We start from the raw sequence: 144,179 nt of genomic DNA on the forward strand, positions 1-144,179 counted from the left end.
ATTACACTGCCTGTTTGATGTAGAGGGGCATAACTAGATTACAATTAGCACTTATGAGATTTGTTGATGTTTTAATGAAGACACATATCCAGTAGCTGTGTTTCATAGTGTTTATTGTGCATATAATGAAATTCTGACTAAAAGATTATGGTGCATGTATGGTCCAGCAGGTGATGATTGAGGTCATGGTAGATGGAATCATCAGAATAGGTGGTACAGCTGTTGGTTGCACAGGTCCAGTGTCCATGTGCCAAAGGAAAGATGAAGTATTGTCATTGAACATTCAACAGTGTGTCTCAGTGGCACACAAGGGAGACAATTCAAGTGGGGTTCACTTCCTGACAGTGGGTTGGGTATTGGCATCTGCTTCAGTTGGATGTCTGGATGGAAGTCCATGCTTTCAGGGGGTTCTTCAGCTACAGAGGGAGGGGTGTCTGAGGGCTGTAATTTCCCTGGCTGCTGCTGATATGGATGGTTCAGATGTTAGGTTGCTAGTGGAAGGGGCCTGCTGGTAGGTGGAGGAAGCATGCAGGGTGGCGTTGATGTCCCTCAGCACCCCTTCAATGGAGGCAATGCTGGCATTGTGTGCCTGCCACTGCTGCATGACCTCCTGGTGGTGTTCCCTCTGCAGCCTTTGGTTTTACCCCAACATGGTGATGATCTGGCCCATCCTGTCCTGGGATTGTTGGTGTGTTTCCAGGACTTGGAAGATGGTTTCCGAGTCAGAAGAGTCCCTTGGGGGCCCCATCTTCTGGCCCACAGCTCCCCCCACCCCCTGCCCCTATGTGCCTGTGCCCCTGGCACTGTGTGCTGACTCCCAGTGTTTGCAGGACCTTCAGTGTCTGGGGTATGAGAGGTTGACTCAGGTCCCTGTACTGTGGGGCACACAATAGTTCGAACAGTCATTGGGACACAGGTTTGGGGACAAAAGGTTGGCTGTGATGTAGTAACTGCAGGGTTGGGGGGATTGATGTGGGCAGGGTGAGGCAGGGAGTCGTAGACTGACCAGGTATCCCAGATGCGCCAGGCAGGTTGTCAGTATCCAGACGTCCAGGTGTGTTTCCCTCACTGGGGCCTTCATCCCGAGGAGGACTGGCAGTCTCTGGTATCCTCTCCATGGTGACACTGGCAGGGGTACCTGTGTTTGGAGTGAGAGACAGAGTTAAATGTTGAACGCATGTTTGGTTATCTCTTTATCATATGCATACAGTGGCCTGACATAATTCCCAGCAATAACAATGACAAATGCTGTACAGCATACCATTGGGGGCAGATAGAGGTCTGTGAAATGTATACCATACTCCATTTAGGTTGGTGTCATTCAGGTTTAGTAACGTTGGCTCTGTGAGTGGGTTCTAGTACTGTCTGATACTTCACATGGCTGTTCTGCACTGTTAGTTAGTGACTGTTCAGGCTTGCTAGTTGTGAGAGGAAATTAGTGGGCATTGTGGCATGGTGTCCCAGTGGGAGGAGGGTATGTGAGTATGCACGGTCAATTGTCCTGTCTGTGCATGTTGTGCAATACCATGGTGGGTCAACTTCTGGGCTGTGGATCCTGATTAGTGGCCAATTGGATTAGTGACAGTGCTGTAGCTGTGTTTAGCCTTATTTGGCATTGTGTTGTGCCATTGCAATGCTGTAATTGCCATGTAGTGGTCCTCAGTCATACCATCTAGTTGGTATAGCTAGTACAACGGTCATACATGCAAGAGGTGTGATGCGATGTGCACATTCCAGGTTTTCACGTAGATGGGCTAGTGCAATATGGGAGTGGTGGTGCTAGTGGGTTGTGTGGGGGTGTTATATAGTGCAGTGAGTAGGTGTGTCTGCTGTGTGTATGTGTGTCAGGTGTGTGATATTCAAACTCTCCAATGTAATGTCAGTAGTGGGTTCTGAGCACGGCCGTTCACACCACCAATGGTTTTCCACCATGAAAGAATGGCTGTGATGATTTGTGGCACGTAATATGGTGGGTGGAATTGTGTTGGGCTGGTGGTGGAACCACCTTTTTCCCGTCCTCCTGTCTCCGGCAGTGCCGGATTTGTGGCTGTTTTTGTCTGTCTTCATGGTGTGAGTCATAATACAGAGGTCAGATTACTGCCTTAATGATAATCTTTTGGGGGCGACCACCGCAGCGGTCTTCTCAAACGACCGCCAAAGTTGCAATGAGACTCTATATGTGAGGCTAAGATATGATAGTTTTCTGGATTATCACTTACAATAATCACATCCCAAAATCATCAAACCCTTAGGTTTCAATGAGGAGAGGGTAACAATAAGCCATAATTACATTATAATTTCAATTCTCTATTCTCTCCAGTTGGATGTTTCTTTTGCTAGTATAAACCCCAAAATTATAGAAGTTTATCATTTGACTCATACTGTTCATCATCATAAACTTCAACTCGATATTATCATCACTCTTCCCAATGACGTAATCTGATCAATAATATGGTGTCTTAATAATTCAATTGTGCTGACATTTCAGTGTGTAAAAATGATAGCTGATTACTTAAATAACAAATGTGTTTCTGGAACTGAGGAAAGACCCTGTAGAAAACTTACTGCCATTGTTTCAAGTGATCTGTTTGCATCTTTTCATTGATGATTCAGATATACTATTAAGAGTAGCTTCTGTTTTAGTCTAGTAATACTATCTATGAAAATACAGATTTAACTAGGTTCATCATTTCTGTATTTCCATTGATCAGAGAAACTTAATAAATCTGAGCTAGAGACCTCAGAATGAGGAACAACAACTGCACACACAATTACTGCTTGTTCTCCAACTATCCATGCAAATATTGCCACTTTTTTCCATGGCAATATAACAAGTTATAAATGAGCTAAGTGTCCATGACTTGTAATTATGATTCACATGCAAAGATTTTTTACACACAGATTGATATTTAGCATGCCGTTTACTGTCATAAAACTGTATTGTATAGAAAGAAATATCTCCCTGGAGCCCCTGTTAAAAAGGAAAAACAGCACCTGATGCACTCCGAGTTTTGAAAGTATGGGGTGCAACAATGCAAATGAGTTGCAAGATATGGCTGTGGGCTGGATATGATTGATGCAAGGTATGGCATCAAGTGACAAACTTAAGACATGCTGATTCCGGCATTACACCTCTAATTTAACATTAGGCACATGAAAAGCAGAGACACATTTGCCATACTAAAGAAAAGGGTAAAAACTTTTTTTCAGGAGCTCCATTGTCTTCCTTCTATACCGGGTGCTTTTAGAACTTCCTAGAACTTGTCACCATGCTTTTGCTTTCTGTAGCATCAAAGTGTTGGAAAGAGGTTGATTACTAGGTGCAGGTTACAACTAGTAACAACACCACAATCACAAATAAGGCTCAGTCAAAGTCTTAGGGGGTCATTACAACATTGGCGGTAAAAGCCGCTTACCGCCATGCAGAAGACCGCCAATACACCGCCGCGGCCGTGGACTTCCGCCAAAGCTATTATGACCCACATCTCGGAATCCGCCGAAATTGTGACACCCACGCAAGTACGCCACACCAAAGGTCAGTGATAAACTGGTGAAAACAAATCCTCCACCGTCACACTAACAGAAACACGCCCATGCTATTACAACCCACAAATCCACGCAGCGGTCTTTCAACCGCAGTATTCCATTGGCGCTCAAAATACACACACATCTCCAAAACACCGCCACATTGGACAGTTCGAAATACACACACCTGATACCCATACAAACACCACTCCCACACACCCAATTCAATATAAAACACACACCCACATCACCCACAAACCCCTACGACCCAAAATTAGAGATGAAGGTGACAGAGAGAAAGCACAGCAAGAGACAACCCCACCACACAGAGGCACACAACACCATCATCCACACAACATCCACGCACAAAACACCCAAACACCACTACACATCACTACACTCATCACCACATACACCACCCCACACATCACCTACACAACCCCATGGCACGACAAAGACACCCCAGGTTTTCGGAGGAAGAGCTCAGGGTTATGGTGGAGGAAATCGTACAGGTAGAGCCACAGCTATTTGGATCACAGGTGCAGCACACCTCTATAGCTAGGAAGATGGAGCTATGGCGAACAATCGTGGACAGGGTCAACGCAGTGGGACAGCACCCAAGAAATCGGGAGGACATCATGAAGAGATGGAACGACCTACGAGGGAAGGTGCGTTCTGTGGTCTCCAGGCACAACATCGTGATTCAACGGACTGGTGGCGGACCCCCACCTCCTCCCCCACAACTAACAACATGGGAGAAGCAGGTCTTGACCATTATGCATCCAGAGGGCCTCGAAGGAGTCGGTGGAGGAATGGACACTGGTAAGTCAAATCTTAACTATCATATCCCCACCCTACCTGCATGCCATCACATACCCCCACCCTCGCCCTCACCCCTATCACTCCAACTCCTCACAAATGTCCCAATATCACAAACCACCCATACCAACACCAATCCCTGCATGACACAACAAAACAAGGCCACCCATCACTAAAGCATGCCCACTGCACATACCCATAACACCCCCGAACCATCATCACACAAGCCCCCACACAGGAATGCTTGCACTGGGGTACACGCTCACCCACCCATTGCACACCATGACACACACAGATGCAATAATCATGCTTTTATACCCCTGCAGGACCACTACGCAACGTCACCAGACAGGAGGGTCCAGACATCTCTACCCTACCCACAGAAAAGGCCCACAGTGATGACAGCAGCTCTGGCCAACTGGATCCAGGTGTCCAGCCTGGACCATCGTGGGCAGCAGGACAGTCGGTTCCCCTCGAACAGGCACAGCCCAACACTGACCTTCTACCCTCAGGTAACACCAGCACAGCACCCACCCAGAGGGCCCATACCTCCGTACCCAGGACACCGTCAATCAGCTGTGTGTCCACCACTACAGGGAACCCAGGATAACCCACTACCCCAACAACAACAGGGACCTGGGGGCAGTGGTAGTGGGCACACGGTCCAGGGGACGGAGGCACAGGAACACAGGGGAACTGGGAGGCCTGCTGTGCGACAGGGGGTGGACAGGCCAAGGGAACCCACTCTCCACGAGGCCCTCTCCTCCATCATGGGAGCATACCACCACTCCCAGGAGACGATGGCTATGGTCCTGGCCAAGTTTCAGGAGACCCAGCGCATGCAGGAGGAACAGTATTTGGGGTTCAGGGAGGAGCTCAGAACCATCAGCTCTGCCCTGGGCACCATCGTAGGGGTGCTGAAGGAGATAAAGAAAACCATGAGGGACACCCTGGCACTCCAAGGGGCCCCTGACACTAGCCTGGACGATGAACTGCCCACCACCTCCACCGGCGCTAGTAGACAGGACGCCCCGCAAAAGGACCACCACACCAGCACCCCACCCCCTGCAGACGGAGAACCACCCCGCAAGCTGGCCCTGAGATCCAGGAACAGGACAGAGCAAGATGGCAAGACCCTACCATGAAATGAGACCACCCTGATTGTCATCCCACTGTTCCACTTTGTAACCCTGTCCAGATTGGAACTGCCCCAGATCCACTTCCTATGCCCATAGGGGCAGTGCACCTGTGAGAATAAGAGACTGGACTCTGCCATGGACATTCCTCCACCATAACCCATCACCATTTTGCTACCCCCTCCAATAATGAGCACTTCAATAAACACCCTTGAACCACAAAACAATCTGGAGTCAGTCTGTGATTTTTAAAATGTGTATTATCTATGACAATGACAAAATCCATTCGAAAATGTAATGTCAATATACCTATGTTACACATCACAAGCCCATGAAGGATGCAAGCAGATGACACACGTTGGTAACCACACCTGTGAAACCGTAATGGAAATGTACCACTCAGTTAGCAAATACTACTTCAAATTGACAGACAGGATAGAGATAGAAGTGTGAAAGAAAATGTAATAGTAAACAAATTGTTCTCACCTGTGTGTCACTGGAAATATTGCTGTATGACAGAGTCCCTGTTGTCAATGTCTTCTTCCTCTGCTTCCTCATCATCACTATCCCCAGGCTCCACAGCTGCCACAACACTGTCATCTGGACGATCCTCCTGCAGAAAAGGCACCTGGCGTTGCAAAGCAAGATTGTGAAGCATAGAGCAGGTGATGATGATCTGGCACACCTTCCTTGGTGAGTAGAATAGGAAACCACCTGTCATATGGAGGCACCTGAACCTGGCCTTCAGGAGGCCGAAGGTGCGTTCGATCACCCTCCTAGTCCACCCATGGGCCTCATTGTAGCGTTCCTCTGCCCTTGTCCTGGGATTCCTCACTGGGGTCAATAGCCATGACAGACTGGGGTAACCAGAGTCCCCTAGTAGCCACACCCGGTGCCTCTGGAGTTGACCCATCACATAAGGGATGCTGCTATTCCGCAGGATGTAGGCGTCATGCACTGAGCCAGGGAACATAGCATTTACCTGGGAGATGTACTGGTCTGCCAAACATACCATCTGTACATTCATCGAATGATAACTCTTATGGTTCCTGTACACCTGTTCACTCCTGTGGGGGGGGGGCAAAGCCACATGGGTCCCATCAATGGCACCTATGATGTTAGGGATATGTCCCAGGGCATAGAAGTCACCTTTAACTGTAGCCAAATCCTCCACCTGAGGGAAAACGTTGTAGCTCCTCATGTGTTTCAGCAGGGCAGACAACACTCTGGACAACACGTTGGAAAACATAGGCTGGGACATCCCTGATGACATGGCCACTGTTGTTTGAAATGACCCACTTGCTAGGAAATGGAACACTGATAGCACCTGCACTTGAGGGGTGATTGCTGTGGGATGGCGGATTGGTGACATGAGGTCTGGCTCCAACTGGGTACACAGTTCCTGGATTGTGGCACGGTCAAACCTGTAGGTGATGATTAAATGTCGCTCCTCCATTGTCAACAGGTCCACCAGCGCTCGGTACACTGGAGGATTCCGCCATCTCCTCACATGTGCCAGCTGACGGTGCCTAGGAAGGACAACAGCGACCACAGAGTCAACTAATTCTGAGGTATGTACCCACAGTCTCCAAAGAACACAACACAAAATTCTTCCTGTATGTGTGTTGAGTCCAGGCCTAGGTATGTGTGACGCAGTTGTAAATGAAGCCATGTGGGCCCCTGAAATGGCGGATGCATGACCTTTAAAGTGGGACAATGGGATGTGAGGTCACTGTGCTGGCGTTGTACACCGTCGCGGTAGGCGGTCGTAGACCGCGGCGCAATGCTGCATTGGTTAACATTGGACCCTATGGGTCCCAGGAGCCAATGACGAAGTGCGCCGGCGGTGATGATACGCACCGCCGCGGACGTGACCGCCATTTTCTATCTGTTCAATCATTGAATACCTGATCTTCGACAGGAGAGAACCTACACTGCAAGTGTGGCTGTAACCTCGGTCTGGAAGAGACAATGGCACGTGCGTCTGGGGAAAGGGCCCCTGCCTTCACTGCACAGGAGTTGGAGAAGCTCGTGGATGGGGTCCTCCCCCAGTACACGCTACTCTACGGTCCTCCAGACCAACAGGTGAGTACATAGGGTGCAAGTTGTATGTGCTATGCCTGGGTGGAGAGGGCTGGATGTAAGTAGGAAGGGGGCAGAGTTCTGCGAGCATGAAGGAGTGTGATTGCATGTGCCGCATGGCAAGGGCAGGGATGTGGGCCACTCACTTCGACGGTGCAGTTGCTAATGACTTCTCTTCTTCCCCTGTACATCTCATGTAGGTCAGCGCCCACCAGAAGAAGGATATTTGGCGTCCCATCGCCAAGGACGTCCGGACCCTGGAGGTCCACCAGAGACGGATGGCCTCCCAACGTGGGAGGGGTGCCCGTCGCACCATGACCCCCATGATGATCAGGATCCTGGCGGTGGCGTATCCGGAGTTGGATGGGCGCATGAAGGCATCACAGCAGCCACAAGGGGGTGAGTACACTCTCATTCTGCTGACTTTGCGCGCAGTGGAGGGGTCTGGGTATGGGAGGTGGGCTGTGGGTTTCCCTAGGCCTGGGCGAGTTCCGTAGGCTAGGCCCCTCCGGAATGCAGGCTATGTGCCAGTCCACCCCACCTCTGTAGAGTGCCAAGCACAGGTATAGATGCCCCTGTGTCATCTATGTGGGCAGATGACACTCATAGCCATGTAGGCCATATCCCAGGAACTGCATCATATCAACAAAACACTAAATAAGTATCACACAGCACACAATACAAATCCAACACCAATTAATAAAAATAGGGAATCATTTTTGTATTTAAAATTACACCAAAATGACAAACATTCAATGTAGGGATCCCGAGATATGAATTTTTAAAGATGAAATGTAAAAATTTGCATTCTAGTGCCTAAAAACAAAAAAGCCAAACAGGAACATCTGGTCACGGTTGACTGGTCCAAAATCAAAAGTTGAGGCCAACTGCAATGGAGACCTATTGGTGTACACTGAGAGGTAGGCCTCAGTCAAAATTTTACTTTCTAACTATGGGCCTTGTTACTGGTTTGGCATTCCCAACATGGGACTGCCAAGGCGGTGGTCTCCCCCAATCCTATTACAAGTTTTCCGCTGGTCTGGCCTGGAAGACCGGTGGAACCCTTGAAATAAAGTGTTCCCGCCATTCTGACTGGCTATCTCAAAGGAGCCAAGCACTATCTCATAGCACAGAAGGGGCTGACCAGCATCCTCGGAATGCACACTATCTGCAAAGCACATTCTGACAGTGCTGAGAAAGGGGGCCCTGCACTGCCATGTCATGGCAGTGCAGGCCCCCCCTGTGGCCCTGATACTTGTTCTTACCAGCCTTTTCATGGCAGGTAAACCACCATGAGAAGGCTGGTGTAGAATAAGGTTGTAATCACCAAGCAGCGCTGAGGTCAGCACCGCCCTGGCTGATTACAACCAAGATCCTGGTGGAGACAGCGGTCAATTGGTGGTCTGTCCACCAAACTTCTAATGTGGTGGTTTGAATGCCACAGCTGCAGTGGTATAATCACCACAGTGAGTCTGACTGTGTTGTGACAGACAGAATCACAATAAGGCCCTAAGTCTATTTTTAACAATTTTTCTCTCCTCGTTGGGCAAGGCTCTTTTTCAGGCCAGCTTGCGTTGCAGCATCATTGGCTTGGCTCAGTGTGATGTTCCCGTCAACTCCTGGAAGTCTTGTGGATGTGGAAAAGCCGTGGAGCTTCAGTGGGATAAACCTGAACTTCAGGCTGGGTCGCAGTGTGATGTCTAATGCTTGACTCTTGTTGACGAGTAGGTCACCTTGTTGAGCTTTTTCACAAACATGCTCCAAACATATGAAAACTTCTGGATCTGCTTCCAGAATTCCTTTTTGGGTCCTGGAGTATCTACAATCTGGATCCAAGGTTCCAGAAGCTTTGAGCTGCTCTTTGGAAGTAGGGACTACAGTTCTCATAATTCACCTGGTGAGAATCCCCAAGTGGTCACTGGATGCTGGCCAGCCTGGTTCTTCTTACAGGACTTGATGCAGGAGACTCTGGTCAGCTCCTTTGTAGTCTACTCCTGGAGTTGAAGAAGCAAGACAAAGGTCCTCATTATGACATTGGTGGTAAGTACCGCTTACCGCCATGCTGACTGCCAAAATACGGCCCGCAGCGGATTAGCACCACCATATTATGACCCACACATAGCAATCCGTCACTATACACAAGTCAGCCAGAACAAAGGTCAGTGATACGCCAACAGAACTATGCCCACAGCATTATGACCCACGAATCACCATGGTGGACATTCAGTGGCGCTAAACCATTGGTGGTAGAAACCACTGTGCTCAAAATACACACAACCTAACAAAACTAAACCGCATTGGACAATTCAAACTACACACACCTGGCACACATACACACACACAGGCCACACCACTATAAAACACACACCCACATTAACCACAACCCTTTACCAATACAATCAAGTGCCACAAGAGAAATAGTAAGACCACAGACACACACCACTATCACCTATAAACCATCCACGCACCCTACATCACACACCCCAACACAGCACCCCACACACCCTCACCCACACCCTCACCCACACTACTCACAATATACCCATGGCACCACAACAACACCCCAGGATCTCTGAGGAGGAGCTAAGGCTCATGGTTGAGGAAATCTTTTGTGTAGAGCCACATCTATTCGGATCACAGGTGCAGCAGATGTCCGTTGCTAGGAAGATGGAGCTATGGCGGAGAATCGTGGACAGGGTGAACGCCATGGGACAGCACCCCAGAACAAGGGATGACATCAGGAAGAGGTGGAACTACCTGCGGGAGAAGGCACATTCCACAGCAACAAGACAGCAAATAGCTTACAGAGGACTGGCGCTGGACCCCCACCTCCTCCCCCACAACAAACATGGGAGGATGAAGTCTTGGCAATCATGCATCCTGAGGGCCTGGCAGGAGTAGAAGGAGGACTGGACTCTGGTAAGTCAAATCTCCATTACTATCACCCCCCCACCTGCATGCCATCACAAACCCCTACCCTTACACTCACTCCAATCACTTCACCACCTCCCACATACCCCACCATAATAATCCACTCATCCCAATATAAAAGCCCTGCATGCAACACCAAAGCATGGATACCCCTCACAGACCTGCATGAACACCGATCACTAAAGCATGCACATTAGAGAGAATCACCTAGCCCACAAAATCAGTACTCATGCAAGGCAAAGCTGCCAGGGCAACAACAACCATACAGGGCAACACACCAATGCACAAGATAACACACACAGAAACAATAACACTGCATGTACATCCCCACAGGTCCCCCACCCAACGTCACCAGAGAGGAGGTGCCAGCAACTTCCAGTCCACCACCCAGAAGAGGCCCACAGTGATGAAAGCAGCTATGGACGCCTGGATCTGGATGACAAATCTGGCCCATTAGGGATCTCCGGACAGTCGTTAACCCAGGCACAGTCCCATACCACCACAGAGCCTCCCCCCTCAGGAAACACCAGCAACGTACCCCCCGAGAGGGTCCATACCTCTGTCCCCTGAAACATCAATCAGCAGTCTCTCCACGACTACAGGGACCCCTGGCCACCCCACAAAACAGGACAGGGTGGTCAATGGCAGTGGACACATGGTTCAGGGGACAGAGGCACAGGACAGCAGGGAAGCTGGGAGGACTGCTGTGCGACAGGTGGAGGACAGGCCCAGGGAACCGACTCTCCAGGAGGCACTCACCAAGATCCTGGGAGAATGTCACCATTCCCAGGAGATGATGGGCCAGATACTTGACAAGTTGCAGGAGACCCAGTGGCTGCAGAAGGGACAGTACCTGGGGATCAGGGAGGACTTGAAAGACATCAACACCACCTTGGTCTCCATTGCAGGGGTGCTGGCAGACATGGGCAACACCATGAGGGAGACAGTGGCACACCACCGTGCCCCTGACACTAACCAAACCAATTAACAGCCTTCCACCTCCACTGCCGCTAGTGGACAGGAGGTCCTGCCACAGCAACAACAGGCCACCAGCACCCCACCCCCTGCAGAAAGAGAACAATCCTGCAAACGGTCCCCGCGATCCAGGCAGAAGCCAAAGATCATTGCCAAGACCCCTACAAGGAAATAAGACTCTCCTGACTGTCACCCTTGTGTTCCACTCTGTCACCCTATACACCTTGAACTGCCATTGCTCCCCTTCCTATGCCCCCTTGGACAATGCACCTGTGATACAAATAGACTGGACTCTATCCTGGACATTCCTCCATCATCACCCCAGCCAATTGCACATCCCCCTCTAATCATTCACACCTAAATAAACACCATTTGAATAAATACATATGAGTCTGTCAAATCATTTATCCATGTATTCGTTTAACAAGCTTTAAACACTGCAATATAACTGTACAGTAATGTACACAGTAATGTATACATAGGAATGACCTGTAGTTAGCTGCAGTCAACACACCAGGAACGATAGTGGGGCACAAATATCTGAAAATAGAGATGCCAAAGGGTACAGTAAGTGACCATAGAAGTGGGAAAATCAGCCTGCCAGTGACAATGTCAAATACAAAACTGTCAATGTAAAGTTTAATTACAGTGTCTTACCTGTGTGTCATTGGAAGTACTGCCGTATTATTGCACTTCTGTTGTCCTCATCCTCTGCCTCCTGATCTTCACTGTTCGCAGGGTCCACTGCTGCCACACGCCCATCTCCAGCCTCATTCTCCTGCAGAAAAGGCACCTGGCGACATAAGGCAAGGTTGTGCAACATACAGCATGCCACAATCATCTGACACACCTTCTTGGATGAGTACTATAGGGATCCACCTGTTAGATGGAGGCAACGAAACCTGGCCTTCAGGAAGCCGAATGTCCTTTCTAATATTCTTCTTGTTCGCCCATGTGCCTCATTGTAACGTTCCTCTGCCCTTGACCTTGGATTCCTCACAGGGGTCAGTAGCCATGAGAGGTTGGGGTAACTAGAATCACCTGAAAATATCGAGGGACAACTGTCAGACACACACTAACCCTTACGGCCCACACCATACCCATACACAAATAACCCCTGGGTGTGAACCAGGGCTCACCTCTTAGCCACACCCAGTGCCTCTGGAGTTGAGCCATCACATATGGGATGCTGCTATTCCTCAGGATAAAGGCATCATGCACAGACCCAGGATACTTTGCATTGACATGGGAAATGTACTGGCCCACCAGGCACACTATCAGCACATTCATGGAGTGAAAGCTCTTTCGATTTCTGAACACCTGTTTATTTCTCCAGGGAGGGGGGGACAAATGCAATATGTATACCCCAATGGCCCCAATAATAATGTTGGGGATATGTCCCATTGCAAAGAAATCTGCTTTCACTGTGTCCAAATGCTCCCAGTGGGGGAAAATTATGTAGCTGCTCTTGTGTTTAATCAGGGCAGACAATACTCTGGTCAGCACTATTGAGAACATTGGCTGAGACATTCCTGCTGCCAAGCCCACTGTCACTTGGAAGGAGCCACTTGTCAGGAAATGGAGCACATATAGGACCTGCACAAGAGGGGGGATCCCGGTTGGCTGACAGATAGCAGATATCAGGTCAGGTTGCAGTTAGGCACAGCTCTGTGATTGTGGCCCTGTCCAGTCTATAGTTGAGGATAATGTGCCAGACCTCTGTTGTTGCCAAGTCCACCAGGGCCCTGTACACAGTGGATTTCTCCATCTCCTGTTCATCCTCAGCGGTTGCAATCTAGGGGGCAAACGGTGAGTAGCTGATCAGTATTCCATATTTCCAAACACTACACTGCATTGCATGTGGTGACTGTAACAAAATATTGTTGTATAGGCCCAAATGGGGCCTATGTGTACTGTGAAGCAGTTAGGAGCCATGGCCTGCCCCCCCCCCTTAAATGCTGCCCTGTGTGGAGGGACAGGTGGAAATGAGGTAATTCCACTGACGTTGTGCGACCATTGCGGAAGACGGTCAAAAACCGCTGTGCAAATCCTCAGTGGATCCCATTGGGCCCTATGGGTTACAGTGGCCAATGTTGATGTACGCCGGCGGTGATGGTACGAACCGCCGCGGACATGACCGCCATTTTCTATCCGTTCACCCACTTGCTACCTGACCTTCAACAGGAGAGGACCTACACTGCAAGTGCTGTTGTGACCTGTGTCTGGAACCGACCATGGCTTGTGTCACTGGGAAAGACCGCTGCCTTCACCGCTGTGGAGTTGGAGAGACTAGTAGATGGGGTCCTACTCCAGTAGTGAATGCTGTATTGGCCTCCAGACCAACAGATGAGTACACTGTGAGCACAATGAATGGGGCATGAATGCATGGAGTGCTCTGTGTGAGGGCCTTGTGTAGGGGGGGTTGGGGTAAGGGCCCTAGGCAGCGTGCTACATGTACGGTAGGAAATGTCTGTGAGTAAGGGGATGTGGTGGGCCATGGTGGGCCATGAGTGTAACAGGCTGGACGGCTGACTGATACCTTTTCGTATGTCTATTTCTCTGCAGGTCAGCGCCCATTAAAAAAAAGGGTATATGGAGTGCCATCAACAAGTTCGTGCGGACCCTGTGGCTCTACGGCAGGTGGAGCACCCACTGTCGCAAATGGTGGGAGGACCTGAGACATTGGGCATGGAAGATGGCGGAGGCCCAGCTGGGGATGGCCTCCCAACGAGGAAGGTGTGCCTGTCGAACCCTGACCCCCCTGATGGCCCACATACTGGTGGTGGTCTATCCGGAGCTAGATGGGAGCTTGGGGGCATCACAGCAGCCACAAGGGGGTGAGTACAGTGCCCCAATATAGTACTTGCGCATGGTGGGGTGGCATCTGGGTGGGGGATGTGGGCCTGTGGGTGCCCATAGGCCAGGCCAGGCCGGCCAGTGCAGGGTAGGGCCCATGTTGGGCAGGGTCTAATGTCAACCCCCTCCAAACAAGCTAGGAGGCCTCCACTACTGGGAAGGGGTCTGTGGGTCTCAGGTGTGTTGCAATTGGTGTTAGGTATCCCTGTCCATGGGCTGGTGACTAGCATTGTGACTGGTAGTTCATTGCCTAGTGCTTAGGGCTGTTTCCTGTGTGTGAGTGTGTTGTGAACGCCAACGGTGGTGTTGTTGCTGCCATTGACTAAGGCTATCCTTTGTCTCGCCCCTCCCTTTTTGTTTTGTCACCCTGTCCTTATGTGCATTAGCATCATCTGGTGGAGAAGCAGAGGCACCTGAGATGGGGAGAGCTGCATCCCACAGGGTCCAGGCTGCCAAATCCACCGACAATGAGGGCACCAGTGAGATGGAGGGTGAGGGGAGCACCACAGCGGAGACTGGAGGGGACAGTACTGACAGTGATACCTCCTCCGATGGAAGCTCCCTGGTGGTGGCAGACACTTCTGTGTCCACCCTAACTACAGGCACAGCTGCCACCCCCTTACCAGCACCACCCTCCCAGCAGCCCCTCAGCGAGTTTCCTGTGACCGCTCACTCAGGAGGGTGGGCATCTTCTTCGCCCAAGGCACCTCAGGCCCTGCCCCAGTTAGCCCTGCTGCCCTGAGTGATGAGGCTATTGACCTCCTGCGATCCATCTCTGTTGGGCAGTCAACCATTGTGAATGCCATCCAGGGGCTGGCAGCCCATTTGCAACAAACAAATGCATTCCTGGAAGGCAGTCACTCTGGCATGGCGGCCTAACAGAGATCAAATCAGGCTCTGGCATCCTTCCTCATGGCAGCCATTGTCCCTATTTCTAGCCTCCCCCCTCCAACCTCCTCTGCTCAATCCCATTCCCCTCAACCCCAACCTATCCCAAGCACACAGGCAGACCAGCATACACCCAGGACAACACACAGGAGTGGTTCAGACAAACACAAGCACCACACATCATCACACAGGCACTCACACAAACACCATCCAGATGCAGACATACCAACATCCACTGCCTCCACTGTGTCCCCCTCCTCCTCGCCCTCCTCCTCGTCGTCCACCTCCCTCCCAGTAGCGTCTCCACTCACACCTGCAAGCACTACATCCTCAGCCACTACACCATCATGCCTATCACTACATGCCCCTCACTGGCTGTCACCACCCCTACTTCCATGCACACATCCCCTGTGTCCTCTCCCATGCATCTGTGCCCCCTCCTCCCAAGGTACCCAAACGCAAGCACTCAGACACCCAACTGCCATCCACCTTACAACAGCATCCAGCCCATGCACTTGCACCCAAAGACAGCAGACCCACACCTCCTACAACCACGTCCTCTTCCTCCACTCCTGAACCTTCACCCTCTTCCCGCCCCAATGTCCCTAAGAAGCTTTTCCTCTTGACCATTGAACTCTTCCCCACTCCTCCTCCCCCCGTCCTTCCCATCAGGCCAGGGTGAAGATAACCCAGGCAAGTACCTCAGCCACCCAGTCCAGGGGCACAGTAGTGTCAAAAGCTACTGCAGGAGCGAGAGGATCTTAGGCACCAGGCAGCAACACTGACAGGGCGCATGCACCAGATACATCAAGGAAAGGCAAGGAGGCACCACCAGCTACGACAAGGAAGGGCAAGGAGGCACCACGAGAGGCAGATGTGAAGGGCAAGGGGCAATCCCTGGCTGCTGACAGGAAGGGCAAGGGGCCTGCACCAGCATGTAGGAAGGAAAGGAGGCCTGGTGCAGGTACTCATTCAGAGCCCCTACCACCAACCATGGTAGTTCAGCTGTCCGAGGCTGCAGGGGAAGGGCTGGAGCCTCCCACCACCACTGCCAGCACCACCACCAGCACCACCACCAGCACCACTGCTAGCAGCCGCAGCCCTGGTGGTCAGCCCTCCGAGGCTGAAGGGGATGGCTGGAGCCTCCCTCAACACTGCCAGTACCGCCCCCAGCAGCACCCTCAGCACCACTGCCAGCAGCCGCAGTCCCAGTGGGCAGCTGTCCAAGGCTGCAGGCTATGGTCTGGAGCCTCCCCACACCACTGCCAGCCCGACAACAGCCCCGCCACTGCTACCACTGAGCAGCCATCACCGCAGGCGGACAGTGTGTAGTCCTGTCTCCATGTACTGCTGTGCATCCTGGCCCCTGCAAATCCAGTGAGTCTGACACCCAGGTGAGAGACTGTGACCTTGCATTCCCCAAGATCTGCATCACAGGACACAATACCCCCTCCAGAACCAGTGGAGAAAGCCATCCACTCACCGTATCCTTCCCAGGATGAAGCACGCTGGGCACAATGCCCCCTCCAGAACCAGTGGAAGAACCCATCCACTCACCGCATCCTTACCAGGATGAAGCACGCTGGGCACAATTCCCCCTCCAGAACCAGTGGAAGAAGCCATCCACTCACCTCATCCTTCCCTGGACGAAGCATACTGGGCACAATGCCCCCTTTAGAACCAGTGGAGAAGCCATCCACTAGAGAGACTGTGGCTTTGCCCTCCCAGGACCAAGCAGTAGCTGGAGGGGTATCACAGAGTGCCCTCTCTAGATTTTTCAAATCATTTCTCAATGCCATGCTGAGCAGACTAGAACTGTACATAAGATTCCCCAACACCCCACAGGCATTACAACAAACTAAAGTTAATTTCTACCATAGAGCACAGTTCCCACATGTCCTAGGTGCCATCGAAGGGACACATGTAGCAATCTGTCCACCATCAGCCACCGAGTATGTGTATTGCAACCGTAAAAACCATCATTCCATAAACATACAGGTGATATGCAATGCCTCCTACATCATTACCGATCTCGTGGCCAGATACCCAGAGGGAACACATGACTCCTACATCTTTTGCCACAGCGAGATACACACAAGACTGCTAGCTTGGAAGTTTTGTGAAGGATGCCTACTAGGTCATTTGATAGTTCAGAATGATGCATTGATGTAAGTGTGACATCAGACAGCACATGTGCTCATTTTACTCTCTGTGCATTCAGGAGACAGTGCCTACGCTGTGCGCACCTATATGCTAATGCCCTACCTGAGCCCTGCAACTCCAGCAGAGAGGAGGTACAATGCTGCACATAGGGCAACCTGTAATGTGGTGGAGCGCACTTTGGGGCTGTTGAAGAGCCGTTTCAGGTGCATCCATATGAGTTGAGGTGCATTACAGTACAGCCCAGAGACAACATGCACAATTGTGGCCATATGGGCCATCTTGCACAACATAGCAACCACCAGGGGTGTACCAGTGGAACTCACAGAGCCAGACTCAGATGAGGATGATGATCCCTTACCACCCCTTCTACCAGCAGACAGGACCAGTGCAGCAGAGGGCAGGCAAAGATGTGCTGACATCACGTGCAACCATTTTTGATGTAAGCAATGACAAATCCACTTAAGTTAAATTTATTTCTCTACTTAGCATCTTTATTACCTTAACGTCAGGTAAACAATGTGTCAATAGGACATAGCTATTCATAATGGGCAGACATGAACAATTCACAGTATCACACTATTAGCATCATTGCATGACTGTATTTCTACATGTTTAGGGGGTCCCCTGTAGCCCTCAACATCACTTCTGACGTCCACGCACTCCACTTGAGTGCTCTGTGCCCTCGCTGGCACCTCTAGTAGCAGGTTCACATGCAGTACTGTGTCTGGCACTGCGACGCCTCAGATCAATCACAGGGACTGTCAGACTGCTGAAGCTAGAGGACTCCTCACTGGCCCCAAAACCCATTCCGCTGGTTGTGACACTGCGTGCTGTTTGCATGGCATCCAGGAGGTTGGTAATTTGCACCAATCCCTGTGCAATGTCCTGACTGCAATGTGCCATCACCACCTGTGTGGCATCGGCAAGCCGTGATATCTGGGCTATAGAACTTGCAAGCCGATTGACGGATCTACAGAAGCTATCAAACCTTCCCAAATATTGGTGATGGCACCTGCGCAGGCTGACGCGCTCCTGCTGTATCTCAGTGCAGAGTTTCCCAATGGCATGTGTCAACTCCTTGGTGTTTTCAGCAGCTGTTTGCTGTCCCTCAATCAGAGTCCCCTACTGCTTGTGTAGTAACCCCATATTGCTATTGTGAGACACAAACTGTCTGTGCAGTGACTTCAATTGTTTGCATTGCAGGCGCTGCAACTTCAGCATGGAAGCTTCAAGGCCGCCAAAGATTGATGGGCCCACTCCTTCTTCTGTGTACTGTCTGCTTTCATCGTGGCATCTCCTGAGGGGAGTTGGTGCAGGGACTGCTGTCTTCCTGTGGGACTCGCCTGTGGTGGTGGTGTGGGTTTGTGTTCTGGCATCTCATCTGAGTCCAGGTTATACTCTGGCAGTGGTAACACCCTTGCCCTACATCTCGTCACAACAATACTGTAGGACTCACTGGTATTTGAGTCGTACTGTGGCTGTGTTTCTGCTTCCCCCACTTTTTCAGATCCTGCAGCAGCAGGGACCAAGTCATCTGCAAGGATAATGTGCAGCATGTCAGTAGTGGCATTTTTGACAGATTTCCACAGTGTTGCTTTAAATGTACAATTAAATTGTGTCACCTTGAGCCTTTTCTGGTGTTTCACAATGTGGCTTACCACTATCTTGCTATTTATGTTGTGTTTTCACCTTAGGGTTGTGTACTACCACTCCCATAAGGCACTGTTGTGTTGTATGTAAGATGTGACATGGACTACTTTTTACTGTGTATCAAGCTATGTTCTATTTCCTAAGGGGCTTTTGTACATGCACATGTGGGGATACACATAATTACTGGCCTTACCTTTGCTGGTGCTGGGTGTCCCTGAGGTTTCAATGTCAGTTACACCACTGACAGCTTCTGGCAGCAATGTGGACTCCATCAGGTCTTCCATAGGGAAAGACGGTGTCTGGGTGGATGGTCCGCTTTCGGTGCTCCTTGGCTCCATAAGCCTGCAGGCCACACTCTCCTTGGCACGGGACCGCAAGTTATACTATCCCTTGCGTATCTCCTCCACAGAGCACTGTGCATCACTCATTGCGCATATTTTTGTCTGGATGTCAGACCAGAGTTTCCGCTTCTCACTCTCAGGTACTTGGAGTGAGTTTTTTCCAAATAGTCTATCATGGTTCCCAACAACCTCCTCAATGAGCACCTCCAATTCTGCCTCACTAAATTGTAGCTTCCTCTTCCTGTCTCCCTTCACCTTCCCATTTCCAGCATTGGCCATGTTGCAGTTTGGTTCTGGCTTACTCACAATGCTGGCTCCCTGGTTCTGGGCTGTGTCTCTCTCCCTGCTCCTGTGGGTGTGGCTCCTGGAAACAGCATGGGCTGACTCACTTCCTGGTTGTGATGTCATCAGGCTGTTCCGGTTTGCCGTTTTGCAATTTGCGATTTTCAATCACAGAATCACAATTTATTTTGCAATTCGGTATTCGCATCTCGCAAATTCCGTTTGCAAATTTTAAGAAATTGCTATTACCGATTTTCAAATTTGATACATTGCTTTTTGCCTTTCTAAAATTGTGATTTCTTAAAAATCACAATTTGAGAATCGCTAACTGAAATGTTGATACATCTGCCCTAAATCCTTTACTCAGGACACAGGCCTTATGTCCTCCATGGCAGCGGCAGATATATCCCTTATACCCAAACCAAGAAAGGACCCCACCGCCTGCTCTTCCTAATATGCCATTTCCCTTCTCAACACAGATACGAAATATTGATGAAAATCTTAGCCCTTAGATTAGAGCACTAACTCCTGGGATTTAATGAACCTGAACACATGGGGTTCATTCACAAAGATGGGTGGCACACTTAGTGAAAAAGGCTCAAACCCAAAGGATCACAGTCTGCCTTCTCATGCTTGATGCAGAGAATGCTTTTGACAAGGTAAACTGGTCCTCCCCCGAGCACTTCTGGGCAAGGTTGGTCTAGTTTTCGGCATATTAGCTAAGATTACCTTGTATGTTGCCCAAACTATCACCTTTCAGGTTAATTGGCTGCAGACCATTTCCATCAGCATCCTCAGGGACACCCACCGGGGTGTCAATTATCATCCCTTCTCTTCACCCTCACTGTCAAACCATTAGCCATATTCATCTACCTTAACCTCAACAGTGCAGGCATCCTCTTCGGGAGCAACGCTCATAAGATCACATTGTTTGTGGTGACCTCTTGCTTACTATTTCTTGACCTAGTACCTCTCTACAACTATTGTTGACAGTCTCGCCACGTTTAAAGTGGTATCTGGTTTCAAAATCAACCTGACCAAATATTGTGCACTTAATTTTACTATACCCAAACAGAACCTCCCTGGGCTATGAGCCCTAGTGCCATTCCAATAGGCTTCCAACACAATCAGATATCTTGGTCTCAAAGTCACTTTCAATCTATCATCCTGGACACATGTCAATTGGCCACAACTCCAGAAGTCCATTCTGGCAGATCTCCGATACTGGAGGCCGAATCACCTCTTCTGGCTGTGTCTCATCAATGTCATAAAAATGAAAGTCCTGCCTCAGGCCCGCTACTTTTTCTAAACCCTGTTCACTCCGATCCCCGAAGACAATATCTCTCGCCTATAGTGAGACATTTGCTTATTCATCAGGAAAGGGAAGAAGCTGAGGATTTCTCATTTGTTTTACTGATGTGGCCTTGGGACAGAGGTAGACTGGCCTTCCCTATTCTCATTGGTTACTATTAGGTTTCCTAATATATTTGTTTGAGTAGGTGGTCTGCGAGAATGAGAAACACTGGCTCCACATGGCACAGGCAGTTTTTTTTGGCCCCTCTGAAATATAGCCTGGATGCCTAAGTATGCCCAGTCGGGCATTCCCTATCTAGCTACCCTCACTAAGCCAGTCTTCGACATTTGGGACAGATTGGCACCCAGGAGGGGACTCACTACCTTACACTCCCCAACTCACAGATTGTGCGCAACCCTGCATTCACTCCCACGCTCAAGCCTCACTCTTTTCCTAGCTGGTAGGACTGAGATTATAGGACATTGCAGGGCCTCTTTGTGGGAACAGCTATAAAATCCTTCAGCCAATGTACCACTGATTGTCAGCTCCTGAAAACAAGGAGGTTATAGTACTGCAAACTTTGTTACTGGGCATTGCAGCCCTCCAATCATCCTGAGGCTTTCAGACCATATACCCCTCTTGAAAAACTGGTGAGAGCGTATGATGGGTCTAAGGGCCTCATTTCCAATACATATTGGACACTTCAACATTCCACACCTTCTCAAGTGCACCCTCATCAAAATTGCTGGCAGGCTACCACTACAGAGAGCATCTTACCAAAGCAACTGAAAACCCCCTGGCATAACATTCCTAAAACCTATTGAAGTTTATACCAGGGAAATGGCTTATGAACTCATATTGCAATGGTAATGTATGACAACTCACCTCTCCACCATGTACACCACCATAGCCTCCCTCTGCTGTTGATGCTGACTTGCTATAGGAGACTTTTGCCACGGCTGGTGGTCCTGCAGCCTCATTGCCACATACTACAAAGAGATCTTAAAGGGCACATTAAAACTGCCATAGGATATTCCATCCCTGCCTCCTACCTTACTGTTATTCTTGGTGTACGCCCTATTACCCCAGAAGCGATGACCCATGGGAATTGGAAACTTATTAGCTACAGCAGCATGTGCCACTGATGTGGAAAAAAAACAACTGCTCCCTCCACTGCCCAATGGTTTACTCGCCTCTAGCACATGTTTGAGATGGAACAACTATCCCACATCCTAGCTCAGACAGAAACTAAGGGGCTTATTTAGGAGTCCCTAGCGCCATCTACTGACACATTAACATAATTGTTTTTATGCTAGTATTTCATTAGATGGGCAAAATCGCCATGCAATGTTTACAAAGTTGTGCAATGTATTCATTGTTCCACCTTGTAATCCTTTGCCCTACATTATGCTAGAGCCAGACATAATGCATGCAAAGGGGGTATTCCCCTGTTAGGGGGCCCAAAACAATGGCACAAGAAAATCGAATAGATTTCATTGTATCATTTTTTTCTGCACTTTTAACGCCTGCTCAGAGCAGGCGTTAAAAGAGGACACACTATTGTTCACAATGGGCCCCTATGTACTCTGGGGGAGTATCACCAAAATGCTGGTGCTACTCTTGCGGAGTACATCAATAGCGTCATGAAAAATGGCACACACATGGTGGCGGTAGGGGGCGCTAAGGGGCACAAGAAACCACTATTCTGAAATATGCCCCTAAATTTCAGCACCTTTGGCGCTCTCCCTGATCTGTTATTTGACTTAATTACTTTGTCTTATTCTGTCATATGTGATGCCTATGCATGCACCATTGCACAACACTGCTAATTATGTGAAATTCTATGTGGATATCATTGACCCAAATTCATTGTAAGTTGACTTTCATATTTTTCTTTCTTTCTTGGTATGCAACATGATGTTTTGCATTGCCTGCATCTGCAAACTGTTCCTGAGTCTCAGCTACACCTTTATATTATGCAATGGCTTATCTCTTGTGTTATTAAAATGGCCTCTGGTGGCTAAATCGAGCTTTGCTGTCACATGTCATAAACTCTTGATAAAAAGATTAGGAATAAATAGAAATTTGAAATGTAAAATAGCAAATAATTATCAGAATACTCTAATATTTCTATCTCTTCATATGTACTTACTGAAGGAAGGTACCACAGCATTGAGAAAGTGTTAAGCTACCAAAAAACAAGATTGATCACAAACCAGGAAAAATACATAAAAAAGGAAGAATATTTAAGTTATTATAAAACGAAATCTCATTCTTATCCTAAAAAAAGTAACTACATCAAACTCTAAAAATTACCAACAAATAAACATTTAAGATGAAACTAGTGCACTTTTTTAATCAACAAAAAAAGAAAGCACCTGCTCCACATTACAGCAACCCAAAGGGAAAGCAGCAAAAAAGTATTGCACAGTAAAGGGGCAACATTTACAAGTTTCACTCCAAGCTAAACCAATGTGGGAACATTTTGGACACTAAATGGTCAACAATTACTATTCCAACTCCAAAGTAGCCAATTTTGGGGAAGGTCTTAGACACTTAAGGGGCAACATTCATTATTGTAACTCCAAACTAAACCATTTAGGGGAAGGCGTTGAACACTAAAGGGATGGAAGGTACTATTTCACTTCAATCTAATCATTTTGAAAAAAGTGTTTGAAACTAAAGGGGAAACATTACTAGTCACACTACTGCAACCTAAATCAAATTGGGGAAGATGTTAGACACTGAAGGGGTGACAGTTACTATTCCCACTCCAATATAAACAATATTGGGCAAAGGTGTTAGCCAATAAAGGGGTGACACTTACTATTTCCACTCCAATCTAAACCATTTTAGGCAAGGTGTTGTACACCAACAATTACATAAACAAAATCAGTACTCCCTACTTTTTGTATAAAATAAAAAACAGTACTTAGACGACACAATAAACCAAACTAAAAATATTTACAAATAATATATTTTATCATTATTTATTGATAATCCTGAATTTGAAGCATAACATAAAGAATAAATCCATAATACAAATTTAAAAATCTTGGAATATATAAAGATAGAAAACTCATTATCTAATTAAATAATACATATACATAAAATTATATATAAATTAATATATTTTGGAACATATTTCCCCAACAGCAGAACCTATTCCAATAATACAAATGCAAAAAATCTTAATTAATATTTTTTAATACAATTCAAAAAAACAATCCTATAACATAAAAATATACAAATAGCAACTAATAAATACATCATAAATAATAAAAAGTTATTCTATTTTCGTAATTAAACTAGACATAATTTCAAATATTTTTAATACATTTTGAAATTAAAATAAAATCCAACAATGTATTAACAGTGGAATTATAGTATTCAATGTTTAAAAAAACAATAATCATCGAAAATGTCTAAATTTAATCATATTTGACATTATTTAATTTAAATGTAACAAATGTTCTTTTCCAAGAATGTCTACAATTAAAATAATCAATTTATTTATAAATAAGGCCTTTTATGTATAAAAAAATACTAATTTAATAAACTACATGTATTAATGTGTCAATATTAATTTGCATATTATTAAAAAAAACTAAAAAAACACTTGAATTAAAATTACCTTCCTAAACACAAACACTAAAAAAAAGAAACACATAAAAACAAACACACTAGAATAAAATGGCAATGAAATAACACTTGCAACTGATATTCTATTGAACAATATTTTCTAAAATGATATCTCGAACCACAATATTAAAAATAGCACTTACAATGATATTTTTACTTTCAATATTCCTGCCCCTAATTGTTTTGACATACCGATATTCTTAACACAATATTTTTGTATTACCATGATTTTTATTAAATATTTTGTCCAAACATCACTGCAGGGCCAGACATTCTGTATAAGAAGTTTCCCTCTAGAAGATGATGCACGTTATTTCATATATATATTTTGGAGGCAATAAGCCTGTTTCCAGGCTATTTTAGCAGCTAATCTACAAGATTTGAAAATAAAAAATCGAGGGTGAACCCTCTCTGTTAAACAGCACACTACACACATATCTAACAAATCAATAGGCACGTTTACTGCTAATCACTATGAAAGAAATTGGCCAGACAAAACTATATTTAGTACAGAAGAATGAAAAGGAGACATGCAGCACTTTTTGAATACATGAACTCGGAATATGAATGACCACAATCTAGTATTGCATAGAAATTAACCCGGAGCCACTGGGAGCTCTTGCATGGGCACTGCATCTGTGTACTCTCTCAAATAAATTTCACTAGACACATTAGCCAAGATAATCTCAAGATGTTGCAGTTTCATCAAACGTTCTCAGCCTAATTTAGTATCAATCAATCAGGTGCAGCCAAATGGCTAAGGGCCTGATTTAGAGTTTGGCAGTTGGGATTACTCCATCACAAACGTGACACATATCTTGTCCTCCCCATTACATTTCCATTATCTCCTATGGAAGTTTTAATATGGTGGATGGGATTTCCATTATGTTTGTGATGGAATACCCGTCCACCAAAATCTAAATTACACCCTAAGACTTAAAGTAATTGTCCCGGTCATTATACACCCCTCTCAATATTTCCTGTATCACTGTTTCAAACTCAATGAGCTGGAAAGAAAGCTCAGTGATCTGAACATTCATCACTTTGAGGTAATCAGTAGTCACAACTCTTAAACTGGACAAGGCAGACACAGTGTTCCATCTTTTTGACAATTGGTAAATTTGTCTTGTTGGTGTGGTTCTTTCTGCCAACTTCTGTTGGGGAGCCTTACTAATCAAAATAAAACTGATTAGAAAAGAAGCTCTCGAAGACTGCAGAAAACACTTATGCATTTTGTAAAAAATAAAAACAGCATGATCCACACAGAGCTGTTATGGACTAGCCCCCTCCCCAGGCTCTAATTTTTTTTAGGTGAAAGAAAAAATTTGTGCATGTGTGAATTTACCTTCCAGGCTCTGAGGAACTGTTAGTAGCCCTTTTCGGAGATGGTGAGAAAGGGAAAATACTGGGGTGGGGTGAGACAGCTGTGTTTTTCTCATGCGTATTGCTTTTCCAGTTGTCTGTGCCCTGCCAAATTTCCCAGTGTCAACACAGCTCATGTATCACATCTGTCTGGCACCATATCTATACTACCACCACCACCAATGTCACCAGTACTATCACTATGAGTACCACCACTAGTACCACCAGCACCACCACAACCACCTCAGATCCACCACCACTGCTACTCTACCAGTATCGCCAGTACAATCAGTACTACACCCACCAGTGACACCATTATTACCATTGTCAGTGCCAACATTCCCACCATCACCACCATTATCACCACCAATAGTATTACCACTAGTGCCACCCTCATCGCACCAGTACCACCATTAGTACCACAATACTACTACTACCAATACCGGCACCACCATCAGAGTACCAGTACCACCATCAATATTACCATCAACATAAGTATCACCAGCAGCAATACTATTATTACCACCAGGGACCACACCACCCAATACCACATTATCAACATCACAGTACCACCATCATAGCAGCAGTGCCATCACCATTACAGTACTAGTACTACCACCACCAGTACCAATCCAATTAAGAGTATTGCTAATACCATCAAAAGTACCACCAAGAATACCAATATTACCACCCATACCAGTACAACCACCACAATACAACTTAGACCATACCATCATTATCATCCCCAACAGTGCCTCCTTCACTACCAGGACAACTACCATATTACACAGCCATGATGACCACCATTCCCAGTACCACAGCTACCACTACCCATCACCAGTATGACAAACACCACTAGCAGTGCCACTACCACAATTACCATCACCACTGCATCAACACAAGAGGGTAGTCACTAACCCCGGTCACAGTGCTCTACTCTACAGCCTCTGCCTTGCTCCTCTGCAGCACACTAGGCCACCAGTTCGATACCGAAGTCTGCCTAGAATGACTCACAGCCTAGTGTAATTGCCTTTATTGCTGTAATTGCTGTCACGGTAATTGTATTTTTCAAAGTGTAATCATAGTCTTGTTTTTCTGGACCCTTAGTTGCCACACTCTGTTTTGTCTCCTTGCTGCATTCTGTTGTTGCCTGTAGTTTGTCCATTTTTGCTGCTGTTTTTTTTTTTCCCTCGCCACCCCACCGTCCTGCCTTTCTGTCATCCCCTTCTATCTCCCAGGACTACTCATGGAGGCCTCTGTATGACCATGTCGCTGGCACACCAAAGGTGCACCAAAGGCAAGCCTGTCTGTGCCATTCTGTGCCTGGACTGCACCCAGTGGAAGAAACCCAGGCCCTACTCACTGTGACGGATTCTCCTCTGCACATCTCCGTGCTCTCGAACCCTGACACAATAACAACTGCTGCCTTGTATCACCCCACCACACAGTGGGACCATTGACCTGCGCTCACTGACAATACACCTCCACCCTAGGACTGAACGCCATCACTGCCACCAACACCTCATCATCCCTACCAACCAAGACGACCTTGGAACAACTCAGGTACATTCTGTTCAACACCAGATTGCTTTACAAACATGCAACCGAAGTCTAGGATACCATCTTCACCTTTGCCCCAGACATACTCTTTATTACAGAGACTTGATTCATCCCCATCTTGGCCCTGGACATCGCCATGGCAATGCCCCCTGGCTACAAAAGGAAACACCTCACCAATAGGCACAGATCCAGCATTGCCATCATACACAAGGAATCAATCACCTACACCATCACCAATGACAAAACCACATCATCATGGAACGCATGAACTTCCAGCTCCACACCGACGACAAAACACCTCCATCAAAGGCACCGTCGCATACAGGCCACCCGGGCCAATAACAGACTCAGCAATGTCATTACTGAATTCATCACCCCACTCCACATTGAATCGGAACACTATTGGCCTCATTACAAGTTTGGTGGTCTTTAGGCAAGACCTCCGTGCTGGCGGCCACCAAAGACCGCCTTGTTGGTGGTAATCTGAATGACATATTAAGAGTCACACAGTGATGTCTGACAAAATCCAGCCAAATTTCCAAAACTGAAAGGACACTGAAGAGTGGGAGAGAAACGGTCCCACCACCAGCACCCCCTGCTCAGTAAAAACACCCGGATCATATTTCGATCCACAAATCACAATAGCGGTTCTTCCATGGCAGAAAACCAATGGCGAGGAGGAACACTGAGCTCGGTGGTCACCACAGTAATACACCACACCACATTGGTTAGTTTGAAAACCCCACACTAACACACATCTGGCATTCCTACAAACTGCACTATAAAATACACCCCTTCACACTCTACCTTTGCAGCAAAAACGGAAAGAACAGCCAGATAGAAGCAACAACAAAAAAAAAAAACTACAAAGCATACAATAGGCACCCCTACACATTTCACTTAGCACTCAACCCACACCTGAACAACACACACAACACACAAATTAGTTCCCCACAAAATAGACACCAACGGTCACACACTCACATCACAGCAACCATACCGCATCACCAATGTATTTTCCTTTCCATTTCTTCAACCTCACCGTCTCATCCATCAATACCATGTCCCCACAAAAACTGCAATGTTTCACTGATGATGAGTTGAGGGTCACCCTGGATGAAGCAAACATCAATAACCAGGAAAATTGAGTTGTTACAAAGAATAGTCGACAGGGTCAATTCTGTAGGCAACCATCCACGCACAAGGGAGGACATCAGGAAGAGGATAGGGTATGTGTTGTGTGATGGGCATGTGTATGTAGCAGACATGTTGTTGTGATGGTATTGTATCGTGTTTGTGTTGACAAGTGTTTGTTGTTGTGGTGTTTGGCTTTGTGTGGTTTGAGTGTGCGTGTATTGTGCATGGTTTGATAGGTACAATGTGTCATATGTGTGATGTGTGTGTCAGTTGATAAGTTGTATGATTGTCTAATTGTATGTGTTCATTCCCTGATGGTTGTTTATTTTGTTGTGTGTGTGTTGTGTCCCTGGCTGTGTCAGTTGTGAGTGCTTGCCTATGTGTTAGTGATGGTGCTGTTGTGGTGTTGTTGTGACATGTTGGTATGTTGTATGGTATTGTGTGAGACTGGGCCCGTGCTCTGTTGCCGTGTGTAAGTGGGTGTTATTGACATATGGTGTGTGGTGGCTGCAGTGTGTGTGCTGTGTATTTGTGGGTGTCTTTGTAGTTGTATGTGAGTGTGCGTGTCAGTGTACTGTTATGTGAGTGTTGCCGTTGCACCCCCTTCCAGATGGTATGTTATATAACTGCACAAATTTAACAATACACAATGGTAACAGGTGAGTGTGTGTACTTCTGGTTGTTGACAGAGGCGGCAGCGAAGATTCTGTTATCTTTCAGCGAGCAGGAGCAATGAGATGATGTCTACTTCTGGTTCCATGGTGGCTCCAGATGAGTGTGACTTCCTAAAGGTGAGTGTCTCCTTTTATACAGTTTGTTTCCATCTGGGTTTCCGTGGTGGTCTGACCTTGGTGGAAATCTTGGCAGTGTTCAACCTCATAATAGCTCAGATGGAAACACGGTCTCCACCGGCCTGTTGGTGGCTCCAATCGTACGGAAGCCAGGAAACACTATTACTAATTAGTTCCTGTTTCTCTGCTCCTATTACCTGCCAAACCCCTGGAGAAGGCAATCAACCTCCACCTCTACCAACATCTGGAAAGAAACAACCTGCTAGACCCTTCCCAATCAGGTTTCAGAGCCAATCACAGCTCTTAGACAACTCTGATTGCCGCACCACATGACATCCATGCCCTGCTCGATAGAGGAAAAGTAGCTGCCCTTATCCTGCTCGACCACTCTACCACCTTCGACACCATCTCTGACCACACACTGATCAACCGACTAGGCCAGATCAGAATCACAGATGATGTGCTCAGATGGATGGCATCCTTCCTTACGGTATGTACCCAGAGAGTCTGCCTCTCCCTTTCCCCTCACAGGTTAAGCACACCCTCTGCAGCACCCTCCAAGGCTTTTCCCTAAGCCCAACACTATTCAACATCTACATTCGGCCACTCGCAGACATTGTGAGATTGCCCAACATCATCATCTCCTATGCTAACGACCTGCAGCTCGTCCTCTCACCCCACCAAGACGAAGACCAACTTCCACAACTGTATGAGGAACGGATCCACCTGGATGAAGGACAGCTACCTGAAGCTTTACACAGACAAAATGGAGGTTCTGATCTTTGGCAGACACTGAACCCTTTGGAACAACTACTGGTGGCCAGCAGATCTTGGACCCAACCCCACACCAAAACATCATGCCTGCAATCTCAGCATGATTCTCGACAGCAAACTCTCCATGAAACCCAAGGTCAGTGCTGATTCCTCAGCCTGGTTAAACACATTCCACATGCTCTGCAAGATGTTGGATAGGGTTCCCATCAGCACGAGGAAGACAGTGACGGAGGCCCTCATAACCAGCCTACTGGACTATGGCAATGCACTCTATGCAGGCACCACCACAGAAGTCATGCAAATACTCCAGACAATTCAGAAAACAGCTGCCAGACTGATCTGATAATCAACCTGCCCAAGAGGACCCACATCATCCAGCACCTGAAGAACCTCCACTGTCTCCAGATTCAGAAAATATGCCACTTCAATCTATTGAACTATGCCTACTAAACCCTCCATGACCAGGGACATACTAAATTGAACCACCGCCTTCACCTCCCAAAATGACCAGGAACCTTCTCTCAGCACACATTTCTCTCATAAAGATACCACAAATACACTGCTGCTGTGTCGGAGGACACTTCTTCTCCCACCTTGCCACCATAGTCTGGAATGCCCTCAACCTCCCCACTGCACCCTCACTGACCGACTTCAGAAAGGGACTGAAACCTGGCTTTTCAAATAAAAACATAGAGCAAGCGCCTGGATAAGCACTCGGATGACAACCCGTGCTTTACAAATATCACCCATTAGAAATTGGGTCTCTATTTAGCAGAGATATACACCCGGTCCAAATGGAAACCACAATCCAAGTCAGAATAACTGACAACACAGCCTACATTTACCTGTGCTCATCCTCCAAGAGCTTGGAACAGAGCAAATAGGCTTAGCTTAGAAGGTAATGTGTAAAGTATTTGTAAAAAAACTCATAGAGTAACACAATCAAAAGACCACAAAGTACTCCACAACAGTTTAGAAAAATACATACTATTTATCTGAATAAAAAAGAGCAAAATGACAAAGTAAATCCAATATGCACAAGTCAAAATATCACTTTTTAAAGGTTTGGATGAGTCGCAATCCTTAAGAATCAGTGGTTGTATTCTTTTAACACAGAGTACATGGGATGCATAAAAAATAATGACAAAGAGGGCCACAGAGGAAGAGCTACATCAGAAAGTAAAGTGATGCATCAGTATTTCCAGGAGCTGTGAGGTGGTGCATGGTTTATTTCCATGTGGCAAGGTGATGTGTTGCTTTTCGGGCATGCAGCCTTGATTTCTCACTGAAATGCAGGAACGTTTTGATGCCCAGGAACTATGCAAGGAAAATCCCAAATGCCTTGTGAAGAGGCAACAGGTGCTGTGCCAATCCCACAGGCAATAAGATGAATTTTCAACCACAAGACAGGAGCTTCATCGATTCTGCTGGCGTTGCATCGAATATTCTGGTGGTGTGGATTTTCTCCTGCAGATGAAGTCTTACATGGCCCCAAGACTTCAGAACAGGTGGCAATCTCAGTTCAATCCCTTGAAGAGCACTTGTGGGGGAAGGAAGAGTCCTTTCCACAGAGCTAGGGGCCTGCAGGCAGCAGGACAACAACAGGAGAAAAGTTGTTCCAGAAAAGCTGTACAGATGAGTCCTTTGGGCAGCACGGCAGTCCCTCTCACAATCTAGTTAATATATTTACCCAAATGTGCCTTTGAAGTGGAGGAAAACTTCAAATAGTGGTTTTGAAGCGCACCAGTTCCCCTTTCAACCCAGTCCTGTCTGCAAGAGATCTGTGGAGCGCTAGTAGTCCTTTGTGTGAGGTTAGGGCACTAACCTTTGAATTGTGAGTGAGAAACGCCTCCTCCCTTTCTGTCCAGGAAGACCGATACATATGCAAATGAATGCAATTGAGTGTCCTGTGTTTATGGTTGTCTGGGTGGAATGCACAAGAGAGCTGTCAACCAGCACAGACCAGATATGGATTGGAGACAGGCCATAAGGCACAGAGCGCAGTAAGTGCAGAGAAATACATACTGTCTAAAAGTAAAAAGAAAAGATGATGGGTGGAATGCTGAACAATGCAAACAGTCACCCCCAGTCACAAAGATCTGGGTTTACTCCATATTTATTTGCTCACCACGCCACCCCATTTTAGACCCAGCCATACAAATCAGTCTTGACTGTGCTCCCGGGTAAACAGTCTAGCTTGAACTGCCAGACTAGGTCCTCCCTGGACAAAAATAAGCACCCTGGGACCAGTTTTGCAATATCACCCCTGATTAGCCAAACTAGCTTGAATCCAGTGGTGCAGTGAGCACTGCAGTCACATCTGGGCATACCCTTCCCACTTAGGGTGACAAAAGCAAACAGAAGAAATGATGAACGGAATGCTGAACAATGCAAATATTCACCCCAGTTAAAATGATCTTGGTCTAATTCATCATTTATTTGGCCACATCACCACCCCAGTTGCCCACCCAAGCTATCTTGCTGTGCTGCACTGTGCCACTCGGAATGGGCATAAATGCACTGTATTTAATGCAGTACGGCTTATTACCGTCCTTTCTCTTGCACTGGCACACAATAGGCTGCCTAGCTCCAATGCAGGCACCCTTGCACTACGGTGCAAGGGTGCTTGTGCTGCATGCAGATTGTTTTTGTGTAGGAAGGGGCATATTCCTGCATAACATCAGTCCTTAGAGTCATTTTCCTCTTTCTACGTGTGCTTCAAAGTGCAGCACACATAGAAAGAGGTCAAAGCGAAGAGGAGAAATAAAGATATTTCTCCTTGTTGCGCCTCTCCTGAGGAGGCGTATCTTTCAGGTGCATTCCTAGGATTACCTGTTCTCTAAATCTGTTAATGTGTCTAAAACTATAGATGTTGTGTGGGAACACCTATGCAACACCAATGGAAATGCCTCCCTGGTGCAAACTAATGCAACACAGCAATTTGTGGTGCATTACATTACCCGAGATTTAGGAAGCCATGCAGGGCCACTCAAAGTGGCCTTCCATGGCTTCATAAATCTCAATTTTCACGTGTGTTGCTCTCAAATATGCCCCTAAGGAAATTTGCTTCTTGATCCAATTGAAGGTGTTCATTATAAAGTGATCTGCACTTCTCGACCACTCTGGGATTCCTATTGGCTATTTGGGATAGATCCAGCTATCCTGCCTTACTGATTGTGCAAACTACAGTGGTGTAACAAAGGCTTTCACAGCCCCTGTAGTGCAGGGGGGCACCCTAAGCACAGTACTCTGTGCACATGTGGCAGGCTCCTGACTGAGTCCAGCGGGGATGGGGCACATTCAAGGTACTTTGCATGGGGGCCCCACAAGTTTTGTTACACCACTGGCACACTATGGGGGTCATTAAAACTTTGCAGATGGAAAAGCCTGTCTGTCTAAGTCCCGACGGGCAGGTTGCCACAAGTGCAGCTGCCTTCCTGCAGGCCCCATTAGGAGTTTTTCACTGGGTGAGTGGGCAGAAACAATGTTTCCACCTGCTGGTCCAGTGGGAAAGGGCCTACAGCAATGTGTCTGGCAGCAATGCTGTAGCGCATAGGGTGCACCAGCACCCGTGGCGATGTTCACTGTTTGCCCATGCACTAAACATGGGCAGTGCAGGGGCCCCCATTTGGCACTCTGCACCTGTCTCTGCCAGCCTTTACATGGCAGTGCTACCGCCATGTAATCACAGGTGAAGAAGGGAATAGTAATCCCCAGGGCAGCGCTGCTTGCAGTGCTGCCCTGGAGGATTAGGACCACCAGCACGGCCAGCACCACCAGACTCTCCTGTGGAGGAAAACTGGCTGTCGGACAATCACATTTAGGGCGGTCCAGCCACCCTCAATGTGGCTGTTGGGCCACCACATTGAGGGCGGTCCAACAGCCACCGTGGCCCAGGGTCGTAATGAGACCCCGTATGTTTGTAAATATACAACTAATGTCCATTTTTGGAAGACTTTTTTACTACTGTATAATGTGCTGAAGTACATGTGTTTGGGTGCTAAAACATAGGACACAGCCAACCGTCCTGCCTAAATTTAACTTCTACAAAATGTATAAGGGTACCAAACGTTTCTTTTGCATACAATCTAGTTCTAATTTTTAATACAATTTTTTCAAGCGTACATTCCAGTTCTGTAAAATCAAGCTTTTAGTGCATAACTGTTTGCAAATTTATATTGCCCTTTCGTCCATATGGATGATAGGTGTTTAACATGGGTCAGGCGGGCCAGAATTCCCCAGAATATCTAGTTGAGCAATATGTAAAATATTTTAATTTGTATTTATTTGTATATACGAACACGCAGAGCATTGCCCATGGATCCATTGATCTTGGACATGATTTTGACTCTATATAAATGTGTCAGTATGACACTTTTTGCAACTTTTACTTTTTTGTAGCATTTTTCATCACTATAATGCTGGTGTTGGTGATGACAGGTTGAAAGAATAATTTAATTGATTGCATGTAGTAAGGATTGTTATTAAAGGGGCCATTGCTGTATAAGTGTCAGAGTAGACACTACAGAAATCTTTATGAAAATGTATATTTTGTTTATTTGCTCTCCCCATTCTCTTTTGAGGTTAGTACCAACACCAGTATTTGTTTTTTTCAAATATAAAAGATGCAGGCGTTTTATTTTGATCATAATTATGACTTCCAAAACCACTCTAAATTGTGGAATGGGCCTATCTTCTCAAATGACAACATGAAGCAGCAGCATGTTGAATATGTATTGAACCGGTGTATAAATGTAATGACCTAGAATGCTTTTTCATGGCATTTTCATTCATTCTATAGTTTGCTACAGCAATCACACTACTTGCTGAGTGTTGCGAGAGAGGAAAGGGGATGCAGTAGCTTTCGAAATAGACAACTTGAGGGAAAAGTCAGTTCCTGGTCTGCATATCTGTCTGAACAGAACAGTGATTAGCTCTTTACAGAATATCCTAAAATCTGACTATAAGGGATGGGGATTTAGGAGCCTAGTTCCAAATGATGGTAAGCACAAGACAGTTTGCCATGAGTGGAAAAAACAATAAGTTGTTGGAGACTGACTTTAGGTAATTTTACCAGAAATACAATGTAGTACTTTGCAATTTCGGATGGCAAATGGAGGTCACATGTGGAATGTTATTGTACTGCTGTAAAAAAAAAACTTCTATTTTCCATACTAAACTTTAAAAATATTAGCAAGCATTGACAAAGCCCACAGGTCTGCGTTGTTGTGCAGACACATCACAACATACCCGGGCAGAAACGCAGTTTGACCCTAGTAGTTCATTCATGCCAGCCCTATTGACTTTGGCATGCTTGTTTTGTTTTCATAAAGCTCCAGTTGTAGTAATTTTGTGTCTTGCTTTGCTGTGTTCAAGTCAATTATCATATAACTATCGTACACCTCTTGATTAAATCCATAAGGACTATGGAAAGCGGAATACATACATTTTTACTGGTGCATACGGGTGATATCTCAGACAATTTGAAATTTCACAGATTGTGTAAACAAATTAAGTTTTGGTGTGTTCAATGCTGGAAGATAGGAGGATCAGGCCAGACCTCGGTTCCGGTAGCTTTTTCTGGGCCAGATAAGGTACATAATATAGCAGCACCTAAAGGTTTCCTGCATTCTGTTTGGTGCAGCAACCTGCTACCAGGAGTTTTTTTTTCATATTTTCACTTCCAACCAAAAATAACAATCAAAGGCCGGATTTTATGGGCCATCATTCCTTCTTTTGTCAAGCATCACCCTGGAGGTGGAGCCAATTGAAGCCTCATACATGGATGCCAATGCAATGGAAAGAAACATCAGGACATAATTCAGTGACAACCATTTAGTGTAAAAGGTCATTTATTTAGGAAAGGATTGCAACAAATAGCATAACCTTAATTTTCAATTCGAAAACCCCAACTTTAATAACACCCACCCTTTAACATTTCTTTGCTCATCCTTCCACTCCAAACCCGCATTTTGCTTCCATCTCCCTACACACTCCCCATTTCCTTTCATGCCCCACTTGGTTTGTGCGTACCCCCAATCAGAGCCTTCACCTGCTTGTTTATTTCCTGGAAGGGTGGCCAGGCCGACACCTGACTCACCACCCTCCCCCATTTACTGCCAACCAGCACAAACCCATTTGGCGTTTTGCTGCCCCACCCCAAAAACACACTACTGCAATGTAACTGCCTTACTCCCGCTCTCTTACCCACATGCTTTCACCCCACAGATCCCCCACCTACAACCTCAAATCCATCAAATAATAAGCGTTCCCTAATGTTGACAAATGTACCCCATCGGCCCTGAAGAGTGCCTCATCCTGCTCTGTTATGTCCTCATATTTCTAGATTTGTATCCCCTGTGCCCAGCAAAAAACCCTCATAGCTCTGTTGAGCTTCCTGTGAGCCCGCTCCATGGCTCCATACTTGACTGCCCCTTTCCACACTCGACGAGGTACAAACTCCGTCCATACCAAACAGGTGCCATGCAACATCTGCTTGATGAGTTGCAAGTCTCTCTGCATGTGTTGTAGTAGTGTGAATCCTGACAGTTTAACCAGATCATTTTCCCCCAAGTGAATAATTAACAAATCAGGACAACCCCAGTTCGGCAAGCTAGATGTAATGATAGGAAGCAGGTTACCCCACCTCATGCCGCTTTTTCCCCACCACAAAACTTCATGTTGGTTAATGGGAAGTCCCAAGGCCCGACCGTAAATTAGTTTTTCTGCAAATTTTGCTGCCCAATGGATAAAGGAATACCCTACTAGCCATGTAACCATTTTGCCATTCGATGGACCGGACACATCTCCTGTAAAGGAAAAAGATCTGTAAAGCATGTTTTCAAAAGTGGATCCCCGCCAAAAACCACGCTGATACCCCTAGTCAAACCCTCAAGGCCTCACATAATGCTCACAGCACCTCGACGTCCAACGGCCTATCACCCTGATCTTAGCCCAGTCCCAACCCAAATGTGCAGCGGCAGTAGCTGCCCCGATTCGGAACTAACGTGTGCCAAAATCCATAGCTCGACGGCCTGTCCATCCCAAAGCCATCCTCAAAATGTGTAGATACTGAAAACTGGTAAGTTTGGATCCAGACTTGTGTACAAACACCCCTGCCTCTTTGGGGAACCCTCAAACCTCGAAAGCTCATCCACTCAAGCACTGGACAAGCCAAAACATTGCCCCTTTCTCCAACCACACCCATTTACCCTTCCCTAGCTGGTCAGTCTTAGATCGTCTAAGCCAAATCCCCAACCGATCACCATGCAAGCAAACCTCCTTGATCTGCACTCCTACTTCTCTCCTGACCCCCAACAATTCTGACGCACGGAAACCACCAAAGAACATCCACACCATACATAAGTGAAACAGTACCAACTTGTAGTAGTACGCTCAACACACTGGCAGCACATGCAACAACTCCAGCAACAGGTCAAAACCAATAGATTCTCTGGCTACCCTACCTGCAACTGATCTGACCCTGCCCCAGCCTTTTAACATTTTCCCCAACAGGTCATCGTTAGCTGGATCCTGACCAAAAAACAATTTCCCGTAAAAGGAAACGCCTGCCAGTTTACCGTCAATGGTCGCCGGTGACAAACCTTTCTGTATCATGAACAGCACAAAACGCAACGCACGCAGCTCTAACTGTTTACAATTCTGCAACTAAAAATGTCCTATAAACAACTCAAATGATTGAAAATCCAACCATGCCAGCCGGTAACTCCGTCGAGTGGATTCCGCTAAGGACATCTCCACCAGCCCTGTGATCATCATAATGGGTCACTGCACAATGCCCACTCATTTTGACGAAAACGCATTGCAGGAAAGTACTAAATGCCTCAAACAGGGCGCAAGATATAGCACAACCCATTGGTAGGACCCTGTCCACATAAATGGCCCCATCAAACTGCATCCCCAGCAAGTCAAAGTCTTCTGGATGTATGGGTAGTAGCCTGAATGCTGATTGGATGTCACACTTTGCCAACTCCGCCCCGTTGCCACACCCTCTGACCAATTTTATGGCATCATCCACAGATGCAAAAACTACCCTGGTGTCCTCTGCTGCAATGAAATCACTGACAGATGTGCCCTCCGGCCAAGACAAATGGTGGATCAGCCGAAATTCACTTGGCGCCTTCTTTGGCACTACTCCTAACGGGGAGATCATAAGAGTTTGACTTGGACAGTCATAAAAAGGCCCTGCAATTCTGCCCAATGACACCTCTTCATCCAATTTACTTCTCACACGTGTGGCAGTTCTTTTGCAGACCGCAAGTTGTCTGCCCACCGCCTCATACGCGGACCCTGATAGCTGACCCGAAAACCCTCCTGGAAACCCCTTGCTAGTTTACAGGCCGTGGCCTTGTCAGGATACGTATGGAGCCAGGGCAGGAGAAAATCCAAATTAATTGGCGTAGGAGCCATTTGGTGCAGGATTGCCCTGCATGCCTCTGCCTTCGAATGCTCTCCATTGCTCTGCTGGACGGGAGAGCGAAAATCATTGTGTAACCGGGTGATGGCCCCCGCATTTGGAGCCATCATGTTTAAATTTGCATGGTTGTCTGGAACAGAAAACTTTGTTAAAGTCACCACCAATCACCCGATCCTGCAAAATAGAAACGGAAAGAGGGGTTGCGCCGCTCCTGCGTCCTCTCCCCCGCCCTCTCACGCTGCTCACCTCTGCCTCCCGAATCTCTCCGTCTTCCCATTCATCCAAGTCTTCATCATAATCGAGTTCCAAAACATCCTCCTCACCCATCTCCAACCCGCTGTCAACACCACCACTCATCATTATGTAATTTGACGAAAATTCCTCCTGCCCCTCATGGTGCACACCATCTCTGAGCTGCCCCCGATCCTGTGGTGTAGAAAAGGCCGCAGAAGGCCCCTCTAGTGCTTCAGACCAACGTGCAGAGGCTGTGTTGTGCCCCGTTGGCGTCACCTTCTTTCTGCCAATCTCAGACATTGGCATTGATATTCCGTGCCAATCGTGGCCGTGTGCGCCACAGGCACTCAACGCGCTGCCTAAACCTCCGGCCGCACCAGACTCCTGACCCTTCCCACTCTCCACTTGCGGTACTCAAACCCAACTGCCCCTGCCTGGTGCCTGTGGCGTGAGCCCTGTGCTCCCTGCACTCTCTGCTGGCTTCTTCAACTCCCTGCCGCTTGCCCCAGCAACCTCCCAGTCCATGCAAAATTGGGCCCACCTGTCCTCCGTTTCTGCCACTATGTGGCACTGTTCCCTTACCCTAGACTCTAAATCCCATGGCTCGCTCATGTCAAACCTGCCTTGCCTGGGCCCACCATATTCCAAAACAGCTGAGGGCGCTCCAGCTCCACCCCCCCCCCAGACTTCTTGGACTGCCCAGTGCCTGCCTTGGCTTTAAACAGGCCACCACCCTGTTTGGAGCCCTTGCCCTTCTTTTTTACTGGTGGCACAGGGGTTCCTACCATGTTGGCCCCATCTCTGGGAAGGGACAAGTCCATGGGAGCCACCTCTACACTGGGCCCCGGTAGCTCCTGGGCCCCCTGGTCCAACAGTGGGGCTCCTTCCCCCACTGGCTGTTCCTGTGGTTCCTCACTGCCCCCCCCTGTTGATCTCCTCCCTCCTCAATTTGTTCTGCATCATTGAGGGTGCCCTCCCCTTCCTCCATTTGGCTGGTGGGGGAGGCCGCACCTCGTGCCCGCCCAACCACCGCTTTTTTGTTTTTTTTAGCCCTTTCAGGTGATGAGCATGTGGCCACAACTGCCGCTACCCGGCTTGACGCGCTGCGCACCAGCCGCACCATTCCGACCCAGGCCTGGTCCAAAACGTCAGGCCTGAGGAGGTCGGCTCGGCCGGCTTCGCCTAACACGCGAAGAGCGGCCTTTACTGCCTCAGCGTCATGGCTGGTTGCCATGGCGCCTATGCAGGCTGCTCCTCGTTTGTCCCGGTAAAATAAAAAAATAAAAACAGGAACCCGGTCATCGACGACGGAACCAACGCCCGACTGCAACTCCAAGCAGAAAAACCTGCCTACACGGCAAAGCTCCCTACAAACACCCCCCCCCCGACTTGCCTGCAATGACGAAACAATCCCTTTTCCCAGGGACCGGCCCCAAAACCTAACCACCCGATGAGCGGTGCGGAAAAGAGGCCGGTCCCTCCCCCCCACACCCCCTTTTATTTCCCACCCTGAAAACCCACTCCCACTTACCTTCTGCCTATCCTGTCCTGTGTCGTCACTTCCCTCTCCCGAAAGAACCCGCAGAGAGACTAAAGCCAGTCTCTCTCTCCGCGGGCCCCTCCAAAGGCACATAACTGATTACTTCACAAATACCTTACAGAAACTATGGCTTGAAGGCTGGTTTGTTCAACCCTCCTATGTAAGAGATGTGCATGCATTGTAACAATGGAAGATTTATCTGTGTAGTAATAATAACACCAACAGTGAATTAATTTTTTTTTAAATATTTTTTTTATAGCGCTACTCATCCCAGTGGAGGGTGTCAGAGAGCTTTACATCACACATTGAAACACAATATTTCATATAAGTGTGTAAACCAATGTACAAGAAATTCTGCTTGATACAATGAAGGTTATAAGGAGTAGGAATCGCAAGTCCTCCATCCGATAGTCATTATATGTTAAGAGTAAACAGTCAGGCTTTCCCAGTGCTTTGGAGGGCAAATTAGGAAATAAAATGTAACACAGTGTTTGGGATATCTGTCCTAACAAGACTTTATTCATTCTAAGGGGAGCCCTTTTTGCAATCTTAGAATAGTAACAGGTTGAAAAGTAACAAGTAAAGATCTAAACTATAAAATACAGTCTGGATGCAGCTCCTTGGTGCCAGTAACTAGATTACTGTACTTCATAAAAAGGATTGCAACTTATGAACTGAAAGCAAGAACAAAATATCTGAGTGTTGAAAACAGTAGCTCATTTACCTATCTACATACAATAGAAATCCGTGATATGCATGTTACATTATGTACTTTGCAAAAGGTACATTAACTCTCTAGGGTACATTATTAGACAAAACTATGACTGGACATAACAAAGAACTACATTAACCACCAGAGTTTTCTTACCATTATCACAAACCCCTCAAAATTGCTATACGCAGAAAGAACTCTGCAGCAGGCGTCTTAACACTGTACGATGTTTTAAAGGGCAGTCTCCCTGTGACCAATTAAGTAATCTTGAACAGATTTGCTGTCACACTTACCATTATTGTTCATATATTTGCAGCAGATTTATCTTTAAATAAATGTAGAAGTTGACTGTCAGACTCCCCTTTACAAGTTTCATTCCTTGTGACTCCACACCCTTTCCTCTGCCATGCGTGAATCCCAATTTATGGACCACGTTTTACATTTTTTTCGAATTCCAGCACTGTATATGTCGCACATGTCAGCGCATAAACATGTCCTCTTTCCGGTCTTTAACAGACAGTGTTCTCACCGGCCCCCTCCTACATTTGCTAGAATTACATTTCTTGCCTTTCATTTACAATACTTTGACATTATAAAAAGTGAACATCGACGATGTATTCACTATAGAGGACTCACAAATAGGCAAGGCCTACTTTTCAATTCCCCATTCCTTGCTAGTCCACAGACCCCTGTTCCTGGATATTTAGCTCACAGGATAATCTGGCTGGCTCTTGTGGTTTATATACTTTGGAAGTCATACATGGTAATAAATCGACCGTGGGAACCCATAGGCAAACATTTATGACAGTGTGTGAAATAAGCAAGGTCACAATATTATATAAAGATTAGGGGTTATTGATATGTTTCTTCCGATGTACATTATCAGTAACGACTGCACAATTTTCTTTTCTACATTTAGTGCTTCGCACCATTGTCTCGTATTGCTTAGTTTATGAATAAGGCATACGAGTCACCTCTTTGTATTCACGGCATACAAAAGCCAATATGTTTACTTTAGAAAAGCATACGCATACATTTTTTGTTCTGAATGTTAAACTAATAAAAATGTTATAGTCATAGGAGTGCATGCATTTTACCGTTCCAGACAATGGTGTACTGGCATTTATTCCCACAGACCAGTTGAGAAAGGACATGTGCGGCAGCTCCTCGGCGCAAAATCTATGATTCTCATCCATTTATTTAAGCGGTGTATTTATGCATTTACAGTTTTCCACTTGTCAGGTGGTAGAAATGTTGATTTTGCTCAGTTTAGTTCGAGTTTTTCTTTAGCCATGGTCTGTCTGTGCAAATGCACTGATCGTCGATTGGAAAAAACAGGGTAAACTGCACTGCAGATACAAATATATACTCAACTCCAATTGTTATCGACCTGTTTGGCTTTTCCATAGTAGACTTTTATGATGTAAATGATTGTTTTGTAAAATTGTAAAGTCTAGCACAAATAACCCGACGAACCTGAATACAAGTGGCTATCTCATCTACAGTAATTACTTCTCCCTTTTCCTGACATATTGTGGGATTCAAAACTAATATTCCTTTTTTTGCATTGGCAGACGTCTGTATTTGGCATTCATTCCTGCTTGACCTGCAGAACTGGACAATGCTGCTCACATAACTAAACCTTAATCATTCCTAACACAAGCCCAACATGTACTATTTTGTGGCCAAATACAGAAGCTTAAAACAACAACAAATGATATCTTTCCACTAATCGGTCACCAAACCAGGCCTGTTCGCAAGCCAGTATATAACGGCAAGAACTAGATAACCGTCTGCAAGATCAAAAGCTATTAACCCAGAAAATTCTCACTCAGTCATCTAAGGCCAAGGGCTAACAAAGGGAAACATTTAAATCACTTGATTTCAATCTCTTAAAAATCCTCAAGGGAAAAATGGATATTAAGAGTGCGCGCTTTAAATACTCGATATTGTGCCTGGAAAACCGATGTTAACACAAAATACAAATGTTTGCCGTTATGGAATGTTGCGAGATGGTCAGGATTTGTTGTGGATAGACTAGTCAGCCTTAGGGTGGTTATCCTCCAAAACGTTTGCTTCTCTTCCTCCATTTTTGCTGGACATATTTTTGTTGGCCTTCGGACTACTAGCCAATGCAAAAGTACAAGGAGATACCCTAGCACTCAAGTAGCAGTCCAAAAGTATTTACAAGTCCATAAAGTAAGGATTAGTAGAAAATGGATCCACTCAAGTGAGTTTACTGAAACATGGAAGATTCCATGCTCCAAAATGCATATGTTATCAAAACAGCAGCCTACACGTGTTTTGTCACCATCCCTGACTTTTTCAAGGCGGTAAATGTACATAAAATAACAATCACAAGCCAGCGTTTTACCATCAGTCAGACGAGTAAGATTGCTTGCAGACTCACTTTTAGAACTTTATTTTTCAGGATGCTGCACGTAATAATGGCCACACGTAGTTAGGGAAGTTGGATTAGGATTTAACATTCCATTATTTTTCATATATGGATCGCTTAGCACTTCAATAACCTTGCTCCAATAAACATTGGATGTAGGCATAACATTTATAATGGTTCTCCTCAGGATGGTTGGACGTTTTTATATCCTTTGCGAGCCAGATATGTTTTCAGCACTTTTAGGTGCTACACGGACCATAACTATTATATGGGTTTTTTGAAAATCTTTTTTAAGTAAACAGGGTGCTGTTTCCCTTGAGTTAGGTAGAGATTTAGCAAGGTATATTAACCAACTTACCTTGAATATTCGGGACCATGCATACTTGGAGGAAGGTCCATAGGTAAGTGTCTTAAAATAATTATTAAATTTCTCTTACCCTCCCTCAATACTCAAACCTCAAAACAGCATCTAATTACTTCCCTGCTTTAAAATTCATTACTCATAAAACCTGGACATCGACAATTAACATTTGCAATTCAATAATTCCTGGAAACCCCAATTATATTGGGTCTGCTAAAGGGGTCACAGCCAATGGCTTCCTTCTTCGATGAGCCTCACTAGTTTTTCATCATGATTTCAAGTTGCTCCGACTATGAGTTACTGTGACCATCTAATCTTATAGATTGTTCAAAAACGATCACATAAATTATATATCATTCATTTTCTCTCAAACCTAAACGTTTTACTGTGGAATACATCATTGCTACTTGAACTTTTGTGTACTTGTAGGTCAGTACACTTTAATCTTTCTGTGATTCTCACATCTACTGGGTCCCTTTCGGCTTCAGGCACCTTTGTGCACAACTGTGATGTTTTTTCTCTTTGTTAACTATACTTTTAGATTGAATACATTGTATTACAGTGTTTGGTTATCCATATGCTTTTTGAGTTGTTTACTAAGCACAGGTGTAGGAACTGCTTTGCATGTTTCACTTGTGGCAACTTCTCTTTTGATGAACACAGGTCGAGGCTTTTCCCATTCTCTTCACTTTCTTCATCATTTGTTCATTTTTTTGCCTTTGAAACTTAAATTTCCATTGCCATTATCACTGTATGGATTGTGTTTATTATTTGACGTCCATTTACAGCCTTGGAAAAGCAATGGATGGTGATGAAACATGTTTCGATAGATAACATATGCATTGTGGAGCACAGAATCATATGCGTTTCAATAAACCTCCTTGGCTGGATACATTTTCTAAGAATCCTTACTTTATCGACTTGTAATTGCTTTTGCACTGCTACTTGAGAGCTTGAATGCTTGAGTGTCTTCGTGTACGTATACAGTGGATCTTTTTGGTCCATTCTTGTTCATGCCTTTACTAGTAGGATTCGTGATACCTGTTAAGAACCACCCCAATTAGCTGTGTACTTTTTTTTACCTTATCCACATTTACTTCTGTCAAAAGGATGTGTTATTTATACACCACTACTACCGCTCTGCATATAAATCCCTAATCAGTGCTGACGTGCTTGTGCTTGCTCCACTAAAACATGGTGTATGAGGCTGGCCTTGTATGTAGTGTGTACAAAAAGTACTTACAACTTATACCAGGTCCAGTTATCCCTTATTAATGAAATGTAGGCAGTGTCTAGAAGCCAGACTGTATAGAGGTAGCTGTAGGGAGAGCAGCCAAGGCAAAACTAGCAGACATGCAAAGCTGTTGCAATACCACTACTGTCACACAGTACTTAAACACACGAAAGACAATACTCAGTGCTACCAAAAATAATTATGGGGACACAAGGCCGAAAATACTTTAGAGACTATATTCCCTTAGAATAATGGAACGTAAAAGTTGGTTTCCCCCCTAGGCAAGTGTAGTGTGTAGAGGGGCACTTGGAGTGTAAGAAAACACCAAAGGTAAGTAAAATACCCCAACCATGAGCTCAGGAAAGCAGGAATAAAACACAGCAAGTTTCTTAAAATACACTAGAAGTCGTGATAGAAGATAATGCAGGACACTAACAATAATTTTCTGGACCTAAAGACCTGTGGAAGAAGGAGACTAAGCCCAAGAAGCACTGAAGAGTCCAGGCAGAACAGGAGCCCCTGCTAACCCGGATGAAGGTGCAAAAGTGGAACCACTGGTGAGAAGACAAAGTCAGTATTGCATCAAAGGAGACAGATGTGGGTTCCTGGTTGGTGCAGAAGATGTCCCACATTGGATGGATGAATGCAGTCTGGTTTGCATCACTGGATTTCACCAACAAGCCTTGGTTAATGCAAAGCTTGCGGTTAGCGGAAAATGGTGCTGCCCAGGACCAGGAGGGTGCCTAGTGGCCTCTACCCAGAAGAGGGAGAGAGAGGAGGCTCTCAGCAACTCAGAGAGCCCTTAGAAGACCAGGGAGTGCCCACAAGAGTCCCACAGCACGGGGACAAAGAAGATGCAAATGGAGTCACATGCAGCACGACACAATGGATTCCCATATCGCCGGAGAACCACTCGGGAAGCTGTGCATCGCAGGATGGAGTGCTGGGGGCCTAAGCTGTGCGGTGCATGAAAAACTTCTTGGAAGGTCGCACACAAGCCTTAGCAACTGCAATTCACGTGGTGCATGGGGGTACTGTCTTGCGTGGGGAAGCAAGCTCGTATCTCCACCAAAGTTGGACAGCTGGACAGTGGGGCTGCCGGAGTCACTTTAGTCCACTACCCGTTTTGCTGGATCCACACCTGTTATCTTGAGAGGGGGTCCAAGTCACTGGTCGTTGCTGCAGAGTGGTGCCTGCTGAAGCAGGAAAGTAACTCCATCACTCCACGGGAGATTCCTTCGGGTCTTCTGGTGCAGGCTGAAGATAGGTTGCCCTCAAAGGATGCACGACCTGAAAACTGTTGCAGTTGCTATCAGGAGCTAAAGTTACAAGTTTGCAGAAGTCATTTTAGCTTCTTTGTTGCAATTTTGTACAGTTCCTGGAGCAGTCAGTGATTGATCCGTCTGTAGAAGATGAAGTAAAGGATGCAGAGGATTCCTGCTGGAGTCTTGCAATCCGAATCTGAAGAAACACCCAGAGGAGAGACCCTTAATAGCCTTGAGAGTGCGATTGGTACCTAACCAGGTAAGCACCTATCAGGAGGGGTCGCTGACATCACCTGCTGGCACTGGCCACTCAGATGCTCCCAGAGTTAACTGACCATCATGAAAACAAGAAGGCAGAAACCAGGGAAACTCTGGAGGAGCTCTGGGAACCACCCATGGGGTGTTGATGGACAGGCGAGTGGTCACTCTCCTTTACTTTGTCCAGTTTCATGCCAGAGCAGGGACTAGGGGTCCCTGAACCAGTGTAGACTGGAATATGCAAGGAGGGCACCATCTGTGCCCTTCAAAACATTTCCAGAGGCTTTGGGAGGATACCCCTCCCAGGTCTGAAACACCTATTTCCAAAGGTGACAGGGTGTAACACTCCACTCCGAAAGGAAATGAATTGTTCTGCCTTCCTGGGATTGAGCTGCTCAAGCCCCAGGAGGGCAGAAGCCTTTCTGTGAGGTGGCAGCAGCTGGGGCTGCAGTGAAAACCTCACCACTCTAATATGGCAGTGCTGGGGGGTCATGGTGGAGCCTCTAGAGTGCATGGGATTGTGAAACCAATACTGGAATCAGTATTGGGGCACAATTTCCAGTTGTTGGACACCTTACTTGGCCATATTCGGAGTTACCATTGTGAAACTACATACACGTATTGACATATATGTAGTGCACACTTATAATGGCATCCCAGCACTCACGCAGTCTGGGAAAATGGGCCTGGACAACGTGGAGGAACCTCTGCTAGTGCAGGGGTGCCCTCACACACAGGTACTATACACACAGCCTTCAGTGCCTGAAGGTTAGACATATGGGTGACTTTTAAGTGACTTGATGCAGTGAAAATGGCTGTGAAATAGTGCATGCACTATTCAATACAGGCTGGAATGACAGTCCTGAAGAAGTCTTTGTATGGTCTCCATATGGGTGGCAAAATAAATGCTGCAGCCCATAAAGATTCCCTGGAACCTCAATGTCCTGGCTTCCTATGTACCATATACTTGGGACTTATGAGGGGGGGTCAAGTGTGCCAATTTGGAATGAAATATGGAGTCACTAAACTGTAGTGACAAATATAGAAATAGAGAGAGCATGAGCACTGTAGTTCTGATTAGCAGGACTCTGTTGACAATTTAGAAAACAGTGAAACACACTGACAACAGGCCATAAACCATAAGCACTGGAGTGCTGGCTAGCAGGATCCTAGTGACACAGTCAAAAACACACTGACATCAGGCAGAAATGGTGGGTAACATGCCAAAAAGAGGGTACTTTTATACACATGGTTAAACTGGCTTATAATTTAATTACCATAAGCATATTTAATTTATTGAGAAGTCCCTTGTACAGTGGCATACCATATCCCCATGGCCTAGAGATTAAATCCTACTAGTGGACCTGCAGCATCTATTATATCACCCACATTAGTAGCACCTTAAAGAATGTTCCAGACCTTCCACTGCAGTCTGAATGCAGTTTTAAACGTCCATGTCAGCTTGGTAAGAAAACTCCCTTGCCAAGCCTTTCACTCTCCTTTTATTACATAAGTCACAACTAGGGTGGGCCCTATGCATCCCATAGTGTACTGTGCATAGTAATTAAAAGGTTGGACATGTACATTTACATTTTACCTCCTAGGTTTGTTTTTCATTACCGTAAGGCTAACCTCTCCCACAGGATAACATTGGACATTCCCTACTACATTTAATAAACTGTAACTTCCAACTGGAAGCAGGAAGCTATATCATATTTTGGCCATCATTATGACATTGGTGACAAATCCCACTTACCGCCATACTGACTGCCACCAACATACTTCCATGGATATCCGTTCACCATATTATGACACACACACACACACCAAGCTGTCACTATTCAGCCACAGACACAAGTCCGCCACACCAAAGGTCAGTGATAAACTGGTGGTATCCAAACCCACACTGTTACGCCAGCTGAACAAGGGCCATCACATTATGACCCACAAATCACCATGGCGGACATTCAACCGTGGTAAACCATTGGTGGTACATACCGCTGAGCTCAAAATACACACACACATACAAAACAACACTACATTTGACAATTTAAATAACACACTCCTGACACTGATACACACACCACACCCACACACCCACACCACTATAAAACACACACCCACACTACCCACAACCCTTTATGACTACAAATAATTGCCACCAGAGAGAGATAGCCAGAACACTCACACAACCAGAGCCACATACCACTCACACCTCTACACCACACGTGCAACCCACTTCACTCACCCCAAAACATTACCCTACACACCCTCACCTACACAAAGACACCCCCGATTCTCAGAGGAGAAACTAAGGGTCATGGTGGAGGAAATCATCAGGGTCGAGCCTCAGCTATTTGGAGCACAAGTGCAGTGGATATCTATAGCTAGGAAGATGGAGCTATGGCGGAGAATCGTGGACGGGGTCAATGCCATGGAACAGCATCCAAGAACCAGGAAGAGGTAGAATGACCTACGGGGGAAGGTACGTTCCATTGCAGCAAGACACCAACTCGCTATACAGAGGACTGGCAGTGGACCCCCACCTCCTTCCCCACAACTAACAACATGGGAGGGGCAAGTCTTGGCAATCATGCATCCTAAGGGCCTGGCTGGTGTAGGAGGAGGACTGGACTGTGGTAGGTCAGCTTTATACTGCTACTACCCCACTACCTGCATGCCATCACATACCTCCACCCTTACCCTCACTCCCATCACTCCACCACCTCCCACACCCCCTACCATCACATCTCACTCATCCCAATGCCGAGCCCTGCATGCCATATCAATGCATGGACACCACTCACAACCCTGCATGGATATCTATCACTAAAGCATGCACACTAGAGAGAATCAGCTAGCCGACCACATACCAACTTACACAAGTGAAAGCTGCCAGGGCAAATACAACCAAAGATGGCAACCCACCGATGCACAATATGTCACACACAGAAACAATAACACTTAATTTACATCCCCACAGGTGCCCCAGCCAATGTTACAGGAGAAGAGGTGCCAGCAATCTCCAGTCCCCCAAACGAAAAGTCCCACAGTGATGACACCAACTCTGGTCGCCTGGATATGGATGACCAACCTGGCCCATCAGGAACATCTGGACAGTCGGTTACCCAGGCACAGTCACACACCACCACAGAGCCTCCCCCATCTGGAAACGCCACCACAGCACCTACCCAGCGTACCCACACCTCTGTCCCTAGGACACGTCAATCAGCTGTGTGTCCACCTCTACAGGGACCCCAGGGCACACCTCATACCCAAGACAATCAGGGACCTGGGGTCAGTGGCAGTGGGCACATGGTTCAGGGACAGAGGCGAGGACAACAGGGAAACTGGGAAGAGTGCTGTGCTGTGTGCCAGGAGAAGGACAGGCCCAGGGAACCGACTCTCCAGGAGGCGCTCACTGAGATTCTGGGAGCATACCAACATTCCCAGGACACGATGGGCCAGATCCTGGACAATGTGCAGGAGAACGGGCTGCTGCATGAGGAACAGTACGAGGGGATCAGGGAGGACTTGCAGGCCATCAACACCACCCTGGTCTCCATTGCAGGGGCGCTGGCAGACATGGCCAACATAATGAGGGAGGCAGTCTCACAACAGCGAGCCCCTGCCACTAGCCAGACATCTGAACTGCCTTCCACCACTGCTGCCGCTAGTGGATAGGAGGCCCTGCCACAGGACTAACAGACCACCAGCACCCCTCCCCCTGCAGAAGGAGAACCACCCCACAAATGTACCCTGCAATCCAGGCAGAAGCCAGAGACTATTGCCAAGACCCCTGCCGGGAAATGAGACTCTCCTGATTGTCACCTTGTGTCCCACTCTGTCACCCTGTCCACCTTGAACTGCCATTGCTCCACTTCCTATGTCCCCATGGACAATGCACCTGTGCTACAAATAGACTGGAACAATACCCTGGACTTTCCTCCATCATCACCCCCATCCCCTTGTACTTGCCCCTCTTCTATCTTAGCACTTCAATAAGTATCCTTGGTAAAAAGACAAGTATGGAGTATGTTACATTTTTTAAATAGAGATCCGCTTAACCAGTTTCAAACATTGCAATTTAACTGTACAGTAATTGTGCACATAGGAAAGGCCTGTATTTGGCTGCAGTGATCACACCAGGAGCAATAGTGGGGCACCAACATCTGTAAAATGAATTGCCAAAGGGTACAGTAAGTGGGCATAGAAGTGGAAAATAACAGCATGCCAGTGCCAAAGATATACAAATAATTGACCATGAAATGTGACGTAACACTGTCTTACCTGTGTGTCATTGGAAGTATTGTTGTGTCACTGCTGTTCTGTCCTCATCCTCATCCTCTGCCTCCTCATCATCACTGTCCGCAGGGTCCACTGCTGCCACACGGCCATCTCCAGCCTCCTCCTTCTGCAGAAAATGCACATGGCGTCTCAAGGCAAGGTTGTGCAACATGCAGCATGCCACAATTATCTGCCAAACCTTCTTCGTGAGTAGCAGAGGGTCCACCTGTTAGATGGAGGCAACTGAACCTGGCCTTCAGGATGCCAAATGTTCTTTCAATTATCTGTCTTGTTCGCCCATGTGCCTCATTGTAATGTTCTTCTGCCCTTGTCCTGGCATTCCTCACAGGGGTCAGCTGCCACGATAGGTTGGGGTAACCAGAGTCAGCTGCAAATATAGAGGGACAACATTAACACACACTATCCTATATGGCCAACACCATACCCATGCAGCAACACCTACTGGGTGGGAACCAGGGCTCACCTATTAGCCACACCCTGTGCCTCTGTAGTTGGTCCATCACATTTGGGATGCTGCTATTCCTCAGGATAAAGGCATCATGCACCAACCCAGGATACTTAACATTGACATGGGAGAGGTACTGGTCCGCCAAGCACACCTGTACATTCATGGAGTGAAAACTCCTACGATTTTGGTACACCTGTTCATTGTGATGGGGGGCACAAATGCCATATGACTTCCATCAATTGCCCCATTTATTTTGGGGATATGTCCCATTTCATAGAAGTCAGCCTACACTGTGGCCAAATCCTCCACCTGGGGAAATACAATGTAACTGCACATGTGTTTAATCAGGGCAGACAACACTCTGATCAGCACTATTGAGAACATTGGCTGTGACATTCCTGCTGCCAAGCCCACTGTCACTTGGAAATAACCAGTTGCCAGGAAATAGAGCACTGATAGAACTTGCATAAGAGGGAGGATCCCAGTTGGGTGACGGATATCAGATATCAGATAAGGCTCCAATTGGGCACACAGCTCTGTGATTGTGTCCTTGTCAAGTCTATAGGTGAGGATGATGTGCCTGTTCTCCAGTGTTGCCAAGTCCACCAGGGGTCTGTACATCGGGGTATCTCTCTATCTTCTATTCATCTGCAGCGGTAGCAATCTAGGGGGCAAAAGAGTGAGGAGCTGGTCACAAACTCAACATTGGAGCCACAACAATACAATGCAGGATGTCAATTTGTATTGGGTAATTGGGATTTGTCCTGTATATCAAAATTTTAACTGTGATGCAGTTATTATCCAGGGCCTCCCCCCTGCAATGGCGTCCGTCTGTCCTGTATGGAGGGACATAAGGAAGTGAGGTAATTCTGCTGACGTTGTGCGCCGTTGTGGGAGGCGGTCGGGAACCACCGTGCAACTCCTTAGTGGTTAGCATTGTGCCCTATGGGGTACAGTGGCCAATGGTGATGTACGCTGACGGTGATGGTATGCACTGCCATGACTGCCATTTTCTTTCTGATTCCTCACCTGCTACCTGACCTTCAACAGGAAAGGACCTGTGTCTGGAACCTGCCATGGCCCGTGTGACTGGGGAAAGGGCCCCTACCTTCACCTCAGCGGAGTTGGAGCGACTGGTGGATGGGGTCCTACCCCAGTACGGACTGCTGTATGGTCCTCCAGACCAACAGGTGAGTACACTGTAAGCACGATGCATGTGACATGAATGCATGGAATGGTGTGTGTGAACACTGCCTATAAGGCGAGTGGGTGGATGTCCTCTGGGCGGCGTACAGGTTGGCTGCTGGGCAATGTGCGTGCAAATTTTGATATGAAGGGTGTGGTGGGCCATAGGTGTAACAGGCAGGACTGTCTGACTGATTCTATTTTCCTGAGTGTGTTCCCTCTGCAGGTCAGTACCCATGAAAAGAAGGGTATATGGTGTGTCATCGCCAAGGACATGTGCACCCTGGGGGTCTATGGCCGGCGGAGCACCCACTGTCGGAAACAGTGGGAGGACCTGAGATGCTGGGCACAGAAGACAGTGGAGGCCCAGCTGGGGATGGCATCCCAATGAGGAAGTGGTGCCTGTCGAACCTTGACCCCCCTGATGGCCCGCATACTGGCAGTGGCCTATCCTGAGCTGGATGGGGGCTTGAGGGCATCACAGCAGCCACAAGAGGGTGAGTACAGTGCCCATTATTACATCTTACACATGGTAGGGTGGTATCCTGGTAGGGGATGAGTGTCAGTGGGTGCCCCTAGCCCAGGCCTGACATTGCAGTGTAGGTCCCCTGGTGGCAAGGGTCCTGAAGGGATAATCATGCTGCTACCTACCTCGTAGGCATCCACAACTGGTCAGGGCTGCGTGGGTCCCAGGTGTGCTGCATTTGGCGGTGTGTGCCCCTCCCCATGCCGTGGCTATCACAATAACTGGTAGTGCAATGCATGGTGCATGGGGCTGTTCCCTGTGTGTAAGAGTGGTGTGTACGCCAACGGTGGTGTTGCTGCAACCATTTACCAGGTGTATCCTTTGTCTCTCCCCCACCTTTTTGTTTTGTCACCCTGTCCTTATGTGCATTAGCATCATCTGGCAGAGGAACAGAGGCACCGACAACGGAGGGAGCTGCATCCCACAGGACCCAGGAGGCAGAGTCCACCGACGGTGAGGGCACCAGTGGGGCGGAGGGTGAGATAAGCACCATGGCGGAGACTGGAGGGGACAGTTCAGACTCTGATACCTCTTCTGATGGAAGCTCCCTGGTGGTGGCTGGCACCTCTGTGACCACCCCAGCAACAGGTACAGCCGCCACCCCGTACCAGAACCTCCCTCCCAGCAGCCCCTCAGCGAGTTGCCTGTGCCCGCTCAACCAGGAGGGTGGACATCTCCTTCGCCCCAGGCAGCTCAGGCCCTGCCCCAGTTAGCCCTGCTGCCCTGAATGAGGAGGCTATTGACCTCCTGAGATGTATCTCTTTAGGGCAGTCCACCATTGTGAATGCCATCCAGGGGCTGGCAGCCCAAATGCACCAAACTAATGCATTTCTGGAGGGCATTCACACTGGCTTGGCGGCCCAACAGAGATCGATCCAGGCTCTGGCCTTGTAGTGAATCCTAGTTTGTTTTAATGGGATAACAGGAGTTAGTTTAGTCTTTGGCTCGCAGACTTGTGCACCCGTCACCTAGTGACTTTTAACCTACTTAGCTTGCTCTGTCTCAGCCCATTTAATTATTGAATTCATCTAAGATGGCTGCCTTGTTTATAGTTAGGACACTTGTTATGCTTTGCCTTATCAGTGCCACCGTGCTAAGGCATCAAGAGCAAGTGGCAAAGACAAACAAAATGCCATTGTATTTTGTAAGTTTGCGTCAATTTTGTGTCAAAAAGTGCCGCAAATGCGGCGCTAAAAAAGTATAAATATGGGCCTAGGTGTTCACACTTAGGAACTTTCCCTCTCTATACTTTGGAGGGATTTGTTTATATTAATTGCCGCCCCAAGCATGTCTGTTATCTATTGTTTGGGAACACACCTACGTCAGGGGTCCTGGTAGATCTGTATAAATATATCACACTTTAGACAGATAATCAGAGGGATTCTGACCAGAGGGCATCACCACCATCGTTGATATCAATGCTGCACGTCGTCTTAACGCTGACCCAGTCTTCGTGTCCCTGAGGAGTCTGAGATAGAGACTTCATGCCAAGGTAACGAAGGTTGGGGGCTCCTCTCATGGACATGGCATTGGTAGATTAGGTTTAGCAAAGCCAGCTCTCCTTTTGGTAGGAGGTTAGGCCTATCATATTAGGGTATTAGGACATATTACACATCTTAGGTCATTCACGTGCTATTGCAAGATGGTGGGGGTCTTTCTGATAATGACTCTTGTCTTCACAATTCTGTTTCTTGCACTGTTCATTATCCTAATCATTGCAGCCCATGCAACATATCGCAGATTGCAGTTGTGTTAAATAAAAACTATTGAAACTTTACTGCATCTTCGTTATTGCCTGTGTTTGGTTGAGACATGATGTATCTGTGAGAAAGGTGTAATCTCCGTTTAACCACGACACTCCCAGAGATGTCTTATTCTCGAGTCCATGCGTAAAGGCTGCCACAAATCACCTTTTACTACTTGTGTTCTTGGTGAGGTGCTGCTAGTGAGCCGGAAGGTTTGGGATGACAGTTGCGAGTTGTTGTAGGATAGGCATAGTTGCCTACAAACATAAGTACTGTCATCCTTAAAGCAGCAGTCTTGCCCAGAGCAAGAGTCCAAACTACGACAGCCTCCTCTATGATGGCAGCCATTGTCCCTGTATCCACCCTCCCCGTCCCAATTCCACTTCCCAATCACATTCCCCTCAACAAGAACACAGGCAGACCATCATGCACACAAGACAACACACAAGAGTGGCACAGGCAAACACAAGTGCCACACATCATCCAACAGGCACTCACACAAACACCATCCAGATGCAGACATTTCTACATCCACAATTTCACTTTCTCCTCCTCCTCCTCCCCTTCCCCCTCCACCGCCCTCCCAGTTCCATCTTCACTCACATCTGCATGCACTACATCCTCATCCACTCCCAGCATCACCACCACACCTAGCAGAACACCTCCACAACAGCCATACACATGTCCCCTGTGTCCTCTCCTGCTGTGTCTGTCCCCCCTCCTAAAGTACACAAACACAAGCATTCAGACATCCAACAGCCATCCACCTCACAACAGCATCCAGCCCATGCACCTGCACCCAAAACCTACAACCACTCCCTCTTCCTCCACTCCCAAACCTTCTCCCTCTTCCCACCCCAATGTCCCTAGGAAGCTTTTCCTCTCCACTATTGACCTCTTCCATACCCCTCCCCACCATCCTTCACGTCTGGCCAGGGTAGGAAAAACCCAGGCAAGCACCTCAGCCACCCAGTCCATGGGCCCAGTAGTTTCCACACCCACTCGTGGTGGGAAAGGATCGAGGGCACCTGTGCAGAGGGTGAAAGAGCCTGCACCAGGCAGCCTCAAGGAAAGGGTTCCAGCTCCAGTTGTTGCCCGAAAGGGCAAGGAGCCAGCCCCAGCTGCTGCCAGAAAGGGCAAGGAGCCAGCACAAGCAGCTGCAAGGAAGGGCAAGGAGCCAGCCCCAGCTGCTGCCAGGAAGGGCAAGGAGCCAGCCCCAGTTGCTGCCAGGAAAGGCAAGGAACCAGCTCCAGCTACTGCCAGGAAGGGCAAGGAGCCAGCCCCAGCTGCTGCAAGGAAGGCAAGGAGCCAGGGACAGGGACTCAGACAGAGCTCCCACCACCAGCCGCCTGGGGTGCATTGAATGGGAAGGAGCTTCCCCCCACCACCACCAGCAGCAGCAACTGAGAACTGTGACGCTGCACTCCCCAGGATCAAGAGGACAGGGCATGATGCCCCCTCCATAACCAGTGGGTAAGACACCCACTGACCGCAGCCTCCCCAGGATGGATCAAGAGCACAGGGCACGATGACCCCTCCAGAACCAGTGGGTAAGTCAACCACTTGAGAGACTGTGGTCTTGCACTCCCCAAGACCAAGCACAGGGCATGTTGCCCCCTCCAGAGCATGTGGGCAAGTCACCCACCTAAGAGAATGTGGCCTTTCATCCCCAGGACCAAGCACAGGGCAGGTAGCCCCCTCCAGAACCAGCGGTCTTGTTTCATCTGCCGGCTGAGGTGCCCCCTGTTTCCCGTCCCCCTGAGGTGCCGGCCTATTTTCCAACTGATGTCCCTGCAGTGCTCTCTCTGTGTTGGTGCAGGTGACAAGTGGGGCCTTGGATTTTGGTCTGTGGTCCTGTGGCCCACGCAAACTGAGAACTGGGCAGTGTCCCTTGAACGCTACCATTTGTATATACCAGTTACATTGCATATTTCTTATTTCTACTGTGTTGATCTTATTATACTCACTTTGGTAAATTCCTTGCTTTTTTTGCTCCGAGGTACAGGGTACAAATGTTTTGGTAATGCAGCTGATTGTGTGTATGGTGTTGGGAGTCGGGGGGATGTGTGTTGCGTGTGTGTGTCTCTCTCTTTTTCCTCCCTCCCTCCCTTGTGTGCTAGGTGGCTGTACTCACCGTTGTTGTCTTTGCCGTCAATGGTGTTCGTGGTGGAGCAGCACGTAGAAGAGCATTGGGAAGATATGAAGCTCGGGCTCCATGGCAGCGTGGTTGTTCCTTGTGTCCCCAATGGTGAGTCCTTTTACTTCTGTGCAGTGTTTACACCAGGCTTTTGATGTCATTGGTACCGCAGGGTCTTAATACGGTCAGCGAATCATTGGCTTCCACCTGGCTGAAGGCGGCTACCGCTGTGGTGGCTGTTGTTTTCGCCCTGGCGGCCGGTGTGGTAAAGTGGCTGTCTATCTGATTTCTCACTGCCATGGTCATAATTTGGCAGTAATTACCACCAGCCTGTTGGCGGTATTTCCACCACTTTATCACCGACCGTAGGGTTGTAATGAGGGCCTCAGTGTCTTTGGAATTGTAATGAAACACCCTACTTAATGGTAAAGTCTGATTTTTTATTACAATTTTGAAAATACCACTAGAATGATGCCATTTGTTTGCCCTTAGCACTTTAGTGCCTGCAGTCTGTCTTAGTCAAATGATGGGGTATAACTAATAGTTAGAGTTTGTGAATTCCTTCAGGACAGTCACCCAATAGAAGGATTAAGTGTGCCTGAATAGGCCATTTGTTTGCAGGATGGGTGGGCGAAGCTGAGCACAAAGCCACTTGCAACTGATAGGGATTGGTCTGCTTCACACAAAGGATTCATCACCTCCACAATGTCACTTCAGCCAGCTTGGAACTCCACTTACATAAGGAGGGCACCAGGGCATACAAATAGGACCTCAGACACCAATGTTTCAGTTGACTACTGGACCAGTGGATGGACTCTCAGAGGGCTGCCTGCTTCTGTGACCTGCTGTGCACTCTGCAAGACTGCTTTACTGTTCCTGGAAGGACTAGTTTGCTGAATGAAGCCTGCCTTGAACACTTTGAGGCCAGCCCTGCATCTTTGCCTGAACCCAGGAGTACTGGGGCGACTCCAGCTGACTAGTTTTCTGACCACCAGTTCAGAGCCACATAGACATAAAGGACTCCCACCATCTGGAACCCACATCTTGACCCAGCCTAAGTGAACTCCTGAACCATTGTTTCTGATGCTAAAGGTACCCAGATGGCCAAATCCCCAAAATTAGGATTTAGAACATTTTTGGCCAAAAACTGCTCTCAGAACCGCAGGAGACCAGGTCAAATCTGCTTGCCTATCCGCCTGAGCTGCACCACCAGTCTAACTGAATTTGCTTCTTTTCCCGCTATGTTCTTCTCCACATTAACAAATTAGTTTCAGCAGTCCTTTGCCAAAGGGCTTTCCAGCCTTGTGGAATTGTCTTCGGCTAAAGCCCTCTGCCTTGTCCCAATGGAGATTACTTCCAAAAAGATACTAAGGGCCTGATTTAGAGTTTGGCGGATGGGTTAACCAGTCTCAAACATGAAGGATATCCTTTCTGCCGTATTATGATTTCCATAGTAATTATGGAATAATAATAATGCGACAGTCAGTATATCCATCACGTTTGTGACAGAGTAACCCTATCAGCCAGATTCTAAATCAGATCCTACGTCTGAGAGTAAAAACCTATCCAGGGATAAACATCACTCCTCGGACACCTCCTGCAGTCTTGCCCCACTGAATGTTACTGTCTGAGAACTTTTTTCTCAAAATTTCTTCTAAGTCGAAAGGTAAGAGTTGATCGGCCCAATCCACTTCATGAATTAGAACAGTGCTCCATCATGGTCGGCCATATTTATCAACTTTTACCTGTTCATATGTGAGTGGATATCTGCAGTTGGAGCTCGAATATCAAAAACTCTCATTCTAGTGACTGGATTTCAGTTGTTTTGGTGTCAAATAGTTTATTAAAGTTGGGGTGGAATTTTTCTGGTGTTGTCACTTTATTACTGGTTGTGTGCTGCATAAATACTTTACATATTGCCTCTAAGTTAAGCCTGACTGATTTGTATGCCAAGTTACCCAGTGTTAAGCATGTATTCCTAGTTTTTTACCCTGAGCTGTGCTCTCAGGGCAGCACTTTCAACAATTCAAAATAACTACTTTTCAACCCTTTGTAAAAATACTTTGGGAGTTTTTACCTTTACTTAAAATATTCCAGATCTGGGGTTAGACTAGTAAATAAACCCCCTGGAATATTGGGGGGGAGGGTGTTGGCCTTTCCCCAATTATTCTAGGACTGGAGTTAGAGTAGTAAATTTGATCTTCTTATGTCGGCCACACCTACTGCTGCCCTGAGGGCACAGTTCAGTGCAGGAAACATGAACAAATGCTCAAGCACAGGTTAAATTAGTGACGTTTTGTGGTTCACCCTTCAAGGGATTGTGTATGTTGCTTAACCAGGGCTCTCAACCCAGTTAACTAGCACCCTAACTTCTAACAATGGGCATGAATTGGAAACTCTTAAAGTGGACTATTCCAGCCTAGCAGAGGAGTAAAACACTGTGATCTAAATTTAGACTCCAAAGAAATTATCCACTCCCTTATGATATTGAGTTCAGACTATTGAAACTCATTACGCATTGCATTTTGAAGGATACATCAATGCACTGTCAAAGCAGCCCTCCTCTAAACTGCTGAGTGGGCCACAGGCTAAAAAAAGGTCTGATGGCATCATTTCAATACTGTTCAAACTTAAGTGGATTCCAATTGAAGTGGGGAATTATTCTGCTTCACTTACAAAATAAATATTCTAGAACATTAAACTACCTTGCCCACAACCTGATCTATTTTTAACGGGTGGGTGACACTACATACATAGTTGCAAAAGTCTGTCTTAACACAATATTTGTCAGACAATGTGCTTGAGTACTTAAAAGCTGTTCTCTTTTGTTAGAAATTGGAGTCTTTGATGGCAGAGATATGCACCTTTTCCAAGTAGGGACCACAATCCTAGTCAGGGTAAGTCAGTTATACACCATAATTTAACCTGTGCTCATCCTCTGATAGCTTGGCACAAAGCAGGCAGGATTTACAAAGTGTTAAGTATTTGTTCAACACTTAAAAGAGTAAAACAGTGAAAACACCATACTAAAAGATACCACACCTGGTGTTAGAAAAGGGTTTCTTTGGTTGGCAGTCAGGGCAAAGGAGAAAAACACCTGGTTCACCCCCACTCACCCCCTTGGTAGTTTGTTACAAGCAGGAAGGCTTACCCAGAAGCAATGTGTAAAGTATGTGTACCAACACACACAGTATAGAGTGAAAACACTACAAAATGGATACCACACTAGTTTAGAAAAGTAAGTAATATTTATCTAAATCAAGCAACACCAAAACGACAAAAATCCAACATACACAAGTCAAGATATGAATTTTCAAAACAATAAGTCTTACTCCATAAAAAACAATGACAATGTTGATTTTACACAAACTACCTGGTTTGCGTAAAAATAAAGTCACACAGGCGAGTGTGCATTGGAAAAGTCAGTGATATGTCGATTCCTTACTCGCAAGTGAGGCCGTGAGTCATTTTCTTCTCCAGTCAGGTTAGCGATGCGTTGTTTTTATCACTCTTAAGAGATCGATGCATCGATTTCCAGACAGGGGACCTTGGATCCCCACATCGCGGTTGGAGAAACCATGCACACCTGCTTGTGGCTGCTGATAATGAGGCAAACCCCTCGTATCATGGTTTGCCTCATTATCAGCAGCCATGAGCGAGTGTGCGTGGTTTCTCCAGCCCCGATGCATTGATCTTCCAGCCACGTTTCAGGTGGAGCATCGATCTTTGCGGCGAAGCGGTGGAGTGTCGTTTTCAGTAGCGTTGTAGGTGGTGCGTTGAACATTTCCTTGCATGGTGTTTTGTGCATAGATTTCAGTCCTTCTTTTGCCAGCTTTACCTTTCAAGGGCCCAGAGACTGGACAGGGCACCACTTGGCAGGGCAGGAGTCTCAGCAGAGAGTCCAGGTGCTGGCAGAGGAAGTCTTTGATGGCCCTGAGGCTTCAAAACAGAAGGCAAGCTCAGTTCAAGCCCTTGGAGATTCTTCTCAAGGAGGAATGCAAAGCAAAGTCCAGTCTTTGTCCTATTTCAGGCAGAAGAAGCAACTGCAGGCCAAACCAGCAAAGCACAGTCACAGGCTAAGGCGCAGTACTCATCCTCCAGCTCTTCAGCTCTTCTCTTTGGCAGAGGTTCCCATTGATTCCAGAAGTAATCTAAAAATCTGGGATTTTGGGTCCACTACTAATACCCCTTTCTGCCTCTGAAGACTGAAAACTTCAAAGGAAAGTCTCTGTTGTTCAAAGAATCCTGCTTTGCCCAGGCCTGGCCCCAGACATACACCAGGGTGTTGGAGACTGCATGTGTGAGGGCAGGCATAGCCCATTCAGGTGTAAGTGACAACTCATTCCTCCACTCTAGCTCAGATGGCCCATCAGGACATGCAGGCTACCACAGCTCCGTTAGTCTCACTGTCTGGAGTGGATTCGCAAACAGCCCAACTGTCATTCTGACCCAGATAGGGAATCCAGAAACAGGCAGAGTCATGGAATTGTTTAAGCAAACAAATTCCCAATTTAAAAAAAAAAAAAAAAATTAAAAACAACTTTACTAAAAGATGTCTTTTTGAAGTGTGAGTTCAGAGACACCAAACTCCAATTTCTATCTGCTCCCAAAGAGAAACCACACTTAAAAGTTATTTAAGGCAGTCCCCATGTTAACCTGTGCAGGAGATAGTCCTTGCAACAGTGATAACCGAATTTGGCAGTATTTCATTGTTAGGACTTGCAAAACACATCACTCCATGTTCCTCCTTTAACATTCAGTGCACCCTGCCCATGGGGCTACCTAGGCCCCACCTTAGGGGTACCTTACATGTATAAAAAGGGAAGGCTTAGGCCTGGGTGCACTTGTTAGATAGAAATGGCAGTTTAAAACTGCACAGACAGACACTGCAGTGGCAGATCTGAGCCATGTTTACAAGGCTACTTATGTGAATGGTACAACCAGTGCTGCAGGCCTACTAGTAGCATTTGATTTACAGGCCTTAGGCACCTCTAGTGAACTTTACTAGAGACTTGTTAGTAAATCAAATATACCAATCATGGAAGAGCCTATTACACATACATTTTACACATGAGCACCTGCACTTTAGCACTGGTCAGCAGTGGTAAATCGCCCAGAGTACCAAAAACAGCAAAAACAGAGTCCAGCACACAGTGAAAACTTGGGTAGAAGAGGCAAAAAATACAGGGTAGACCACGCCAAGGATGTCAGGTCTAATACCTGGTTAGGAAAAAAAGGAGGTTTATGTAATGAACAAAACAAGACCAAAACAACAATAATCCAAGAAACACATGTTGAGATATGAATATGGAGCCTGATTCACAAAGGTAAACTTATACCAAAAGTCAAAGGGCTTGGTTCACAAAGGTAGGTGTAGACACAAAGTCTAAGTTTATGCCTAAAGTCTACCTTCACTCATAACAAGTTTAAACTATTGGTCCAAATGTGGTCCAAAAGTCTAAACTTAGACCTGAAGTCTAAATACTGATAGTAAAGTTGTTTGAACTTTTGGTCTAAGTTTAGACTTTTGGTCTAAAGTTAGACTTTTGTTTTAAGTTTACCTTTGATGATTGTGCCCATAGTGCTTAGAAACATAAGTGGTAACTGGTGCTCTCAGGTCGCACGCGGTCAAATCTGAAATTTAGGCTGACCATGATAGAGCATGGTTCAGATTCAGGGAGCAACCTTGTTGTGCTGCAAGAATACCTTTGGATGGAGGATGTGTCAACGTCAAATACCTGATGTGTCGAGCAGAGGATGCGGTGCATTGGAATTGATCCCTTTGAATACAAGCGATGCATTGGCTGTGATCCATCTTCAATTAACTCTTTGCAGTGAAAGTGATGTGCCATCATCGAGCCATGCAGTCGGTTAGGCGAAGTCCTCAAGCAGTGATGCACCAGTGTTGAAGGAGATGAGTCAGTTCCCACCAGTGCAATGTTAGCGATGTGTGGATTCTGGCAGGTTGCATCACTTTATAACCACTTCAAAGGGCCCAGGACTGGATTGGCACCACTTGGCAGGGCAAGACCTGCAGCGAGGAAGGTTCAGGTGCTGTAGGTGAGGATGGATCAAAGTCTTTCATGTCCCTGAGACTTCAGAAGAACAGAAGGAAAGACAACAAGCACCTGGAGTGACTCTGGGCTCAAGTGGGATGGGTCCAGTCTTTTATCAGCAGGGCAGTGGGCAGCAGACAGCAGAGCAGCACAGCAGAAAAAACAGTTGTTCTAGAGCAGCAGAGCAGCACAGCAACAAAAACAGTTGTTCTAGAGCAGCAGTCCATCTTCCTGGCAGGGTTCTTCACAGGTTCAGTATTTTACTGATTCTATAGAGTTAGATGTCCAATTCTTAACCTAGTGGGGCCTTTAAAGTGGATGTGTCATCAAAGAAGGGCTTTGAAGTGCACAGTGGTACTCCCTTCCTGCTATTGCTCCAGACTCACTACAGGGGGTTAAGCATGATTCTGCCCATTAGGTGTATGTGTCAGCTCCTCCCTCTCATCCTGTCCAGGATGACCTATAAACATGCAGATGACCACTCAGTCATACCTACCCTTCCTTTATGTGAGACTTTCTAGAGGGAATGTAGGAAACCAGCTGTCATCCTAACCTAGGCGTGTATTGGAGACAGACTACAGACACACCGGGCAAAGAGCAGGAAAATGCCACATTTCTAAAAGTATAGCAAATCTGACCTTACCATTTAAGAGGATTTATCAATGCAATTGTATAGGTATTAAGCATGACAGGTCTTCTCCTTCTCAATCAGGAATTAAACACTATTAAATGTAATAAGGAATCCCTAATTGTATCCTTTCAGAGGGGTAGGCCTCACAGTAGTGAAAAATACATGTGAGCGTTTTTCAACTACCAGGATATGTAAAACTTAAAAGTGAAGTCCTGCTTTTTAATAACATAGCACCCTGCCCTATGAACTGCCTAGGGCCTACCCAAGGGGTGACGTGTAACAAAAGAAGACTCTAAAGTTTGACAAGGGGTTTTAAATGCCAAGTCTACATGGCAGTCAAATTACACACACACACGGTCTGCAGTGGCAGGCCTGAGACATCTTTAAAAGGCTATTTCAGTGGGTGGCACAACCAGTGCTGCAGGCCCATTAGTAGCATTTAATTTCAGGCCCTGGACACATATAGTGTACTTTTCTAAGGACTAATAAGCAAATTAAATATGTCAATTGTGGATACACCAATGTTACTATGTTGAAGGGGAGTGAGCAAATGAACTTTAGGACTGGTTAGCAGTGGTCTAAGGCGAACAAAGAAAGATTTAAAAAAATGAGTCAAATTAGGCAAAATGTTTGGTAGGAAGACTACCCTAATGGTGGATGGTCTAACATCCTTGCTAGCAACCTTAGCTGTCCTAAGAAGCCTTCAAAAACTATTTTTAAAAAGCATAGGATTAATTGGAACAAAAATCAAAAATGGAAGACATGCATTCATCCTTTCTATAATTATACAGTGCATTATAGAAAATGTGAGCATTTACCAAGTGTGGGGACAGCTGGGGTAGAAATAGGAATATCCTGATATAGAGAGCATTAGGAAGTAAAGTGAGAAAACTATCTTGTCTGCCTCTCTTTTGTGTTAAAGTATGCTATGTATAGTGGGGATGACTCTCAGTGCGAGTTGCAGAAACTGATGATGGAGCATGACACACTTGGTTCATAAGGTTTTACCACCCTGTCTCATACAACAATTGTATCTCCGACATACAAATTGGCTATTTGTTTTAAAGATTTAGAACAGAAGAGCTAAAAAACTAAAGAAACAATCAGAAATGAATAATCCTGGTTGACTGGGACCCAGAGGTAGTTTTAGGCAGAATGTGATGAAGTGTGAGATACTCTCAGTAGGTCACCCTAGTCAAAAATGTTACCTTCTGACTTAGGGCCTGATGTAGACCTTGGGGTAATGGTCCCAACATTGATTTGCCATCAGGTTTCCCATCGGCCACCTTGATGGTCCACCCACTCCATTTTAGATGTTAGCGGGTCCATAGGCAAAAGCCTTCCTATGAACCACTGTCACCATCATGAATCTCCACCCGTGTCGATGGCACCAAAGGCCAAAGTGACTTTTACCGCTGAGTCAATCACAATGTGCCTTCCAGCCAACCCAACTGTGGTGCCTAAACCTCCACACCAGAGTTTGCAAATTGGTAGGGATAAAAGGATGAAACTTACATTTTATCGGCATGTTCTCATTTCCTGCCGCTATGAACCCAGTCACACAAGTCCTGCCATTGCTGCTGCTACTGGACCAAAACAAAAATCAAGCCAGTCATCACCGGAGCACAAAATAAGTCATCAATGGAATTGTTTGTGCATGTTTACAAATTATCTGCACGCAATAGTGCAATGATGAGCAATGCCTATGTCTGTAACTCTGTGGTTTGATACATAAAAACCCACACCTCAAAATATTAGTAACACCCAAAAATCAGGTACTAACTGCCTTCATGAAAATGGACACCAAAACAAGAAGATACATCAGTCCCGAATCTAAATTTGTCTATACAAGTGTGTGCAATAATTTACTCAAAACTACCTTAACCTGTACATACATAGGACACCTAACTTTAACTACATCAATCCAATATAAGGTAGAAATAGCAGCACACAATGTTACAAGTGAGTGAACACAGAATGTAACAGAATGTACAACCAATGATAGCTTGAAACTCCAAACATGTCAGACATGTATGAAGGTCAATTAGATGTATTTTAACTCCAAAGCTGTATTTACCCTGTGTAACGCATATGTGTATATTAGTAACAAATCATGTGAAAATAAACACACATGCATTCTCCAGGTAAAATAAGAGGAATGTGAAATTTTGGCGTAGGTGCAACTCATCATGATGTCCCCTTGTACCCAAAAGAACATGTCCATCACAGTCATACAACACAAATGTATGCATCATAAAAAATATCTACACAAACAAATCTGTGCTTGTCAATGTACAAAATGAGGGTACAAGCATTGCACACACATAAGCAGAAATTACATTATCAGCAAACAATTAATACCATTTACCAAAATAATTCCAGGACAAAGGTATTGCAAATAAAATATTTTTGTAACAAAAATTGAGATAAATCTCTCAAATATATATGTGTTTGTCACAATAAGGTGCTCATTACAACCCTGGCGGTCGGTGTTAAAGTGGCGGTAAGACCACCAACAGGCCGGCGGTAAAAAATTTGCAATTACGACCATGGCGGAAACCGCCAACAAAGACAGCCACTTTAACACTCCGACCGCCACGGCGGTACAAACAAACAGCGCGGTGGACACTGCCAACAGACAGGCGGAGGACAAAGTACCGCCCACAGTATAACAACAGGCCAATCCGCCACCTTTTCCGGGGCGGATTCATTGCGGATAAAAACACGGCAGAAACAGGATTACGAAGGGAAAACGCTCACAACTACACACCCCACGAGGAACTAGGACACCATGGAGCCGGAACTCCAAATTCTCCCTGCGATAGTCTTCCTGCTCCTCTACCAGGAGCACGAACGCCGGCTGCAAGGACCACAGTGAGTACTGCACCTACGACACGGGATGGGGGAGGGAAAAAACAGGGACACACACACGCAACACCCCCACCCTCACCCACTACAACACACACACTAATACATATTAATACATGATAGTTACACCCTCCAACCCCCCGAAAGAATGCAAAGACAAAAGGAAATTAGTGTAACCATAATAATATATTAAAATAAAGTACGCAAAAATATATATATACACCATTAACAAAATATACACCAAGCATAGTAGTCCAGGTAGTGCTTCAATTAAGTCCGTGGAACACTGGGCCCACACGGTATGGGCGAGGCCCACATAAGATCCCCGACCATGACGGAGAGAACACTGCAGGAGCATCAGAGAGCAAGAAAACAGGCACCTTAGGGGGAGGGAAAGGGGGGGCACCTCAGCCGGTTGAGTGCACAACGCCAAATCCACGAGAGGGCCACATGCCCACTGTTCAATCCTGGGGAGTGCAAAGCCACAGTCTCTCAAGTCTCTACAGTGGGTGGGTTGCCCACTGCCATATCCTGGGGAGTGCAAAGCCACAGTCTCTCAAGACTCTCAAGTGGGTGGGTTGCCCACTCTTCAATCCTGGGGAGTGCAAAGCCACAGTCTCTCAAGTCTCTCCAGTGGGTGGGTTGCCCACTCTTCAATCCTGGGGAGTGCAAAGCCACAGCCTCTCAAGTCTCTACAGTGGGTGGGTTGCCCACTGCCATATCCTGGGGAATGCAAAGCCACAGTCTCTCAAGACTCAAAAGTGGGTGGGTTGCCCACTGTTCAGTCCTGGGGAGTGCAAAGCCACAGTCTCTCAAGTCTCTACAGTGGGTGGGTTGCCCACTCTTCAATCCTGGGGAGTGCAAAGCCACAGTCTCTCAAGTCTCTACAGTGGGTGGTTTGCCCACTGTTTAATCCTGGGGAGTGCAAAGCCACAGTCTCTCAAATCTCTATAGTGGGTGGGTTGCCCACTGCCATATCCTGGGGAGTGCAAAGCCACAGTCTCTCAAGTTTCTACAGTGGGTGGGTTGCCCACTGTTCAATCCTGGGGAGTGCAAAGCCACAGTCTCTCAAGTCTCTACAGTGGGTGGGTTGCCCACTCTTCAATCTTGGGGAGTGCAAAGCCACAGTCTCTCAAGTCTCTACAGTGGTTGGGTTGACCACTGCCATATCCTGGGGAGTGCAAAGCCACAGTCTCTCAAGTCTCTACAGTGGGTGGGTTGCCCACTGTTCAATCCTGGGGAGCGCAAAGCCACAGTCTCTCAAGTCTCTACAGTGGGTGGGTTGCCCACTGATCAATCCTAGGGAGTGCAAAGCCACAGTCTCTCAAGTCTCTACAGTGAGTGGGTTGCCCACTGCCATATCCTGGGGAGTGCAAAGCCACAGTCTCTCAAGTGGATAACAGCCTCCACTGGTTCTGGAGGAGGCATTGTGCCCAGAGTGCTTCATCCTGCTAAGGACAGAGGTAGTGGATGTATCTCTCCACTGGTTCTGGAGGGCGCTTTGTGCCCAGAGTGCTTCATCCTGCTAAGGACAGAGGTAGTGGATGTATCTCTCCATTGGTTCTGGAGGGGGCTTTGTGCCCAGAGTGCTTCATTCTGCCCGTGACGGACTCAGCAGCGTCAGTGCCCTTGGCGCTCATGGGCCAGCAGTGCTTGAGGCGGCGGTGCCCTGTTCAGCGGTGCTTGAGACGGCGGTGCCCTGTTCGGCGGTGCCCTGTTCAGCGGTGCTTGAGACGGCGGTGCCTGTTCCGCGGTGCTTGGAGCGGCGGTGCCCTTTTCAGTGGTGCCTGAAGTGGCGGTGCCCTGTTCAGCGGTGCTTGGAGCGGCGGTCCCCTGTTCAGCGGTGCTTGGAGCAGCGGTTCCCTGTTCAGCGGTGCTTGAGACAGCGGTGCCCTGTTCAGCGGTGCTTGGAGAGGCGGGCTCCTTTGCAGTGACTCAGCTGCTGGTGGTCCTCTCTAGCCCAGCAGGGCTTGTACTGGCGGTCCTCTCTGTCCCAGCGGGGCTTGTGCTGGCGGTCCTCTCTGTCCCAGCAGGGCTTGTGCTGGCGGTCCTCTCTAGCCCAGCGGGGCTAGTGCTGGCTGTCCTCTCTAGCCCAGCGAGGCTTGTGCTGGCGGTCCTCTCTGGCCCAGCGGGGCTTGTGCTGGTGGTCCTCTCTAGCCCAGCGGGGCTTGTGCTGGTGGGCTTCTCTGGCCCAGCGGGGATGATGGCTGTGGCCTCCTGGGCAGCGGGGATGATGGCTGTGGCCTCCTGGGCAGCGGGGATGACGGCTGTGGCCTCCTGGGCAGCAGGGATGATCGCGGTCTCCTCTGCCGTGCTGCTCTTCCCAGGCTTTCCTGCTTTCTAGTGGCCCTTCCCCACCTTGGAAGGTGTCGCAGCTGACTCCACACTCCCACCGGGACCCCTGGGAGCGGCTTTGGTGGCTGGAGTCTTCCCCCTCTCCCGCCGGGCACTAGCCAACTTCTGATGCTTCACAGATGGGGGAACTGTCTGTGCTGTGGCTCTGTGCCACACTGGCTGCCCTGGTGGCCAGTGCACTCCATATTCAGGTGACTACAGGCACCACTGGTCCCGGAGATGTTGTGGCTGAGTTGCTAGTTCGGGACCTAGGAGACGGATGGGATGGGGGAGGTGTGGTAAAGGGTCAAGGTTGGACAGGAAAAGTTTTTGGGAGACACTGGGATGGGTTGCTGGAGGGGGTTTGGGAGTGGAGGAAGAGGTTGTGGTTGTAGGAAGTGTTTGTTTGGTGACTTTGGGTGAAGGTGCATGCTCTGGAGGCTGTCGTGAGGAGGATGGCTGTTGGGTGGGTGTGTGCCTGCGTTTGTGTATCTTGGGAGGGGGCATCACAGACACACTGGGACGTGTGAATGGTAGTGGGGGTGGTGACTGCACGTGAGCGGGGTGTGGTGGTGGATGTGCTGGTGATGGCAGAAGTGGCTGTAGATGTAGTGCATGCAGGTGTGAGTGTAGACGAGACTGGGAGGGAGGAGGGAGACGAGGAGGAGGGGACACAGTGGAAGCAGTGGATGTTGGTGTGTCTGCATGTGTGTGATGCTTGTGTGAATGCTTATGGGATGTGTGGTGCTTATGTCTGCCTGACCTTCCCTTGTGTGTTGAGGTGTGTGCATGCTGGTTTGAAGGTGTGCTTGGGATAGACTGGGGTACAGGGGATTGGGTCTGGGTGGATGAAGTTGGAGGGGGGAGGCTAGAGACGGGGACAATGGCTGCCATCAGTGCTGAGGCCAGAATCTGAAAAGCTCGCTGAAGGGCCACCTGACCAGAATAAATGCCTTTGTTTGTCGCAACTGCCTTTCTACACCCTGGATGGCATTCAAAATGGTAGACTGCCCAACAGTGAGGGACCTGAGGAGGTCAATGGCCTCCTCACTGAGGGCAGCAGGGGTGACTGGGGCAGGGCCTGAGGTGCCTGGGGTGAAGGTGATGCCCACCCTCCTGGGTGAGCGGGCACGTGGCAAAGGCTGAGGGGCTGCTGGGAGGGCGGTGCTGGTAGGGGGGTGGTGGCTGTACCTGTAGATGTGGGGGGCACAGATGTTGCCACCACCATAAGGGAGCTCCCATCAGAGGATGAGTTCGTGTCACTGGTGTCAGCTCCTGTCCCCGCCGTGGAGCTCCACTCGCCCTCCGTCCCACTGGTGAACTCCGAGTCCGTAGTTTCGCCCACCAGGGCCATGTGGGATGCAGCTTCCTCCTGCTCCGGTGCCACTGCTCCTCCACCTGATGATGCTAATGCACACAAGAACAGGGAGACCACAAAAAGGAGGGGGGACGACAGAAGAGAGACATGTTGAGTGCATGCATTACCGCTACCGTTGACGGACACGACAGACACAGAAGCCCCCTGCACTACATCGCGCTCTTGGGCTCCACTGTTCAATTCCTGGGAAATAGCCTACTAGGCTATGGACGACATCTGCACACATGGATGACACAGAGGCATGACTAGGTGTACTTGGCACTCTACAGAGGTGGGGTGGGGTGCCACATTGCCTGCCTTATGGAGGGACCTTGCCTACTAAAATCGCCCTGGCCTAGGGAAACCCACAGCCCACCTCCCCACCCAGACACCTCCACTGCACGCAAAATCAGCAGAATGAGAGTGTACTCACCCCCTTGTGGCTGCTGTGATGCCCTCAAGCACCCATTTAACTCCAGGTACGCCACCGCAAGGATCCTGAACATCAGGGGGGTCATGGTGCGACGGGCACCCCTCCCACGTTGTGAGGCCATCCCCAGCTGAGCCTCCGCCATCTTCTTTCTCCAGTGGCAAATGTCCTCCCATCTTTTCCGGCAGTGGGTGCTCCGTCTGTGGTAGACCCCCAGGGTCCAGACGTCCTTGGCGATGGTACGCCAAATATCTTTTTTCTGGTGGGCGCTGACCTACATGATTTGTACAGGGGGAAGAGAAACTTATTACCAACTGCACCGTCACAGCCATTGGCCCCTATCCCTACCCTTGGCATGTGGCACATGCACTCACCGTTGTTTCATGCACGCCGCACTCTCCCCCCCTTCCTTCTTACATCTACCCCTCTCCACACAGGCATAGCCCATACAGCATGCTCCCAGTGTACTTACCTGTTTGTCTGGGCGACCGTAGAGTAGCATGTACTGGGGGAGGACCCCATCCACGAGTTTCTCCAACTCCTCCGATGTGAAGGCAGGGGCCCTTTCCCCAGACACTCGAGCCATTGTCTCTTCCAGACACAGGTCACAGCAGCACTTGCAGTGTAGGTCCTCTCCTGTCGAAGATCAGGTATCGAGTGATTGAACAGATAGAAAATGGTGGTCACGTCTGCGGCGGTGCGTACCGTCACCACCGGCGTACATCGTCATTGGCTCCTGGGACCCATAGGGTCCAATGTTAACCAAAGCAGCATTGCGACGCGGTCTTCAACCATCTACCGCGATGGTGTACAACAACAGCACAGTTACGTCACATCCAATTGTCCAACTTTAGAGGTCAGGCAGCTGCCATTTCAGGGGCCCACATGGCTTAATTTTTAACTGCGACACACATACCTAGGCCTAGACTCAACACACATACAGGCCACTTTTTGGATTATGATTGGTGTTCTGTGTAAGCTGTGGGTATGTACCTCTGAGTTGTTTGACTCTGTGCTCGCTGTTGTCCTTCATAGGCACCGTCGGCTGGGACATGTGAGGAGATGACGGCATCCTCTGGTGTACCGACCGTTGGTGGACCTGTCGACAATGGAGGAAAGACATGTGATCATCACCTACAGACTTGACCACAATCCAGGAACTGTGTACCCAGCTGGAGCCAGACCTGATGTCAGCTATCCGCCATCCCACAGGAATTCCCCCTCAAGTGCAGGTGCTGTCAGTGCTCCATTTCCTTGCAAGTGGGTCATTTCAAACAACAGTGGCCATAGCATCAGGAATGTCCCAGCATATGTTTTCCAACGTGTTGTCCAGAGTGTTGTCTGCCCTGCTGAAACACATGCAGAGCTACATCGTTTTCCCTCAGGTGGAGGATTTGCCTACATTGAAAGGTGATTTCTATGCCTTGGGACATATCCCCAACATCATAGGTGCCGTTGATGGGACACATGTGGCTTTGGTCCCCCCCCCACAGGAGTGAACAGGTGTACAGAAACCGGAAGAGTTATCATTCGATGAATGTACAGATGGTATGTTTGGAAGACCAGTACATCTCCCATGTTAATGCCAAGTTCCCTGGCTCAGTGCATGACGCCTACATCCTGCGGAATAGCAGCATCCCTAATGTGATGGGTCAACTCCAGAGGCACCGTGTGTGGCTATTAGGTGAGCACCTGGAAGCAAAACAGTGGGAATGGTTGTCTGGGTCTGGGGATATCCCTACAGGTTAGTGTGTGTCTAACAGTTGTCCCTCGCAATTTGCAGGTGACTCTGGTTACCCCAACCTGTTATGGCTACTGACCCCAGTGAGGAATCCCAGGGCAAGGGCAGAGGAACGCTACAATGAGGCCTATGGGCGAACTAGGAAGGTGATTGAACGGACCTTCGGCCTCCTGAAGGCCAGGTTCAGGTGCCTCCATATGACAGGTGGATCCCTATTCTACTCACCAAAGAAGGTGTGCCAGATCATTGTAGACTGATGTATGCTTCACAACTTGGCTTTGCAACGACAGATGCCTTTTGTGCAGGAGGATGGTCCAGTTGGCGGTGTTGTTGCAGCTGTGGAGCCTGTGGACAATCAAGACGAGGAAGCAGAAGAAGAAGACATGGACAACAGGGACTCAGTGATCCAGCAATATTTCCAGTGAAACACAGGTAAGAATACAAACCTGCCTACTACATGTACTTTAACACTACTACCTCTCTACTGTCTGTCGTTTTCACCCAGTGTATGGTCACTGAGTTGTCACTTTCCCTTACGATTTCACAGATGTGGGTCCCACTGTGTGACATCTGCTTTGATTCCTCATGGACTACAGCTGTGTGACATAGGTATGTTGACATTACAAATGAAAGAGCTTTTTGCCACAGTAATTGCTAATACACTATTCCGAAATCACAGACTGACTCCAGATTGTTTTGTGCTTTAAGGGTGTTTATTTTATTGCTCAATATTGGAGGGGGTAGCAAAATGGTGAGGGTTGATGGCGGATGAATGTCCATGGCAGAGTCCAGTCTATTAGTCTCATAGGTGCATTGCCCAAATGGGCATAGGAAGTGGAGCTGAGGCAGTTTAAGGATGGACAGGGTGACAAAGTGGGACAGTAGGATGACATTCAGGGTGGTCTAATTTCTTGGCATCGTTCTCTGTCTGTGTCCTGGATCTCAGGGACCGTTTGCGAGGTGGTTCTCCCTCTGCAGGGGGTGGGGTGCTGGTGTGGTGGTCCTGTGACGGCGCCTCCTGTCCACAGGGCCGGCGGAGGTGGTGGGCAGTTCATCGTCCAGGCTAGTGTCAGGGGCCCCTTGTAGTGCCACAGTGTCCCTCCTGGTGTTGAGTACTTCCTTCAGCACCCCTACTATGGTGCCCAGGGTGGAATTGATGGCTCTGAGTTCCTCCCTGAAGCCCAAATACTGTTCCTCCTGCAGGTGCTGGGTCTCCTGAAACTTGGCCCGTACCGTTGCCATTGTCTCCTGGGAGGGGTGGTAGGCTCCCATGATGTTGGAGAGGGCCTCATGGAGAGTGGGTTCCCTAGGCCTGTCCTCTCCCGGTCGCACAGCAGCCCTCCCAGTTCCCCTGTGTCCCTGGGCCTCCATCCCCGTGTGCCCACTACCACTGCCCCCAGGTCCCTGTTGTTGTTGGGGTGGTGGTTTAGCCTGTGTTCCCTGTAGTGGTGGACACACTGCTGCTTGATGTGTCCTGGGGACGGAGGTATGGGCCCGCTGGGTGGGTGCTGTGCTGGTGTTTCCAGAGGGGGCAAGCTCTGTGGTGGCCTGTGACTGGGTGAGGGGGCTGGTCATCTAGATTCAGTTGGACAGAGGTGCTGTCATCACTGTAGGCCTCTTCTGTTGGTGGTGTGGACATGTGGGGACCCTCCTGGCCAGTGACGTTGGGTAGGGGTCCTGCAGGGGTATAAAAGGATGTTTATTATATCTGTGTGTGCCATGCTGTGCAATGGGTGGGTGACCGTGTACCCCAGTGCTTGCATTCCTGTGTGGGACCTTGTGTGATGATGGTTTAGGGGGGTGTATGGGTATGTTCAGTGGCCATGCTTTAGTGATGGGTGTCCATGCTTTGTTGTTGCATGCAGGGCTTGGTGTTAGGATGTGTGGTTTGTGATGTTGGGACATTTGTGAGGAGTTAGAGTGATGGGGTGAGGGTGAGGGTGGGGGTATGTGCTGACATGCAGGTAGGGTGGGGGATGTAATAGCTGAGATTTAACTTACCAGAGTCCATTCCTCCACCTACTCCTGCGAGGCCCTCAGGATGCAGAATCGCCAAGACCTGCTCTTCCCATGTTGTTAGTTGTGGGGGAGGAGGTGGGGGGCCAGTCTGCTGAACCGCAAGGTGGTGTCTTGAGACCACGGAACGCATCTTCCCCCGTAGGTCTTTCCACCTCTTCCTGATGTCCTCCCGATTTCTTGGGTGCTGTCCCACTGCGTTGACCCTGTCCACTATTCTTCGCCATAGCTCCATCTTCCTTGCAATTGAGGTGTGCTGTACCTGTGATCCGAATAGCTGTGGCTCTACCCGGACAATTTCCTCCACCATGACCCTGAGTTCCTACTCCGAGAACGTGGGGTGTCTTTGCCGTGCCATGGGGTGGTGTCGTTGATGTGTGAGGTGGTGTGTGGGGTGATAAGTGTGCTGATATGTAGTGGTTTGTAGTGTGAGGTGCGTAGAAGTTATGTGGGATATGGTGTTGTGTGCCTGTGGATGCTAGTATTGTTGATGGTGGTGTCTCTCTCTGGCCTTCTCTCAGTAATTGTGGTCGTAGGGGTTTGTGGGTGATGTGGGTGTGTGTTTTAAATTGTTTTGGGTGTGTGGGAGTGGTGTGTGTATGTGTATCAGGTGTGTGTATTTCGATTTGTCCAATGTGGCTGTGTTTTGTATGTGTGTATGTCTTTGGGTTTGGGAAGGTGGGCTTGGTTTTGGGAGGGATAGGTTTGGATTTCGGAGGGGTGGTTTGGGAGGGGTGGGTTTACATTTGGGGGTAGTTTGGGATGTGGGAGGCACATTTGGGTGTGGGAGGTGTTAGTTGGGATGTGGTACGGGCCATGGCAAATTGAAGGTCCTCCATTAGAAAGTGAGTAGGGTTGTTGGCAGAGCATTCAGGAAGGAAGGTAGAGGCAGTGGCTCTGGGTAATGTGTGTGTGTCTGTTAATGGTACAGTTGCCTGTGTTTCTGTTGTGTGTGGTGTGAGTTTTGGTTTGCATTTCTTTCTGAGTGTCCATTGTTCAGGTGAGTGTGGGTATTTGTGTACAGTGTGTGTAATGTTCAACGTATGTGTTTGTGTGGATGGATGTACTGTGGAGGTGCTGTGTGTGGTTGTTGTGCCTGTGGATGGTGGATGTTCTTGTGCATGTGTGTGTGTTGGTGGTTGTGGATATTTCTGTGCTGGTGCGTGTGGTGTCTGACAGTGTTGCGGTGGTAAGTGTAGATGTTTGTGTCATAGTTGGTGTGGTGTCTGCAGTTGTGGTGTTTTGTTAGGTGTGGAAGTTTATGTCATTTTGGGTGTGGTGTCTGTGGGTTTGCTTGTGGTAGTGGTATTGGGAGGTTGGTGTCTGTGCGTGTGTGTTTGTGTTTCTTGCTATGTTGGCATTTATATGCAGATGTGCTGCTTCAGTGTGTTTGTATGTGCAAAGAATCGAGTGTGCTCTAGATAGGACTGAAAAGAGGGATTTGGTATCGGGAAGGGTTCCGGTCACTGAGAAGATCAGACCCTGGAATGACCTCTGTAAGCCGACATGCCACTGTGAATGCCATCCAGGTAACAAGCACATGGGTCATCTGCCCACTAAGCCCCTTGATGGCATTCTGTAGTGCAGTCTGTCCAAAAGAGATCTGTATTGGAAATTGGGTTTTTGCTAGGGGCTGGTAAGTACCTACACTTAGCAATAGGCCACAAACCGTCATTAGGTCCAGCCAGGGTCTCAATAAATGAATCCCAGCTCAATTTCTGTTAGCTTGGCAATGAGCAGTTTGACTTAACTTCTGAGACAGGTGTGTAATTCCATAATCACAAAACAGTTAATAAGCAAAACACAAAACAAAATAAAAATCCAACACTAATTTACAAAAATAGATTATATTTATATTTTAAGAATGATACTAAAACACTAACAATCCCATAAAGGGAACCAGAGATGTTCATTTTTTAACATTAAATATTTTTTAGCGCATAGAAATCAAAAGCGCCAATCTGGACATCTGATTGCAATCGACCTGGGCAAAGTCAAAGTTTGAGGTGGACCTTGATAGAGCCCTGCTTGGCTTCGGTCAGCGGGAGGTCTAGGTTAAAGTTTTACCTTTGTACTTAGGGCCAGATTTATACTTTTTGACGCAAAACTGCATTGGCGTAGTTTTGTGTCAAACATTTTAACGCCGGCTAACGCCATTTCTTAGCGCCGCTCGGGGGTCAAATTTATACTTTGACGCACGGCACCGCGAACCACTGGTGTAAGTCTTTTTTTTTTTTACTCAAACCAATGCGTCATGCCCTAAAAAAAACAACGTAAACGCGGCGAAAATTACTCTGATCCTGTTTATGACGTTGCAAACCGGATATGTGCCTTTTTTCGATGCAATTGCATCAAAAAGCGGTGCAAACACAGCAAAATTTGCCAAGGAGAGCCAAAATGGATCCCAAAAGCTTTGAGAGACCCCAGGAAAATGACAACCGACCAGGAACCAGCCAGGAGGACCCACACAAAACCCAGGACAGGGAGAAGAAGAAAAGGAAGTTTTGGTTCAGTGCAGAGGAGCAGGATATACTGGTGAAAGAGGTGACGGAACACCAGCAGCAACTTTTGTCACCTCTAAATTGCCAATTAGTAGGAGAGAGGCAATTTGGCAACAAATTGTTGACAAGATAAACAGTGTGGCAGAAGTACAGAGAACAGTCATTGAGTGCAAGAAACGCTGGTATGACTGCAAGTGCAGGACCACGGAAAAGATGGCCAGGAACAGGAAGGCTGCACTGCAGACCAGAGGTGGGAGTCCAGCACCGCAGAAGACCCTGGGCCACATGGAGGAGATGGTGGTAGCCATCATCCCTGAGGGGATAGTCACAGGGATTCAAGGACAGGACAGCGCAGACTACCAGGAAACAACACAGATGCAGGGTAAGTGGCATGGGGAACTAAAATGCCTATTTGTAAACTATAAGCGGGGGGACATACCTACTACACAATGCATGGAAGTCATGATATTAAGGGAGTGGAATGGGCAAAGGGGCATGGCACGAGGGCATGTGCTGTGCAGGGCAAACCTGGGGCACAGTACTACACTACACCAACAACCTTTGCATTGGGGTATGCTGCCATGCCAAGGATGATGGAAAGGTAAAGCCAGTCCAGGAGGGTAGGATACAACGTAAAACTGGCCTGATGTCACACAACAGCTGGTATTCTCCCTACATGAACTAGGGCACAATTAACAGTCTGAGGCCATATCCGCAAGTAGAATTTAACATTGACAACAGTTGCCACTACCACCTCTGCTCTGTGTGCAGGTCAAGTAGCTAATGGCAGCTATGTGCCCATGAACAAACACACCCATATTAGAGGGTTCAGAATGACAATGTGCTCAATCCCCTATAATCAATAAAAATGTGCTAAACCTGTCAAATGTGAATGTCCATAGTCGCTACAAAAATCAGCCATTGTCATAAACATTATGAGGTACACAGCAGTAATGTCATACCCATGCTGCATATGTCAGGGTCCACCCTGTGCCTGAGTCACAATAGCTACAATGACACCATGCAACATCCCAACTGTTATACTGCTCAGACAACAGCATTGAGGGGGAGGACATATGTTACTGGCTAGTGAAATACACCCGCACAGTCAGACTAGGATATGAAACACTCCTAGGACCATCAATGCAATCCAATGTAGCACACATTCCCCAACATCAACATTACACACTACCAATGCTGACATCTGTAGTGTGCCATGCCAATGCTATACATAGTATATGCTAGGTGCTAAGAAATATCAGAGACTGAGGCAGTTCCACATTTTTAAGTGTGTTGCAAGTGCCATCAGAACACCCACAGCCAGTGCAAGGCCACAACATGAGAATGGAAGTAGACGGAGGGTTGAGTAGGACAAGAAGGTGGCAACATCCAATTTGGGCCAAACCTACACCTAGAGGATGTGACGCAGACAATTCCACAAACTGCCCACACTACATGTGACATGCAGGTGGGGCATAAGCCTAGGAAAATGCTAATATTAAAGACAGGAACAATGAACAGGAATCAATATCACAATGTACAACTAATAGCAAGTCAGGCACACCACATTACAAATGCCACAACACAGACACATTAATTGTACTATATCTCATTGCAGAGGATGATGGCTCTCCTGGGGATATGCCTGTCCTGGACTTCCCTGATGACATTGATGACAAGCTGACAAACATCAGCCAGCATACCCTCCAAGATGTCCTTGGAACCCTCCAGACCCCACCTTCACTTGCAAGGAGGAGCACAGATACAGCAGCCATCACAGAGGACCCACCCACCACCCCAACTGTATGACCTGCCAGCTCCAACCCAGCTGAAGACTCTGACGACACTGGCACCAGCTTTGGGAGGACTGTAGTTGGAGTACAGCGGGAGCTGGCCAAGGAGGTGCGGGTGGGGATGCAAAATATGGCAGCCAGCCTAGAGGGGGTGCGTTTGTGCATGATGTCAACTGCAGAACAGGCAGCAGCCATGCAAGGGTGAAAATCAACCTTGCAAGAACTTCAACAAAGTGTGAATGAAATCAGCACAGCAGTAAGAGAGTTGACACAACACCTCCAACAACAAACCTTTCAATGCGTGCACAAATGCAATATTGACCCCCTCAGGGCCGACATGGCTTCCTACCACAGTGATGTAGGAGCTATCCTTAAGAACCAGCAGTTCCTCCTTGCTGCAGTACTGCCCTTAATAGCCCCACAGTTGGCAGCTACCGGGATTTCTGACTCCACGTCTTCAAACACTGAAGTGTGTGTTGCCCCTTCAAACCCAGCACCACCAAGGGCAGAGGAGACAACACAAACATCAGAAGATCAAGACGTGGAACAGATCACCTTCACCCGGAAGAATACCCGGTAGCACTAGTCCCTGCCACATGGGCACTTATAATAAAGCTCCTGTGCTTTGTATCATGCCAGTCTTGCAACAGCTGCTCACAAGCACTGTTCTCCAGTCCACTGTTTACCTTGTCACTATGCTCTGTGATTGTCTTTCACTAGCTCATTGGCAATTCATGTCCCTCTGCACTGTATGACACTTCACCCCAGCATGTCCAATGACATGTCCTTTTGCACTTGTGTAGGATCACAATGGAAGGTGTCACACTAATGGACTCACAATCCTGGACTATGTAAATATAGCACTACAGCACTTTAAAATAAATAATACTTACACAACCACTTTGTCTCTGTGTAATGTGACACATCAACCGTGAGGGAGATTAGTGATGTTTGCCTCATGTCAATGCCCATAGAATGTCAATATAACTGCCCTGAAAGATTGTGGGCTGATAACTATGCACTGTGGTCTGCATTGTACCATCATCTGCCCTTCCTGAGGGTTAATTCTGAAGTAAATAGAAACATTACAGTATAATGCTGTGTTGGACAGAATAAGTCTTCTTCAAGGGATGTCTTCAATTTGTTCTTCCAGACAATCTTTACTTATGTGACATTTGACTCAAATTTTTCATTGACACACCATACAGCAGGAATGGATGTGTATGAGTGTTCGTACAAATAAGTAACCTGGCTATACAATGTAACAAATGATAGGTGTAAGTTATGTATACTATACTACATGAGATTATACCATCACTCACCTTATCAGGGTTCTCATGAACATCAGGCTGCAGGCAGATGTAACACAATACCAAATCTGGTCTCAAAGTATGACAGATTGAAAACATACATCCAAATTTAACAACACATTGGGAACCACAGTAACCTTGAGTGGTGGGTGCAATGGATGGCAGATTCCTAGCGAAATAGCTTTGGTGTAGCTGCCAATGTGACAGCTCAATTGGGAATTGGATGCGGGATGGAACACAACTGCAAATACTAAATTGACACTGTTCACCCATGCCAAGGCCCTGATCCCCAAGCATATGACAGATACTGTAAAGGAGTACCTACATATTTATTAAACTGTAGAAATAGGACACTAAAACTAGGGGAAACACCTTAACTAACCTAATATATCCTAACTACACATTACCCACAACTTGCCCTAACTACCCGAAGCTAAACTTACTAACTCACATTTCACTAAACACTCTAAACTTCTAAACCCCCACCCCCTTTATATGACGGGACACATGGAGGACAACATATACTAACCTAAACACATACTATCTTATACTAAACAAATATATATATATATATATATTTTGGGTTTTTATATATATATATATTTACATATATATATAAATATATTTTTTATTTTTTATTTAATACACAAAAACTCCAACATCATCCCCCACCCACCCACCCACAAAAAAAACACATGTAAAAATATCATATTCTCCGCCCCCCAACCCACTAATACTAACTAAACCAACAGCCTATTCTAACCGAACACTAAGCCCCCTAAACCTACTAATTAAAAGAACCAGGAAAGAGGAGGGAGGGGAGGGAATCATGGGTGATGGTATCAAAGTCACAAGTTCACCCTCCGCAGGTTTTTCTTAATGGCACGCACTCTCTTATTTATCTGCGACACCTCCTGCTGCAGCCTGTCCAGTCTGCGCAACATCCGTTGCATGTCACATTGCATAGCACGAAAATCACCAGTGTCAATGACTGCAGTAGGAGTGGTCTGTGTGCCAGTAGTGGAGGGTAGTCCAGTTGGTGGTGCCATGCTTGGAGGAGTAGGGGCAGGGGCTGCTGACAGTGGTCCAGGAGCTGAGGATGTTGATGGTCCTGCAGTGGTGGCTGTCACCCTTACTGCCACCTGGGTCGTATTGGTGGTGCTGGTGGGACACAGAAGGGCCCCCTCGGGCAAATGCCCTCCACACCCCTGAGGCTCTTTCATGGCGATAACGCTGTGCCATGTGGCGGAACTCAGACTCTATATCCAGAATGTGGCAGTAACGCATTGCCCTCTGTTGAAATTCACGGATCTGGTTGGCATCCATATTGACTGCTGTTAAAAAAGATAAAGCCAAACATTAGTTACATCATTGTGTGATACATCTAATGTAGCTGAAACACACCATATCATCGTACAGATTGCCCCTGAGGAAGTACTTGCCAACGCAGCCTACACATGTCCTATCTAACAGCACAGCAATGCTCTAAAAGATGTGTACATACTTAATTGCACTAAGTATCATTGTTCTGCCATTAGTCACATAACAAATTCTGCAAGTCCTCTACATGTGACAGGCCAACTAATGATATCTTCTAGATGATAATCAAGGGCCACAGGATCTGTGATTTGTAAATGGAATTGCCAGTATGGCATGCAGTTGCTAATCAAGAGTGGGTATCCTAGCTTGGGACAAATGATTTACAGATTTACATGTCTGTACTACACTTGGATCCTCACACCTAGGTACACATATTTGATAACCCTAAGCCTGTGCCTCAGGGAGGGATGGACAAGCAACACACACTTTCAAACATCAAGGACAGCCAGGAAGCTCTGGACAGCTGTACATGTGTTTAGGCAGTCCACCACGGGTAAGGAGGGTGTTCAACTAGGATAGACACAAACATTGGACAATACCATCCACATTTATGTTTGTAATTGCAGACAATTGTCAACATCTGGATGCACACCTATGACATTGTACTCATGTGCCACATACATGTAGTACAAAATGTGGAGCTAGATGCTGCTAGGAAGTCAAACATACAGTCTAACATGTTCATTAGTGAACAGGGAGGCTCAAGTCTGTGGGTAATAGTTTGGCATCCCTATTCTGTGAGATTCAGGGAATGACTTGCTGACTAAATCATGAAAATGGGCCTCTGCAAGTTTTTCATAACAAGACATGTAACAACAAATGTCACCCTATTCACATGGCCATGCCTCCAGGGCCGCACTACAATCCCAAAATATGACTCTACGCCACTGATTGTCCAACTCAAATATGGAAAAAAAGTCAAACTCCAGTCAAGTTACATATCAGATAATGTGCTAGCACATCATACCTTGCTATGTCTCCAAACACACAGGAGTCAATCACACAACAGCTCCAAACACAACACAGAACTGAAATATCAACACTTACTGGATATGTCTGGGTCCACAAATCGAGCCGCTTCTCCGATTGTGTAAGGGGCAGGTCCACCTGTAAAGCATGGAAAGGTGAAATGTGCTCAATGTCTGTGCACTGTACAACACTTTCAAGTGAAATTACTGTGTGTGACATTATATCTGAAAGTCCAGTCCCTCAGGCATGATGATACTCGAATATACATACCACTACAAACATGTACATACCCTGTCACTCCAGTAAGTGATACACACACATATGCACACATGCAGTGGCCCTAACTATCATGTGGTGACAAACAAGATCCCTCAATTGGTTGCAGACTCATTTATGGAGTGTACTCCATTTCATCATTTGTTGTAATGAGAGACATGCAAAGCCACATTCCTGGTGCACTGCAATACCAGTCACTCAGGTATTGTGGCTTGTGCATCAAGAGACAATCAGTTACTGTGTGATGCTCATGTGGGTTGAGTTAGGCTCATGGTTTATTATGCTTTCTATGGTCCCTTACACGTGGGCCTGTGTTGTGTGTAGGTTACATATGCTACATTTACAGTGTCCCCAGAGCCACATATGTCCCCTCTGACCCCATAATGGCAGGGATCCTTTGCGTTGCTTCATGATAATCTGACCCTAAACATGGATTGGCCATTTATCTAAATTAATACAACAAAGAAATATATGCTTATTGTGTATATTTTGTTCATCCATGACAGAATGCATGGGCACAGGTGTAGTCTTTGCACCTGAAATGTGTCACTCATTGCCCTGTGTACTCATATTGGGTTTTGGAATTCACAGTTAGCCACATTCATCATCTTACATTTGGCAAGTTGGGAGATCAGCGGGTATACAGCAAACTGACACTGTCCCATTTTTGAAACATGGTTTAGCAAATGTCCTACTGTGTCAATCATGATGATGTAGGTTTTAATTTGAATGTTCCTTTGGAATGGCAGCAGCTACAAGAATGCTGTTCTTCTTATCTTAGCATACACACATGTCTGTGATAGCCTCCATACTGGGAAGTTAGTTATTGTACATATGCTGCACTAGATCAGCAGGGGTGTACCAAACATAAACTTGCAAAGTATTTTGGAACTTTATATGTATGATGGAATTGTTCAGGGGTCCCTTGCACAACATCATGCAAGTAATACATTGTGACCATGCATTCCCCAACTTCAGGTATCCCATGATGACCCAATATATTATGAGAAGTGCATGGCTATAAAGTTACACAGATGGCAAATGGATCAGCTCAGTTCCAGCTATTGTGCCTAAAACCAATTTAAAACACACAGGTACAATGAACAGAGGGCCAGGGATATTTGTTATTCCTCAATTTGTATCATTTGCTTCATGTTTTACGCTACAGCTATCGAAAGTAGCACCAAACATTTAGATATGAACCCGTGTGCATTATAGGTGCAAAAAGAAACTGAGGTGGAGAATGCCACAATGCTCGCACATCAACAGAGGTAACGGATTAATGTCCTTTCAGTCAATCTTAAAGAAAAGCACAAGTCCACATGTAGAACACGATCTCCGTTTGACTTGACTGTCCGACGCCATGGAGCATGGAGACATTGCATTCCGCGGGCTCATCATGGCCTGCCATTTTCATAATACCACCATATTACGTTTATCTACCTGAAGTTGTGTGACTTTATGCTTCTCATGGAACGTTTATTCGCTATACCTACATGTTGAAGCCTTGACAAAGTCTAGAAGACGAAACACGTGTCGGCTGTTCGTGTTGGATCGTGTTCTACATGTGGTCTTTGACCTGAATATCTACTACATTGTTTCATACTTCAATAAATATCTGGATGTCACTGACCTCTTGGACTCAGACCCTCATTGACTGACCACTTGGATCTGCTACTTGGAATTCCTTGGTGTGCCCTGGCTTGCTGCTTATATACCCGTGTGCATTACTTTGGCATCCATTCCTAATTTAATTGCGGTCAAACTATCAGCCAAAGATATTACCTGAGCTTAGGAAGAAATGTGTACGTATGGGCCAGAATACAGTTCAGACATGTATTCAAAATATTTGGGGACCACATGAATTCCTTGCTTTAAGTTTTGAAAAACATCTCTTTCCTGGTACACTGACAGACCATGGTTAAAACATATGTATGAGCCGCATTACCATCATCTATTGACGTGAAAGCAGCACTAATTTACATGATCAAGTTGTGTATTGTAAGTTTGTGCAGCTGTTGCATCAACAAATTATGGTAATGTGTAGCAATTATTGTATAACTCAAGGCCACTGTATGTTTAACTTGCAATCCACATGTCCAGAAACATTGCCTGCAGCATATCTGCAAATCTGCTACTGTCACTACAGAGCATTTAAATGTGCACATTACTCTTAATTGTACTCACCATCATGGCCACCAATCACAATACCCAGGTGGTCCAGCAGGTCTTGCTCTCTGGCAACAAGGTCAGCCCAGCGGTGCTTCAGTTGGTGGTCGTTGCACAGTGTGTTTAAAATGTGATGCAGATGGTACAGCACCTTGGACCACCTGAGCCTCCTCGCCTCCATGTGATACCTCTGTGTCACCCTGCCACCTGCTTCAATCATCAGGGGGAGGAAGTGGCACACCAGCCAAATGCATGCACCCAGCTCCTCCTCACCCATTCTACCCAGACGTGGCCTACCCAACATGACAGGAATAATAGTAAAAAAAAAGGGTACAGAGAAAAATGAAGGGAAAGGAGGAAGGAAAATGAAAATAAATTAACCTGCAAGCAGCCCAACTATCCCCAAACTAACAATACCCACTACAGACTCCCAACAGTACAAAGACAAAAATAGACACCAAATATGACAAATAAACACTTACAATGAACAACTGAGACAATTGCAAATAAAACAGATGACAAATAGGATGGCACACAGGAGACAAAATCACAGTTGGGACAGACAAAACTCTAAGCACAGCCACACAGTCTAGAAAAATCACAGACTGCAAAGTGAAAGTGAAAGTACACCCACTGTACCATTTCTGTAAACAGGAAATGCTATTACATCACTTTCTGACTCAAATGCGGTGTGTTTTTATTATGATGCGTCCAAATTTTATGATGCTTACAGCCTGCCTCAATTATTTTTTTACGCGAATGCTTAAAAATTACCCCGCATCCAGAGTTAGAAATATTTAGCATTGGTAACCAATTTCATGGGGTTTGTGTCATTTCTCATATTGTTAAAGTAAATGACAGCTGTAACTGTACAGAGATAGGCTTTTCCACCTGCATTGTGTATTCCATTATTTGGGCACGTGGCAGATCACACTACTGCGGACCATGATACTCCAATTGTTGTACCGAATGAGCAGTCTTCACTGACGCAATAGACACCCAAACTTTTTGGAAACAAATTAGTACTACCCAGTTTGAGCAGGTTATGCGTCAATAGAGAATAGCAAGGCTACGCAACTTAATACATTAACTCATTGGCTGTGTGTCAATTTCTGTGAATTGGCTATTTCAATTTTAGTTGGGCCTGTGTGTGAACATCACAAGAGATGCTTTCATTAATGTGCTTGTATGTATGTGTTGTGAATGTGGATAACCATCAGATGCTATTCAGTGTGGAAATGAGTCAGGATATGTGTTTGTCACACACGTAGCATCTAATGCTGTGTGAACTTCCCTGACTTTTGGGACAAAACATCTCCCATGACAAACTATGCACAGGATAGATAGAGGACTTTCGATAATGGCAATGTTACAAGAGTAAGCCATCACATTTACTGGAATGTTGGATACCACTTCCTGGTCACTTGTTTGGATACTACCCATGAGTCAGACATTTGAAAATGTTATGTAGGTACAGTGTTTGTGACACAGAGTCCTAAAACCAATTTAGAAATGTAATATCACTCCACAGTTTGAGTCATATAATTGACCTATGTTTCTCTTGTGGCAGTGGAGGACCAGCAGACCAAGCTGCAGGTGTTCACATATTTCCAGAGGTTAATTGCACAAAGGTGTCCAGTTCAAGTATGTGGCCATGTGTACTGTGTGTCATTATTGGCCTCCATGCTGTCATAGTTACATGCAGGTCTAATCATGAGTCCTGTGGAGCCATTCCCTGCATTAACAGAGTATCCTTCAAAGCAGATTTGACCGAAAGCCAAAGAGGAATTAACAACACACATGGGGATCATCTAGCTATGGCACTGCAGAAGTTTTATGAGACTGACAACAGGTCAACCTTGGTGTGCTCACAAAGTTAATGGATCAGTAATTAGAAACCAGCAGGTTTCATCACAACATTTGTACACAGGATGGCCTCTAAAATTCCCACTACAACAGGGAACATCAGTGCCTCTGTGCTGATTAATCTCACAGCTAGTCACCAAGCAAGCACCATCATTGGGTTGCAGCCAATGTGAATCTGTGTGTGGACCGTCAGGGCACAGACATGTTTTGTCCTTTTATGCATATTAGCAAACGTTGTTTGTTGTGCTGGAGGCACCCTACCAAATCCATACATACAGCCATGGTACACTGTCACTGTTTGTCACTCATGCATACATGAAACCCAGACAAGGGATAGGGCCGAGATTAGGCTATTTGAATACATGTCCCAGACCATGATACAGTAAGTAAACTGATTACACTATACATTCTATTTGAGGATTCATCAAAGACCTACCAGACACAATACCTCAGGAGGAAAGTGAGGGCATGGAAAGCAACTATGAGAGAAATGTAGCCACAGGGAACCTCTATGGTAACACAAAGACAGGAACCAATCAGGCTGACAGGATGCAGGCTCTGTCAGGAACTAACATGAACAAGGCAAATGCACAGTGAGCAGACTCCGACTGGGAAAAGCTGGAACAAAACTGTAGAAAATAAAAACTGTATTTGTGCTGTGGGCTGCAACGTTACACAATAACCCAAGGCCTGTGGTACACAAGTTTTATATGGCAATGCACAACAAGGATATACATAAAATGGCAGCTTCTACGCCATTTCAGGCAGCAGCAAGGGCAGTGCAGGTTCAAATGGCTGGTCTGCCTGGAAGTGCTCACAGGTGTGTGCAGCTTCAGTATCTCACAAGTACTGTAGGTGAGAATCAAGTTCAAAGGGCCAACAGTACCTTTCACATGGGAATCAATGGACAGGTGATTACAGGTCCTACAGACTTCCAGGCAGTGCATTATCTGACCTGAAGTCCATGCAGACAGATGAACTAGGACTATGGCATGCCATACTAAAGAGGGAAGCACACTGGAGTCCGAATGTGAGTCTTGGTGTGTGTAGATGAAGGATTATCAGGGTACAAATAGTCCAGTTACAGAGCCCCCTAGAGAAGGGTGGGGAGAGACTGAAAACATGCCTGTGGCAGGACTTATAACCTGGGATGGCATGTGCAGGGCATGTCTTGTGAGCAATGCTTGTCATATCTGGGGCACTCGTGCTATTCATTTGCAGCTTTGATGGGCTTCTTGTCACACATGTTCCTTGCAGAGATAGCTGATGTCACACTTAGGGCCAGATGTAGCAAAGGTTTTTACCCATTCTGTGTCTATGGGAAAAAGTGTTTGTACATATGGCCCTTACTGCTGTCAAGGGTCTGGTCATACATTCTTGTTACCAATGCAATAGCACATCCACTGCCTCATGTATGAAGCAGTTTTTTAACTTATGATTGATAGTGTCTTAGTTGTGTGCCATATGCTGCAATGAATCATGTTGCCAACATGGATGTGTGCCATAGTTGTGCTACTCTGAGATTGCCCTTCAAATGTGAAATGGACAGGATATATGTAATTTACACTGTGTGTGAAGTTAGGTTTACATTCATACCCATCAAATGTGATGTGGCTTTTTTAAGCTCCTAATCTGTGTATCTGCAATGCTCCATAAGGCTAAACTCTGATTATGATTCCTAGGGATCATGTGATGCATAACAAATTACCCAGACCATGATTTAGTGATGAAGTGAGGTGTTTAATGACATATGGTAAGACAGTGGTGATGGTGAGTAGAGTTAAAATACGTTTTGTACAATGTGTTGTCTCTGATGCAATCCTGCTGCAGTGTTTGGATGGTCCTCCTCATGTTGATGGACAACATCCTCCTCTTCCTCCTCTTTGGGCATTTGCGGGTCTGGTTCATAGAGGGGAATGTTCCCCCTTACACAAATGTTGTGCAGGATGGCACAGGTCAAAATGATCTTGCACACCATTTCAGGTGAGTATGGGAGGGTGCCTCCGGTGATGTTGAGGCACCGAATCTTGACTTCAGGATGCCAAAGGTCCTCTCTAGTATGGTGCGTGTCCTCCGATGTGCCTCATTTTAGGCACGCTCTGCTGCAGTGCTTGGGTTTGCAAATGGGGTCATGATCCATGGCTGGATCCCATACCCCTGATCAGCTGAAGGAGAAAAGGAGAGAACATTTTTGATGGAGCTTGTACCATGATTGTCACTTTGCATGGCAGTTGTTATCTTATGTTGTCTGGAACTCATCTGTATTTGTGTTATTGTGTGAAATCCTAGGCTTCTAGGATGTACCATCAGCATTGGGTTGTTTCATTATCTGAACTGGTGTTTGCCTGATTGACCAGATGTCAGCGGTATTTTTGGAGACTTGCAGTAGATTGTGTACTCCCATGCATTATGGCATGGAAAAGAGGTGTCCATGTGTCTTAACTGGGGATGACATGATAGCAATGTGTCATGCACTATGTAGAAACCTATGTCATTGAAGATATTTATTAAAATATTTTAGTAGTGGATTGACAAATTGCTTCTTTGACAGCATGTGTAAATAAATAGGCCTTGATAAATTACTAAACCACTTCAGTACAGAGGAAAAACATATTCACATTTCCAAAAGCGTCATTTTTTGGGCCTGATATTGACTTTACAAGATGGGATACTCCAACATCTATGTGATATAACCTTCTAATTGCACATGTCCCTTTAAGTATCATATTTATCACCATCTTTGAGATTACATTTGGACATAACTAAGGACACTAAAATGTTGTTTGGGGTACTGGTAATTATGTCACCAATGTGGACACATTCCTGCCTGTTTCAATCAATACAGTTTGAATTAAAAATTAATGTTCGTTGACACAGACTGGTGTCCATGCACATTTGTGAAAGACTAAGGCTTCATGCCAATCTGCTACTGTCTCCATGCACTGATTTGAATCTTCTTATGAAAACATGCTTATAACATGTTTCAGATAAGGAATGATGTGATTGTACACATGTTTCCAGTCCTTTTGGACCGGATGTTTATTATCATTTGGTCATTGTACCAACTTACCAATGTTAAGTCTGAAACTTCAGCTTAGTATGCATTGTCACCAGTAATAGGGTCAACACTACCTACACACATTTGTGATGGAGCTTCACACCTGACCCAATCCTCAAAATGGGGCATGTTTGATACAACTGTCCCTCACAAGTGATAAAAAATGCAGGCACCTCTTTTTTCACATGGAGTTGAGGGTCTACTCAAAACAATACTCAGCTTGTGATGAGGAATCTATTGGCAACCTTTAGCACAAGTCAATACACCAAACACAGCATCAGACACCGTCTAAAAAAGTAACACCTCCAGAAATGCTTGCGTGCGTTGAATGCTTGTCAACAGTCAAGCTAATGCAATGCAGCATTGCTGTAAATAAAAAAGATCAAACAATAAGTTAAGCATCAACAATAACTCACCCCTTAAGCTGCTGCTGTGCCCTCAACTGCCCCTCAAGCTCCGAGCAGGGCACTGCAAGGATGCAGGCCGTTGGGGGATCAGGGTACATGAATACGCTTACATTGTTGAGAGGGCTGACTGAGCTGGACTTTTGCTGACTTTCTGGCACAGCGTTGAAGGTCCGACCACCTTTTCCTGCACTGCAGAGTGTGCCGCTTATGGACCCCCAGAATCCAAAACTCCTTGGTGATGGCCTTTCAGATGTCTCGCTTTTGATGGGCATTGACCTGTATGGATGAGAAATATTAACAAGAGAGGTTTAGAGTGATTTTGTTAGTCTGTAGTGGACAATGTTGCTACATCTCTAACACACATTCCCAAAACAGCCAGTATAGATTACTTTCAAACATTTAAAATTTCCTGGGAAATACTCCATAGCAGTGATCTGTCGAGTACCCTCAACACTTTTTATCTCCTGATGTTACCAGTCCAGCCCACAAACATCATTTAGATCAGGGCTAGGAAACCTTTCCTGTAGTGAGAGACACTCTTGATTAGTCCAAATCATTGTGAGCTACTGAAGGCCAAACAACCTGTATGTTATTTTCTCATAATCCCATGCACAGCTACATTGGCTTCCTGCCTAATCTTCTAAGAGCCAGATACTATGGTTTGTCCCACATACAGTGACTGAAGGCAGTATGGAATGGTTTTTGGTGATGTATAAACAAGTGTGTGTAGTAATGGGATATACTTGTATGGATGATTAGGAGCCTGGGCCACCTAGACTTGCAGCACAAGAAATACCTTTCTCCCTATATAGCACCATGACATGTTTAAAATGTACAGATACTCATTTTTCAAAATATAGGATGCAGTTTCACTTGATAGGAACAGTATCAGACAACTACCCAATATGAAGATTATTCTTGCACTTTAAAATTTACTAATTTCAACATGGGCTGCATATTTTCAATTATACTAGTGGTACAGTATGTGCTGGTCAGTGGAAGTAAGGGGCCTGCAGGTTGTCTAATGAAATCTGGACTTGTGAGTAACATGAGCTTACAATTGACCTTATTCTTTCAGGTGACTTTTCATTTCAATGTACAGACATTTCTTTGACTGTCAAATAACATTCTGGACAAAATAGCCTGTGTACAAAGGACAACAAGTTACTTTGACAAACATTTTTCACTAAAGTGTGCTCTTGTTCCTGTTGCTTCCTATACAGCTGGCTGTACAAGGATAGGGTCTCCCAGGTGAGGAGCTCCAATTCCTCAGGGGAGAAGGCAGGGGGCCTGTTACCTGCTTTGCCTGGCATCCCGGCTCCCAGAGGTTAGTAACATCAGCATAAGTTGAGGAGGTGTTGTAGACTGCAGTGTTAGGGGGTAAGTGAGCTTTTTCCAGACACCACCTCCAAGGTGTACATGCTCCGTGATGGAGACAAACACTGCCATTGGCTTTCCTGCTTAGCCGTCACATATGCTTGACTATGGCTGTGTCTGTCATGGAGTGTTCCACCTACTACACGGTCAACTTCTTCTAACGGTCATTGGATAGCCAACATCCTGATGGCAAGATCAGACACCGTCCATTTTAGGACATGAAACTGTGTAGTTTTTAATTGTGTGTCAGCAGCACTTAAAATGGTGGCTAGTTTGTATACCAATTTCAGATATGTGCAACACTGTTTTCCCAATAAGACACTGTCACTGTGTTTGACATAGATAATGCTGTGGTGTACGTTGCACTTAAAAAAATAAAATTATGTGCAAATATGATATTTCAAATCTATTATTCACACATTATTTGTAAAAAATGCCAGATGTAAAAACAAAAAATCATTTGAAGTTGCAATAATAATGTTATACATTCATGTTTACATATAGGGCACAATAAGATTACTAATCTATCCAAGTCAAAAAATGTGTGTTGATTGTTAAAGTCTTGTGTGACAATTTCAAGTGATAGTTTGTTTTCCAGACATTTGACCCTAGGAATGGGTAGAAGAAGATGTCCTGAAATGTTCAGACTGTTTGCAGACCTTGCCACAATGGAGAAAAGGGACATGATAAAAAAAGTGCAGATTCAAAAGGCAAACTTTGCTGGATTTATGTCAGCAGCTGGAGACTGATCTCCTGCCTCACAATAGGAACACAACAGCAGTAATACCAGTAATGAAAACTCATGACAGTACTTCATTTTGGGACCACTGGATCTTTTCAATACTCTGTAGCAGTATTTGAAAGAATGTCACAGCCAACATTCAGCAGTGTGCTACAAGAATTTCTTGCTTCTTTGATGAGACACATCAACAGCTTCATCTCGTTTCCAAGAGCTCAGGATATGGCCAATGTGGAGGGAGACTTTTATGATTTGGGTGGCCTACGACATGCTGTTAGAGCAATTGATGGCAATCATATTGCCTTGGTACCACCACATGCCAGCGATCATGTCTACCATTGGAAGAATTCTTATTCTATCAATGTGAAATTTGTCTGCTTACCAGATTTATACATCTCAAGAGTGGGTGCCCCCGTTCTGGGTCAACATATGATTCTATTGTTCTACGGAACATACCCCTGCAAATATTACAACTTGGAACTGAGAGGGCCTGGCTTGTTGTTGTGTACAATATGAGTTGAGGATCATTTGTTTTAATCCTGGTTTAGGAGTTTACATGGGCTTGATATGATCTTGATCTATCAATTTATTTCTTCCACGTAGGAGACTCAGGGTATCCTAACCAGCCATGGTTGTTGACACTTCTGAGGAATCCAACTACACCAGGGGAAATCCACTTCAATGAGGCCCAGGGAAGAACACGGAGGCCAGTGGAACAGGCTTTTGGGCTCCAGTAGGTCAGATTTTGGGCCTGGACAAGATCGGTGGAGCCCTCCTCTACTCACCCGTTAAGGTGTGCCAAACCACAGTCACCTGATGCATGCTTCACAACATCGCCTTGCAACGGAATATCCCTATCATTGCAGAGGATGAAGACCGAGAAGAGCCACCGGTTAAGGATGTCAAAATGTCCTATGAAGATGACAGTGGTAAAGAGGAAGGAATTGACTTGTGTCAAGATATCATTGACGACTTCTTCACCCGGGTGTAAGTGAGCCATTATATATTGTAACATCCAATGTCAGAACAACTTGTGGCATACTGAACATCTCAGTCCGAGATTGTAATTTAGTAGGAATGGCTAGTTCAGGAAAGTCCAAGACAAAGATGTGTGTAGATCAATGTTTATCTACATTGACTACTATGTTTATTGACATAGATTACCTTTGCTTGTGCTAACTATATGTAGCCTCTTAACTTATCATTTGAGTCAAATTTAATATGTGAAATCATACAATTTCCCTTGTTATTCTGTTTTAGGGTCCTTCACCATGTCGACTTCATTTGAACATTTCATAATTGAGACATTTTCAGTGATACATTGCTATTGGAAAGTACAAAGGGAACGTGGGTTGAACCTGGGACAGGCACCCACTTTGGGTGGGCAGATCTTGTTCAGTGATAACTTGTACTGTGATTTAAAAGTTCCTGAGATTGTATCAGACCTGTTTTTTGTTCTATGCTGCCACCAAGACAAAATCTGCTGCCTAACTTGCTCTAACCACATGTATATCCCAAGCCATAGCATACTGAATGCCATCACACTGGCTTCATCTTTAATTTCTGTTTAGTGTAGGAAGCTGTTGATGTGTCTCCTCATAGTTGAAAGAACGTTTTCTTATTACACCACTGAATGGTAGTTGTGACATTGCACCAGATACTGCCACAATGGAAACGTGGCCTCAATGTCTGTTACTGCCATGATGTAGACTATTGGCATTATTTATGTATGATTCACATTGAGAAGGCAGGATGTCTGGCTCAAGCTGATGTAATGAATCAATAATAGTGTGCGTATTTAATTTGTGTTTATGAAATATTGGGCCAAATGTATTAAAGATCCGTCTTGCATTTCTTAAATAGCAAATTTAACGAAATCACTATTTAAGAAATACAAAATGGGATCACTATTACTGAATCACAAATAGAGAATGCGTGTTGGCCCATAGGTGCGAATGGTTTTGCATTTCCCAATTTGCGAATTCCAGTAAGACATTCACAAATTAGGTAATGCAAACCGCAGGGTGCTGTGGGCCTAAGGCCCCCTCTGATGCACCTCAAAAAAATATTTGCGGACATGTGAAGCAGTGTGCGCTACATGTCATTTTTAAAAATGCATTTATAAATCATTTTTAAAAATTGCACATGCTTACCACCAAATTGGATTTGTTGGTAATTGCATTTCCTAAATTCCCAATTCTCAATTAGGAAATACTTGATACATGTGCTTTGGAAATCGCAAATAGGAATTCCCTATTTGCAATTTCCTATTTAGAGAATCACAATTTGTGATTCTCTAAATGAGGTCACAATTTTAAGGAATCACTATTTTTGAGATTCCTTAAAATTGCACAAAGAATGCCTTTCATACATCTCAAAAGCCATTTTTGCATTCGCAAACGGACAATTTTTGCGATTCGCACCGTTTGCAAATGCAAAAAAGTTTGATACATGTGGCCATTACCTTTCCTCTATGGTGTGAAGTTTCAGGAGTATCAACGTCTAAATAGCACAGGCTGTTTGGCGTCTGCATGCTTTATGAAAATCATATATGATTTTGTCACAGACTTGTTACCTATACATGTATGACACCACTACGTTGTGATTCCATTGTTTCTTTTACCAGTTTACAAAATCAGTCTTTGACTTTGATTTATGAACATTTATTTTTAAGAAAAAATGAGTGTAATATATTTTAAACCAGATTAAGAAAGACTAAAACAAAAGCTTAATTCCATCATGGTGGATGAAACTAAATTTGCTGAACAAATTGTGTGGATTCTAATGTACAAAATACAACTGTCCTCAAAAAGGTAAATGTGTCAATGAAATAGTCCACAAAGTGAATGTTAGACACACTCTGGGGAAAATTAGGTTTAGTGTATCTTGGAGGTAGTGGTGAAGGTCTTGCCTTCTTTTCCTGGTGGTCTATATAAATGTCCTATCCTAGGGGGCACAGATGTAGGGACTGGGGTGGGTGGAGCAGTTTCCTTTTGTGGCAGGGCCGCTCTGTCTGTGGCAGAGGAAGGTGTATTTTGCCCTGATGTTGAAGGACCATAGACGAGGGTAGATGGTACAGAAAAAGCCATATGCAGGTGATGACAAATGACAAACATCTCCCTAGTCAAGAAGCTCAAATCGGAGTTGTGGAGTTCAAGAATGTGATCCCCCTGTATCTGCTTATGGTCCTGGATCTCTGTCAGGGCCTGGCCCATCATGTCTTGGGAGTGTTGAATTGCTCCAAAGACTTGATCAATGGTGGTCTGGGTGACAATGATACAAGTGGCCTCACTTCGCTGGCCCACTGATTCTATCCCATTACCCCTACCCTTGCTACTCTGTGCCCTTGAGATATTGTGGCCCATCCTACTGGGTCCTGTTGGTGGTTGGTGGTGGTTGCTCAACAGTAGACAGTACTGGAGGGCACAGGATGGGAGTTGTGTTCCTCTGGACATAGGAAGTAGAAGAATTCATAGGCTGAGTTGTTGTAGCAGCTGGGGTGGGAGGTGTAGGTGTGGGCTGAGTTTGACTCACTGGGGCTGTCTACTCAGACTGACCAGATAGATCAGGCATCCCCTCATCATTCAGATTCGTTGGAGTGGTGTCCTCACTGAAGGCTTGATCCTGGCCTGTACGGAGGTATCTTTGGTTGCAGACGGTGGTCAACTGGTCCTGAGTGTTTTTCCTCATATGAATTACTAAACAAATGACAATCAAGGTTGTATTGTACCTCAAATGTTTCTTCAGCTACAAATGAAGCAACCTAAAACAAAAAGAAATATATTATTAATGGGATGTTTAGGCCTTTGTGTGATGTTTCTCTTTTTACTCATGCAGGTTAATGTACACACATTCAAACTTTAGTAACACTGATGAAGAGATGTCCTGAAATATAAAATGCTATTTAGAAAGTGCATATTACATGTACCAGACATGCAACTTAAAACAGTAGAGAGATAATTTGAGAGCTGAGCTATTTGAAGTTCTAACAGCCTCAAAAACAAACTATAACAAACTTCATGAAGTACTTGGGACTGCAGCAGATTGGTGATAATACCTCAAAGTTCTAAATCAGGCCCTTGGGGCAGATTTAAGGAATCTTAAAATCAAAAGTGTTGGCACTAACCCTGAACAGTACAAAGGGGCCCATTGTAAACAATGCTGTGCCCCCTTTTAACAGGTGTTAAAACTACTGAAATAAATGACACAAATAAATCTCTTTTTTTGGCCCCCTAACAGCGGAACACCCCCTTTGCATTCATTATGCATAGCACATGCATAAGGTAGTGCAAAGGGTTGCAAAGTAGTGCAATGCATGCATTGTGCCACTTTGTAAATTTGGCGCTGGAAAAAGGCCACCTTAGGTTCAAAAAAATAATGCTAAGGCGGCACTAAAGTGGTGCTGGTCCTTCTTAAATCTGGGCCTTAGTCTCTGAAATAGCAGATGAGAGCCTCCATCTCAGCAAAATTGCAGGTGGTATTCACTTAAGTCCTCTAAAAATTGGATAGTTGTTAGATGAGGTCTCAGTGAAATTGTTCGTTTTTGGTGAGAAAACATCCCAGGAGGAAAAATCTAACTATGCACCCTCCACAGTCTTCTCATCAGTCGGATACTTTTCACAACCTCACCCTGTCGATCTTTCAATATTTGTAGCCTGTCTTTTTTATGGAGCTCTAAATCATGAAGTGGGGCAAATCTGGAAACTGTATCTGGTGAAGTCCTCTTGAAATTGGACATCTTTGCTCTGAGAACATGCTGAAGCTCCAGAGGTCTTGTAAGTTAAAACATTTTCTAAGTCACAACTTTTAAGACTTCCTTGAAAATGTTCTCTTGGGATAGCTTAAGGCTCTCATGGCCTAAGGACCAACACTTAAAGGCCACAACTCACGTCAGCAGAGGCCACCAGCAGGGTCTAGTCCATGTATTGTCTTTGTAAGTCAGCTAGGCGCTTCAGCTTGTTGTGTCTATGTAGCTACCTAGGAGGTCATCCAAGTAAACCTTGGAGCCCACTCGTTAGACTTGGTTATAAGTGGGACCAGTTCCAGCCTGTGGTGTTTCCACACAGCTCAAAGGCTGCAGGTCAGGTCCTCTTGTGATCGTCCTCAGGTCCAGAAATTAGTCTGATGAGCTGTGGGAGAGGTACAACTTTTGTATGCTTTACTATCCAGTGGCTGGGAGGGTGATTCTTGGACACTACCTCTACCAATGAGAAAATACTTCCACAGGCATTGCTTTCCTCTTCTGTGGTACATCCTATTTGACTTACTGCAAGCCAGCCCTCACTGGACTATTACATGTAAAATCCATCATGGCAGACCCCTTCTATTCTTGGATGCTCTGGTGACCCAACTGTAATAAATTGGGTTACTGGTTGACTATGGCGTGAGCCCTGGTCATGCAGTAATCACAGTCCTTGTCAGGGTGAGGCACAAGCCAACCCTAAATAACCTGTTCTCCACCCTCTGTTAGCTGGGCACAGTGCAGTAAGGCTTAATTTAGAGACAATGGTGGTTATTATGACCTTGGTGGTCAGGTGTCCGCCTCACCGACGATGGAGGTAGTACCGTTGCCAGGCCGGCGGTAATGACCGCCAAATAATGACCATTATGGTTATCCCTTCCATAGACAGCAAATGTACCACACCAACCGACAGTGCATTACGAACACTGAACACAGCAGTAGCAATCTCCAGGCAGGCGGAAGACAAGGATCCGCTCACCATATTATGACGTAGCACACCGTCAGGATTTCCGGGGGGGTACCAATGCCACCCAAAGCTAGGTAGAAACACATCATATAAAAGGAGACACTTACCTCCAGGAACACAGAGGAGTCTGCGGCCGCCATGGAACCAGAACTGGAAGATGCCATAGCCGTCCTGGAGCACCAACCCTGACGAAGATGACGATGGTGAGTACAGCCGCTTAGCACACAACGGATGGAGGGGAGAGTGACACACACGCACACAACACACACCATAACACATACCAGACACCAAGAACCATCGGCAGAGTAAATCGACAATAACAGAACCCAGGATCAAAGAAAGCCAGGACACATACCTCTGTTCCAATCACAGTAATCCTGTTGGATGAGGAGCCCTAATCCAAAAAATATATACAACAATGCATATTCATATGCAGGGCCAGTGGCCAGTCCAAAGTTTGAATAAGCCCACAGGGCAAAGTCCAGGACCAAACTCCTGACAACATTGGGACTCCACTGTGCAGGGGTATCATGTTGGAAATAGGCAGGCACCTCAGGGGGTGGGGAGGTGGGGGGTAGGAGGGGATCTTATTGGGAGGCGGTCCTTGGTTTTTGGTTTGGGAGTGGGCTCTTTGGGTTTGGCATTGGAAGCTGCCTCCTTGCTTTTGGGTTTTGGTTTGGGAGGGGACGGCACTTTACCCTTCTGTTTTGGGGCCAGAGGAGTGGGCTTGGGGCAGGGGGCGGGAGTCACACTCATGTGTCCCTTAGTGGCAGCTGTAGTCTTTGGGGGTGGAACTGGGACAGACTGGGTGCTGGAGGTACTGGGCTGTGGGGTGTGGCCTTTCTCGTATAAACAGAATGGGGAGGGGGAGGGAGGAGGTAAAGGCGGGAAAGGAAAAGCTTCTTAGGGCTAATGGGGCAGGTTGTGGGAGGAGGGATGGGAGTGGAGGTAGAGGGAGTTGTTGTAGGAGAAGGAGGTGTGCTGCACTTGGGTGCAAGTGCATGGACAGTGTGCATGTGGGAAGTGGAAGGCTGTTGGGGGTCTGAGTGCGAGCTTTTGTGTGTCTTTGGAGGGGCAGACAGGGTGGGGGAGGTCAAACAGGATGTGTGAAGGATGTTGTGGTGGTGTCTGCAAGTGAGGTGGGTGTGCTACATGAGGTGGTAATGGTGGTGGTGGTGACTGCGCATGTGGTGTGTGGGGTGCATGTCTGCGGGTCTGCTGTTGTGGTGACTGTGGGCAAGGCTGTGCAGGTGGATGTTCAGGGACTGTTGATGCAGTGCATGCAGGTGTGAGTGCATATTGGTAATGTTGAGGGAGGAGGAGGAGGAGGGGGAGTCAATGGAGGCAGGTGATGATGTTTTATGTGCATCTGTGTGTTAGCTGTGTGCTGCCTGTGTTTGTCTGTGCGAGTCTTGTCTGTTTTTTTGTGTGAATGCTTGTCAGCATGTGTGTGGGATGGGTTTGGGGTGAGGAGACTGCGACAGGGAAGTGGTAGTTGGAGGGAGGACGGAGGTAACAGGGACACTGGCTGCTGTCAGGGAGGAGATCAGAGCCTGACACGATCGCTGTAGGGCCGCCAAGCCACCATGAATGCCCTCCAGGAAGGCATTCCATTGCTTCATCTGGGATGCAAGGCACCTGGGCGGCATTCACTATGGTTGACTGCCCTACAGAGATGGATCTCAGGAGGTCAATAGCCTCCTCACTGAGGGCAGAAGGACTGACTGGGGAGGGCCTGAGGTGCCTGGGGGAAGGAGACACCCACCCTCCTCTGTGAGTGGGCACGGGAAACTCGGTAGGGGGCTACTGGGAGGGAGGGTGGTGGTTGAACCTGTATCTGGGGTGGTCTCAGAGGGGTCTGCCACCACCATGGAACTCCCATCAGAGGAGTTGTAAGAGGCACTTGAATCAGCTCTTGTCCCCCTGTGGTGCTCCCCTGGCCCTCCATCCCACTGGTCCCCTCAGCGTCAGTGAACTCTGCCTCCTGGGTCCCGTGAGCTGCGGCTCCCTCACTCACTAGTGCCCCTGTTCCTTCGCCAGATGATGCTAATGCACACATGCACAGGATGGCAACAGGAGAGAGGAGGACAGAAAGAAAGGAAGCACAGGGTCAATCACAGCAACAACAGCACAGATGGCATACAAATCACATTCACTCACTGGGGCTAAGAATGGGCAGTATGGACCACACTGGTATACCATTGGCTAGGAACAACAGCAGGTAGGAGACAGACACTGCCATTTGCACATCAATTGGAACCATTTAAGCCCTGCCTCACATGGAAAGCCTGCTACCTAGCCATCTAAAATATGTATTACACCCAAAATACCTATGCTGGATCACACTGCAATGTCTAAGCTGGCATATTGGGGCATTCACTGACTAGAACCCTGCCACTCCACGAAGTCCCATGCCAGGCAACATAGATGGTTGCCACATACATTGTACTCACCCCCTTGTGGCTGCTGCAATGCCCTCAAGCGTTCATCCATCTTTGTGTAGGCCACCACCAGTATATGCTCCATCAGGGATGTCAGGTTCCGACAGGCACCCCTCCCTCATTGGGAGGCTGTCCCCAACTTGCCCTCTGCTGTCTTTCTGGCCCAGCGTCTCAGGTCCTTCCACTGTTTCTTGCAATGGTGCTCTGCCAGCTATGGACCCCCAGGGTCTGCAAGTCCTTGGCAATGGCATGCCACAAACCCTTCTTCTGATGGGCGCTGACCTGCAGAGGAAACACAGACAGAAGGACACCATTAACCATACAATCCAGCATGCCAAAGAAATGGCTCACATACTGCATTTGCCCCTCATCAGGCACACAAATGACCCATATCACTGCCCAGGCACTGCCACCAGCCATACCCCCCAAATGACAAACTGCCAGCACACACACATCTCCATGCAGCCATGTTGCATGCAACGTACCCATGGTGTACTCACCTGTTGGTCTGGAGGCCCATACAACTGCCCAGACAGGGGTAGGACCCCATCCACAAGCCTCTCCAACTCCTCCAACATGAAGGCTGGGGTCCTTTCTCCTGTTGCATGGGCCATGGCAGGTTCCAGACACAGGTCACAGCAGCACACGCAGTGGAGATGTGGTCCTGTGGAAAGTCAGGAATCCAGTGATGTGGTGGAAAGCAAATGGCGGTTACGGCCACGGCGGTGAACACCGTCACCGCTGGCATTGGTCATCATTAGTTCCTATACTCCATAGAGGCCCATGTTAGCCAATGAGGAATTGCACAGTGGTGGAGTGAGGTCACTTCCACCTGTCCCTGCATACAGGACGGGCGATTGCCATTTTCTACTGCTACTGCTAATTGTTGTTGAATATACACACCTAGACAATTCCAGTGTCCAACATACAAACATACTTTGTGTACACTGATGTAGGGTGTCCATAGTTCCTGTTGTAACTCCCTTCATGCTCGCCAGCAACTCAGAGAGCCCTAAAAACACCTGGCAGTGCACACAGGAGTCCCACAACATGGGTACAAAGACTGTGCAAATGGAGGCCCACGCAGCACGACACAAAGGGATCAAACGCTGCTGGAGATCCACTCAGGAAGCTGTGCGTCACAGGATAGAGTGCTGGGGGCTTAAGCTGTGCTGTGCATGAAGATATTCTTGGAAGGTCACACACAACCATGGCAACTGCAAGTCACACAGTGCACGGAGTACTGTCTTGCGTGTGGAGGCAAGCTCTTACCTCCACCAAAGTTCGACAGCTGGACTTTGGGACTGTCAGGGTGACTTTAGTCCACCACCCCTGGTACTGGATCCATGCTCGTCATCAGGAGAGGGGTCCTACGCCACCGGTCTTCGCTGCAGAGAGGTGCCTGCTGAAGCAGGGAAGTGACTCCATCAACAACTGGATATTAATTTGTTTTTTCTGGTGCAGGCTGAAGACAGGCTGTCCTCGGAGGATGCATGACCTGGAAGCAGTTGCAGTTGCTGGCAGGAGCTGAAGATACAGTGCTGCAGAAGTCACCTTTGCTTCTTTGTTGCACTTTCTAGAGTTCCTGGAGGGTTCAGCTGAGGTTCCATCAGTAGAAGATGAAGTAAAGGATGCAGAGGATTCCTGCTGTAATCTTGCAATTGGAATCTGAGGAAACACCAATAGCCCTGAAAGGGGGATTGGTCAGCTACACAGGTAAGCAGCTATCAGGGGAGGGCTCTGACATCACCTGCTGGCAGTGGCCACTAAGATGCTCCCAGAGTGCTGCACCACCTTGGAATGCAAGGAGTCTCTGGAGGAGCTCTGTGCACCACTCCTGGGGTTGTGATGGACAGGGGAGTGGTCACCCCCTTTACCTTTGTCCAGTTTTGTGCTAGAGCAGGGACTGGGGTTCCCTGAACCGGTGCAGACTGGATTATGCAAGGAGGACACCATCTGTGCCCTTCACCCACCCACCCACCCTCACCACCGACCCCAACGACAAAGCCCTCAACCTCACAAACTGGATCTCCAACTGCGCAGACAACCTTGCTTCCCTCAAACGCACGCATCGACAGACCAACACCAAAAAACATCTCTGGTTCTCTGACACCCTCAAAGAATCAAAGAAAACTTGTCGCGCCCTTGAGAAAGCCTGGCGCAAGGACCACACCGCTGACAACATGACCGCCCTCAAGAACGCTACCCGCGAACACCACCACCTGATCCGCGCTGCCAAAAGGAACTTTTTCACCGACAGACTGGACAAAAACAGCCACAACAGCAGAGAACTCTTCAGCATCGTCAAGGAGTTCTCCAACCCCAGCGCCAACGCCAACGCCGTCACGCCCTCACAGGATTTGGGCGAATCCCTCGCCACTTTCTTCCATCGCAAGATCAGCGACCTCCACGACAGCTTCGGACACCAGACCCAACCAAACAACACCGAACCCGCATCCCCGGCCATCACCCTAACAACTGGACCCACATCAACACGGAAGAAACCAAATCCATCATGAACTCTATCCACTCCGGCGCCCCTTCGGACCCTTGCCCGCACTTCATCTTTAACAAAGCCGACGACATCATCGCCCCGCACCTTCAGACCGTCATCAACTCTTCTTTTTCTTCTGCTACCTTCCCCGAATGCTGGAAACACGCCGAAGTCAACGCCCTACTAAAGAAACCTACGGCTGACCCGAGCGACCTGAAAAACTTCCGCCCCATCTCTCTTCTGCCTTTCCCAGCCAAAGTAATAGAGAAGACCGTCAACAAACAGCTGACCACCTTCCTGGAAGACAACAACCTGCTCGACCCCTCACAAACCGGATTCCGAACCAACCACAGCACTGAAACCGCCCCCATCTCAGTCACAGACGACATCAGAACCCTGATGGACAACGGTGAAACAGTCGCCCTCATTCTCCTCGACCTCTCGGCTGCCTTTGACACCGTCTGTCACCGCACCCTAATCACCCGCCTCCGCTCCACCGGGATCCAAGGCCAGGCCCTGGACTGGATCGCCTCCTTCCTCGCAAACCGTTCCCAAAGAGTTTACCTCCCTCCGTTTCGCTCAGAACCCCTGAGATCATCTGCGGCGTACCTCAAGGCTCATCACTCAGCCCGACACTCTTCAATGTCTACATGAGCCCCCTCGCCAACATCGTACACAAGCACGACATCATCATCACCTCCTACGCCGACGACACCCAACTTATACTCTCCCTCACCAAGGACCCCGCCAGCGCCAAGACCAACCTACAAGAGGGTATGAAGGACGTCGCAGATTGGATGAGGCTCAGCCGCCTAAAGCTGAACTGTGAAAAAACGGAAGTCCTCATCCTCGGCAACACCCCGTCCGCCTGGGACGACTCCTGGTGGCCCACGGCTCTCGGCACCGCACCGACCCCCACAGACCACGCCCGCAACCTCGGCTTCATCTTGGACCCTCTTCTCACCATGACCAAGCAAGTCAACGCTGTGTCCTCCGCCTGCTTCCTCACCCTCCGCATGCTCCGCAAGATCTTCCGCTGGATCCCCGCCGACACCAGAAAAACCGTGACCCACGCCCTCGTCACGAGCCGCCTGGACTACGGCAACACCCTCTACGCCGGGACCACAGCCAAACTCCAAAATCGCCTGCAACGCATTCAAAACGCCTCGGCCCGCCTCATCCTCGACGTACCCCGCAGCAGCCACATCTCCGCACACCTGAGACACCTGCATTGGCTCCCAGTCAGCAAAAGGATCACCTTCCGACCTCTCACCCACGCACACAAAGCCCTCCATGACAAGGGACGGGAATACCTTAACAGACGCCTCAGCTTCTACGTCCCCACCCGCCTCCTCCGATCCTCTGGCCTTGCACTCACTGCTGTCCCTCGCATCCGCCGCTCCACGGCGGGTGGGAGATCTTTCTCCTTCCTGGCGGCCAAGACCTGGAACTCCCTCCCCACCAGCCTCAGGACCACCCAGGACCACTCCGCTTTCCGGAGACTCCTAAAGACCTGGCTGTTCGAGCAGCGATAACCCCCCCTTTTCCCCTAGCGCCTTGAGACCCGCACGGGTGAGTAGCGCGCTTTATAAATGTTAATGATTTGATTTGATTCAAAGCATTTCCAGAGGCTCTGTGAGTCCCATGCCCAATAGTTGTCCATCTCTCATTGTACCAGCCAGTATACAGTTTCCACTGGTTCAGTCAAACCCTTAGACCCACTCTGACAAGAGCTTACAGTTAGCGCCTGGTTACCCATCTCCCCCAGTTGCAGGGGTTTCTTAAGGTGTTAAAACAATAATGGGTGCAGTTCAGCTTTAAATATTGAATGTGTGGATCACTTGCACCTTCCCCCTGAGTGTATGCCATTTGTCATTGTGTTGAAAGGGATGTCATTGGTGCCCTCCGGGGGTGGGGGCAAGATGATTGACAAGTTTTGAAGAACAAAGTGGTCCACTCGTGCTATTTAAATACAATAGAGTGGCAGACAAACTTTGCAGAAGAGATCATTATTGTTAGGAGGGTTGGTTAGGTGGGTCCCTCAGTGAAGACTGCAAGACATGACAGCCTGGTGATAACCTTTTGGCATCCAGCCCTAGTTAATCAACTTACTACACAGGTTGGATCATCCTTAGACCTTGGCCCAACTTGTACACTACCACGGGGTTTCTTTTACAAACCATCTTTATTTCAACCCATGTTGCAGGAGCTTCCTGTCCGAGACCCTACCCTCTGCTTCCTTCCCTTCTATTAAAAATTGCTTTGCTGTCCTTGAGGGAATGTCAGATGTTGAATGACCGAGGGAATCTGCAACTTTGTTATTTTTCCATGTATCCCTTCCTACTACTCCACTGGAGGGTGATTCACAATGTGTTCCATGTCCCGAAAAGGAACAACCAACTTGGACAGCCTCAGATTTCCTTGACTATAGCTGTATGATGAATACATTTCATAATAGCGATTGCTTTGATCTGATTAAAGGCTATGACGTTCTCTGTTGTCAAGAGACCTGGCCTTAGAGAACTTTCACATTGATCGTTTTCAATCATTTTGTCTATCAGTAATACCATGTGCTTCCAGCAGAGCTAACAGGGGGGGAGGAGGGGTTTGAGGATATTAATCTCTCTTGACAAATTTACCTTAAATCAGAATTGATGTCTAGTACCACATGTGACCAAATGTTACCAAATGTTACGGTTATTAATTCCCGCATTAATGGATTATGTTTTGATTAAATTTTATTTTAATTATTTTGTCAACCAGCCTATTGATCTGATTAGGGAGTTGGATCAATGTGTACTAGATTATTTTGAGAGCTTCCTGAATAGCGGAGCCATTTTATGGATGGGCGAGTTTAACATCTTCACCTGTCTTCTTGGTGGTGATGTTAAGTGTGTGGTTACTAACTTTACAGTAGGTGATTTGACCTATTCTATACACACCCCCTATGGGGAAGCCTTTAAACCAGTTTAAATTATGTTTTAGTTCTGAATATTTTGAAGATGGTGATTCCACCCTGCCTACTTTTATCAATCAGGCTCTCCCCAAACGTTGTACTATCTATTACGGATTCCCTTACTGTCGCAACCAATTTAAGTGATCACAATGCAATTGTTTTAGTATTGTCCTGTCCTTCCTCAAAACTGCAAAGGTCATCCAACCTTCTACCCTAGAATTTTCCAACAATAAGGTTATTTGCCTTAGATGGGACAAAGCAGAACATAATGAATTTTTGCAGAAGCTAATTTCTGAGTGATATGACAATTTTATGATTTGTTTGGCTGATGAGACTAATTCTGGACAGGTTGTGGAGAGTTCAAAACCCTCCTGACATGTTGACTGCCTTTCAGGGAACACCATCCCTTTAAATGGTTTAACTGTAGCTGCACTAGAGCTCTAAAACAGCTAAAGCAGGCTCTAAAAGCATCTCCTCGTAACATGGCCCAAGCAAGACTTCTCAGGGTCAAGTATAAAGCTGCCATAGAGGCTAGAATTTTGGGGATTAGGAAGCAGGCCTGGCACAATTTATAAGCAGCTTCTACTCTTAGGGACAAAGGGGCTTTCTGGGAAGTTATTAACAGACCCTATTCTTTAGATGTTAACCAACCCAAATTGGAATGTTATATTCCTGCCAAAGAATGTGTTGAGCATTTTTCTAAAATGTTTAATGATGAGGGCTTTTCCAACTCACAGCAGTAGTTCCAACTCCACCTTGTATAGATATTCTTGCCTTAAGCAACGCTATTCATATCATTGCAGTAACTAGATCCACCTTAAATCATACCCTGGGAAGATGGGGTCCCTGTTGATGTCTTCGGACAGAACCCCTCATATTGGGCACTTCTGCTAACAAATGTTTTCTGTAAAGGTAGGAGGAGACACCCTCAACACCTGGAAGGAGTCAGTACTGGTAACCATTTTTAGAAAAGGGAACAGGAACCAGCCTTCATGTTATAGGCATATTTCTCTTCTTGATTTCTCAATTAAGATCTTAGGGCTGGTCATTCTTCAATTCTCAGAGGACTGTGCTATAGATATCAAGTCCTTTTCTGAAATTAAGTACGGTTTCCTCCTGGGAGTTGGAACTATTGAGCAAACACTGAACCTTCTCGTGATCGGGGGTAAGTATTTTCAGACCAGGGGCGGAGCACTGCATATGGCCTTAAGAAACGCTCAAGTGCCCTAAACCTGGTGGACATGGGCGAGATGTGGCTAATAATGGGGAAAGATAGGATTAATTGTGCTATGGTTTACCTATTCAAATGGTTGCACTGTGGTACTAAGGTGGGGGCACATTATAGTACAAAAGGCGACTGTACCTGCTCTTTTAATTCCAACAAGGGTGTAAGATGGGGTTGCATAGTAGCCCCTTTTTATTTCTTCTTTATATTAACACTATTGAGAAGGAACTGGTGGCAAGAGGCAAAGATCTTCCAGACTTGAAAACTATATTGTCCTGGTTTTACTATATAAGGATGATGCAGTTTAAATTGCCCGTACAGCTAATAAACTCAAGCTACTGCTGGACTTTCTTAACAACCTAATGAGTGGAGTTTAATTTGAAAATCAACCACAAAAAAATCCTATACTATGACAGGTGGGCGTAAGGACAACCGTTTTCACTCTTATAAAGGGCGCCCCCTTTTCTAAAGCATCCAACCTTAATTATTTAAGGGTTTTGATACCTGGTGATTTGATTTGGGGTAACCTTCTGTCCCAGAGAGCATGTGCATTTGAAGGGGCAATTGGTGCAATTTTTAGGTTTTCAAAACTACTTTGTAACAAACTCATCAGAGTACTTATTTCTCTTTGTAAGAATAAGTGCATTTCTTATGGGACTTATGGGGCTGTTGTTTGTGGTTACTCTTCCTTGGGCAATCTTCAAACAATAGAAAACACATTTCTCTTTAGGTTACTGATGTGCCTAAGAGTATGACCAGTCTTATTACTTACTTGGAAGCAAGATTGGTCTTCATTGACGACCTAGTTCAGGTCGCGTCACTGTTATTATGTTTAAAAAAAAGGCTCTTGCCCCGTACCTCTTCCACCCAAGTGATTCTTGCAGACTGCCTTAGGCAAGATCATGTGGCCTCAATCCCCAGGCTTTCGTATGTCCAAAGGACCTTTTCGACCTTAGGACTGTCAAAGTTTTTCCTTAGCCCACACAAAATTAATAGGAGCTCGGAAATCTTGGTGTCATCACCTTTTTTTTCTTCAGAATGCAACTCAGATTTACAAAATGCCAACCAAAATCCTCATTTACTAGCTACCTAAACCATAAAACAGGTTGAGGGTGTGGAACACTGTATTATTTGGGTCACGAATTTGGACTGTAGATTTCTTTTGACCCATTCGAGATTGGGTACCTTACACTAGTTGGCAGCTCATCCCAAGTAGGGCTAATGGTTTTCCACCTTACCCCCCTGACCCTGTAATGGCTCCTCCAAGCAAACCTTTGCCCACTTCATGTTCTTTATGTTTTTTATCCTAGACCAAGTGGGTACCTTTGGTTCTAGTTTGTTTATTGTTTGATTGCATCACCTCCAAATTGTGTTGTACCTTCCTTTTGGGCTATGTATGTCAAGCCTTTTAAATGAGGAAAGCTGCAACCCTCACCAACGAGTGATGTTTTATGTTGCTCTTCATTATAATTATGTTTTCTGACACTAAGGGGCATATTTATACTCCGTTTGTACCGAATTACCGTGATTTTTTTTTTTACCCTAATTCGGTGCAAAACTAATCCATATTTATACTTTTCTGCTAGACCCGTCTAGTGCCAAATTTATAGAGTTAAAGTCATTTTTTGGAAGTGGAGACCCACCTTGCCTTAATGAGATGCAAGGTAGGCCTTCCTGTGCAAAAAATGACTCTAAGGCCTCAACGCCATATTTAGGGGCATATTTATACTCTGGGGCATATTTATACTCTGTTTGCATCGAATTAGCGTATTTTTTTTAACTCTAATTCAGTGCAAAAATAACTCCATATTTATACTTTGGTGCTAGACCCGTCTATTACCAAGGCCCTGATTTATAATTTTTTTGCACCTCATTAACGTTATTTTTGGATGCAAAAGTGGCGCAAACTTACAAAATATTGGCCCCTATTTATACTTTTTGGTGCAAAACCGCACTAACTTAGTTTTGCACCAAAAAGTTTAGCACCGGCTTGCACCACTTCTGTGCACCAGCAGGGCACCATATTTATGGAATGGTGCAAGCCTGTTCAAAGGGTAGGCTAGAATAAAAAGAAATGATTTTAGTCGGGTGGGGCTGACGGTATAGAAGAACGGAATTTAGCACCAAAAAATTACTTTAGGCAGGTTAGAGTAAAAAAAAAAAAAAATTACTTTAACCAGATTAGTGTCATTTTATGGTGCTAAACCTATCATGCCACATGACTCCTGCCACCACTCCAATGGCCAGCACAGAGGACAAGGGTCCCCTGGGCATGGCCATTGCATCCTGTGCCATGTATGGGGGCCCATTTCAGGGCCCCCTATGGCACTTTCAAAAAATAAAATGCAATCTTACCTGTACTTACCTGAGATGGGGTCCCCCATCCTCTGCAGTCCCTCTGGTGTGGGTGGGGGTGCCCCTGGGGCCTGGGGAGGACACCTGTAGGCGTATTCCGTGGTGTTCCACCATGGAAATAGGCCCACAGGTCCCCTACACCTGCCCTGACCCAGGCTTTAAAAAATGGGGCAAAGCAAACTTTGCACCAATTTTTGACCCCTCCTCCCTCCCATGCACCAATTTTGCATGGGAGTATAAATATGGCGTTAAGGTCATAGAGTAATTTTTTGCATGGGAATGCCTACCATGAATCTTATTAAGACAAGGTAGGTTTCAACTTCCCAAAAATGACTTTAACTCTATAAATTTGTCGCTAGACGCCAAAGTATAAATATGGAGTTAGTTTTGCAATGAATTAGAGTAAAGTGAAATTATGCTAATTCAGTGCAAACAGAGTATAAATATGCCCCTTAGCGTCACTTTTTTTTACGCTAGCCTACGCTTTGCACCGGCTTGCGCCATTCCATAAATATGGTACCCAGCTGGTGCTAAAAAATGCTGCAAGTCGGTGCAAAACTTTTTGGTGCAAAACTGCGTTAGTGCAGTTTTGTACCAAAAAGTATAAATATGGCCCTAAGAGTTTTTTTTGCCGTGCTATCATTTTAGTTATTTTGTATTGCTGTTGGTATGACAACAGAGCTGCCGGAGGTCTTGAGTCTCAATGGTTTGAACTGTTTTATAATGTTAATAATAGGTATGTTTGTTAAATATTCTTTTCTGACTTCTTGCCCAATAAAAGTTCTTTGACTGATTGACCTTGTTGGACATCTGGCCCTGCACTCGAGTATGCCTCCTATCTATTCTTTATGCTTCACACATTAAAGTGTGTATTTGCCTGCACATTTACAACCAGAGGGCCACAGATAATGAATGATATTTGTCCCTCTTATAGTCTGTTTTGGGCTAACAGAAATGGCATTTTGTCCGATTCATCCTATGATTTTGCATATTTCACTACAGATGAACCATCATACACACAGTTCAGCAATGTGTTCCTCTGATGGTAATTATTTGCACAGACTAGAATGTTTTTAAAGGGCAAACCTCAAATGATGACCTGAAGATTTTTTTATGAGATATAGCCTGTCATTCGCTTCCACGGGCTCAAAAGCCTGGATGCGCAATGTGTTACCATATAGCACTGTTGAGTCCTGTAGCAGTATGATAGAAGATAACAGTACATGAGTTAGTGGGCGTTGTTTAGTGGCAGCATAGTACCTTAAAAAATGAATCTGAAGTGAGCGGCACCATTGCGGGTGCGGTGGGTATGACTAAAAGCAGAATATTCCTTTGAAGGCATTCAAAGTAAAAATTCACAGTTTCACAAATATTTCATGAGCATTAGACAAAGTGTGAAACACAAAAAATGTGTTGGCTAAGATTTAAGAAGTTAATGCAAAACACATGTTATACTTTTTGAGCAATATTTTCAGCACACTAATAGATTATATAAAGATACTCATACAGATTTGACCTGGAAAGAACATTTTCTAATAATAATATGATGAATTCAAACTAAGGGGCATATTTATACTTTTTGGTGCAAAACTGCAGTAACGCAGTTTTGCATCAAAAAGTTTTGCACCAGATTGCACCATTCTTGAGCGCCAAACCGGGGACCCTATTTATGTAATGTTGTAAGCCAGCACAAAGGGTAGGCTAGCGTAAAGAAAAATGACGTTACCTGGGTGGGGGTGGCGGTATGGGAGAAGGAGCTTTTGCACCCAAAAATGACGTTAAGCAGGTTACAGTAAAAAAAAAAAAAAATTACTCTAACCACTCTAGCGTGATTTTCTGATGCAAAACCATCCATACCACATTGCTCCTGTCTTAGAAAAGACAGGAGTCATGCCCACCACCCAAATGGCCAGCACAGGGGACCAGGGTCACCTGGGCATGGCCATTGCACCCAGTGACGTGTAGGGGGCCCCATTTCAGGGCCCGAATGGCACTTTAAAAAATAAATGAAATACTTACCTGTACTTACTTATACTTACCTGGGAGGGGGTCCCCCATCCTCCGCTGTCACTCTGGTGTGGGTGGGGGGTGTCCCTGGGGCCTGGCAAGGGCATCTGTGGGCTTATTCCATGATGTTCCACCATGGAAATAGACCCACAGGTCCCCAAACGCCTGCCCTGACCAAGGTGTTAAAATATGTTGTAAAGCAAGCTTTGCACCATTAGTTGACCCCTCTTCCCCCCCAGTGTGTGATTTTAGCACGGGGGGATAAATATGGCGCTAAGGCCATAGAGTCATTTTTTTCACAGGAAAAACAAGTTTGAATATGCCTCTAACTGCTGTGTAATTTAGCATGGAAATTTGAGATAACTACAACTCTTTATACATGACAAGCACATGCAGGCACAGGCAGGTCAATATGGTAACCCAATTATACAGGCCTTTGGAAATGGGCCTCTCTGCAGCATCACTGACAAACAGTTTGCCTTTGTACTCCAAATTTTTCTGAATTTGTTTTTGTTGGTCTAAGGAATCTGTGCACTTTACCCCTGTGAACCAGTGTTAAAGTGCTTGTGCTCTCTATCCAAAACATGGTCTGATGGATATATATCTTATATTGCATATTTAATTGACCTATGAGTGCCTACTAAAGTGCACCATATGTGTCCAGGGCCTATAAATTAAATGTTACTAGTGGGTCTGCCTCACTGCTTGTGCCACACACCGAAGTAGCACATTAAAACATGTCTCAGCCCTACCACTGTAGCCTGAATGCAATGTCACAGTGCCATGTGAACTTTGACTTTAAACCCCTTGCCAGTCCTTAAACTCCCCTTTTTATTATATACAAGTCACCCTTAATTTAGGGCCTAGGTAGCCTATAAAGCAGGGCGCTGTGTAAATAAAAGGCAGGGCCCATACTTTCAAGTTTTAAATGTCCTGGTAGTGAAAAAGTAGCAAATTTATTTTCCACTACTGTGAGGTCTAATCCTCTTGGAAGGTAACATTGGGGATTCCTTATTACATTTAATAAGCTGTAATTCTTGATAGAGATGAGGTAGATCTGTCATGTTTAGTACCTATGGAAAGTAAAGGTAGATTTTTTTTTTTACAATTTTGAAAATGCCACTTTTAGAAAGGTGACAATTTCTTGCTCCTAGTCCTGTATGCCTGCAGCCTGTCTCCAATACACGTCGGGGGTAAGAGACAGCTTTACTTTGCTCATCCCCTCTAGACAGCCGTACACAAAGGGAGCTTAGGTGTGACTTGATGGGCCATTCACATCCTAAAGTGCCATCGGGGCAGGTTGGGAGAGAAGAGCTGGCCACAGCCTCACAATTAAACCTGAATAGGTGGTGTCCTGTTCCCAGACAAAGGACTGCTTAACTCCGGGTAGTACATCTCAGGCCAGGGCACAAAAAAGGGACCTCTGTGCACTTCAAAGCGCTTCTTTGAAGTCTTCCCCACTTCATAGGCACCACTGGGTATACGAACTGTACTTCTGTCCCTATCAACTCAGTACACTTCTGAATCTGTGGAAATAGAAGGACTGCTATGCTGCTACAAGGACTGCCACTCTGCTAGACTGCTAGTCTAGAAGAACTGCTTTCCTGTTGTGCTGATCTGCTGCCTGCTTTCCTCCTTGCCTGGGTGAGAAGGACTGAACCCACATCACTTGAACACACCACCCAGAATGAGTCCAAGGGCCAGCTGACTGGTCTCCTGTTGTCTGCAGTCTCAGGATCATAAAATGCTCTCAACTTACCTGCTACAGAACTTAGACTCTGCCATCTGAGAATCTCTATTTGCCAAGTTGTACCAAATCAGTCCTGGCTCATTGGAAGTGGGTATAAAGTGTTGCCTTAACCAGAATCACCCACATCAAAGCTGTTGCATTGATTGGAACCAATGCATCCCCATCGATGCCAACGCATCGCCATTGCGGCAAGGATTGAGGACATCACATTGCTGACAGTACTGTGCATCACCTCCATTTTCAATGTATCTTCAACTTTGTGCAGCTTGGAGCTGATGCATCACCTCCATCCTCCGCTCCTAGCACTTCCTCCCAAACAAACAAAGTACTTTACAGCTGGCCCCTATATCTGACCTGTGCTCCATCATGGTTGGCCTGAACATTCAGAATGGACCTGGTTTAGTGCAACTAGATAGCCCCAGTTGGTGCTTATCGCTTTATGGACTACATTTCAGTGTTGTCATTTTTGTGTCTTGTTTTGTTCTTTAAATGTAGTTATTTTTTTCTAACCAGGTGTGGTATATTTTTGTGTGGTGTTTTTACTGTTTTACTGCTTAAAGTGTTGCACACATACCTTACTCATTGACTCTTAAGTTAAGCCTGACTTCTCTGTGCCAAACTACCAGGGGTAAAGCACAGGTTAATTTAAGTTGAGTTGGTGACTTACCCTGATTAGAACTGTGGTTCCTGCATGGACAGGGTACATATGTCTGCTAACCAGAAACCCATTTTTTAAACATTGGTGATCACCGGTAAGGCTAGGACTTGTGTTTGTGCAGTGCTTTACAGTGACTTGGTGTACACTGCTATTCCACACAAAAAATATTAAACGTTTTCAAAGTTCTCCTTTTCCTCTTAATTGTTCCTTTTTTTCAAATTTGATTCCATTTCTACCTCACATTTTTTTGATACCTGTGTCTCTTGCCTGCAAGATGGAATTGGATATCAATGCCTTGGGAGCTGCAGCATGGCTGAGCTGAGAAAGATGTAGTATCTATTTGTGTGGAATGTTCACTATTTTAATGTTTGAAGTGTTACACAAATACTTTACACATTGCTTTTAAATGTAAGTCTGACTGCTCTGTGTCAAGCTGCCTGTATGGCAGAGGGGAGGCCAGGTTAAATCAGGGTGTGTTGGTGGCTTACCCTTAATAGGATTGTGGTTCCCGCTTGGATCCGAGCCCATCAACTGACCCATTCCTCACATATGATTCATCTTGGGGTGTCCACAGGAGAAATAAATATATTACTATTGAGGGAGATGTTAGAAATGGGGTTTTTGGTTGGCAGTCTGGTTACACTCTGTCCAAGCAGGAACCCTCACTCTAGTCAGGGTAAGTCACACACAATCCAAGATTATCCTGTGCCCACCCTCTGGTAGCTTGGCACGAGCAGTCAGGCTTAACTTAGAAGGCAATGCGTAAAGTATTTTTTCAATAAATCATACAATAACACAATATAGCACCACAAAAATACACCACACAGTGTTTAGAAAAATATATAATATTTATCAGGATAATTGTAGGTCAAAATGAATAAAGATGCAATGTGAAATTGTAGAGATATCACTGAAAAGTGATATAAAGTGTCTTAAGTCTTTAAAAAGCAAACAAAGGGGGGTCATTTTGACCTCGGCGGTCTTTTTTGAAGACCGCCGAGGGACCGCTGTGCGGAAGACCGCCAGTGGTGGGGGTTTGCCGCTCGGCCTATTATGACTGTTTTCAGCTCTCCGTCCTTTTACGGAGAGCCGCCAACAGCCATACTGGCGGGAGGCGGGGAAGTGGAGGTTGCTCCACCTCCACCGCCATGCCAACAGAACACCGCCCAGCGAATCACGTCCTGTGATTCGCCATGGCGGTGTTCTGTTGGTGGTGTGGTGTCGGCGGAGCTGCCCCAATGGCTCCCATCCCCTCCGGGAGGATCGTCGGACCAGGTAAGTCGATCGTCCATGAGGGGAAGGGGGTGGGGGTGTTGTGTGTTGTGGGGGTGCATGGGGGTGTGCATGTGTGTATGTAGAGGGGGTGTGTGAGTGCGTGTATGCTTGCGGGGGTGTTGTGTGTATGGGAATGAGTGCGTGTATGTCTGTGGGTATATCTGTATGGATGTGTGCGTGTATGTTTGAATGTGGGTGTGGGTGTCTAACTGTGTGTGTGCATGTATGTCGGCGTGTGTGGGTGTAGGGGAGGGAGTCGGTGGGGGAGATCCCTATGAGTGCCAGGGAAGGAATTCCCTGGCACTGATAGTGCATACCGCCATGGATTTCATGGCGGTTCAAACCGCTGGAAATCCACGGCGGTAAGCCGTGTCCAAATACCGCTGGCAGTCTAGTGACGGCCGCGGGGCTGGAGACCCAGGTCTCCAGCCCAGCGGTCGTATCCGCCCTGGCGGGCGGAACGGAGAACCGGCGGATGACCATGGCGGTAACCGCCATTGTCATAATTCCACAAAGTAAGACCGCCAGCCTTAGGGACCAATACCACTGGGCTGGCCCAGGTACTACTGGATTTCTCAATAACCCTTAAAGCTAACATCTCGGAGACCTACTCCTTGATGCTGGCCTTCACCTTATCCGATAACATGTACATTTTGTTCTTCACAGGGAGATTGTCACCTGTGTCAATGTCATGAACACAGAGGTGGGTCAGTCCAGGAGTAAGGGAGAACAGGGGGGAGAACTGCTCCAACAGCTCATAGCAGTCTCCTTTCTGGTTTTGAGTCAGGGAGTCAGAGAGAATGACCCCTTTCACTGACCAATCACCTTCTTTGGCAGAGAGGAGGTCGGGGAGAGGTTCACTCTCCTCTTCCATTCCTTCATCTGTGACCAGAAGCATGTTGACCTCAGACCTCTCAAAATGAGCCTTTAGTCGCTTGACATGGAGCACCCTTAGGGGGTTCCTAAGGGTTTGAAGTGCCACTAGGTAAGTGGCCTCCCCTTTCTGCTCCTTTACTTCAAATGGGCCAGACCAGCAGTCCTGGAGAGCTCTAGGCTCTACTGGCTCTATTACCCACACTTTGTCTCCAGGTTGAAACTCTACCAGGGTGGCCTTCTGCTCATACCAGCGTTTCTTTACCTCTTGACTAGCCTCAAGGTTACTTTGGGCCTCTTTCCAGAAGCGGGTCATCTGGTTGCGGAGGGCCAACATGTAGCTGACCACATCCTGAGGGGGCGCCTTTGGAGCTTTGTCCAACACCTCCTTGAAAATGCTTAAGGGTCCCCTGACAGGGTACCCATAGAGAAGCTCAAAGGGACTGAACCCACCCACCTCTGGGAGACCTCTCTGTAAGCAAAGAGAAGGCATGGTAAGAGGACGTCCCAATTGCGCCTCATGGCCTCAGGGAGGCCACCAATCATGCCTTTCAAGGTCTTGTTGAATCTCTCCACAAGACCATTAGTTAGTGCCTCTGTCAGACACTATCTCCTTTGGGAATCCCACACGGGTAAATATCCCCATCAGAATTCTGGTCACCACCGGTGCAGTTACGGTCCTCAGAGGGATTGCCTCTGGGTAACTGGTGGCATGGTCCACCAAAACCAGGATGAACCTGTTGCCTAGGGCAGTTTTGCGGTCCAATGGACCAACAATGTTGATGCCCACTCTTTCAAAGGGGGTGCCAACGACAGGAAGTGGAATCAGGGGGGTTTTAACCCTTTTCCTGCTTTACCACTGGCCTGGCAGGTAGGACAAGATCTACAGAACATGTCTGAGTTTATCCTCATTCTGGGCCAATAAAAGTGGGTGACAAGCCTGTCAAAGGTCTTGCCTTGCCCCAAATGTCCTGCCAGGGGAATGTCGTGAGCCAGACCCAGTAGGAAGGTTCGGTAACACTGGGGGACCACCAGCGCACGCGCTGCCCTAATGGCCGGAACCTTAGGCTCACTGTAGAGGAGATCATTCTCCCAATATATGTGGTGATCGCCAGAGGCTTCACCTGCCACCTGGGCTGAGGCTTGCTTCCTCAGACCCTCTAGAGTGGTCATTCTTTCTGTGCCTTGCAGAATTCCTCCCTGGGGGGCCCACCCTCAACTTGCCAGCCAGCAAGCTCAGGTAAGTCACCTAGGGTGGCAATGTCTTCCCCAGTTGGCTCGGGAGCCTCCTCCTCAGGAGCCCCGTCAACCACTGCGGGAACTTCTGGGACAGGTTTCCTGCGCCCCTTGCCCCTCCTCTTGGCAGTGCTCTGGGCCACTGTTCCAGGCTCCAGACACCCTTGACTTCCCTCTCGGTCAGCCATGGACCGTGTGGTCATGCAGACCCACTCAGGTAACCCTAACATCTCCAGGTGAGATCTGAGCTCTACTTCTTTCCAAGCAGTATGCTCAAGATCATTGCCTAACAGACAATCTACAGGCATGGCAGGACTCACAGCAACTTTCAGAGTACCAGAGACCCCCCCACTCAAAGGGAACCAGAGCCACCTATAGGTGACTCTCATGATTGTCAGCGACTATGACCTGGTGGAATGTATTAGGGACCATCTGCTCTGTTGACACCAGCTGACTCTTGATAGTAGTCATACTGGCTCCTGTGTCACACAGAGCCTCCACCTTTTGCCCATCAATGGTGACCCACTGCCTGTACTTGGAAGTATTTTGGGGCATGTGGGCTTTGGGCACCATTTCTCCTTCTCCCAGGGACACTAGGGAAATCTCTACCTGTTCCCCAAAGCTATCTGGGTCCATCTCCCCCCGAGCGCTACACTAGCCAACCCATGTGTCTGTCCAGTAGTGGACGGTGCCCTCTTGGAGCACTGGGGGTCGCCTTTATAGTGACCATATTGGTAGCACTCTAAACATTTGGGGTTGGATCACCCTGATTTGTCAAAAGTCCCTGGCTTTTTCACAAATCTGGAAAAGGAACGGTTGCCACCCCCTCCCTCGGAATTCTTTTGGGGGCCTTTGGAGAGCTCCTTATCTGTAATTTTCTCTCCCCCCTCTTTCTTCTGTTGGGAACCCTGACCACCTTTGTGGGTGTCCCCCCCAGTAACCTTCTTGGACACTCTGGTGCTAACCCAGAGGTTTGCCTCCTCAGCAAGCTTCCTGGGATCAGTCAGCTTACTATCCATTAAGTGCTGGTGCAACTCTGTAAAAGTACTATTGAGCATATGCTCTCTCAGAATCAAGTCATATAACCCTTTATAATTATCTACTTTGTTGCCACGCACCCATCCATTCAGTGCCTTACTGGAAAAGTCAAAGACATCTACCTATGTTTGTGTGGTTTGTTTGGTGCTGTTCCTGAACCTCTGACGGTATCCCTCAGGGGTCAGCCCAAACTTGGCAAGTAAAGTGGCTTTCTGAAGTGGGTATGTGTTTTGATCAGGTTGAACCAATGTAAGAAGTGTGTCCCTCCCCAATGGCGGCACATAACCCAACATAGCTACCCCCCATTGCCCTTCAGGGACCTCATGAGCCCTTAGTGCAACTTCATAAGCAGCTAACCATTTATCTATGTCATCTCCCACCACAAAACTGGGCACTACATTTTTGGGTATACAAATCTTCTTTTCTCCAGCAGGTCTTGTCTGTATGCTGCCACCATTATTACTGGATTCAGACTGCTTTGCCTTGAGATCCAGCTCCTTGAGACTCAGTTCATGAGCCCGTAACAGTTTCTTTTCAGCCAAGGCTCTCTCAGCTGCAGCTTCAGCTCTTTCAGCTTAAATCTGTTTGGCTGCTATTTCAGCTTCAGCTTGCTTGGCTTCTCTCAATGCCCTTCTTTCCTCCTGTTGATCCTCCATTTTCAGTTTTGCCATTTGCAATTGGATCTCCCTTTCTTCTCTCCTTTCCTCTGCAGTCAGGCTTTGCACAGAGACACTGCTCCCTGGTCTGGAAGGGGGCACAATTGCAGTGGTAACATCATCCACTGATAGCAACAAATCCTCTGAGGGGCCATTTTCTGGCTCCTCTTCCTCATCATCCTCCTCTAAATGGGCTTCTGCCCAGGCCCTCAGCGCCACTTGAAAGTCCTCCTTCTTGGGTGGGTACCCTAATTGCACTGCAGAATCCTCTTAGCTGTTTGACCGTATATGTATCCAACAGGACTAGGTCAAAGTCTGCTACTTGAGACCCAGTCAGAGACATGTTGAGTGAGGATTTAGTTTTTGAAAATTGTCAGGAAAAACGAATTTGCAAAAAAGAGATAACAATCAAGTTGACCTTCAACTGTGGGTAGGTAGTGAAATACTTAGCTACTGTATGTCACTGCACAAATACAAGTCCTATCCTCACCACTGATCACCAATGTTAGAAATTGGTTTTTTGGTTGGCAGTCAGGTTACCCTCTGTCCAAGAACCCTCACTCTAGTCAGGGTAAGTCACACACAATCCAAGATTATCCTGTGCCCACCCTCTGGTATCTTGGCACGAGCAGTCAGGCTTAACTTAGAAGGCAATGTGTAAAGTATTTGTGCAAAAAATCATACAACAACACAATATAGCACCACAAAAATACACCACACAGTGTTTAGAAAAATATGTAATATTTATCAGGATAATTGTAGGTCAAAACGAATAAAGATGCAATGTGAAATTGTAGAGATATCACTGAAAAGTGATATAAAGTGTCTTAAGTCTTTAAAAAGCAAACAAAGTCTCTTTCAAGCACAAAGTACCTGGTTTCTGGTGGAAAATCTCCGCAAAGGGGCCACAGAAGAAGAGATACGTGGAGAAATGGTGCGTCGATTGATCCCCTGCACATACGGACTTGCGTCGTTATTTTTCACGCGGGGAAGTCGAGTGCCCTTTTCCGGTGCGCGGACAGTCTCTTTCTGTGGGTCGCAGGATTACCAGATGTCCCGGGGTCTGTGCGTGGATTCTCCTGCTTGGTTTCCGGCTGCGCGTCGTTCCGCGGGGCTGTGCAGAAAAGTTTCGCTCTCACGGCAGGCGTTGCGTCGATTTCCCCTCTGGAAGTCGGGCGGCGTTGTCCTTTCGAGGCCGTGCGTCGAAGTTCGGGTCGCGTCGATCAGCGTCTGTGTACGGTGTTTTTCTCGCCGCGGAGCAAGCTGTGCGTCAAAGTTTTCACCGCACGAAGAGTCCAAATGAAAAAGAGAAGTCTTTTTGGTCCTGAGACTTCAGGGAACAGGAGGCAAGCTCCATCCAAGCCCTTGGAGAGCACTTTTACAGCCAGACAAGAGTTCAGCAAGGCAGCAGGGCAACAGCAAGGCAGCAGTCCTTGGTAGAAAGCAGTCAGGTGAGTCCTTTAGGCAGCCAGGCAGTTCTTCTTGGCAGGATGCAGGTTCTGGTTCAGGTTTCTTCTCCAGCAAGTGTCTGATGAGGTAGGGCAGAGGCCCTGTTTTATACCCAAATGTGCCTTTGAAGTGGGGGAGACTTCAAAGAGTGGCTAAAAAAGTGCACCAGGTCCCCTTTCAGTTCAATCCTGTCTGCCAGGTTCCCAATAGGGGGTGTGGCAGTCCTTTGTATGAGAGCAGGCCCCCCACCCTCCCAGCCCAGGAAGACCCATTCAAAATGCAGATGTATGCAAGTGAAGCTGAGTACCCTGTGTTTGGGGTGTGTCTGAGTGAATGCACAAGGAGCTGTCAACCAAGTCCAGCCAGACGTGGATTGTAAGGCACAGAAAGATTTAAGTGCAAAGAAATGCTCACTTTCTAAAAATGGCATTTCTAGAATAGTAATATTAAATCCAACTTCACCAGTCAGCAGGATTTGGTATTACCATTCTGGCCATACTAAATATGACCTTCCTACTCCTTTCAGATCAGCAGCTACCACTTCAATACTGTATGAGGGCAGCCCCAATGTTAGCCTATGAAGGGAGCAGGCCTCACAGTAGGTCAAAAACGAATTTAGGAGTTTTACACTACCAGGACATGTAAACTACACAGGTACATGTCCTGCCTTTCCCCCACACAGCACCCTGCTCTAGGGGTTACCTAGGGCACACATAAGAGGTGACTTATATGTGGAGGAAGGGGAGGTTTAGGCTTGGCAAGTACTTTTAAATGCCAAGTCGAGGTGACAGTGAAACTGCACACACAGGCCTTGCAATGGCAGGCCTGAGACAAGGAAAAGGGGCTACTTAAGTGGGTGGCACAACCAGTGCTGCAGGCCCACTAGTAGCATTTAATCTACAGGCCCTAGGCACATATAGTGCACATTACTAGGGACTTATAAGTAAATTAAATAGTCCAATCAGGTATGATCCAAGGTTACCATGTTTAAAGGGAGAGAGCATATGCACTTTAGCACTGGTTAGCAGTGGTAAAGTGCGCAGAGTCTAAAAGATAGCAAAAACAGTGTCCAAAAAGTGGAGGGAGGCAGGCAAAAAGTTAGGGGTGACCACCCTAAGGCTGTCAGGTCTAACAGGAGAGGAAGCTGATTGGTCTCAGTGGATGGAAAGATGAATACACCATTTAGATGACTTATTACAGGCCAGTGAACTGGCCCAATTCAACTCCATCATGTGCAACTTTGGGCTACCACATTTACAAAACTGGAAATATCACCAACTCGCACATAGCCTACGGCACATGCTAAGGACACCACCTTACAAGCTTGAAGTTAAGTTGAACCACTGTTATACTATATCATGATCTAAGAGGGTTACAAAGGGACTAAGGTGGGGCTATAGACTACCTTGATGGACACCCTCTTTTCATGTCCAACTCCTCATAATCTCCACTGCTGGTGAGTACAAAGATGTCAAATCTCAATCTCTGAACAGGACTGAGATGACATTCTAGAGAATTCATGATTTTTTGTTTCGGGAAGCCAGGTTGAAATATAGCTATTTAAGGTTCTACACCAGTGGCACTGGACACCGGAAAAGCTCTATAGAAAACACATGCATGCAAAATCTGGATTCTCAGGATTGCAATATTGTGCTTATCCTATGGGACTGTATGGTTCTCTCACATTACTGCGGATCGGTCTGGGACATGTTGAAAAACAACCTGGATGTAGCGACACGATTGATGAGTAGAATGGCTTTGCTGCGTGATATGTCAGACATGCCATTAGAAATTATGGCTGGCCACGGGTCTTGCAGTGATGAAGGTGTAAATCTTATGTAATCGGAAATCAGCCACGCTGTCATCTTACAGTACATGGCTGTCTGATGTATAAAATGGACACCTTCGAAAACCATATATACAATGACCCAATGCAAACGTTTGAGGCGGTCTGATGCTCATTCTTACATACTAAATTAGTTACGTGATATGGTCAATCTCCGATTTTCCTACTGTTTCAGGCCCTTATGTCCATTTAGAGTTAGAGATGGCTTATTGAGAGAAGTCAGGGAGCATCTGGCTCTACAATTTCCTTACCTCACCCCCATATCCCATATTATCTGGATTTTCCTTACATTCCCTCCCTACCCATTTAGGGGTTTCTTGACCTCCTTCCTCTTTCTGGTGGAGACGTGTATTAATTTTTCTTTCACAATACTAATGTTCAACAGGGATTGATGATATTTCAGTTTCAGTACATTTGTTGCATATGTTACATGTCTGGTTGTATGAAAAACCAATAAAGAATTGAGATTAAAGAAAGGCAGACCGAATCCCATCACCTTTATTCAAGGTATTTTAGGAGGTGCATATACCATGAGAAATTGTTTGTGGGGTTGACTGTGGCGGGTTAGCTAGACCACAAAAAAAATGTGTTTTTGGGCTATGTGACTGCTCTGAATCCAATAACTCATGGCTCCCTAAAGGTCGATAACCATCCTCTATATTTATTTTTTTAACATGCTTTGTTCCCCAATGACCCCTTGTTACCCAATAATCACATACAGTGAATAAGTGTACATTACTATCTTTATTTGGATTTTCCTAACTTTTTTAAAAAGGACTTAAATATTATCCAAGGCAACTGTCAAGTAGGATGAGGAGGAAATTGAAGATTCACAGTAACTCCTTTTGAATTTAGGCCCGTATTTATACTTTTTTTGCGCCGCATTTGCGTCTTTTTTTGACGCAAAAACGGCGCAAACTTGCAAAATGCCATTGTATTTTGTAGGTTTGCGCCGTTTTGCGTCAAAAAGCGGCGCAAATGCGGCGCTAAAAAAAGTTAGCCTGGCTGATGAGGGGTGAAACCCCGAAACCGGTCCCAGGATGCTTGTTTCCAGTCCAGGGAAGACCTGGCCTAGCAGTTCGGGCTGGACTGTTCCCATGGGGAACAGGGTCAAGACTGATTTGCATATGGCTGGGTCCAAACTGGAATGGCATGGGGAGCAAAAAAACGATGGATTTAGGCCCAGATCACTGTACTGGGGGTGAATGTTTGACAATGTTCAGCATTCCGTCCATCACTTGTTGTTTTTGCATATACTTTTAATGTCTGTGGATTCATATTACTTAAAATGTGTGAGCGATTACATAATACTTAAGCATGCTATACTTTTTTTATTGTTAAACGTATTAAAACTAATAAAACCTCACCAAAAGAAAACATTCATCAACTATGAAAATCAATAAACAATGATAAACACATGCACAGACCACAATGTGATGCCAGTAAAAAGGTCATAACTAACGTAAAGTGAGACATTTGCCATAGGGACACCTAGCAGCTATGATTGCCTGTACAACAGCAGCTCCACCTTTATATAGTCAGGCAAAGAGTGCAGAAAAGCAATGGCTAGCATGCTTAAAGCATCAAGGGCCAGATTTATCAAATGGCCTTTAAGGCAAACGGAATGCATTTAAAAAAAAAGATTGCTTTATTGAAAAGTAATCACAGACATGGTGGTCTCCTGAGCCCAGCAGGCCACCATCCCTATGACTGTAGCCATTCGCAATTGCTCGCAAATTGTGACCTACCTCATGAATATTAATGAGGTAGGTCCATTTGCGAGCCCTTGCGAATCGCAGTAGGAAACTCCTGGAGTTTTATACATTCCAATAGCGATTACTTAATTGCGATTCGCTAAAAATCTCAATTAGGTCTTCGCTATTGTGAAGAATGATACATCTGGCCCCAAGTGCCTTAGAACAAAGGTCTGCAAAATAGTCTTGTATAATTCAAAATTCTAAATGTTTCACAAGGTACTCTGATATTGGCACAGTTGCCCACCACTCTAATGTATTAATATTCAGTAAGGAATAGGTAAATGACCGCCAACTGTACCTACGAATGTGTTTATTAAAAACATTTGAATATAGCACTCCAAGGGCCTGATTATGACCTTGGCAGAGAGAATTAATCAATCACAAACGTGATGGTTATTATTAGACTTGGCATCCTTGGCGTGATCTCCCCTAACTTTTTGCCTTTGTTTCCCTGGTTGTTGATGTGTGCTGGACTCACTTCCGGGTTCAGACCGACCACAGGTCCCTCAGATGGTTAATGCAGATGAGGGGTGAGAATCCAAAACTGTTGAGGTGGCCCATTTCCCTACAGGGGACGGACTTTATGGTGGAACACCACCCTGGCACAGAACACGCCAATGCTGATGGTCTGTCCAAATTCCTCTGCCTTAGTGATGAGAACTCCCATGAGGTTGGTTAGCTGCTCCCTACTTTCAGCTTGGGGGGACACGTGTTAGACTTGACGTCCTTGGCGTGGCCTCCCCTAACTTTTTGCCTCTGTTTCCCTGTTTGTTGATGTGTACTGGACTCTGTTTTTCTATTTTTATTACTCTGGGCACTTTACCACTGCTATTCAGTGCTAAAGTGCAAGTGCTTCTATGTAAAATGTATGTGCAATTGGATTTCCATGATTGGCAAATTTGATGTACTGGTAAGACCCTAGTACAGTGCACGAGAAGTGCCCAGGGCCTGTAAATCAAATGCTACTAGTGGGCCTGCAGCACTGGTTGTGCCACCCATATTAGTAGCCCTGTAATCATGTCTCAGACCTGCCACTGCAGTGTCTGTGTGTGCAGTTTTAAACTGCCAATTCGACTTGGCAATTGTACCCACTTGGCAGGCCTAAACCTTCCCTTTTCTTACATGTAAGTCACCCCTAAGGTAGGCCCTAGGTAGCCCCATGGGCAGGGAGCAGTGCATGTTTAAGGTAAGACATATACTAATGTGTTTTATATGTCCTGACAGTGAAATACTGCCAAATTGGTTTTCACTGTTGCAAGGCTTATCTCTCTCATCGGTTAACATGGGGGCTGCCTTTAAACATGACTAAAGCGTAGATTCCCATTGGGAGCAGATAGACAGGGGGAGTTCGGGGTCTCTGAACTCACCATTTAAAAATTATTCTTTTAGTAAAGTTGGTTTTGAGATTGTGTGTTTGAAAATGCCACTTTTAGAAAGTAGGCATTTTCTTGCAGAAACCATTCTGTAACTCTGCCTATTTGTGCATTCCCTGTCTGGGTTAGTTTGACAGTTGGGCTGATTGCACCTCTCTCTAGACAGTGATACAAAGGGATCTGTGGTGTAGCCTGCATATCCTGATGAGCCATCTGTGTTAGGAGGGAGGCGAGGAGTGGTCACTCAAACCTGAAAGTGCTGTGCCTGCCCTCTCACAATGCGTTCTCCAACCCCCTGGTGTATGTCTGGGGCCTGGCCTGGGCAAGGCAGGATCTCACAAACAAGAGAGACTTTCCTTTTGAAGTAGGCCTATTTCAAAGGCCAAAATGGGTATAAGAATAGCACCCTAACCCCTGAAAAATTAGATCACTTCTGGACATCAAGAAGAACCTCTGCTTGGAGAAGAGCTGAAGAGCTGAGGAGAAGTGCTGCCCTGCCTGTGACTGTGTTTTGTGGAGCTATCCTGCAGTTTCTACTTCTGCCTGTGCAAGGGGACAAAAACTGGACTTTGTTGTGCATTCCTGCTTGTGAAGAAATCTCAAGGGCTTGTCCTGAGCATGCCTCCTGTTGTTGAAGTCTCAGGGCCATCAAAGACTAACCCTACCAGCATCTGGACTCCCTGACAAAACTCCTGCCAAGTGGTGCCCTATCCAGTTCCTGGGCCATTGAAAGGTGAAGCTGGCAGAACAAGACTGAAAATCCACGCTCAGACCGCTGTGAGGGGAAAATTTGGATGCACCTTCCAAGATGCGGCTGAGAAATGACACGCCGCCAGCTTCACAGCTGAAATCAATGTTCCACCTGCACTGTGGCTGGAAGATCAAGGTAAGTGGCTGGAGAAACAATGCGCAACACCCGCTGACGGAGGCTGATAACGTCGCAACCCACATATCGCGTTTTTTCTGATACCGTGCAGCAGGATTTTCGACGCAAACCTCGCTGGGCGTGGAAAAACAACGCAAAGCCTGCCCAGACCCGAGGTTATTTTCTGGAACAATGCATCGCTCCTGTGGACAGGAAAAATTACGCACGCTGACCCGACCGGAGGTAGAACGATGCACAATCTCGCTTGCGAGTGAGAAATCGACACATCGCTGGCCTTTTCTGATGCACACTTGCCTGTGCAGTGTTATTTTGATGCAACCCAGGTACTTTTTCATGCTAACAGCGTTAGCACTTTTGTTCTAAGAATTTAAGACTCTTTTTGCTTTTTAATTCATAACTTGACTTGTGTATGGTGGATTTTTGTCATTTTGGTCTTGTTTTATTTAGATACATATTGCCTATTTTTTCTAAACCTGTGTTGTGTCATTTTGTAGTGTTTTCACTGAGTTACTGTGTGTGTGGGTACAAATACTTTACACCTAGACTCTGAAGTTAAGCCTGTCTGCTCGTGCCAAGCTACCAAGGGGGTGAGCAGGGGTTAGCTGAGGGTGATTGTCTTTTACCCTGACTTGTCTGTCCTTGCTTGGACAGGGGGAAACCTGACTGCCAACCAAAGACCCCATTTCAAGCAGATATCAAGTCCACCATATTACAAGTTTCAGAGGATATGAAGGAACTTGTAATACGTCGGGCAGAATATCCGTCAGGTTTGTGATGGAGTAATCCCCTCAGCCAAGGTTGTAATCAGGCCCTTACTTTTTACATCCATTGTTCCTGTAAACCTGAAAAGTCTTGACAATGGGAGTGTGAGAGGTAATGAGATGTGTGAGAGGGTAATGAGATGTGAGTGTTAGCGACAGCGTAATGCACATATGTTCTATTCTTAAAACAGTCTAACATAAGGTCTTTGTACACCCTGCCAATGGAAACACCACACACACACACACTGCATTACTCCTCCTTTAATTTAAATGCATACTTTATTACAATCCCTGAAAAAAAAGTTTTATAAATACTGGAAAAGCACAGTTTGTTGTCTATTTTGGGAGTTAGGCAGCTGACTATACACTGATAAGGACTGACTTTAAAAGGTTTGGAAAACACTTACGAAAACTCCACTGAAATTCACAAACAAAATAAACGCTCAAAATAGCACAGCCTATATGTAGGTAGGTAACCCAACCAATTCATTTTTACCACGTGTGCATTTCAAGCATGAACCAGGCAAACCACACATTTCTCTTTAAGTCACGGTTTGGTTATGTAATTTGCCCAGAATCACTGGATTTTGAGCCGAGGCCAGGTATTCAACCTGGTTGCTTCTAGGCCACATTTACAGAAAACGTTCTTCTTTTTATTCTATTAAGGATTGCTAGTGTGGATACACTTTAGAAGTAAGTATCCACATAAGAAGTATTATGAATTGTGTAAATTGACTAATAGGTAGAGACCAGACGTGTCTTCTGTACCTCTACCTACATGTGATAAATACCATGAGTGTGCATAATAATGTGCTTGCATAAAATCTGTTAACATCTGTAGTTTCTAAAAGTGGTTTTATATAGAACTTTACTATAGATAACATACATCACCATAGAGAGCTTTGGCCTGACAATTCCAATAGTCTTGATGAATATACTCCCACAATTGCTGCATTTAAAAGCTAGAACCCGTCATCCATGGCAGACTTTTTATATTGTTATTTTTCTTGTAAACTCTCCGTGACCCCCATTTTTTTTTTACTTACGAAACGGTGGTACGGTATAAGAGACACATCCACGGTATGAAACATATTTGTTCATCATACTGGTATTCATCTAACCGTTTCTTTTTCCTGTACATCAAGTCTTGTTTTCCTTCTTCCAGCAGTGTACTAACTCTTATTTTCCTCCTCCCAGGCAGATATAAATCAGTCTGTCCCTAAACCATTTGCTGCTTCACTCTTACAGATGTCAGAATGATGTACTCTGTAGCTCAAGATTATCTCACCGAGATATTTGGCGCATTTGAAAAGCTTTCAACGTGAATGGCCACCTGAGCATAGCTTAATAAGTGGCATTTTCGCAGATATTACAAAGTAAGGATAATCTATTGGAAATGCCAAATTGTGTATCAACATATTTAAACATTAATTTCAACAGCTCAAACCAAGTGCGGTTTGAGCAACACCTACATCTCCTATATGATGTAGGTGAAGTGACAAATGAGACAACAGTTACCTTATAACCAGCATAAGCATGTGAAAATGACACTCTTAAACAACATTGGTTTTCTGGGGAATATTTCATTAAAAATCTGAGATTTATACGACAATTACGTTAAATTTCAAGGTGCATTAAATGTCATGCATTATACAAATGTACACGCAATATCATTTAGAGGCTTTCTTCACAGCAAATACACATTATTCTTTAATTCAAACCATAAAGTCCCTGCAGGCGGTCTTCAGCCATGTGTATCAGGTGTTGACAGTAGTATCAGTATCAGTATCAGTATCAGTTTTTATTGATCAGTTAATTCAAACCATTACAAATAAAAAGAGGAACACTGTGTAAGTTCAAAAACTAATTACTAAAAAAAAAACAAAAAAAAAAACGGCTACGTGTTGTCTCCATTTGCAACACAGGGATGATTACACGCAATTAGAACCCTTGTGTGCCACGCTATCTGTTCCAGCTGCCTGAGCTAGCAGCCTCGGGAGAACTGTCACATATTTTGCTCTTCTTGCCAAAGCCCAGGGTGCGGAATGTGAAAAACAATGGTTTTATACCTCAATACAAGACCGTGGTCCCTGAGCCAGTGCTACTGGAATTATTAGCTGGCTTCTTTCAGCTGCTAATTTGGGACAGCAGCACAGAAGGTGTAGCCAACTTTTTTGATGGTAAGAGCAGAGCATACAGGCACTTTTTTGCCTGTGTGCGGACCAAGAAAGATTCAAGTCCTTAATTGGGAGGACTAATGTTCGCATATACAAGATTTGATGCCGAGTACCTACATTTATTGCTTCTAGGAGGTATGGTTGAGGGGCTCCGACCAAATAGGAATCGTTTAACGCAGGCACTGTTATTGGGGTTTTAGTTAACGATATGTCGGACTCTCGTGAGAGTTCCTTTGCTCTTTTATTAATCAATGTTTTCCAAACACTGTAGATCACTGTATCTGACAGCTGAATGGAATCGCCCATTTAGAAAGTCTTGTGTGCATTACTTAGTTGCATGTGCCATGCATGTGCCATGGATTGCCAGGAGTCTCGAAAATCATTTGCAGGTGATGTATTAACGTGAGCGTGTTGGCCTTCCTGAAACTGATGTAATAATTCAAGATTGCAGCTTGAGATCTATCTGCTGTGACTTTAGGCCCATTTCCAATCTGAGCCTGGTGTGACATGTATACTTTTGTTGCTGTACATTTTTTAAATATGCTCTGCAGTGGGCCTGTTCTATGGTGGATTCTAAGGACCCCAGAAATGCCAGGTAGCCATATTGCAGAGTCAGGAGTAATGTCGCCTTTGGGACTCTCAGTATTGGTTCAGCCGAGGTGCTTCTGAGTTGATTATTCAGTTTGGCGAGCCCATATGTGATGACAGCAGCTTTGTGTCTAATTGCATTTTTCTGTGCCCCTGCCGTGCTGTTTTCTGTAAACCACACCCCCAAGTAGTTATATTTCCTTGCTGTGTGGATGGTCTGGCTTCCCAATTGCCAGGTTGTGAGTTTTTTGTTCTTATGCCTGACAAATATAAGGACTTTAGTCTTTTCTTGCTTAACCTGCAGCTGATTATCCTTGTTGAAAGTATTAAGGGCGTTTAGAGCTCGCTGAAGTCCGGTTTTCGTACAGTCCATTATCACAACATCATACTAGATGATTTGGAGTCTTATAGGGCCCATTTTGGGTAGAACCAGACTTTTAGCTTTCAGATATTTCTCCAAATCTGCAGTATACAAGTTAAACAGTAGTGAGGCCAAGACACATCCCTGCTTTAGGCCTCTGTTAGTTTCTATTTTCCGTGATAATGACCCTGTCCCTGTGAGGGCCTGTGCCCAAGTACTGGAATACAATGAAATGATAGCTTTTAAGAGATGTGTGGGAATGCCCCATGCTGACAGCTTCTTCCACAGGGTTTCACAGTCAATCCTGTCGAAGGCCGCACTATAATGAACAAAGAAGCAAATAGCAGCTGATGACTGATGTTGACTGCCTGGTGCTGTAAGTATGCAAGTGCCATGGTATTGTCCACTGTTGAGGCCCCCGATCTGAAGCCATATTGAAAGAATGGCTGAATTTGTCTCTCTTCTACACAGGCTTCCAACTGGTCCAACAGCAGTCATGCGGACATTTTTGCCTCCACATGTTGACAGTAGGACATGTAGAGCATCTTATCCTATGGAGGGCCTGCACAAATCAAAGAGGGTCAAAAAGCCACTAACCCAACATAGGATTTGCGAATCAAGTGATAATATATAATTTTAATATGCATTTTAATGCAAGTAGGATCCTCAATGTGGGCCTACGGGTCATGGTAGGCTTATGCAGCAGCTTTAGGCCTTTTTGTTTATATCTTTCTCAACTTTCTTCTCAGTGTGCTTGGCTGGGTAATAGTGACCTCAACAGAAATATGTCTCTGGCAGCCGACCAGTCGGAACACAGATTATTTAACATTCTACAATAAGATTTTCAATCCAACATCGGAAGACCAAAGAAAAAAGTTCCCTTGTCCAATGTATTTTTTAATTGGATTTGCAACAGTTCATGAACTAATGGTCAAAATATCCTTAGCTTTTGAACCTTTCAACGTCCTAACATATTTTCTTACACTAATTAAAGTAAACAAATGTACTTCCTTGAGTGAAGTTATATTTCATTATCAAGTTGGATGTTCATCGTTTTAGTTTTTTTTGTGTACTTTCTGTGGCACAGAAAAAACTCCTACATCCTTTTTGGCCTCTTTTTAAGTGTTCCCCATGTTAGAAATGGGGACTCTGGTTGGCAGACAGTTTGCACTCTGTCCAAGCAGGGACCCTCACTCTAGTCAGGGTAAGGGAGTTATACTCCTGAGACAACCCCTGCACACCGCCTTGGTAACTCATCCCAATGCCAAACCCTGCATGCCATACCAATGCATGGACACCACTCACAGACCAGCATGGACACGTATCACTAAAGCATGCACATAGAGAGAACTAATCATCCCATCATACACCAACGTCTACACAAGTGAAAGCTGCCAAGGCAAATACAAACAAAGAGGGCAACCCACTGATGCACAATATGTCACACACAAAAACAATAAGACAGCATTTACATCCCCACAGGTATCCCAGCCAATGTCAGTGGAGAAGAGGTGCCAGCACTATCGAGTCCCCCAACTGAAGAGGCCCACAGTGATGACAGCAACTCTAGTCGCCTGGATCTGGAGGACAAACCTGGCCCATCAGGGACCTCTGGCCAGTTGGTTACCAAGCCATAGTCACACACCACCATAGAGCCTCCCCCACCTGGAAACACCACATGAGAACCCACCCAGCCTACTCATACCTCTGTCTCCAGGACACGTCAATCAGCAGTGTGTCCACCACTACAGGGACCCCAGGGCACACCTCAAACCCAAGGCAATCAGGGACCTGGGGTCAGTGGCAGTGGGCACACAGTTCAGGGGACAGAGGCACAGGACAACAGGGAAACTGGGAGGACTGCTGCGTGGCAGGGGGAGGATAGGCCCAAGGAACCAAATCTCCAGGAGGCACTTGCAGAGATCCTGGGAGCCTACCAACATTCCCAAGATACGATGGGCCAGATCCTGGACAACGTGCAGGAGAACAGGTGGCTGCAGGAGGGACAGTGTCAGGGGATCAGGGTGGACTTGCAGGTCATCAACACCACCCTGGTCTCCATAGCAGGGGTGCTGGCAGACATGGCCAACATTATGAGGGAGGCAGTCTCACAACAGCAGGCCCCTGCCACTAGCCAGACATCTGTACTGCCTTCCACCTCCGTTGCCACTAGTGGACAGGAGGCTCTGCCAGAGGACCAACAGGCCACCAGCACCCCTCCCCTGCAGAAGGTGAACCACCTGCAAATGTTCCCTGCAATCCAGGCAGAAGCCAGAGACTATTGCCAAGACACCCACTAGGAAATGAGACTCTCCTGATTGTCACCCTTGTGTCCCACTCTGCGACCCTGTCCACCTTGAACTGCCATTGCTCCCCTTCCTATGTCCCCTTGGACTATGCACCTGTGCACCAAATAGACTGGAACAATACCCTGGACATTCCTCTATCATCACCCCATCCCAATGCACTTGCCCCTCTTCATCTTAGCACTTCAATAAACACCCTTTGAAAAAATAGTATTGAGTATGTCACATTTTTTTAAGTATGTATTTGTTTAACCAGGTTCAAACATTGCAATTCAACTGTACAGTAATGTTCACATAGGAAAGACCTGTAGTTGGCTGCAGTGATCACACCAGGAGTGATAGTGGGGCACCAACATCTGCAAAATGAATTGCCAAAGGGTGCAGTGAGTGAGCATAGAAGTGGAAAATAACAGCATGCCAGTGCCAAAGATAATCTAAATAATGACAATGAAATTTGAAGTAACACTGTCTGACCTGTGTGTCATTGAAAGTACTGTCGTATCACAGCTGTTCTGTTTTCCTTATCCTTATCCTTTGCCTCCTCATCCTCACTGTCCACAGGGTCTACTGCTGCCACACGGCCATCTCCAGCCTCCTCATCCTGCCACGATTATCTGGCAGACCTTCTTGGGTGAGTAGCACAGGGATCCCCCAGTTAGATGGAGGCACCTGAACCTGGCCCTCAGGAGGCCAAAGGTCCGTTAGATTATCCTTCTTGTTCACCCATGTGCCTCATTGTAACGTTCTTTCGCCCTTGTCCTGGCATTCCTCACAGGGGTCAGTAGCCATGATAGGTTGGGGTAACCAGAGTCACCTGAAAATATTGAGAGCCAACATTTAGGCACACACTATCCTATATGGCCCACACCATACCCATACACCAACATCTACTGGGTGGGAACCAGGGCTCACCTATTAGCCGCACCCGGTGCCTCTGTAGTTGGGCCATCACATTTGGGATGCTGCTATTCCTTAGGACAAAGGCATCATGCACCGACCCTGGATACTTAGCATTGACTTGGGAGATGTACTGGTCCACCAAGCACACCATATCTACATTCATGAGTGGAAACTCTTATGATTTGTGAACACCTGTCCAGTTTGTGGGGAGGGGGGCAAATACAGTATGAGTTCTATCAATCACCCCAATAATGTTGGGGATATGTTCCATTGCATAGAAGTCAGCCTTCACTGTGGCCAAATCCTCCACCTGGGGGAAAACAATGTAGCTGCACATGTGTTTCATCAGGGCAGACAACACTCTTGTCAGCACTATTGAGAATATTCGCTGTGACATTCTTGCTGCGAAGCCCACTGTCACTTGGAAAGAACCAGTTGACAAGAAATGGAGCACAGATAGGACTGTGGCGATAGGAGGGGTGATTACAGTGGGGTGACGGATAGCAGATATCAGGTAAGGCTCCAGTTGGGCACACAGCTCTGTGATTGTGGCCCTGTCAAGTCTATAGGTGAGGATAATGTGCCTGTCCTCCATTGTTGCCAAGTCCACCAGGGGTCTGTACACGGAGGTATGTCTCCATCTCCTATTCATTCACAGCGGTTGCAGTCTGACAGACAAAAGAGTGAGGAGCCGGTCACAAACTAAACATTAGAGCCACAACAGTACATGCATGATGTTAATTTATAATGGTTAAGTGGTATTTGTCCTGCATGTCCTATTTTTAACTGTGACACAGTTATTATCCAGGGCCTGCCCACGCCCCCGAAATGGCGCCCGCCTGACCTGTGTGGAGGAACAGGTGGAAGTGATGTAATTCCATTGACGTTCTGCGCCGTTGCGGTAGGCGGTCGGGAACCGCCGTGCAACTCCTCATTGGTTAACATTGGGCCCTATGGGGTACAGTGGCCAATGATGATGTACGCTGGCGGTGACAGTATACACTGCCGTGGACGTGACCACCATTTTCTATTTGATCACTCACTTGCTACCTGTCCTTCCCAGGAGAGGATCTACACTGCATGTGCTGCTTTGGCCTGTGTCTGGAACCTACCATGGCCCGTGTGACTGGGGAAAGGGCACCTGCCTTCACCTCGGCAGAGTTGGAGTGACTGGTGGATGGGGTCCAACCCCAGTACAAACTGCTGTATGGGCCTCCAGACCAACAGGTGAGTACACTGTAGGCACAATGCATGTCGCATGAATGCATGGAGTGGTGTGTTTGAAGGCCTGGTGTAGGGGGGTGGGTGGATGTCCCCAGGGTGGCGTACATTATGTGTGCTGTAAATGGTGATGTGAAGGTGTATGGTGGGCCATAAGTGTAACAGGCAGGATGGTCCGACTGATACCATTTTCTGTGTGTATTTTTCTGTAGGTCAGCGCCCATGAGAAGAAGGGTATATGGCGTGCCATTGCCAAGGATGTGCGGGCCCTGGGGGTCTACGGCAGGCGGAGCACCCACTGTCGGAAATGGTGGGAAGGCCTGAGATGCTGGGCATGGAAGAAGGCGGAGGCCCAGCTGGGGATGGCTTTCCAACAAGGAAAGGGTGCCTGTCGAACCCTGACCCCCCCGATGGCCCACATACTGGTGGTGGCCTATCTGGAGCTGGTTGGGCGCTTGAGGGTATCACAGCAGCCACAAGAGGGTGAGTACAGTGCCCATCATTACAACTTATGCATGGTAGGGGGGTACTCGGGTGGGGGATGTGTGCCAGTGGGTGCCCCTGGGCCAGGCCTGATATTGCAGAGTAGGTCTCATGTTGGCCAGGGTTCTGAAGTGATAGTCCTGCTACCTAGCTCATAGGCATCCAGAACTGATCAGGGCTGTGTGGGTCCCAGGTGTGCTGCTTTTGGTGGTTCGTGCCCCTGCCCATGCCTTGGTGGCTAGCATTATAACTGGTATTGTAATGCATAGTGTGTAGGGCTGTTCCATGTGTGTGAGTGTGGTGTGTATGCCAACGGTGATGTTGGTGCATCCATTGACCCAGTGTATCCTTTGTCTCTTCCCCCCATTTTTGTTTTGTCACCCTGTCCTTATGTGCATTGGCATCATCTGGTGGAGGAGCAGAGACACCGGCTACAGAGGGAGGTGCATCCCACAGGAGCCAACACAAGCATCACACATCATTCCACAGGCACTCACACAAACACCACCCAGATGCAGACATTACAACATCCACAATTTCTACTGTCTCCCCCTCCTCCTCCTCCACCTCCCTCTCAGTTCCATCTACACTCACACCTGCATGCACTACATCCTCATCCACTGCCAGCATCACCACCATATCTAGCAGAACACACACCTCACTGGCAGACACCTCCACAACAGCCATGCACACGTCCCCTGTGTCCTCTCCCACTGTGTCTGTCATCCCCCCTCCCAAGGTACACAAACGCAAGCACTCAGACATCCAACAGCCAACCACCTCACAACAGCATCCAGCCCATGCACCTGCACCCAAACACAGCAAACAGACACCTCCTACAACCAATCCCTCTTCCTCCACTCCCAAACCTTCTCCCTCTCCCTGCCCCAGTATACCTAAGAAGTTTTTCCTCTCCACCATTGACCTCTTCCCTACCCCTACCCCCATCCTTCACGTCTGGCCAGGGTGGCAAAAACTCAGGCAAGCACCTCAGCCACCCAGTCCACAGGCCCAGTAGTCTCCACACCCACTTGTGGTGGGAAAGGATCCAGGGTACCAGGCAGCCTCAAGTAAAGGTTGCCTGCCCCAGCTGTGGGCCGGAAGACCAAGGAGCCTGTCCCAACTGTTGCCAGGAAGACCAAGGAGCCTGCCCCAGCTTCAGCCAGGAAGGGCAAGCAGCCTGCCCCAGCTGCTGCCAGGAAGGGCAAGCAGCCTGCCCCAGCTGCTGGCAAGAAGTACAAGGAGCCAGCCCAGCTGCTGGTAGGAAGACCAAGGAGCCAGCAGGCAGGAAGGACAAGGGGCCTGGTGAAGGGACTCAGGCGGAGCCCCCACCACCATCCATGGTTGTGCAGCCATCCAGGGCTGCATGGGATGGGCTGGAGCTTCCCCCCACCACCAACAGCAGCACCACCACCACCAGTGGGCAGCCATCTGAGGCTACTGGGGATGGGCTGCAGCTTCCCCCCACCAGCAGCTGCAGCAGCACCATCACCACCAGTGGGAAGCCGCCCGAGGCTGCAGGGGATGGGCTGGAGCTTCCCCCCACCACCACCACCACCAGCAGCAGCAGCACCACCACCACCAGTCAGCAGCTGTCCAATGCTGCAGGGGATGGGCTGGAGCCTCACCCCACCAGCAGCTGCAGCAGCACCACTACCACCACTGAGCAGCGATCACTGCTGGTGGACAGTATGTAGTCCTGCCTCCATGGGCTGCTGTGCGGCCTGCCCCTGCAAATCGAGTGACTAAGACACCCACCAACCCCAGCCTCCCCAGGATCAAGAGCACAGGGCACAATTCCCCCTCCAGAACCAGTGAGTAAGCCACCCACCAACCCCAGCCTCCCCAGGATCAAGAGCACAGGGCACAATGCCCCCTCCAGAACCAGTGGGGAAGACACCCACCAACCCCAGCCTCCCCAGGATCAAGAACACAGGGCACAATGCCCCCTCCAGAACCAGTGGATAAGCCACCCATCAACCCCAGCCTCACCAGGATCAAGAGCACAGAGCAAGATGCCCCCTCCAGAACCAGTGGGGAAGACACCCACCAACCCCAGCCTCCCAAGGATCAAGAACACAGGGCAGGATGCCCCCTCCAGAACCAGTGGGTAAGACACCCACCTGAGAGACTGTGGCCTTGCAATCCCCAAGTCAGAGCACACAGCATGTTGTCCCCTCCAGAGCATGTGGGCAAGTCACCCACTTGAGAAACTGTGGCCTTGCATGCCCCAGGACAGAGTACAGGGCATGTTGCCGCCTCCAGAACGAGTGGTTTTGTTCCAGCTGCCGGCTGAGGTGCCCCCCTGTTACCCGTCCCCCTCAGGGGTACAGGGTAAATATGTTTTATTACTGGAGCTGATTGTGTGTATGGTGTTGGGCTTGGGGGTGTGTGTGTTGCACGTGTCACTCTCTTTTTCCTGCCCCCTCCCCTGTGTGCTAGGCAGCTGTACTCACCGTGCTTGTCATTGCCATCGTTGGTGTTCGTGGTGGAGCAGGACGTAGAAAATCATTGGAAATATTTGCAGCGCAGGCTCCATGGCGGTGTGGTTCTTCCCTGTGTCTCCAAAGGTGAGTCATTTCCCTTCTGTGCAGTGTTTCAGCCAGGCTTTTGATTTCGTTGGTACCGCACCGGAAAAGGTGGTGGTTTCCTGTCTCATAATATGGTGGGCGGAAAATTGACTCCTGCCTGGCTGTAGACGGCTAACGCCGTGGTTGCTGTTGTTTCTGCCCTGACAGAGCACAGGGCATGTTGCCCCCTCCAGAACCAGTGGTTTTGTTCCAGATGCCGGCTGAGGTGCCCCCCTGTTACCCGTCCCCCTCAGGGGTACAGGGTAAATATGTTTTATTACTGCAGCTGATTGTGTGTATGGTGTTGGGGTTGGGGGTGTGTGTGTTGCATGTGTCACTCTCTTTTTCCTGCCCCCTCCCCTGTGTGCTAGGCAGCTGTACTCACCGTGCTCGTCTTTGCCATCGTTGGTGTTCGTGGTGGAGCAGGACGTAGAAAATCATTGGAAATATTTGCAGCTCAGGCTCCATGACGGTGTGGTTCTTCCCTGTGTATCCAAAGGTTCAGCCAGGCTTTTGATTTTGTTGGTACCGCCCCGGAAAAGGTGGTGGTTTCCTGTCTCATATTATGGTGGGCGGAAAATTGACTTCTTTTTTTTTTTTTTTTTTGTCCTCATCTCACTGACCCGTGCCAATAACGAGAGGATCCATTTCTGTTTACCCCAGGTATCTAGACCCCTAATATCAACGGGCCATTCCACCTGGCGCTCTTTTCTACGGATCCCCTTATAACCTTGGCAAATCCTTCCCACCTCCGCCCAATATCCTCAATGGACAGTAGGACTAGATGTACCAAGGGGGGTATCAAATATAATCATCGGACTTCGTGACCAAACTAACGAATCAAGTAAGACTTTGAAAAATATTTTCCCATCCCACCCATAAAACAGCTCTTTTACTAATCAGCCCGGCTCTGTCCAGTTTATATATTCGATCTATCGAGTTCAGCCACTCCTGCACTGTAGGAGGTTGTGAACATATCCAGTTATGGCAAATTTGCCGCCGGGCAAAAAGCATCAAAACAAACAAAAGTCGTTGCTGTGATTGGTCTCTCAACTCACAAACTCCAAATAACACTAAAGCAGAATTCAATGTTATTTCTTCCCCAAATATCCTATTTAAGACATTCTGCACATCTACCCAATAATTAGCTAAGCCAGGACAATCCCAGAACATATGAATATCATCCGCATCAGTGCCTTCACATCGTGGACATTTTTTCTGGATTCTACTTATACGGGATAACCTTGCTGGAGTCCAATACACTCTGTGCAATGTAAACAAATGATTCCTCCTCATTGCCGCTGATTTAACCGTATTCCAAAGAATTGAGCATGATTTTTGCCACACTGATATTATGTCCATATTTGGGAACACCTCTCCCCATTTCTGGAGCGGGAGGGGGGATCCTCCTCAACTGCCTCCATCAAGGCTTGATACCAGAACGCAATTTCCTTAGGTAGAGGTCTCTGAATTAATTTCTCTTCCCAACAAGATCTACCAATTTCTCCTTCTTGTAAGGATTTAATCCAGCTGGCCAACTGATAGTACTTAAATTTAGAGATGGACCCTCCCGCTCTCTCGTGAAATGTGGCCCATGGTATTAAGTTCGCACCCTCTATAATCTGTCCCCATCGTAGTACCCCACTCGCTTTCAGTGGATTTGATAGTTTATCATGAAGACATACTGGGGTGCCAGGTGAGTCCCATATTGGAGCTGAACCAGAATAATAAGCTATCCGCAATAGGTTGCGAATCTGTAGCCAGATTTTACAGGCCTGCCGTAAAATCTTAAGTCTAACTTTTTTGAAAAACCTTGGGTGGCCAAATTTATACAGAAAAAACTCAGCCCCTTCCTCCGCATATGCAGTCAACGCTGCCCACATTGGGGTATATTCGGACTTTTTATTTAAAAGAATTCTACTATTCTTAAATTGAAAAGCCAAATAATACTTATAAAAATCAGGTGTTGCTAACCCCCCACGTTCCTTCCTCTTACATAACTTTTTCCAAGATATCCTTATTCCCTTTTGTGCCCAGACAAACGAGGACATGTCTCCCTGCAATTTTGTGAACCACTTGCTCTTAAATTCCAACGGGATAGTATTAAATAAAAAGGTGAATTTTGGCAGAATTATCATTTTCAAAATGTTGGATCTGCCTATTAAAGACAGCGGGAGAGCCGCCCATGTTCTAAGGAGTTTCTTGGCCTCGAAATGTATTTTCTCAAAATTTGCCCTTGCCAAATCCCCCAAATCTTTTGTGATCTGGACTCCTAAATATCTAATTTCCTGTTTAACTAGCGGGGATTCATATGACATATTCCAACACATAATCTCTGTCTTCTCAGCATTAACATTATAACCTGACATTCTACCAAAACCTTCTATCGCCAATTTTATTGAGGGAAGTGAAAAAGAAAGATCCCTAGTGTAAATCATGAGATCGTCCGCATATAATGCAACCTTCTTCTCCCAGCTCTTACTCTGAAAGGGAAGAATTTCCCCATTGTTTCTAAGCAGTATTGCTAGCAGCTCAATATATAAATCAAATAACAAAGGAGACAATGGACAGCCCTGACGGGTCCCTCTGAGAATAGCTACTTCTTGTGAAAGCACATCATTAATCAGAATTCTCGCTGTTGGTGACCTGTATAGTTCATTAACTGCTCTAATAAAAGGAGTCCCTAATCCAAACCTTTCCATAACCACCTGCAAAAATAGCCAGTTTACCTGATCAAATGCCTTGGCTGCGTCAAAAGTTATTATTGCTGGAGGAAGCCTCTCTGCTAAAGCCAAGTCCATTGCCGCCAACAAATCATGAACTAATTCCTGTAGCTGTCTACCTTCAATGAACCCTTTCTGATCTGGATGGATTAATCCCGGCATAACCTTCCCCAGCCTTTTGGATAACAAACTTGTATACATTTTATAGTCTGAGTTCAGTAGTGAAATAGGCCGATAAGAAGAGCACTGTGTTGGATCCTTACGAGGCTTCAAAATCAAACAGATTACCACCTCCGTCCAAGAGCTCGGTGCATGCCCCCCTTCCAAGAGCATATGGTTAAACAATTTCAATAAAACCGGAATTAATTCTTCCCTCAGTACCAAGTATAGCTCGTTTGGGAGATCGTCTGGGCCCGGTTAACTCTCCTTCTAAAAGATGTAGTGCTGAGCTCTCCAGACATGGCAGCCTAACCGTAGCCAAGAAATCCCTAACCTGCTCCTCAGAGTTCCGCAACTCATCTGAATACAGGTTTTGAAAAATAAGAAACAAAAGCAGCTTCTATTTCTGATCTTTCTACACAAATCTGCCCGGTAACTTTAGACCTAATTGAAGAGATATGTTTCTTTGAATGGTCAGATTTTACCTTCCAAGCTAGTAATTTACTGCACCCTTCCCTGTATTCATAATGCGCATACTGAACAGCTTCCCATTTCTTTCTTTCTTGAGCTTCTAATAAACACTCTAATTTCGAGTAGGCTTCCTCATGTTCTTGCTCAAGTAACATTAATTGATCCTTATTCCCCATTTCCTGTGCGGCCTGTATAGAATCCTCCAAAATCGCTATTCTGGTCTCGACATTACATAATTTCTCTCTCTCCTCCCTGTGCCTAAATACAGCCAAATTAATCAACCTCCCCCTTATATAGGCTTTATATGCATCCCAAACTATTTGCAAACTAGCAGACCCCTGATTCACTTAAAAAAACTCTATTGTATCTTTTCTTAATGTCTCGATAATCAGGTCATCCAATAATAGTGAACAACTTATTGTACATCGGAGCCTAGGAACTTGCGCCGTGAATGAGAGATACAACTTAACAGCCGCATGATCTGATAGATGTGCCAGGGCATGTGCTATTGAGGAAACATTTCCTATCAGGCTATTCTGCAATAAAAAAAATCTATTCTGGACTTATGCCCATATTTCTTGTTATGAAAAGTAAATCTGGGTCCTACACCCCACTTAACCTGCCACACATCCACCAACCCCAGGTCGGTTATTGCCTGTTTAACCAATAACCTACATCTAGGGGAATTAGCTGTCACCCGGGTAGTGGATTTGTCCAAGACCAAATTCAACAATATATTAAAATCCCCGCCTAACACAACCGGGTGTTTAGTTTTCAGAAGAAGGTTATACAGTTCTATAAATGAAGTAGAATCATCCGTATTGGGACCATAATAACCTGCAATCATAAGCCATAAACCAAAGAAACAAACCTCAGCCACCACCCATCTACCCTTTGAGTCAACGTGCACATTTTCCCATTCTTCTCGTGAGAGATGCGTCTCTTGTAATATAATCACATCCTCCTCCGCCTGCCTAAGAAACTCCAAAATCTTCCTTCTTCTGCGCTTGACCCTGAGCCCGTTGATATTCCATGAGCTTATTTTTAATAGTAAGCCCTCCTGCTTACCCATCCTCTAAAAAGGAAAAAAAAAAATCTTGGATCCTCCCCTTCTTAATTCGTGAAAAAACCATTTTGAGGACATTTATATTTTTTAACTTTTTTCCCCTTATGCTCCTACACCCAAAACAACACATTCCCCAAACCCCACCAAATCCCCTTACACCCCTACCCCAACCACCCGTGGGAACCCTCCCTACTTTTAATAGGACAACCATTGTTATCCCATAGAGCCCTCCGCACACCGGGCAATCTTCAATCATACCAATACAATTACATTATTGCGAAGACTTTATCTGTTCTATAAAGGCCCTAACCTCCTCTGGCTCTCTTATATTATGAGTTTTATTCTGCCACATAATCCGCAGGGCCGCGGGAAACCTTAACTGCACTGTTGCCCCCAAGGAGCAAAGCTCTTGCATTAATTTCCCCAGCTCCCACTGTCTGTCCAAAGTCACTCTGGAGACATCTGACCGTATTCTGAAGGAAAATTGACTTCTGTCTGGCTGTAGGCGGCTACCGCCGTGGTTGCTGTAGTTTCTGCCCTGAGGGATCGGTGTGGTAAAGTGGCTGCCTATCTGAGCTACCACTGCCATGGTCATAATTTGGCGGTAGTTATCGCCAGCCTATTTGCGGTATTACCGCCACTTTATTATCAACTGCCAGGGTTGTAATGAGGGCCAAAATGCAGTTTTGAACTGCCAATTCAGCTTGGCAATATAACCCCCTTGTAAAGCCTTAAACATATGAATATATCACCCTTAAGGTAGACCCTAGGTAGCCAACAGGGAAGGGTGCATTATAATTAAAAGGTTGGAGATGTATTTTTAAGTTTTACATGTCCTGGTAGTGAACAACTCCTAAGCTCATTATTCACTGCCTTGAGATCTACCTTTCCCATAAATCAGCATTGGGTTGCCTTATTACATTTAATAAGTGCTTTTAGACCTGATAGTCTTAGGGTGGTCTTCCCCCAACCTTTGGCCTGGCTCCCTCCATTTTTCTGTAGCTCGTTTTTTGCTGGTTGTTAGGACTCAGCACAATTTACCACTGCTGGCCAATGCTGGACATGCTTCTGCTCTCGCCCCTAAATTTGATAATATTGGCTTCTACCACATAACACATTTAATTTACATATAAGCCCCTAGTCAAGTGCAATATACGTGCCCAGGGCCTGTAAATGATGCTACTAATGGACCTCCAGCACTGATTGTGCCACCCACATAGGTAGCCCCTTAACTATGTCTCAGGCTTGCCATTGCAAGGCCTATGTGTGCAGTTTACTGCCACCCAGACTTGGCATTTAAAACCTTTTGCTCAGCTTTAAACTCCTCTTGTTTTACAACACAAGCCACCCCTAAGGTAGGCCCTATGTGATCCACAGGGCAGGGTGCAGTGTATGTAAAAGTAGGACATGTACTTTTAAGTTTCATTATGTCCTGGTAGTGAAAAATTCCAAAGTTGTTTTTCACTAATATGAGGCCTACTCCTCTCATAGGCCAGCATTGGGAATTCCTTAATATACTTTTAAACTGTAATTCCTGATGACAAAAGAGCAGCAACATCAAGTTTCATATTTTTGGAATGGTAATTATAAATCCTCTTTACTGGTAAAGTTTAATTTATCATTACTGTTTTAGAAAGGCCACTGTTAGAAAGTAGGCATTTCTCTGCTCTTACAGCTCTTTGTGCCTTAATTCCTGCCTCCAATACATGTTGGGACTGGGCTGGGCGATAGCAACATTTGTGCATTTCATCCAGACTTCCAAAAACACAGGACACTCAAATGCATCTGCATTATTCGATTATATGACGGAACACCGAATTAAAAACAACTACTAACCTTAACAACGAGGTCGGAACACCGACCTCGTCCTTACTACTAATGATTTTACCACGAATGCCTTAACAACGATATTTTGTTGTAAAGGCATTCCCGATAAAATCATTAGCAATAGGCACCATTCACCCTACATTCCTCACCCCACCCCCCCAACCCCACCCCAAAACCTAAAACCCCCTGACCCCCCACCCACTCCCCAAAACCAAAAACGCCCCACCCCCCAACCCCACCCTAAAACCTAAAACCCCCTGACCCCCACCCACTCCCCAAAACCAAAAACGCCCCACCCCTGACCCCCCA

Source organism: Pleurodeles waltl, chromosome 1_2 (assembly GCF_031143425.1).
Source record: "Pleurodeles waltl isolate 20211129_DDA chromosome 1_2, aPleWal1.hap1.20221129, whole genome shotgun sequence".
NCBI lineage: Eukaryota > Metazoa > Chordata > Amphibia > Caudata > Salamandridae > Pleurodeles > Pleurodeles waltl.